Source organism: Dasypus novemcinctus, chromosome 2 (genome assembly GCF_030445035.2).
Source record: "Dasypus novemcinctus isolate mDasNov1 chromosome 2, mDasNov1.1.hap2, whole genome shotgun sequence".
Classification (NCBI taxonomy): Eukaryota; Metazoa; Chordata; class Mammalia; order Cingulata; family Dasypodidae; genus Dasypus; species Dasypus novemcinctus.
This window is the reverse complement of record NC_080674.1, coordinates 149,927,665-150,048,255: the sequence shown is the minus strand read 5'-3', so window position 1 is coordinate 150,048,255 and position 120,591 is coordinate 149,927,665. Positions and strand designations below refer to the sequence as shown.

Sequence of the window (120,591 nt, the reverse complement as noted above, 5' to 3'; positions counted from 1 at the left end):
CTGCTTTTGTTGTGTCTCATTTTGTTTTTCCTCCCCGTGTCTCTTGTTGCATCATTTTGTTGTGTCAGCTTTCTACATCTGCCTGTTGCGTCAGCTCACTGTCTTCTTTAGAAGGTACCTGGAATCGAACCACCGACCTCCCATGTGGTAGGTGGGAACTAAATTGTTTGAGCCACATCTGCTTTCCTGTAATAAGTTTTAAAATTGCTGTGTATGTAATATTTCACAATTATGTTTTCTTTTCTTTTTTTTCTTTCATAATTAAGTTTTAAAAGTGCCATTTACATTGTAGGTTGCATGAGAATAGAATGAGATAATACATATGAAACACTAAGCTTCCGTGCCTGGTGCATAGTAAATGTTCAATGGAAGTGACTTTTTTAACATTGTGGGGAAGATTTGGGGCCTTGGAGAAGGTCACATAATCCGCCAATGATGAAATTAAGAAAAGGTCACAGTATTTTCTTTTGAAGCACATTGACTTCCTAATTTGTGGTATTCTTGTATGCATGTGTAAGTGTGTATGGGGGAAGGGTACAGGCAGGGGGGTAGATTGATTGATTTAGGGTTCATTGACAGTCACAAACAGTGCAGAGTTGGAACATTTCACTCTTCCCTCTCAGAGAAGACACAGGGAAGAAAGAGAAAAATTATTTGATTCCAGAGGGCCTGGGTGAGAGGGGTAAGAGCAGTGAGGAAAAAATTACATGTGTATAGGCCCCATATGACAGGTCCAAGCATGAGGCTCCTGCCAGTCCCCTGGCTGCCTAACCAATATGCTCTTGGCTGCATCATGCTGCTGCCTGCAGTGAGAAAGAGGCTTCCAGAAGCCAGCCTAGGCAGCAGTGGGATGGCCCAGGCCCAGCTGAGTGATGGTGAGGGAGGGTGGGAACCATTCGGCTGACCGTGTGTTCTAAGGCACTCTGGAAGCAGCCAACAGTAAGAGTGCCACCCAGCCAAAAGGCATTAGGAGGCCAGGAAAGCCTGGCAGCAGTTTTCCAGCCAGGAGGTGCCAACAGATTCTGTGCACCTGTGGGTACACCTGTGGGTGCCACACCTGAGGATCTCCAAACCGAGACTGCTGCTACCTAGACTTGGCCATTCTCCCCAAATATTGCTCCCCAAGGGGGGCCCAATTTGGGGCTCTGGAACATGCTTCCTTTCCCAACCACAGTGTGCTGATTTCCACACCCTGGTTGATACACTTCCTTGTATGGTGGACATCATGGAGAGGTTTAAACCTCTGGCCTGCCACTTAGTCTTTGAATTCCTGGGCCAGAGACTCTTTAGGATTTTCTGCTTCTACTCTGGTCCCTCATCGTACATCCAGTTCAGTAATTCAATTCACCCTACATCTACTGAGCACCTATACTCTGCACCCTCATCCTCTTCTACTCTTCCTGCTATCTTCCTCAGGCTGCTTATCTTTCAGGGCTCAGGGAGAGCCAAAGCTGTTCCTTACTGTTATTCGTTTCAATGAACTGATGGTGGATGAATGAATAAATGAGCAAATGAATAGTTAGATAGGTAAGTAGATACAGCATTAGCAATAATTTGCAATTATATACTCATGTGTTTTTATTTAATGACCTGTTTCTCCCACTATACTGTAAACCCCACATAGGTAAAGATAGAATCTGGTTCACTCTGTACCAGTAGTTGCTTACAAAGAATTTGTTGAATATATGAAGAAAGGAAGGAACTCAATAAACATTTTTGGATGTTGAATGAGTGATTTTCATTTTGGGGAAAGAAGAAAATCAATTGGGGGGAGCAGATGAAGCTTAAGTGGTTGGAGTGCCTGCTTCCCATGTACCAGGTCCTGGATTTGATCCCAGATACCTCCTAAAAACAAACAAATGAAAAAACCAACTCTCATCAGGGAGTAGATGTAGCTCAGTGGTTGAGTGCCTGCTTTCCATGTACATGGTCCTGGGTTCAATCTCTGGTACCTCCTTTAAAAAAAAAAAAAAAAACCGGTTGGATGTCATTTAAGACATCAGCCATGGGTTCTCTCTCTCTCTCCCCCAAAAGCTTCAACCTCACTCCTCCAACTGCCACAACCCATTAAGGGCACCAGTGGTTTTAATTCCTTAGAGAGAAATAAATAAGATATCTTGGTCTGACCCAAGAAACATTTCCTTGACTGCTGACAAGTTCAGATCCTAAGAGTGGAGTGGTAAGTCTCTATTCAAGAATATTAGGGGAAGCAGGTGTGGCTCAAATGATAAGGCCTCTGCCTACCCTATGAGAGGACCCAGGTTCAATCCCTGAGACCTCCTGGTGAAAAAGAAGAGAAAGTGTGCCTGCGCAGTGAGCCAGTGCCCATGCAAGTGCCCACGTGGCGAGCCAAGTGCCCACATAAGTGCCTGTGTGGTGATGACGCAACAAAAGAGAGACGAAGGTGAGAGTCAAAACGAAGTACTGCAAAGACCAGGAACTGAGGTGGCACAATTGACAGGGAACCTCTCTCCACATTAGAGGTCCTCAGGATCGAATCCCTCTGAATCCTAGAGGAAAAAGATGAAAAGAGAAGAAAAAAAAAAAAAGAGAGAGAGAGAGAGAAATAGATACAGAAGATCCCACAGCAAATGGACACAGACAGCAAAAAAATAGCAGGGTGGGGGCGGGGAAAAATAAATCTTTTTTAAAAAAGAATATTCAAGAAGAAAATAGAAAAAAATAGAAATTTGTTTAAAAAGGTATAAAATTAAACAAAAATAAATAAATAAAATAAATCACATTTTTAAAATATTTTTAAAGGAAGAAAATAGAAAACCATGCCAGGAGCTTCAGACAATCAAGAGCCTACTAGGAAGGAAGGGGGCAAGTGAGCTCCCCAGCCTTTCTCCCACTCTGGGATTTTGCCTCCAGGCCAGGAGCTAGCAGTGTCCATGCTGCAGGTGAAGGCATAGTTGCTCCTGACTTCCCCTGGCTCTCCCAGTGTTAAATTAGCTTTATGTCAATACACATCGGTAGCTGGGATGAATTATTGAAGCTCATTCGCTGCAATGGGCCCAGGTTCCACTTGCTTTATGAAATGGAGGTGAATGTGAGCATATTATTTCTGTTTGTCTTGATGTGGTCAGTACATTTTCAGTCTGTTGTTCATATGAAGGGCCTAGGCCCTGACCGGCAGTTAATCCCAGCCTCCACTTCTCATGAGAGCAGAGAGACAGGCATAGCAAGAGGGGGAGAGCCCAGGAGCAAGTCCGTTGGCCCCAAACTCACAGGGGTCTTTAGTTATCACAATTTATACTTTACACTCTTGGTCCAAAACACCTGTTCATATGCCCGTAAGCACCCATAGTCAACACTCACACTCATATATATGCGTACGTACATTCTGAGTCTTAATAAAGGTACACTCACCAGGGACGCAGGAACAAAACCAGGAAGGATGCCAACATTTTAAATAATGATTTTCTAAAAGACTATGCAAATTTTAAAGCTGCCTCCTCCTCCCCCACTTTCAATACTAATGCTTCTTCAGCAGTGGTAGCAAGTTTTGCCCCAGGCACTTGACAAAGATGGAAGATCTGGGATGCCCCCAAGGTCGAGGGTGGGAAACCCAACAGCTGGAGTCTCTAGTTTGCATGGGGAGAAACAGTCTTCCTTCTTTGCTCTTCCAGCTTCCCCATGAGCTGGCACATACCTGGATTTGAGGATGTTTCTGTGGTTTGGTCCAAATGCCAAAATTATTAGTTGCAATTCTGCATTTATACATACACATTTGCACTGACATTCACAATCACAAACATGCATTCACACTCCTACCACATGTGCTTGCACACGCGCGCGCGCACACACACACTAGACACCCAGAGACAGGACTCTTAGCCACGTGGTTTTTTTTGAAGGCTGCTGCTGGGAAGGCCTCCTGACCCTATCAGCTAGTCACACGCCTCTGAAAAATCTCATCATTAAATATTTATCCATTTGGGAGTCCCAGTTAAGAATCAAATACCTCTGGTCAAGGCAACACACCATAAAGTTATCTAACATCTTGGCAGGAACTACCCCTCCTTGGCTGGCTGAATCCTACTCACTCTTCAGGTCTGATCTGGCCTTCCCTGATCTCCTGCCCTGAATAATGAGGGAGGCTATGGTCCCCCATTTTCCACTCCCATTTCTCCCTGTACTTTTCCTTTGTTGCATCTCTCATAATGTAATTAAGTGATGATGCGAGTGATGACATTTGTATAGTTTGTGGCCCCTGCAGACTGGGAGCTCCAGTTGGTGAGGGACTGCCTTCTCTGTTCTTCTCTGTGCCTGATGCTGAGTAAGTGTTCAAGAAAACTTAAATGAAGTTGGAGAGTTTGGGGAAAGGAGAGTAGAGGAAGGAAAGGGGCACAAAAGGTCAAAGAAGATGGTTCCAAATCTGTTCTGATCTCAGGCCTCTGAACATCACTAGTCCCTCCCTTCCTACCTGTTGGGGTGATACCATGCCCCCCTCCCTGGGCATGCCAAGATGCCCAGTGGAACCAGTCAAGGACAGCCCTAGGCTGCAGGGGGACAGAGCCTCCTTAGCTGGAGGCAACCTGGCCTGTTCTGTCTCGCTACTCTTCCAGAATGTGACTAAGAGCTCATAGTTCTGGAGCAAGCCTTTGGTGAGGAAGCCCCTCTTCCAGATGTTTCCTAGTAACTTAAAGGGAAGATGTCTGTTGCTGAGGACATGTGGTATCGATAACAAAAATATTATCAACTACAGTTTACTGAAAGTTTACTATATGCCAGGACTGGGTCAAGCACTTTATTCATATTTATATATAATCATTTCAATTATTCCTAACAACCACCTTGTGAGGTAGGAACACGATCATTTGCATTTTACAGATGGACAAACGAATGCAGAAAATTAAGTAACTGGCCCAAGGTCACACAACAAGGAAGGAGTCAGCCAGGACAGGATTCTTGAGGCCAAGTTTTTAAGCACCAGACTACACGACCATTTCAGCCTATGAGGAGATGCCAGACTACCCTTATCCCTATTCTCTCACACTCACTCAACAGATATAAACTGGTGCCATTAACGGATACGGGGTTTATTTGGGACCTCGGAAGCTGCCACTATTCTCTTGTCTTAGAACCACCTGGCCCTGGCTCCTGATTCCTGGAGTCAGAGAAAGGGAAAGATGCCAGAATGTCTGGAATTGTGGAAGAGAACAGATATAGGCAGTTGGAAAGAGCTAGTTCCTCAAAGTTCCGCAGCAAAATACCCCGGGGCCCCAGCCCTCCTGCTTGAGAGGTAGGCCCAGTTTGAGTCTTCTCCCTCTTACTTCTCTCCTATCTGTGGGGATCCTGGGGGCTCATTTCAGGATGGTGGCCTAGAGTAGGTGACAGGTGAGCCCTGCAGGGTCACGGGAGCCAAAACCAGCCACTGCGAGGGAGGAGCTGCCACTGTGGTGAACCCTATTTTCGTGGGGTGCCATTCAGGACCTTGTATTGTTGCATATAATCCTTGGTGGGGAGGAGAGGATGTAGCTCAGTGGTTAAGCACCAGCTTCCCATGTACAAGGTCCTGGGTTCAATCCCTGGACCTCCTAAGAATAAAAATAAAAAATTCTTGATAGGTTGAATTATGTACCCCAAACTAAACATGTTCTTCATCTTTTACTTATTTATTGATTTTTTTACTTTTGTTCTTAATTTTAAACACGTTCCTGTAAACCGGACCTCTTAAAGATGTTATTTTGAGTTAAAGTGTGGCCCATCTGACTGAGGGTGGGAGGCCTTATAAAGAGAAGAAAGGGGAAGCCAGAAGTTGGAGAAGGTCACAGAGAAGCCGAAGTCAGGAGGAAAGAGAAGAGTCAGAAGAGAGAGGACACTGCCATGTGGCAGGAGGCAGAGATACAAGCCAAGGAACCCCAAGGTTCCACCAGAACACATTGCTGATAACTTGATTATGGACTTCTTCTACCCTCAAACCTGTGAGCCAATAAATTTCAGTTGCTGAGCCAAAACCCTTCTGTGGTATGTGATAGCAGCTCTGGCAAGGCAAACCAAGACAAGCTCCTTCCATGGAGTGAGAGCCTCCTTGAAGCTGGGTCATGGGCTCCTCTTTTCCCCTCTCTCCCCAGGGCACAGGCTTCAGCATTTTTGTTTTTTTTTTAAAGATCTATTTTATTTTTCTCCCCTTCTCCTCCCCACCGCCCCCCCCCCCCCACTTTGCTCTCTGTGTCCATTCGCTGTGTGTTCTTCTGTGTCTGCTTGTATTCTTGTCAGTGGCATTGGGAAATTGTGTCTCTTTTTTGTTGTGTCATCTTGCTGCGTCAGCTCTCCATCTGTGCGGCGCCACTCCTGGGCAGGCTGTACTTTTCTTGTGCAGGGTGGCTCTCCTTACAGGGCACATTCCTTGCATGTGGGGCTCCCCTATGTGGGGGACACCCCTGTGTGGCAGGGCACTCCTTGCGCGCATCAGCACTGCGCGAGGGCCAGCTCACCACATGGGTCAGGAGGCCCTGGGTTTGAACCCTGGACCTTCCGTGTAGTAGGCGGATGCTCCTTCAGTTGAACCAAATCCACTTCCCTAAGTTTCAGCTTTGTTCCTCTGATTAGGAAAGCCCAGCCTCCAGATCTCTCAATCAGGTCAGGAATCAGTTTGAGACTGTGGTCCCAGAACTCATGCCTCTGGAACGTGGGCTGTCACAGATACGGTCTGTGACAATGTAGGGCTCATCCTCCCTACGCTGGTCCTAGTGTTATTCTCTCTAGTCTGTGAAATTCTGGAGGGCAGGGCTCAAGGTAGTGTTGAATACGATCAATTGACATGCATTCTCTCTCTCTTCCTACTTTCTTCTAATGTATTACAGAGACTAGAAGGTTGGAATAAATTTCCCTTACATCTAAGATGCTGATGAAAACAGCTTCTATTAATTAGGTACACTTGTGTGATTGGAAGGCAAAAAAAAGAAGAGGCCATCTTTTTGCTATTTTGGGCAGGCAAGAAGGATCCTGGAGGCCTGGGGTTCTTCTGTAGCATCCATTCCAACTTCCTGGTTCCTAGGTGGCAAATCTCTGGTGATGTATTCTTTAACTCAGTAGTTCTAGTGATGGCCCTTTTATTTTTAAGTTTTATTTTATTTATTTATTTCTCCCTACTCCCTTGTTCTTTGCATTTGCCATGTCTGTTTGTAGGGTGCTGATCTTCTTTTTAGGAGGCACCGGGAGCCAAACCTGGGAGGGAGGTGCCTAATCACTGAGCCACCTCCACTCCCTGCTTTGTTGCGTCTCTCATTCTGTTTTCCTTATGTCTCTTGTTGCGTCATCTTGTTGTGTCAGTTCTTTGTCTTGCTCATCTTTTTTTTTAGGAGGCACATGGGAACACCTATGTGGTAGGTAGGAGCCTAATCACCTGAGCCACATCCGTTTCCCAGTGATGGCCTTCTGATGCCCCACTCTCCTGATTCCAGCACAGGTATTAGCTCTTCTGGCTCCATTGTTGGGAGTTCATTCCACACGCCCTTTCAACAATTTTGTAAGCACTTAATCCCCTATATTAAATCCCCTGCAGCTTAAGATACCTAGCAAAGCAGGTGTAGCTCAGTGGTTGAGCACCTGCTTCACATGTCTGATGTCTGGCATTCAATTCCCAGTACCTCCTAAAAGTAAATACACACATACACATACATACATACATACATACATAACTAGGGTTTCTGTTTCCTGCACTGAACTATGAATGATATAAGCCCTCGAAGATTTGTGAAATGATTTCTTGGGAAATTAAACAAACAAAAAAACCAATATTGGGAAGAGTGGGAGGCCCATTGGGCAGAGACAAAAATACACACCATAAATCAGTAGGCTTTCCCATTCAGGGTATCAGAGAGATAGAGGCAGAGACAGAACAGGTAGGTAGGTAAGGAAACAAATAAAACTTAGTTTTTCAAGGGTTGGATGGTTTATACACAGGGAATGGACAGGCAAAAACATATTGTTCAAATGTGGGAGTCCAGAAGTCTCCTATAGGCTTACCATTGAATGTGAATTAATACAGCTCCCTCTGACACACATACTGGCACAAGCATGGTATAAGTCAGGATTCTCTTCCCTAGTTTGAAGACTTAGTCTCTTTATTCAAACTTTGATGGCCCCAAGTACAATGAAGAATGATGTAAGAGGTAAAGGATGCCGGTTTATTAGAAGGGTAGGAATCAAGGTGAAGCAATAAGACTGAGGGGAAAGAAGAAAATAATGGAGTGGGAATAATAAAGAAAGGTTTGAAATAGGTGGGAGGGTAAAATGGGTTTGAACTTGAATTGGAATGAAGGGGTTTGAGAGAGATAAGCAAGAAAACCAGTCTCCTCAATCCTAGATTACTGAATCTCTATTGCACAGTGCCTGGAACATAGTGGGGAATGGATAAACATATACTAAACTAGAGAATAAAGTCAGGGAGAATGGGGAAGCTAGATCACACAGGGAGTGATATGTGTGTAGCAATGACCACTAACATTTACTGAGTTTTACCATGAGCCAGGCACTCTGCTAATAGCTTTCCATGCATTATCATTTTAAATCCTCACAAGCACCCTAGGAAATAATTATTAGCATACCCACTTAATAGATGAAGAAACTGAGGTTTGGGTACTTTAAACAACTCACCCAAGGACACATGGGTAGGATCTGAATTCTGACTTGTTTCACTTCAAAACCAAGGTTTATCAGTGCTACTCTCATTTGAGTCAAGGGTAGGCCCTTGTCCCCCAGTACAAACAAGAGCTTAGAGAGGACCCCGAGGGACATTGTCCAGACCTAGCCTATCAGAGAGGGGAGTGCTAGGAGATGGAGAGGAGGGATGGGGGCAGGAGGTGGAGCCATCCCAGGCTCCCTGTCTGAGGAGGGACCACATTAAAGCCTCATCTTCAGCAACACAAAGAAAAACAATTTGAAACTTAATCATCTCCCAGAATTATGATCCCTCCCCGCAGCAGGGAGCACATTAGCAGAGCTGAGAAATGATAATTCAGCAGCCCCCAACCCAGCAGGGAGAGAAAGAGAGGAGGAGAGAAGAAAACAGAAACAGGCACAGGGAGAGAGATGGCGGGGGTGTGGGGGGGTGTGGGGGGTGAGTGGCAGTGCCTGACCTCTCCTGGCTACCCCCCATCCCCACCCTATAGAGAGGGAGTTCTGGGGGAGTGACCTGAAAGCACTTAACCCTTCAATTCTGCTCACGTAGGGCTGGGGACAGTTTTCAGCATTGATGAATCTCCACATTTAGAGCTGCACCCAAGCCTACCCAGGCCAAGTGTGGTTTTGTGGCCTTAGCCTGTGCTGGGAGAGCTCCCAAACTCCTAGGACTAGCCCAGAGTGCTCCCTTGGTGGAGGCACTCCGCGAATTCGTGGCTCGTCAGGACCCGAAGTGCTGGACAGCTCCCGGTCCTAGAAATTATTCTCCCCTAGCGGGAGGGGTGGGGTGAGGCTTCTCCGCCTGGCAGCAGTTCCCACCCTTAGAAGAAGTGTAAAGGCTGCTGGGAGCTGCTAGGGGAGAGGCGCCGGGTCATGAAAGGGTCCCATAGGGGATCTGGTGGGGAACCTTGAGACTGGTGCCCCGAGGGCAACTTCTCCAGACGCATTCCTTCCTTCTGAGTCTGCACCCCCACTCCACACCACTCCCTGCCTGGGACAATGGCGCCTTCAGCCCCCAGAAATGAATGGAGCCTTTGAGAGCCGCACGCCACAGGGTCAGGGGCGGGCCATTGGGTCTTCAGGCTGCCCAGCCTCCCAAGCCACTGGGCTGAGGCGGTTGGAGAGCTCTTGGGGAAGGGAGGGTATCCATGGTCCCTGTCTTAGGGACTGGTAGCTCCTAGGGAAGAGATTGATCTCGGATCAAGCAGTTTTTGGGAAAGGACTTTAGGGGCATGGGGAGGGAGGACTCCCCCCTCTCTGTGCCAGAGGAAGGGACAGAAATGTGGCTCCTCCTCAGGAGGCCTCAGAGCAAGGTACACAGGGACAGAAACTTCCAAGCTTTTGCTAGCTCTCGTCTCCCAAATCCCACCCTCCAATTGGATGGAGCAGCTATCCCCTTCTCTCAGTGCCCTTGTCCCTTCTTCTGGGGCTGCCCCTGAGGCCTGGTCTCTCCTTCCTTCTCTTGTCGTGTCGTCCCCCCCCCCCCCCCCCCCCGCACTGCACAGCCTACCCGGTTTCCATGGAAACGGGCCCCTGGCAGGTTTTGCCAGGAGACCGAAGCCATTACGGCTCTTGGGGGTGGGGGTGGGGGGTAGAGTTGAAAGTGGGGAGCAAGTTCTAGCCATTCCCAGAAGGGGAGGTAGGCATGAAACTCTCACTCTCTGGGGGCAGCAGGAAGAGGGGACAGCGCTGTAATTGAATGATGTGACTGAGGCAGAGCTGAGGGGCTCCTTCTCATTCCCCCAATTCCCAGGGCTCCCGCCATCTAGACAAGCCCCCTCGGAGGGGAAATTAGTGGGTGGAGAAGAGAGACGGGGAGCACCAGAGAGCTTTGCCCCTCCTCCCTCACATGATGCCCTATCTTTTCACCCCTTCTGGGGGCATGCCCACTGAGAGGCGGCAGCCCCAGGGGACTAAACAGCTCCAGGACCTAGGAAATGTGAGAGAAAATCAGAGTGGGATATGTGTGTTCAGGGCCATTCATGAATCTCCCTAGGCAGGTGGAGCCAGAGGCCCAGGAGTATCGGGTACTTTTGAGAATCTTTCCGTAGACCCTTCGCTAAGGAGTTAGGGAGGGGGGTGAGACTGGAGGCTGGCAGCTTCTTCTCCTCTGTCCATCCCATCAAGATATTGGGGTATGAAAACAGGAAAGTGGAGGTGGCCAAGAAGGACGGGCTGGAAGCACAGAGTAGAAGCCCAAGACAGGAAAAGCCAGGAAAGGATTGGGTGGGTGGGTGCAGATGTGTGTGGTTGGGGCAGGTGGGAAGCTTCTTAGAAGCTTTGTCTGTCAGCTCCCGGGAAGTGAGTTCCAGCCCTTGTCCCCTCCCCAAACTCCCACCACAGGCAAAGCTGCCTCTTCGGCAGGGACCACTAGAAATCTTGGAGGCCTGGGAGACTGTGCTGTGGGGGTCCCTTGGGAAGGGACTTCCCAGGTTATCAGAAGGTTCAGCAAAGCCTCCCTCCCTAGGGAAGCAGGGGACAGAAATGGTTCTGCTGGGGACCCTAGGGTTCCTGGACCCGAGCCATTGCTCACCCTTGGCCATAGCCTCCAGCATAGCCGTCTTGGTGTTTGCTTATTCTGGTTATTTTTTGATCAGATATTTTGGCACTGTGCACACTGCCTCCTGTTGCCATGGCAGCAGTGACAGGGTCTGAGGCACCGTGAGAAAAATACCAAAATTAATGAGTGAGCGAAAGTGCAGCCGAGAGAAAAACAAGGTTAAAAAAAGAGTTAAAACAGTAATGAAAACAGGCTTCCTAGCTCCACAGCAGAGCAGCTGCTGAGGCCTCCCCAGAGCAGCAGCCCCCGCCCAGCTCCGCACATCTCCCAGACCTCAAGGCGGGACTCACTGCCTGTCCCTGCCCAGCCAGCCACAGACTCAACAATAGCCACTCAGTGACTGTCCCGAGCACAACAGTAGATCATCTCCAACAGCAGATCAGCTCCCATCTCAGGTGGTGTCCTTTCTCCCTGAACAGCATTCCAGGGGAACAGTTTCTCATCTCCTAGGCAACAGTCTCAGCTATGGCTCTCACACAACAGTGGTCCAGCTCTATTACCAGGAAATGGCCTCCCAGCTACATCCACGCTTCAGATCTATAGCTGCAGGCATAAAAAGCATCCCAGCTAGAGTCCTGCACACAGAAACAGCCAAGCCACAATCCTGGACAACAGCATCCCAGCTGTAGCCAATCCCCAGTATGCTGTCATCACAGCTATAGCTCCAGGACCAATAGCGTCCCAGCTACAGTCCTATACACAACAGTAATTCTGCCGTTATCCCAGGTAACAGCCTGCCTCCCAGGTACAGGCTTCCTAGCAATAGCCTTTCATTTCCTAGGACCTAGGCAATGGATTCAGTTACAGGTCCATCTATGACATATTAACAGAGAACAGGGTCTCAGGTAGAGCCAGTATCAGGTGTGCCAGCCCCCATACCTATAGTTTCAGCCCCAGTGGCATCTCAGTTACTGCCCCCCCAACACACACACACATGTGCATGCACACATGACTTGGCAATAGTCTCTCAGGTAATCTGGCTAATGTTCGGGTAGTATACTAGCATCACAGCATTACAACAGCATCCCAGCTACAACCAGAGGCAACAGCTTTCTGTTAGAGTTTCAGGCACTTCAGCATTGTAGTCCTCTTAGCTACAGCCCATCCCAGATACACACATATCACAGTCAGAGCCTTTGGTCCACAAGCATCCCAACTGCTCCCATACCCAGCACTACCCAAGCGCCAGCCCCAGGCCACAGTCTCGGCTGGAATCTCAGGTACCATCGGTTTCAGGAGTCTCCCCCAGTTCTCCACTTGCTAACCAGATTCTCCTTCCACTTTGGTATGCCAGGAGCCTGACTTCTCTCTCCTCTTCGGATGTCCCTTGCACCCCAACCATCCTCCTCTCAGTCCTGGTCCTCTTGCCTGCCCCCAACCCTGGGGAACCTGGACCAATCCTCAAATCTACACTGCCTGAGCTCAGGTCTCCCAAAGCCCAGCCTGACAGCTAGGGTAGTAGGGATGGGGAGCAGGGAGAAGAGTGGGCACACCCTGGTGTCACCCTGGCCCAGTTTTGCTCCTAACTCTTTGGGGCAGGATTTGGGTTTGATGGTGGTAAAGCAGTGAAAACAGAGGAGAACATCTGGGAGATTAGCATTTCCTGCCCAGCTCTGTGACTGCCTATTCCGCACAGCCCTGAGCAAGGGAGGAGAACAGAGGAGCCTTTGAATGACTCCCAGCAAGCAGATCGGAGAGGGTTTGCTGCAGCAGGCAGCAGGCACACGCTGGGGGCAGGGAGGCTGGGGCAGCTCCTTTGCAGAAGATTTCTTTGCTCTGGGCCACTGACTCCCTTCCTCCTTGAAGCCTGTGCTCAAGCATGGGGAAAGCACAGGCCCCGCAGGGTCAGAGAGAAGCCCCTGGCAGGATAGATCCTCCCTTCACCAGCTCACCCTACCGCCCATCAGAGTGGGAGTGGCAGGGCCTAGGCCGGAAAGGAGCCTGGTTAAGGAAGACTGCTCTGGGCGAGATCTTGGGCAGTCCTTACTTGGCCCTCTTGGCTACAGAGATCCCACCCTTACCCTGAATAGTGCCCCACAGAGAGAGGCTAGGCATGACAAAGGAGGAAGCAGAAGAAGGAGATCAGGGAGAGAAGAGAGGTCAGTATGGGAAAAGGGGGAGGACAGGGATGAGGAGTTAGAAGCGATGGCAAATAGAGGCCCAGTAACCAGCCCTCCCATAATGAGAACCTTTCTACACTCAGCACCGGGCCCTGCTCCCTAATTCTTCTGGCCTAGAATACCCTGACTGGCCTCCGTCGGTGGCAGAAGGCATGAGGTCATATTGAACTGGGGCATTTGGGAGCCTCGGATACCAAACCCCGAGCGCAAGAAAGGGAGTTCCCAAGCCGCTCAAACATCTCTAGATGGCGCCAGAGAGCCAAAGCTGGGCTGGAGAAACAGGGTATCGGAGTGTGAGACACTGCGTGTGACACTGTGTGTGACTCGGTGAGTGTGAGTGTGACAGGGAGCTTGGGGCACTGCGAGGGCGTGTGGCACAGGCCGTGACACTGTGAGGCCTCACGGGGCAGGGGCCCGTGTGACTGTGTTAATGTGTGTATGTCCCCGGTAATGTGTGTGGCCACAGCTCTGGGCCGCCTTGAGGGCAGGTGCTTGGTGGACCCTCGAATAGCCGAACCGGGGCGCGTCACCTCACCCGCACGTTTGTATACCTCCCGCAACCACCTTCTAGGGGAGCCTCCGGGTCCCGTTACCCTCCCCCACGGTCCCCTCCATAGCCCCACTCCCACGGCTTGCCGAGACCACCGAGACTGACCGCTCTGCGGTTTCGGCCAGAGGGGGAGGGGTGGACTTCCCCCGTGCGCAGTGGGGAGGGAGGGCCACCCTGGGTGATCCGGGCTCTGGGAGGGAAGAGGATGGATCTGGAGGAGCAGGTGCCCAATGAAGAGGGCACTGGGGAAGATACTTTTCCTGCCTCGACTTCCCAGGGGGCAGGGTGGGGGACAGGTGTTTCAGTGAATAAGGAGGGGAGTTGGAGAGGGGTCCCAGATGGGGGCTCGGGTGGGATAAGTAAGAAGAGCTGGGGGGGAGGGGGACGGCCCGCTTATCCGAGTCCTGAGAAGTGGGGGGATGGCAAACGGGGATCCCGGTGTTGGGCAACCGGGCTCGGGGTCCCCTCCCAGAGGGACCAGAGCGGTCCCGGAGCTCCACCTCCCGGCCGGAGGGGGGGGGAAGGGAGGCGGGCAGGAGGCGGGCAGGCGGGCCAGAAGGGAGGGGGGAGGGAGGGGGCGGGCCGGGCTGTGCGCTCCGCTCGCTGCTGGCTCCGCCGCCGCCGCCGCCTCACACACTCCGGGAGAGAGAGCGCGGCGCGGACGCGAAGCCGCCGAGGCCGGTGCGCCCCAGAGCCAGCCGGAGCCGGAGCCCGAACCGCAGCGCCAGCCGGTGCGGAGCCGCAGCCCGCGCCGGGGCCGGCGGCGGCTCCTGGATAACCCGGCCGGCGGCCGGCGCTGCCCCGAGGCGGGTAAGGATCCGGCGGTGGTGGAGGCGGCAGCAGCTCCGGGCCCTGAGCGGCCATAGCCGGCGAAACTGAGGGAGGGGCGCGCGGCGGAGCGGGGCCGCGGGGGCTACGGCGGGGGCGGCTGGGAGCACTGAGTGGGGGTTGCTGGCTGGGCACCCCGGCTTCCACGGCGACAAGCCGAGCGAGAGGAGGGGGTACCGAGCGGGACCCCCGGCCCCCGCACCCAGCCCTGGGGCTGGCTTGGAGCCGCGGGGATGAAGAGACTCCGGGAGCTAGCGGAATGGAGGATGATTTGGGGGAAGCACGCGGCCCCAGTTGCTGGGGGGAGGGGGGACTCCCCTAGGAAGAAGCAAGCAAGGACCCTCATCCACAGCACACTTGTTGGGCGACCAGCTTGGCTTACTCAGGCACTCCCAGCTCTCTGCGGGCACTGGGAGGGCCAGACCACGAACATAATATACACACGCATACATACATCTGTACATATGTGCACAGATATACCTCCTGTACACCAGCGCCCACTGGGGCGCCGTCACCAGCTCAGAATCCGCCTCGGCGTCTGCACGCCCAGCAGCACGGACTCACAACCCGTGGTCAAACCTAGCAGCAGAACACCCGGGTGTGACACTCGGTAGTGTGGACACACAAAACACAATCCCGTGCCCTCACGTACGAGTGTCAGGACCACGATTCGTCAGATGAACGCTCAAAACCTATGCCCCCGCCCTCCGCCCCGATATTCCCTTCAGGAAGACAGCCTAACATAAATCATGTTCCACTCCTTGGCTAGAGTATAGGTGCACAACACAGGTCTCGCCTGCACCTCTCGACTGCACCCACACCAACACAGTCTAGTGTCTCAGCACACGCCTTGACGGCACACACCCTGTCACAGTAAGTGGCACCTAACATCAGCGCCTCACGATCACACAGAATCCACCGCTTCACACAGAATTCACCGCTAACACGAGGTGCCACACACGCCTTACACCAACAGTGTCACATTACACCCTGCAGCGCATACACGCCAGCACACACACTTAATCCTCTCGGAGGCCGGATTCCGTCAGGGGAAGCCGACTCCGGGCGGCCTGGGGCCGGCGGACGAGCTCCGAGCGGCCAGCACCTTAATCTCCACATTTGTTATTTAAATATCTACACGACCCGAGCCCAGGGGGCTGGCGGGACCTCAGCTTCCCCGCCAGCGCCTCCCCCACCCCCATTCCCGGGCCGGGCCGGGCCGGCTGCCGCCAGCCGGGTGTTCCGGGAACTGGCTGGACCTGGCAGGCCGCGCCATCTCGCCTCACCGGGATTCTGGGGCCGTAGGCCCCTTTGCAGAGGAAGCAGGCCTGGGGCGGTGTTTGCGACCCTCTTTAGATCCTCCGGCAGCGTTCTCCAAGCCACCTGGGTCCCTCCCACACCTGGCGCTCGCTGCAGGCCAGAGTCGTGTGCGCGGGTGAGGCCGGGGAGCCTGCGGGAGTCGCGGCACGCGCAGGAGCAAAATCGGTGGGCGAAACGTACTTGCAGCCCCCTCTCTCCCCCTCCCCCCGCCCCACCTACGCTCCATGGATCAGGCTTCTGGCCTCAGTTTCTTCAGCAGTGGTCGGCGACGATGGGCCCTTCTGGCAGGAAATATTGAGGGCGGCCCTGAGGCTTGTGAAGAATGAATGTGGGGCAGACCCCTTCCCCCGGCCGCGGGAGGGTATGTTTTGTGGAAAGGCCCTCGCCCGAAGGCTTTGTGATTCTGGCGCTAGCTCCCTCCCCACCCTTTCCCGGCGTCCGCTGGCGGGGTACCTAGACCCGGGGCTGAGACTTGGCGAAGGAGGGATTCCCCGCGGCGGCCCCGGGGGCGGGGGCGGGGCGCAGGGGGCCCGCAGTTGGAGGCGCCTTACTGGTGTGGCGCGTTCCCGCTTAGCCTAGGACTCCCCTAGGCCGGGTGCCGCCGTCTTGGGGGTGGGGCTGCCCGTGCGGGAGAACGGTGGAGCAGCAGCCGCCGTTCCCCCCACCTTCTATTTCGTGTCCTCTGGGAGGAGACGCCCCGTGCGCTGGGTGTGCGTTGGAAGTGCGCCGGGAGCGCCGGCTGACCACCGCGGTACAGGCGGGTCTTCCTGACCGGACAGAGTCCGTGAGACTCAGGGAGGCTTCCAGTATCTGCTCTGGGCCAACCCTTGGTTGCTGCCTGCAAAGGGGGTGCCCAGAAGGTGCGTGTTAACAACCCGGAGATCTGGACGTGTGTGAGGGGTGTTACTTTCTTGACTTGAGGGTCTAGGGGTGGAGTGGTTTGAAACCTGTAAACCTGAAATTATAACCAGGTTAGGGCACGGGATGGAATCCAGGGGAGAGGGAATGGAATGGTTCTCCAGAGATGGCCAGAGGCAGCGTCGTCCCAGAGCATGTCTGGATTCACTTCTGACCGTATTTTGTCCTGGCCGCTTCCCTACTCCACCCCCAAATTCCAGAGGGGACTGGGGAGCTAGAGTGTCCTGCTAGTCTGGGGTCCTTCTGGCAGAGGGGCAGCTGGGTAGGAGATAGTGAACTAAATTCTTAGAGTGGTGGAAGGATCAGGAAGGGGGGTGGGCTGCAAGGTGAGGGGGGAGTTGAAGGGGCACCCAGGGCAGAGGCCCTTGTGATATGGGGGTGAGGTTCTTGCTGCCATATACAAGAATAGTTGGTGCTTTAGAGAGAGTCATTCAACAGCATACTGAGCAGCTACTATCTGCCGGAGCCCATGGTGGTTGGTGATGGTGGTGAGGATGCAGTAGTTAAGTCACACACCATCCTTGCCTTCCTAGGGCTTCCCATCTGGCAGGGGATTGGTTCATTTATTCATTGAACCAATGAGCACCTACTTTGTGCCTGAGGCTGGAAATAAAATTCAGTGGTTGGAAGATTTTTTTAGAACTGTCTTCTACAACATAATAGGCCATAGATGCATCAGAAATCATTTGATCCTTCCCAAATAACCAAGAGGCAGGTTTATTATTTCCATTTCACTGTACAGAAACAGGCTCAGAAAGGTGAAGTCCCTCGGCCAAGGTCAGACTGTCAGGAAGTGGTGGAGTGAGGGTCAAACCCTGGCAAGCTGACTGAAGAATGCAGGTGCCTGGAAGCCCTGCAGGGGCTAATAAAGGGTTGAGGAAGATGGGAGAGTGGAGCTGAGGGCTGCGCACTTGCTCACTGCAGGAGGCCTCTGAACAACTCCACCCCACACAGCCCCCCGAGTCTACTTCCAGTTCCCAGAAGGTCCCTTTGTCTCTTGGTGTTTTGTGCCAGCAGCGGCTGTTGTGTAACTGGGCGTGGGAGGGGGTGGGGCCAGAGCCGACCTGGTCACTAGGACAGTGATGGCTGCCTCTGTGTGTTGTCTCTGGCCACAGCATTCAGCAAGAAGTGGACTCTGGTTCCCAGGGAGGGCCCAAGTGAGGGCTTTCAGCGAACCTCACCTCTGCCCTCGTCGGTTCTTCAGTTTCTGCTGGTCTCTGCCCCTCACGTCTCACTCCCACACTCCTGGCTTCTTAGGCCTGGGGAAGGTAGCCTGGTCTCTCAGGCTCCTGGGCACCCCTATGTCACTGGAGGTGGAGGTGGGGGCAACCTTGTCAGTTAGGCAGCTGACACCTGGAAAAGGGCAGATAAGGTACTGAACACTTCAAAAGCTGCCTCCTGGGACTAATGGCTCCCAACCAATAACCAACTGCTGGGGACAAAGTCTAGGGCGTGCTGGGGGCAAGGGCTTGGCAAGGCCTGCCTCCTGGCTCCATTGACAGTGCCGACTTCCCTTTCCGTCGTCGTCCCCCTCCCCCCATCCCCATGGGCTTTTGAGTGAGCAGCAGCAGCCTGGGAGGTTTAAGGTCCTTCAGCCCCTGAACCCTGAGCCTTCTCGCCCCTCCTTCCTTGCCTGGCAGGGTTGGCTCCCTGGGGATGTTGTCAGAGTGGGGGATGTCACAACCATCAAGTTCCAGCCTCCAAGATTTATGTTGCTTTCCCTCCCCCATCCAAACTTCCCACCTACTAGGATGTGGAAGAGCTATTCTTATTCAAATCCTGGCTCCTTGGCTTTCTGAGCCTCATTTTTATCATCTGTGATATGGGGAGGGGTATAATAATAAGTAGTGCCCATTTCGGAGGGTGAGGGAGTTAAATGAGTTAATGTATGTAACACATTTGGTAGGGCACTATTAAGATATCCGAGAGTGTTAGCTGGGCTGCTGCTGATGGGGAAAGGGATAATAGAGTTTGTAGGCTTGTGGCTGTTTACCTCCATCCCCCGGGTCCAGGACCACCCGCACATCTATTGCCTGAGGTATTCTGCAGGACCTACCTCCTGCATCAAAATTCCTAAGGGTGGGGCCCGATAAGCCGCATTTTAAAGGAACTCTCCAAGTACTCGAAGGGCCTAAAGCCTCTTCAACTGTGTTCTGCCTGAGGCAACCCCCATCCCCTCTTCACTTTCCCCAAATACACCTACCTCTCAGGAATACGCCAGCACACACACCTTCCCTGCCTTGGCTATTACCCAGTGTTCTCCTCTTTCCTTCTCAGAAGTTGGATACCACGGTTCCTTCCGGATAGCTCTGCTAGCTGGAAGTGAGGGTGCTCCTAAAGGTGAAAGTGTGGGTGTGGGGGGCTGGTGGTGGGGCGAGGCGCCCGCAGGCTGTGGCCTCCCTGGGAGGTCTGAGGTGGTGACCCTGTGGTGGGGAAGGAGGCCCTGAGGTGGGGGCTTAATCCCAGACACTAAGTCACCCTGACCGTTCCAGACCATGCACCCTGAATTTACAGTCAACAGTTTGTAGGCATTTGTTTTTCTTGGACGTGGTTTCATAAAATTCTTAAATTTTATGTGACTCAAGTTTAAGAATTCCTGATCTAGAGACAGTGAGTGGAGGTAAGCCATCGCCCTTATGTTTCTTGGTGAGGTTTAGGGTGACTTCCCTTGGCTTCCCACTTACCCCCTTCCCTGGCATGACTTACGTACAGAATTGATGAGCACAATGATCTGATCTATGGTGTGTGTGTGTGTGTTGTGGAGGGGGCACGGGCAGGATGAAGTGTCCAGTAGGGAATGAGGTTCTTTGGAGACAGTCCTCTGAGGATGTATGTGGGTTAGGGTGTGAATTAAGATGAACCTGGCAGGGAGAGAGAAGAGAGGTGGCTAGAGGTGGATACAAAAGAAGTGTCAGATTAATTCCTCCTCCTTTTAAAGGGATTAAGATCTCAGCTGGAACAAACACTCAAACTAATCTGATAAGGGCCTCAAACACCTTTAAGCGTATTGGTGCTGAGGAGTGACCAGGGAGGGGTCTGCGTTTGGGTCTGGTATTGAGGACAGTAAATCGGAAGGGTACATGGTAGAGGCTAAGTAAGTGTTGGTTTGTGTATTGAATCTAACTGCTCAGTGAGTATCCGCTGAGGCTACTATGCTCCTGAAACCGTGAAGACTTACATTTTACCCCCACCAGCTCTTGGTGCAGTAGGGGAATCGGGCAAGTCAACCAACGAGCAATGACCACACAGTAAGTGCCAGGGTGGACTAAGCCTGGGTGCTAAAATAGTCACATCATTGAGGAGCTGTTTATTGAGTGCTTACTGTGTGCCAGGCCCTCTCCTTGGCTCTGAAGATGTAGGAGTAAACAAGTGGAAGCAGTTCCTACTCTCCTGCTCACAGTCTTATAGGAAAGACAATTAAATTATTTCCAAAAGGCTATGTAATTACAATTGTGGTGAGAGCTTTGTGACCATTTGTTGGGTACCTGTCCTGTGCCAAGCATTTTTTTTTAAATTATTTATTTAATTTCCCCCCCTCCCCTGGTTGTCTGTTCTTGGTGTCTATTTGCTGCGTCTTGTTTCTTTGTCCGCTTCTGTTGTCGTCAGCGGCACGGGAAGTGTGGGCGGCGCCATTCCTGGGCAGGCTGCTCTTTCTTTTCACGCTGGGCGGCTTTTCCTCACGGGAGCACTCCTTGCGCGTGGGGCTCCCCCACGCGGGGGACACCCTTGCGTGGCACGGCACTCCTTGCGCGCATCAGCACTGCGCACGGCCAGCTCCACACGGGTCAAGGAGGCCCGGGGTTTGAACTGCGGACCTCCCATATGGTAGACGGACGCCCTAACCACTGGGCCAAAGTCCGTTTCCCCTGTGCCAAGCATTTAGACCACTAAACTCCCTAGGAAGTAAGTAGTATTAGCCCCACTTTACAGATATGAAAACTGATCCAAATCGTCACTGCAGGTTATGCAGCCAGGAAGTGGGCAGCTGGGATTTGCAGCCAACTGTGGGAGACTGTCTGATGCTGTGGCCCTCTCTTCTCCCCCCTTCTTTTGTATCCACCCTCAGGAGAGTAGGAACTGCTTCCAACCAATACTTACTTAGCCTCTACCATATACTCTTCCAATTTACTTTCTTTTGTGCTCAGCCTTTCCTGTGCTGAAGGGGTACAGAGAGGTGACCAGACAAAATTGACAAATAGTCATTGAATTGGAACCTTTGTCAGGTCCACGATGGCAGATGGGATCTGCCTTGTCACCTGCTGGGTCCCCAGTATCTGGGATAGAGCCGGGCACATTTATAAATGCCCAATAAATACTTGTTGAATGCCTAAGTGAGCACCTACAGTGTGCCCAACTCTGTGAAGGTACATGGGTGGGGGTCAGGGGGTGAGTGTAGAGAGCCCTGTCCCTTCCTTCAGGGTGCAGAGAGACAGAGAATGCAGGAAGAGGTGCACAGTACTGGAGCTGGACAACATATGCGGGCCATGTCCCAGACACCCAGTGATTCATTGCTGCAGGTTGGGGCAGACAGTAAGAGGCTGTGAGCTGGAAGGAGAGGTCACTGGAGGCTAGAGGCTGGAGAGGCATACTGGAGGACCAGAGCCTGCCTTCTGTGGGGTGGGTGTGGTTGGTGACAGGGCCTGGACAGGCATTCCAGGTGTGGGGGAGGTTTTCCAGGTTCAAGTGGGGAGGTGGGGAAGAGAGATTGAACCTGAGCCCTCTGCTGAACACGTTGAGCCAAAGGCTTTGGGTTAAAAAGAGTAAGGACTGGCCATGGTTTTGTTGGTGAGAAGGGGGACTCAGTGCTGGAATGGCAGCTGGCGAGTTTGGTTGGGGTCTGCAAATGCATTGCCTCAAAGTGGGGGAAGGGATTGGTGGAAAGAATGGGGTTATTGTGCAGGTGGGAGGTGGGGCTGCAGCTTCTTGTTGGCTGGGGCACTGTAGGTATCCGACTGGAAGGATGGGGGTAGGGAGGGGGCAGGTGTGAAGTAGAGGTCAGATGTATGTGGGAATAGTAGTCAAATAGGAGGTGGGTGTTCATGGAGAGCCGCGGAGGTGGTGGGGAGGAGTCTGGGAAAGGCTGGTCGTGTCACTGGCAGCTCTGTCCTGGTTAGACCTGCTGAGCTTCCAGTTGTTAAGGACTGGCCAGGGCAGGTCCCAGGGCCAGTCAGCCCTGACCACAGTCCTGACCCCAAACTTGACCTCTCCTCCCTTCTCCCATGTACCTGTCCGTATCACCTTTCAACTCTTTGGAAGCGGGGGAGGCGGGGAAGAGGAGCTGGGAACTGTGTCTGGGCACACTTGCATCCACACACGTGGGCATCTATGTTTGGGGGGAGGTCAGGGATGGCTAACACCTGCTGCTCAACCCCTACCATTTTCATTCCCCTACTCAAGCTGGCCCTTCGTAGGGGTGGGGTACATTGGGCACCATGGGTGGTTATTGTCAGAAAAGGGGGAGTTGAGATTTCATACCCCTACTTCACACATACGCTGATTTAGCACCTTGGAGAAGGACCCAGAAACTAGGCTGTCAAGGGAGAGAAATGAGACACATCTTCACTCTCCCGCCCGCTAGCCTGGGTGGTCCCCAGGGTGGGCAGTCCTGTTTGTGGGGTCTGGGGACTGAAAGGGGCTCTCCTTCCATGGAGGGTGGGGGGTCCAGGCCTTCCTCTCCCACTGCACTCTCTCCTTATCTGAGTATCGTGGTAATTACTGTGGGTGACTAAGGCAGGCTGCTGGTGAGAAGGAGGTGTTGGGCAGAACCCAGTGGAGAGCAGAGCTGAGCAAAGCGGGAGGGAGGGCGGGGTCTGAGGGAGGTCAGGTGGGTCAGGGCGTTCCTTGGGCAGGAGCCACTCAGGACCTGTTCTGTCCTCTCACCAGCTCTTACCGGCTGGTCTAGCTGGGACAGACGCGGCTGCTACACCTGCCTGTGGGTGAGACTCAGGGCTCTGGGCTCTGGGTTCCCATTCGGGCTGAGGGTTTAGTGCAGGGACCGAGATCTCCCTATGGGAGAATACTGTCTAGGTGGGTAAGGGAGTGGGGGGGGGCTTGGGCAGCCCCTGGGGCCGGGGTCCTCCCCGCAGCTGACCGCCTTTACTTTGCCTCCTTCCCTCACAGCCTTCCTGATTCTGGAGCCTGCCAGGATGGGGCCTCTGAGGCCCAGCCCAGGGCCTGGGGGACGACGGGTACCGCTGCCCCCTGTACTGCTGGCGCTGGTGCTCCTGCTGGCTCCTGCCCCGGGCCTCGCCACTCAGGTAGTGTACAAGGTGCCGGAGGAACAGCCGCCCAACACCCTCATCGGGAGCCTTGCGGCCGACTACGGCTTTCCGGACGTGGGCCATCTGTACAAACTAGAGGTGGGCGCCCCATACCTGCGGGTGGACGGCAAGACAGGTGACATCTTCACCACCGAAACCTCCATTGACCGGGAGGGGCTCCGCGAATGCCAGAACCAGCTCCCTGGAGAGCCCTGCATCCTGGAGTTTGAGGTATCTATCACGGACCTCGTGCAAAACGGCAGCCCCCGGCTGCTCGAGGGCCAGATAGAGGTACAGGACATCAATGACAACACGCCCAACTTCGCCTCGCCTGTCATCACGCTGGCCATCCCCGAGAACACCAACATCGGCTCACTCTTCCCCATCCCGCTGGCTTCGGACCGCGATGCCGGCCCCAACGGCGTGGCATCCTATGAGCTTCAGGCTGGGCCCGAGGCCCAGGAGCTGTTTGGGCTGCAGGTGGCAGAGGACCAGGAGGAGAAGCAGCCGCAGCTCATCGTGATGGGCAACCTGGACCGTGAGCGCTGGGACTCCTATGACCTCACCATCAAGGTGCAGGATGGCGGTAACCCCCCACGCGCCAGCAGTGCCCTGCTGCGTGTCACCGTGCTTGACACCAATGACAATGCCCCCAAGTTCGAGCGGCCCTCCTATGAAGCCGAGCTGTCTGAGAATAGCCCCATCGGCCACTCTGTCATCCAGGTGAGAGAGCCCTCCACCTAGCTGTCAGGGCAACCCACCTTTAGAAAAGGGGACCTTCCCCAACCAGGTGAGAGTTCCTTTCACTAAGGGGCAAAACTGCCAGGACATTGTGAGACCCCTTTCCCACCATCTCCGCTGTCCCACAACCTGCTCCTCCCCAAACCCTAGCTGGTGATATTATTTGCCTTTATCAAGCTACTTAGGTGACAGTGACATAGTATATGAACAATTATCCCCCACCCATAAGGCAAACTCAAACTGGAGAAGTCTGTGAGAGTGAATCCCCCCTCCCCCAAGTCAAACGTGACCCTCCTCTAGCCAAGTGAGTTGAGTTGGGACAAGGGAATTGTCTTTTATCCAGGGAGGGTATTTCCAGAGATGAGAATAATTTCCCAACCAGGGGAGGCATCCCTTTTGCCAGATGAGATTTTTCTTCAGCTGGAGAACATAGCCTTACTTTGCCCGTCCTTGGCAAAGTCAAATAAGATCATATTAGCCAGGTGCACCCTCGGTTCCGAAAACCGTATTCAGATGTCTGTATGTCTGCCTCCTCCTCTAGGCTTGGGCGTAGGGCACCATGGGTGTGGGGTACATAGCACAGTGGAGTGACGGTTGCCTCCCTGTTGAAGTTCTCAGCACCCCTCTCCATGGGAACTGCCCCAGGGGCTGGGCAACTTGGTGGGGCTGGGGCCCAGGAGGGAGCAAAGAAAGCATCCCTGCAGACAGGTGGGCGTATCTCCTGCTGGCATCTCGGCCCTGGCCTCCTGCCAGCCCCAGCTCCTTTCTCCCTCCCCATGGGCTGAAGCTGCCTCTGTCTTTGATGCGAGGGAGCTGAGGAGGGCTTGGCCTGCCCTGGACACCACTACCCACCCTGGGAAGCCCTGTGTCCTTGGTGCTCAAGCCGAAGTGGGGAAATGGGTAGGGCCCTCAGGCTCCTTTTAGAGGCTGGTGAGACTGGAACCTGGAGAAGAGAGGGTGAGAAAAGAAAGGAAGATAGAGGGGTGGGTGAATAATAATTGCCTAGGTGCCAAGCACTGTTTTAAACACATATTGCGTATTCTGTCATTTAGTCCCCACAGTATAAGGTGAGCATTATCTCCATTTTTACAGATGGGGAACCGAGTCCATAGAGATTAAGAAACTTGCCTGATATCATCACACCGCTGATGGGTTCAAATCCCACCGTCACCACTTCCAACAGTCTGCTTTCCAAGCAGCTACGGGGCCTCCCAGGGAGATGAAGCAGGAGGACAGAGCAGAGACAATGCTGAGAGGCAGGCGAGGCTGAAAAGAGAAGATGGGAAAGAGGCAGCAACAGAACTGAGCAAGGATGGGAGGGAAACAGAGACAGAAACCAAGAGTCATAAAGAAAGACAAAGGGAGGCACTGTGGCAAGAGAGGCAGCTGAGAAGTTGGGCAACCAGTAGAGACAGACAGGGAGACAGAATCGCGGTCATAAAGTTGGTGACAGGGCGGAGGGGGGGGGAGCAGTGATGAGAGTGGGGAAGGGGAGGGGAGAGGAGAAACTACTCGGTTTCTGCATCACAGGTTTGTGCAGAGACCAGGGAACCGCTGCTGAGGGAGCTCCACTGTAGAAAACAACCCTGGCAGGGATAGCTGGAGTTCCCCTTCCTGCAGGGCAGGAGAGAAGCAGTGGTCTGAGGGCCTGCTAGGTGCCCGGCCCTATGTTAGCACTGATTTTCAGACGGAAGGATGGGCAGAGAGAAGGATAAATGCTATTTAGAGAGCATATTCCCATGGGCCAGGCAGTGTTAGGCATTTTTTGTTTTTTGTTTTTTTAAACCTAGAGTTTTGTTTGTTTGTTTGAATTTATTCTCCCCCTCCCCCGTTGTCTGCTCTCTGTCCATTCGCCGTCTTCTGCATCCACTTGCATTATCTGGCGGCACTGGGAATCTGTGTCTCTTTTTGTTGTGTCATCTTGCTACATCAGCTCTCCATGTACGTGGTACCACTCCTGGGCGGGCTGCGCTTTTTTCATGTAGGGCGGCTCTCCTTGCGGGGTACTCTCCTTATGCATGGAGCACTCCTAAGCGGGGGTGCCCCTGCATAGCACAGCACTCCTTGCACACGGTAGCCCTGCATGTGGGCCAGCTTACCACACAGGTCAGGAGGCCCTGGGGATCGAACCCTGGACCCTCCATATGGTAGACGAACACTCTATCAGTTGAGCCACTTCTGCTTCCCAGTGCTAGGCATTTTTACATGTATTATCCATTTAATCCTCAACACAACCCTGTGAAATATTTTTTTACCCCCACTTTACACATTTGCAGACTGAAGATTTGGGGAGTTTGAGTAATTGGCCCCAGGTCACCTAATTGGTTGGGAAGTGGTAGAGCTGGACTTGAACCCAGGACTCTTTGCTGTGCTCCCCAGAGACTTGCCTGTACACCTCCATGTCCTCCCACCCCTACCCCCCATCCCCACCACATTCTGTCTGGCTGTGACCTAACGCTATCATTCATGTTTCCACCTAACCAGTGGTACCTTGTGGCCATTCCCACCTGTCCCCATTGCCCCATTTCCACCCATGTTTGTGTAGCGTTGAGCCAAGTGCGCATCGGCGTTGGCATGGGAGGGCGTGCCCACTGCAAAGGGACAGACAGTTCATTGTTTGATGTTGGGATCCCAGCCTGTTGCCAGCCTGCTCTGTGGCCTGCACCAGCCCCTCCCTCCTGGCTGAAGGCTCGGCTGAATTCCTCACGCTGGTGCCTGGTGCCTCACCAGTGCCAGCCAGGAGGGTAGGAGGAGCTGCTGAAACAGGTTTCCCCGGTTTGACAGAGCAGTGGCAGGAGCCCTGGCCTGGCAGCCTTCCTCTGAACCACATCCCTCCCTGGCTGCTTTCAAAAGAAATCCCCTCACCTGTGACCTCCAGGTGCGTATGTGGTTCCCCACTCATGTGGGCAGACATATATGGACACAGCACTAGAGCAGAAGTCACTGGCAGTGCCCTCAGCTGCCTCGCACGATCCCGTGTGTGCACACGCACATTCTACACATATGTGCATGTGTGTACACCACCTCAGCTGCCCACTCCTTTCCGTTTATCTTTGTGTGTGTGTATTTGTTTTGTTTTTGTTTTGTTTTTTACTTTTTTTATTTTTTAAAAGATGCTTCAATTACATAAATATTACAGAAAGTATATAGGGGATTCCCTTATGCCCCACTCCCCACACCTCCCATACGTATATCTTTAGAAGCGTTAAAGGCCACTTTGATTGGATGTAAGGCCTTCCCTAGTTGCTAGCTGCATCCTCATCCCTCTATTTGGAGGAACTGATGCAGGAATGACAAGTGGATGGTGATTCCACCCAGTCCCATCTCTGGTAGTTGCAAGTAGCATGGTTGAGGACTCACAAGCTGCCCCTGGGCTCCGCAGGAAAGTAGATGGTGTCAGCATGGGGAGAAGTCAGGGATGGGCAGCTTTTGGAAAGGAGGTTGTGTTACATTAGTCTGGTATGCTGTGCTTGTTGGAAAGGACATTGGGAGCACATGTGCCACTTAATTGCCTCTCCCTGGACTCACCCATCCCTGTTCTCTGGGTTTTCCTCTCCTGCTTCGCTGCAGGTGAAAGCCAATGATTCGGACCAAGGTGCCAACGCCGAGATCGACTACACATTCCACCAGGCGCCCGAAGTGGTGAGGCGTCTTCTGCGACTGGACCGGAACACTGGACTGATCACCGTGCAGGGCCCCGTGGACCGTGAGGAACTCAGCACCCTGCGCTTCTCGGTGCTCGCCAAGGACCGAGGTGCCAACCCCAAGAGTGCCCGGGCACAGGTGGTCGTGACTGTGAAGGACATGAATGACAACGCCCCCACCATTGAGATCCGGGGCATAGGGCTGGTGACCCATCAAGACGGGATGGCTAACATCTCAGAGGATGTGGCAGAGGAGACAGCTGTGGCTCTGGTACAGGTGTCTGACCGAGACGAAGGAGAGAATGCAGCCGTCACCTGTGTGGTGGCAGGTGATGTCCCCTTCCAGCTACGCCAGGCAAGCGAGACGGGCAGTGATAGCAAGAAGAAGTACTTCCTGCAGACAACCACCCCACTCGACTACGAGAAGGTCAAAGACTATACCATCGAGATTGTGGCCGTGGACTCCGGCAACCCCCCACTCTCTAGTACCAACTCCCTCAAGGTGCAGGTGGTGGACGTCAACGACAATGCCCCTGTCTTCACCCAGAGCGTCACGGAGGTTGCCTTCCCAGAAAACAACAAGCCTGGGGAGGTGGTTGCCGAGGTCACTGCCAGCGATGCCGACTCCGGCTCCAATGCTGAGCTGGTCTACTCTCTGGAGCCTGAGCCAGCTGCCAAGGGCCTCTTCACCATCTCACCTGAAACTGGAGAGATCCGGGTGAAGACGTCCCTCGATCGGGAACAGCGGGACAGCTATGAGTTGAAGGTGGTGGCAGCCGACCGGGGCAGCCCCAGCCTCCAGGGCACAGCCACCGTCCTGGTCAATGTGCTGGACTGCAACGACAATGATCCCAAGTTTATGCTGAGTGGCTACAACTTCTCAGTGATGGAGAACATGCCAGCGCTGAGTCCGGTGGGCATGGTGACTGTCATTGATGGGGACAAAGGGGAGAATGCCCGGGTGCAGCTCTCAGTGGAGCAGGACAACGGTGACTTTGTTATCCAGAATGGCACAGGCACTATCCTCTCCAGCCTGAGCTTTGATCGGGAGCAGCAGAGCACCTACACCTTCCAGCTGAAGGCGGTGGACGGTGGTGTCCCACCTCGCTCAGCATACGTTGGCGTCACCATCAATGTGCTGGATGAGAATGACAACGCACCCTTTATCACTGCCCCCTCCAATGCCTCCCACCGGCTACTCACCCCTCAGACACGCCTTGGTGAGACGGTCAGCCAGGTGACCGCCGAGGACATTGACTCTGGTGTCAATGCTGAGCTCACCTACAGTATCACTGGTGGCAACCCTTACGGACTCTTCCAGATTGGGCCGCATTCAGGCGCCATCACACTGGAGAAGGAGATTGAGCGGCGCCACCATGGGCTGCACCGCCTGGTGGTGAAGGTCAGTGACCGTGGCAAGCCCCCGCGCTATGGCACGGCCTTGGTCCACCTTTATGTCAACGAGACCCTGGCCAACCGCACCTTGCTGGAGACCCTGCTGGGCCACAGCCTGGACACACCACTGGACATCGACATTGCTGGGGACCCAGAGTACGAGCGCTCCAAGCAGCGTGGCAACATCCTCTTTGGTGTGGTGGCTGGCGTGGTGGCCGTGGCCTTGCTCATCGCCCTGGCGGTGCTCGTGCGTTACTGCCGCCAGCGGGAGGCCAAGAGTGGCTACCAGGCTGGTAAGAAGGAGACCAAGGACCTGTACGCCCCCAAGCCCAGCGGCAAGGCCTCCAAGGGAAACAAGAGCAGGGGCAAGAAGAGCAAGTCTCCGAAGCCTGTGAAGCCAGTGGAGGACGAGGACGAGGCCGGGCTGCAGAAGTCCCTCAAGTTCAACTTGATGAGCGATGCCTCTGGGGATAGCCCCCGCATCCACCTGCCCCTCAACTACCCACCAGGCAGCCCCGACCTGGGCCGCCACTACCGTTCTAACTCCCCACTGCCTTCCATCCAGCTGCAGCCCCAGTCACCCTCAGCCTCCAAGAAGCACCAGGTGGTGCAGGACCTGCCGCCTGCCAACACTTTCGTGGGCACCGGGGACACCACGTCCACGGGCTCTGAGCAGTACTCCGACTACAGCTACCGCACCAACCCCCCCAAATACCCCAGCAAGCAGGTAGGCCAGCCCTTGTGGCTCAGCACACCCCGGCCCCCACCCCACCCCTACCACGGGGCCATCTGGACCGAGGTGTGGGAGTGAGGGAACAGGTGTGTTGTGCCTGCCACATGCACCAGCCGGTGTGGGGGCCCACCCGAGCCAGGGGCGGGAGGTGGGAGCGCAGATCTGGGGGTGCCCTGGCCTTGGGAGTGACCCTGCTGCCAACCCCCAAGCATGGAGGGAGGGTTTACACTGTGGTCTCCTCCTGGCTCTTAAACACCGGGGAGAGGCCTGTGACTCGTCAAAGCATGGGATACTGGACCAAGCTGCCAGGTCTTGTGGGTAGGGGCTATAATGGGCAGGTGAGCAGAAGGGTTTGGAGGTGAGGATGGGGAGAGGAAAGTGGGAAGGGATTCTATTCCAAACTTGGGGCTATCCATGGCCGACCATAGGTGCTTCTCAAGAGGGGAAACACGGAGGCCTGGGTTCCTAGTGGGAAACTGGGTGGGAAATCTCTCAGGGAGGGGGATCTCCCCATTTGTGCCTTCTCTGTATTATGTGTTAACCTCTTCCCCATATCCAGGCTGGGGTTGGGCCCCAGTTCCCCTTCCTGAGCCCCCAAACTTGTCCCGGACAATAAAGTTCTCTATTTTTGGAGTTTTGGCTTCTTATTTTCCTGGAACTGAGGGAAGGAGTGAGAGAGACTTGGAAGCAGCCCTTTGTCCTCTGGTCTGACCTTGACTTCCCATCCCTTCTTGTCCCTTCCCACATCATGGACCTGCCACCTCTATGATAACCCTTTCTTACCTCACCATCTCCCCACCCACCTCACCCCCAACCTTCAAATGGGCATGTCTGGCAACCTGTCCCCTTACCCCACAGTGATGAGGCCTTCTCCCAAGGAGGACACCTTTCACCAGCAAGAGCAGGTAGAGATGCACCTGAGTCCTGCAATCTGCCCAAATTAATCAGACCTCAGGTGGGGGGGGGGGTGGAATTCAGCCTTCCAGACCAAGTTTAAAGGCAGAACACCTAGATGTTCTCCCAAGTCCCTTTCCCAGCCTCTTCATCCCAATGCTGCTTAACACCCAGCAATTAGCTGACCCTGCCCTGGGGCTCCCCACCAGCTTGGGCTGCAGGGAGAGGGGAGGGAATGCTTGAGTTCTGTGACTGCTAGGGTGCTCCCAGCTGTCTTGGCTGTCTTGGTTGAGGGTTCCGGGTTCTCCCTCCTTCCCTTCCCGAGATGACACCTCCCTCCCCTTTCTTCAGCTCTTTGCTCTTGCCACCCTGGGCTGCTGGCTCTCTCTCTCTCCAGTCTCTCACTTCTTCCTCTCCTGGGTCTGCCCTGTCTCTGTCTATGCCTGGGCTAGGCTGGGCAGATCTAAAGCTTGGGTGAAGGGCCCCAGGTCCTCAGGGACTCTCTGAGGCCACAGGCAACCTATCTCCATGGTGACTGAAGAGGCTTGAGACACTCCCAGGAGGTCCAAGGCGCCAGTTCCCTCTTATGATTCTATCCACAAACTCTCCCAAATGCCCTGGGGGGTGGGGAGGACCCCCAGAATAACTCCAGGGGGCTCAGGAGGAGTGGGGCATGAGTGAGAGAAGTCGAGTTCGGTATCATTTCTCTTGGACTAGTTGAGCATCTTTAGGGTGACCTCCAGCTTCCTCTTTTTCTGTCCTTTCCACCACCACCTTTTTCTTTATCCTGTTCCTTTATCTCCTTGATCTCATTTTCTTTCCCAGCACCTGAGGGATTATCCCTTCTTTGGCTCCAATCCAACCCATCCATGGAGCCACATTGAATATCTTCTCCCAACAACCAGACCCCATCCATTCCGCAACCCCTGTTATCATTCATCAAAACACATAGGCTGCGTTCCCATTTGACATGGTACTAGATCCTGAGGAAAAATGGTCATACTTATACAAGACTTATGAGGTGAAAAGATGGGGGAGTTAAGAATCCTAGGTGCCAACTGAGAAATGCCATAGTAAAGCTTTTCCCAAATTGTTCATGAAACTACTACTATTGCTGCTACTTGTTTCTGTTTTGAGTCCTTACTAGGTACAGGGTACCAGGCTAAGCACTTTATATGAACCAGCTCATTTAATTCTCATAACTCTTTGTGAGAAAAAGGACATTATACTCAATTTACAGAAATGAAAACTTGGGCTTAGACAAGTTAATTAACTTGCCCAAGGTCATACAGGTAGTTAGTAAATGGATCCAGAGTTCAAACCAAAGCATCAAGAAGTGGGTTTCAAGTCTGCTCTTACCATTTTGCTATATGAAAGGGGTTCTGCGATGAAGTTAGTTTGGGCTGTATTTTACCTGCCCCCCTTAGAAGATTCACTATCACATTAGCATGTTAAAAGCTCTGCAAAGTCCTGCAAGAAAGCGGGAGCCTGCTAAACTATAACCCAGGTTTTTCCAAATCTCTATGCCCATATGGCCCCCTTCCCTTTCTCTGAGGAGCCCAGTACTGGAAATCCTGCTGTGGCACATAGATGGGGTGGGTTCCTGAGAGGAGAATGAAATTTGAGCCAGCTCCTCCATGACAGTGGGGACACCCTGCATGGGGCCACTGTGTGTGTGCATGAACAAATAGGTTGGGGCAGAAGGGAGTGTGACTAGGATAGAGGCAGGGAAAAGGCAGCCAGGAGAGTATACTGGCTAGAGCAGAGGGTACTGGAGAGAGCTGAGAGGTCAGGTTGGAAGAACTGTAACTTGTAGAGGACATGGATGCCTTGCCAAAAGTTCCTTAAAAGAAAACAGGAGGCTCCAAAAACTCACGAGATTTTTGGGTGAACTGAATGTTGGAGTATTGGAGTATATGATGGATTTAAAGGGGCTGGAGGTGAAGGTATAGGCTTGACGCTCTAAGGTCTTGACTAAGATGGTGGCAGTGGGGATGGTGGGTGGATAGAGGGCTGAGTGGATGTGGCTGAACTTAGGGAGAAAGGACCCACAACCCTCAACAGCTAATCAGAGATGGGGTAGGGGTGGGGACTGGGGGAAACTACCTGGATTCCCAGGTAGACTCATCATCCTTCTGAGTCTGGGCACTGGGATAGTGATGAGATTATTGACCCTGCAGAAGTCAATACAAGAAAAAGAACTTGGTTTCAGATATGTTGAGTGAAGGACCAGTGGGAACAGGCAATTAGAAATACCCAGCAAGTGTCTAAACATCAGGACTGGAGTTTGAGAGAGATTTTGCAGCTGTGCCTTTAAGATTTGACAGTCAGAATTATAGAGAGCATCTAGCGTCAAGTGTAGCCCAACCCTCCATTTTACTGAAAATCATAGCTAGAGGAACCAAGTGACTTGCCCAAGGTCTCAGCTAATGAGAAGGGGGGTGTAGAGCCATCTATTACCAGGTGTGGGTTCTGCAGGGCCGGAGGGCTGCTGATTGAGGTCTTGAAAGAAAACTGGAGAGAGAATCACCGTCGAAAGCAGTCTGCCTGTGCCTCCCCAGACCCGTCCTGGAGCCTGTTCTCCCCAACACCAGGTGAACTATGCTCCTTTATAGCCTCCCAGTCCCAATGTCCAGTCCACTTGGGGGATCTTGTCCGTCATCACCCAGTCGCTTTGGTGTTTTGGATCACAACATGGGCCCAAGGAAGTTTGCTTATTCCTGAAGACGAGGTGGGAGCCAAGGTGGAGAGGCAGGGCTGGGCTGCCTTCCTGCCAGCTTCAAAGCTCCCTGTCCTGCCAGCCTCCAGCCCCCACCCCAGCTGCCTTGACTGGGCTTGGAGACTGTGTGGGAGTATCAGAAGGGTGGGTCTGCAAACCCAAGGACCTTCTGCCCTGGCTATCTTCATAACCTCCTATTGGGAGTTAGGAAGACAAAGCACCGCCAAGGTCTTGGAGGCCTGAAGGGAGCCTGGAGACTCATCAGCAGGGCCCTGGGCCTGGGCTGCTCCCACCTCTGGCCTCCAGAGGCTCTGGGTCCGTGCCCTCCACAACTCCTAATTTCTGGTTGGCAGGAAAAGCAGTGGCAGTCCCAGGTGGGTGTTCGGGTGACTGGCTGGTTGTGCCAAGTGCCAAGCCAAGGTTGCCAGGTTCCTGGGATCATCGTTAACCCCTGGCAGGCAGGCCGGGCTGCTGGCTGGGAGCAGCCTGTCACAATTCCACTCTCCCCACCCCATTCCGCCCCCAGTCTAAGCCTCCAGGCCCCTCCCCCAGGTTGGCAGCCCCAGCCGGGTACTCCTTCCTTCCTGTTTCCTGGAAGGAACCTCCAGGAGGTCAGCCTTCCTGCAAGCCTGATGCTGCCCTACCTTCCCCCCCTGCCCAAGCTCCCCACCCTCTACAGTTTCATTGTTTCCTGGTCTGGAAGACGGAGGCTTCCATTGTACTTCTTCCCCACCCCCATCCCTGGGGTGACCTGGTTTGTTATCAGGCTGCTATTCCCTTTTCTTCCTCCCACCTTTTCCCACTTCTAGGCCTCTCTGGAGGGGAATGAAGTGGGGAGAGAGGGCTTGAGTGGGAGGGGCTTGGCAGGGAGACCCCGTGGCTGCCTACCGGGTTACAAACCAGGGGTGCGGGACAGGAGGGGAGAAAGGTGGGTGGTGCCCCATTCGGATGGGGCAGTCGGGCAGGTGAGGAGCTGGGCTGGAGTCCAGGGAATTTGGGGACTGTTCTGGTATTGGTGAGTTGTTTTGGAATGAGGAGTCTGCTGCTTTGGTGGGAGCTGTTCTGGAAATTGGAAGCTGTGCTATGCTGAGCCAGTATTGTGCTTTTCTGGTGTTGGGCTCTACACGGTATCAGAGGCTGTTCCGGAATTAAAGGGAGGCTGTGGGGATATTGGGCCTAGAACTAGAAAGCTGTGCTACAAGCGGCGGGTTGTACTGGATTAGGGTCATGGGGTCACCTGGGGGCTATGGTATTGGGGCCTGTGCTATGTTGGTACTCAGTGTGCACTGGGGGCTGCCTAGACCTGAGAGGCAGTCTTCTACTGGGGCCTTGGCTTTTTGAGGGCCTGTGCTGTGCTAGGGGGCTGGGCCTCCTGGTTGCTGCTGAGCCTGATGGGCTGGAGGCTCTGGGTGGGGCCTTGCTGGGCTTGGGGCCTGTGGCGGTGGTGGGTCCTGCTGGGGCAGGTGGGTAGCCAACAGTGACATGCCCTCTCCCTGCAGTTACCTCACCGCCGTGTCACCTTCTCGGCCACCAGCCAGGCCCAGGAGCTGCAGGACCCATCCCAGCATAGTTACTATGACAGTGGCCTGGAGGAGTCGGAGACACCATCCAGCAAGTCGTCCTCGGGGCCCCGGCTCGGGCCTCTGGCCCTGCCTGAGGATCACTACGAGCGCACAACCCCTGATGGCAGCATAGGAGAGATGGAGCACCCCGAGAACGGTGAGGCGCGTCAGCAAGGCTGGGGCACCCTGGGAATGAGAATGATGATGACACCTTAAAAATAGCTTCCATTTATTGAGTGCTTTCTGTGTGCTCTGCAGTAGTCACTGTGCTGAGTGCTTTCGGGTATATACTCCTTTAATCCTCACAACTGCTCTGTGACCTGAGAAATATACGATGCCCACTTTACAGGGGAGGAAACCGGGGCTCAGAGAAGTTCAGTCCTTGCCCAAAGTCACACAACCTGACATGGCATGAGCTGGGAGGGAGTCAAACACAGCTTTCTCTGACTCCAGAGCCCTTGTATTCAGCACTACATCACACTTGTTTCGTTGGAAACAGGGAGCCTAAGAATGGTGAGGGATGTGAAAGGTAGCCAGAGGCCCCAGTAATGGTGAAGCAGCGCTGCAATACTAGTAAGGGAGCCTCAAGAAGCTGGTGGTCCTTTAATGGGATGAGAGGGCCTTGAGAATAGGGAGGGAGCGCCTTGATGCTAAGGAGCGCTCAGAGCATGGGTGGTGATCCCCTGGGGAGAGGGGCCTGTGAAGACTGGGGGTGCGGGGGTGGGGAGACCTGTCTGGGAGGGGTTGAAGAGTGCTGGCAGGAGGGACGTCTGGGCCAGAGCAGAGGTCAGCGTGGGAATGGACGGTGGGGTGTGCTGTCAGAGTGTGTGTGGTGTGTGTGCATGTATGCTTTGTGTGTGTGCGTATGTAAAGGCGAGCAAGGAGCCTGTGGAGGAGGAGTTGGAAACCTAGCTCTTGGGCGGAAAGACTCCCTCACTTGATGTCCTGGGTCTTGCCCCCTCCCTCAGTCCCAAGTCCCCAGCTGCCCGGAGAGATGAAAGCCCCACTGCCCCCCTCAGGCATAGGGCCCTTGTCTAACCTCCCAGGCCCTAGGGGTCAGAGTGCCCACCACCCCCCACTCCCACCCCTCCATGCGTGATCTCATGCCAGTCTCGTCCTTTTTGTGCCCGCGCAGAGCCGGCTGGCCGGAGCAGGCCCTGAGGCGGAGTGCCAGGTATGTGGGGGCTGCTCTGGGGTCTGGGGTCTGTGGGACTTGGTCCAGCACCCAGCCCCGCCCACCCAGTGCCCCGTGCTCCGCTCCGTGCCACGTTGGGTCCCCCAACTCTGCCCTGAGCTGGAGGGCCTTAGCACCTTGAGGGTTAACAGCGGTGCTGTCCCCTCCTCACCTTGCACTGGCAGGAGGCCAAGCCAGGGTGGGTGGTGCCAGGGGAGCCCCTGCCCCAGGCAGTGCTGCTCAGTCATGTCCCTGAGGGGGGGTCACCGTCTGGTGCTGTCCCTGAGCGAGGGCGGGACAGGGGCAGCTGTAACAGGAAGTGCTCATGGCCCAGCTGTTCCCATGGAGACCCCTGCTGCCCAGCAACCACACTGGCTACTGCTGATGTCAGGCGGCCAACTCCCTGTTCCCGTGGGTGTTCTGGGCAGGGAGCTGGGGCAAGGCCAGGGCTGGTGGTGGCATAGGGGGCCGGAGTGAGGCCGGGAGATGCTGCATGAGCGCGCCTGTGGGTGTGTGTGTGTGTTTCTCTGTGAACACCCCAACGTGGCTGGCTCGTCTTCTCCCCTGGCTTTAAAGCAGGGCCTGGCTGTGCTGGGGTGGGGGTAGGATTCTAGGACAACTGGGAGCATGGTGAGGTGGAAGGGACGCTTTCAGAAGGAAGGTATGTGCCCGTGTTTGTCTGAAGGTAGATGCCCAGGGTTCATGCCTACCTGAGGGTAGGTGTGTGTGTGAGAGAGAGAGATTTTGTATCCTCAGATGAGGATGGGGGTTTCCTCAGTCCTCTCAATCTGATGGCAGATGTACGTGTTGAAGCCTGTCTGGAGGTAGATGACAGTGTAGATGAGTGTGTGTTCGTGCACCTGAGGGCAGATTCGGTGTGTGTGTGAAAAGAGAGCTTGCAGGGGGTGAGGATGGAAGGAGTGTGTCTATTGAAGGATAGATTATGTGTGAGAAAGAGAGAGAGAGGGAAAGAGTGCAGTGGGCTGGGGAGTGGATGGTGGGAGGGTGTGTGCCTGTGAGCCCTGTGGGCAGGGAGGGCGTGCACCCCTATTCTGCGGGAGGCCATGGAGTGTGGAGCTTTGGAGGCCGCCCCCCATCGCCGGTGGCTGAACTCCATCCTCTCTCTGGCAGATCTGCGCCCACTGCCTGACGTCGCCATGACGGGCACATGTACCCGGGAGTGCAGTGAGTTTGGCCACTCCGACACGTGCTGGATGCCTGGCCAGTCATCTCCCAGCCGCCGGACCAAGAGCAGCGCCCTCAAACTCTCCACCTTCGTGCCTTACCAGGACCGAGGAGGGCAGGAGCCTGCGGGCACCGGCAGCCCCAGCCCCCCGGAAGACCGGAACACCAAAACGGCCCCCGTGCGCCTCCTGCCCTCCTACAGTGCCTTCTCCCACAGTAGCCATGATTCCTGCAAGGACTCGGCCACCTTGGAGGAAATCCCCCTGACCCAGACCTCGGACTTCCCACCTGCAGCCACACCGGCATCCGCCCAGACGGCCAAGCGGGAGATCTACCTGTGAGCCGCCCCCTGGCCGGCCGGCCACCCCTCTCCCCGAGTCGCCGGCCAGCTCCCAGGTGGGGCCATTCAAGGGCCCCCACTCCTGTTCCCTCCAGCGTGAACTTCCTGGCCAGAGCCCCAAGTGGGTTGGGGGGAGACTGGCCTCATGACCACGCTGGCCCTTCCCCCAGGCAGGTTCCAGGTCCTCTCTCCTCACCTCCAGCCCCCAGCCCCTGGGAGTCCCTTCTTCTTCCCCTTTATGGGGCTTCCTCCAGCTGATGCCCCTGAGGGCTCCTCTACAATGACTGGGCTTGTTTCCCTCGACTTCTGGGGAGTACCCCCTTCCTTTGGGCAGAGGATGGAGTCAAGGGTGGGCAGCACACTTTTAACGCATCGTTTCCCATGTGGCCGACCAGGGCGGGGACAGGATGCCTCATTCCAGTCCTGCAGAGGGCTGAACTGGGGAGCCCCTCTCCCTGGGGACTCCAGAGGGAACTCTTGACCACCTCCGGCTCCATGAAGGGCTTTTGTTACCAAAGGTGGGGTGGGGATGGGGGAGAGAGTGGGGCAGGGGCCTTGACTTCTGGTCTGCTCCTGGCTGGCCCACCTGCCTGCCACCTGCCCATGCCTGGTTCTATCTGGGTTCCCCCCTCCTTGCTGGTCATGCAGTGTCTGTATATAAGGACCTTGGAATGATGTCCCCATTTCTGCCTGATCTGCAACTTTTCTTGTTGATGTTGTGTTGTCTTGGGGGACCCCTCTGGGGAGGGGGGACCTGCCCTGTGCCCCCTTCTCCTGGCGGCAGTGCCTCCCACCCCAGGCCTCTATTGTTCCATGTTGTAAATACCCCTGGGGCCATGGTGGGATGGGGGTACAGGCCAGGGAAACAATGGGGGTGGGGTGGGAGTGGGGATGGGGGTAACATTCGCCTATCAGCAGAGCTGGGCTTTTATTTAATTTTTTAAAAAATACAAATCTCTATTTTTTTGGAACTGTTGCGCTGTGCCCTGGGGGGGGATCCCCGCTCAGGCTGGCCCCCCACATCCAGATGAGCAACACAGAGGGGCCCTGAGGCTGTGGGGGGCAGCTGGACAGGGGTGGGATGACTGTGCCTCTGGCCTGGTTGGGTGAGTTGGGAGCGGGAAGGTTTGCTCAGGGGGTGGCTGGTTGCTGCCCCCAGTGGGGGGGGGTCTGCCCCCTGCCCCTCTCTGCCCCCCACCTCCCAGCCCCTGCCATGACTGACCCGTCAGCCTGTAAAACCACCATTGCCTTGATCTCAGGGGGTGGGAAGGGCTGCCTCAGGGCACCCCGGGCTCCAGGCCCCCTTCTTCCAGATGGGCTTCCCTTTGCCAGGGTCAGGGGTCCCGTGAGGGAGGGAGGGAGGAGGGAAGCTAGGGGGCAGAGAAGCCCTGTCAGCCATGATGAGGTGGGGTTTCTGTCTTCACCTCGGGGGGCCAGGGTGTGAGGGGTGTCCTGCAGAGCCCCCATCTCCCACTGTGGCCATCTCAAAGCCTCAGCCCCTCTTTCCCTCCAGAAACCCCATTGCCTTGGCCCATACCTCTCCAGCTCCCCAGGGGCCCAGGCTGGGAGGCTGGAGACTCAGGGTATGGCCCTTGCTTGACTTAGTCTAAGCTTGGGAGGTGGCCCAAGTGTGGGAGGGTGGGTACAGGCTGCTGGGTTGTCTGGTGCCTTTGGGAACTCTGCTACTGGGGTCTTGACTCCTGTAACCCCAGAGACCCCACCCCCACCCCAGAAAGCCAGGGGGCTAACAAATTTTTTATCTGCCCCTCACCCCCAAGTTGGCTTGGGGTAACAGTGCTGGGAAGGAGAGCATTGTTGGCTAATGGCCCTAGCAAACACGGCCCTTCTATGGAGGGCAAGGGTAGGGTGGGCTAGGGTGGCAGCATCCAGGTCTAGGGGTTGGCCAAAGGCTCCTTTCCCTGGGGGGAGGCCCAGGAAGTGGGCTGGGGCTCGTTAAACAGCTCCTTCCCCCTGCACAAACGGGGCAGGTGCAATAGCGGTGGAGGTGGTAGCAGGTGCCCGGCTTGGGCACTGGCCTCCAGGGCTGGCCTGGGTCCTGAAGGTCAGGATGTAGGCAAGACCGTAGGAGGCCCGTGTGCCTGGTGGAGTGGGTAGTCCAGACAGGAGGCATTCCTAGGGTCAGTGGACTCTCCGGAAGCCCCTGGTAGCCTGGGCACCTGTCCTGGTCTTGGAGACCCCTGAGCACTGAGCAGAAGGGCAGAGGAGCATTTTGCACAATGGAAAAGCCAGAAGGAAGGGGGTGGCCCAGATGGCTGGGAGGGCTGAGAAGCACAGAGGAGGGGCCCTTCCCACAGGCTAAGGCAGAGCCCCCAACCCCCTGGTTGGGGTCGGAGCTCTGAGCCTGTCACCACCTGGGCACTCCTCTAGAGGTGAAACCAAAGGTGGGCAGGGGATGGGTGACGGCACTGAGGACCACCCCTTTGGGTCCTAGGTGTAAAGCCCCTCCCCAATGCCTTGTGTCGCGTACAGTTTTATGTACAAATAGGCGACATTTGGCCAGAGGAGACCCCCCTCAAACCCGGCCTGACCCAGTCAGTGTCTTCCTAGAGGGGACCCAGTCGGTCCCCATCCCCCTACTTCAGGGCACGTCTCTTGGTGGGGGTGGGTATTTGGGGACATATTCTCTCCTTGGGTCCCTGAAGCATGTCTCACAGCGGGGGAGGGTCTCTGGAGCGTCCCTCACCTCTGGGAGCTCGCTAGGCCCTGTCTCCCCCTTGGGAGGCTCTGGGGGACATGTGTGTCCCCCGGAGGACATGGCAAACATGTCCTCCCCATACCCAGGCTCTGAGGAACCCGTTTTCCTCTCAGGATTCCTGGAAGTACTTAAGGCATGTCAGTCTCAGGCCCCTCCTCTTCCCGGGGAGGGGGGGGCTGTCTCTGAAACACGTCTGAGAAGGACGTTTCGGGCCCTCCCCACCTCTCCTCTGAGGGTGCGTCTCACCCGCGGCACTTCGGGATGAGGCTGGGCAACCCTGGGTTGTCTTCTCCCGGGGGCTCTGGGATACCTCTCTCCTGAGGGCGGAGCTTCTGGAGCCCGTTCTCCCCCGGGTGGGGGCCATCCCCGAGGGTTGGGAGGGCTTGTGTGTGGCCCTGAGAAAGTCTCTTAGGGGGCGTCTCCACGCGGGACTTCTCTGGGAGGGGGGGACTGTGTCTCGCCCATGGGGTTCCCCGGGCCGGTTGTTCCTGCCCGTGGGGAGGGGGAGACTGTGTCTCCTTGGGTTACCTGAGTGGGGAGGGGGGCCGTGTCTCTCTCGTGTGTAGGGGGTGGGATGGGGAGGGGGGTTTTGGGCGCGTCCCGTGCCCACACTGGGGTCGTGTTTCTCTTGGTTCGTGCCACTTCCCACCGCCTCGCTCCTCCCGGGAAGGGCCTCCGCCCCGCCCCCACCCCACCCCATCCCTGGCGCTGCGAGCACAATCCCGTTGATTTGTAATGATTTCTGTCTCTTTCTGTCTATCTCTTTCTCTGAATCACCCACCCCCCTCCGCCGCGAGCATGCGCAGGCACCGCCCCTACCCTCTCCGGTTCGGTTCGTATCCGGTTTGTTTGCTGAGCTGTCAATGAAGAGACCCGTGTAATTATTCCCGAGCTTTACAATAAAAGTGTGAAAACCGGACCCCACTCGGATTCTTCGGGGCCCTCAGGCCTGCGTCCCGGGGAGAGTGGGGACTAAGCCAGGGGTAGAGGCCTTGAAAAGGGCTAGGGACGCGGCAGAGACGAGGAACCCAGACCCAAGCTGGGATTAGCCGGTGCCTCCTCTGGGGTGGGGTGGGGTGGGGGTGGCGAGAGAACGCTGGGCTGAGGACCGACACCTCATCTGTACATTTCAAAGTGTCCCCCACCTGACCCGCCACGGGCAACCCCCTCCCCACCCGGAACTGAGACGCAGACCAAGGGTTTGGGTGGGAGGGCAGCGCTGGGGAAGCGTTCGCTCTGCAGCCTTCTGCCGCGGGGTTCGCCCCCCAGAACACGCTGATAGGGTCTTGGGCCCTTCTGCTTCCCTGGCGTGTTCATTCCCGCTTCCCCCTCCTTTGGCAACGTGTTTGCCTTGCGGAACTGGATGCGAGAAGGGGCGGGAGACCTCTCTCCACCCGTCGCTCCTTCCTACGTTCAGAAACGAGGGTTGGAAGTCGTTTTAGGGGGCCTGGAAATGTCTCGACCCCGTCTCCGACTTGGCTCCCCTCCCCCTTCCGGGTCCTCCCGGCCGCGGCCACCTCCGCGGGGCTCCCGGGTGCGCACCGGCTCTGCCGAGAGCGGAGAACAAACCGGATCGGCCGGTTTCCCGGGCCGCGCTGCGCGCGCGCCCCTCCCCGCGCCCTTCCCCTCGGCGCGCGCCCCCGCCTCCCCCGGCCCGCGCAGCGTGGGCCTCGCTCCGAGACCCCCAGGTCTCTCCAGCCGCCGGGATTAGCTGAGCGCAGGGACTAATCCCGGATGAGCCTCAGTGTAAACCCGGATCGACCGCGGGTCCATGGTGGGTATTCGCGGAGCCCGGCGCACACCCCAGGTCCCTCTCTCTGCTTCCAGAGAGACCGGGGGGTTGGGGAGGGGTGGGAGATGAAGAAGTCTTGCGAGTTTGCGTGGGGGCAGGGGTTAGGGCGGAGGGAAAGGACCCTCTGACCGCCTCTGAATCCCCTGGGGTTAGGTCAGCCACCCGGATCAGTCTGCAACCCAACCCCCCCCCCCCATCAGTCCGTCCAGTTATGCAATCACAAACCCTCCCCCGCTACAGGTGACCGTCCCCTAACCTGGAGGCTTCACCTCCTGGTCAGGGAGGCCCTGAATAAGTCCTGTGGGACCCCACCTCGTCCCCATCCCTGACTTGACTTGCAGAGTCCCTCCTGGTGAGACCAAGCCAGAAAAAGATGTCAGGGTTCATGGGGCTGCGGGAGATAAGGTTGGCCTACTTGGCACCAGAATCCTGCTCCAGGTTGATTGACTCATTTTTATAAACATTTCCTGGGCCCCTCCCTTGTGCCAGACCAGTACAGGGCACTGGGACACCCCAAGAATGACACACAGTCTCTATGGGACAGGCAAACAGGTAAATAATTAACCGCATCATGTCTTCAGTCCTGCAGTAATTCAGAAATTTGGGCTGCAGAGCCAGAGGAGGTGAACCCTCCAGCACAAGTCCAGAAGGCTTGCTGGAGGGGGTGGTGCCTGAGCGGGGTGTGAAAGGGCAGATGGGGACCAAACCACCTGAGAGAGAGGCTGAGTGTGGCAAGCAGAGGGAGGAGTGTGTGCAAATGCCTGGGGGTGAAGAGGAGAAGGTGAGGGGGCACCTAAGGACAAGAAATGCGTGCAAGGAAGGCCAGTGGCAGAACCTGAAGGACCTGCTGGCCTAGGATCCTAGACTGGGGGAAGGGAAGAGCCACGGAAGATTCTAAGCCTCTGAAAGAAAAGGTCAGATTTACATTCTTTACAGATTCTAGCTGTCCTCCCTCCCTCCCTCCCTTCCTCACTGACCTAGCTTTCTCTGGGGATGCCTGGGTTGGTGTGGAGATACACATAGGCAGAGAGACTAGAAGAGGAACCAGGTGCAGCTGAAGTCAGGAAAGATGGTCCCCACCTCTTCCAACACATCTGGAGGCAGAGACCTGCCTTAGAAATCTAGCGCTACCACTTCCTGGTGATGTGGCCTTGTGCAGGGGACTGAGCCTCAGCGTCTTCCTTTGTAAAGTGGGACTAATAATGCTTACTCTCCTGGAGGGTTGTTGTGGGGCTTCAGTGAAATCATGTGTCCACTGTTTTAGTTAGCACATAACTTATTACTAAGCATCTACTATGTGGCAGGCTCCGTGCCAGGTGCTGGCAATACTGCACTGGATAAGACCGGCATGGTCCCTGCACTCTCCTGGAGCTTACATTCCAGTGGAGAAGACAGACAATAAACAAACAAACAAATGGGATAATTATAGATTGTGTTAAAGTGCTGTGAAGGAAACAAACAGTGGGACATGAAGGAGGATAACTGGAGGTGGGGTAGGGGAAGGGGCTGCTTTACTCAGAGAGGCCAGGGAAGCTTCTCTGAGGAAACCTCAAGACTTAGAGCTCAGGGAAGAGCATTCCTGGTATAGAAACTGCAGCTGCAAAGGCCCTGAGGTGGGAGACAATAACAAATGTGGCCTGATTCCTCTAAGATGCTAAGCTTCCCACGACAGGGTTCTAGAGCCCTCGTTTCTTCTCTACATCCCCCTGGCCCACCCAACACAGGCACACAACCCCTGGGGCCCTGGATAAATCCTAGGTGAAGTGAACAGAAATGGAGGGAAGTTTCCAGCTAGCTGGGCCCAGGCCCTCCCACCACCTCCGTTCCCTGGGGTAACGTTGGGGGGTTGCTGACCTGTCAGTCTGCCCACCACTCCAGCTGTTCAGCAGCACACCCCTCCCCATTCAAGATCCTTCTGAGCCCCCTCCAATTCCTTTCCTGGGGCTGCCAGACCAGGGCTAAATTGGGGCCCCTTCAAGAAGCTGCCAATCCAGAGCTTGCCCAATCCAGAGGAGAGAGCCCAATCCAGCTTCCGGTGGAAGCTGTGTCTCGGATGAACATAGCAGGGGCTTTAGAGCCATTAGGGTTTTTTGGACTCTTCCTTCCCCTTGGCTTGGGCCTTACCTCAGGGAGAAGACCTGGATCCCTGTACAGTTCCCCTCAAAGAACACTCCCTCGCACACAGATACGTTTCACACACAGTCACCCACGCTGCAGAGCTCACCCGGCTCCAGTCACACACACACTCACCATACAGCGGTACTGCATCTCCATGGCAACCAGTAGGCCTGGTCCATGGATGTTAGCGATGAGAGTGCCAGAGCAGGAGGAGGGGTGGCGAGAAAAGAAACACGGCAGAAATAGAGACTTAGAAAGGTAGTCCCCTCGTGGCGGGTGGAGGCCCCTACTCTTTCCTCCCGCATCCTCACTCCGCCCCCACCCCGGCCCACCCCAGCCCAGCCGGGCCCAGAGACGTGAATGGACTCGGAGCCTGAGGATGGAGAGGCTCTCGGTGGGGCCTAAGCGGAGGGCTGGGGGCTACCTGGATGGCACAGGTAATGGGCCACAGTGGGAGGGGAGGGAGGAGCAGGGGCAGGCGGGCGGAGGGAGCTGTGGAGTCTTGGCATACTCTGTGGTTTGGGTAAAAGGCAGATGAGAGGGGTGAGTGGAGGTGGGAGACTTGGGGGAGCTACTTCCCCTTCTTCCTGGCCTAATTGGCTGTTCAGGCTGAAACCGCCTCTTAGTCACTTAGTCTAATTAGAATTGTTCAGGAGAAGGCAGTGGGGGAGGGGCAGGAGAAGCTGGGGTGTGAATGGGGAAGGGTGGGGGGAGGCAGAGCTGGACGGGGGTGGAGCGGTGGGAGTTGCTTCTCTCACCATCCAAGGGATGGAGTGGGCTCCGACTGCCTGTGCTGTGGCGCCCTACACCCCGCCATCGCCCAGTGCCCCCTCACATTCACCTACTTCCTGCTCGGGCCCCTTTGTCTCCCTCTCTCTGAATCTCGCCTTCCTTCTTTCCCTGCCTCGGGGTCTCCCAGCCATGTCTGTCTAACAACCAGATGAAGTATTTAGGAGTCCTGAGTGGGGCTGACCCACTTCAGAGGAGACGGAGCAGGAATTATGTTCAGGACTGAGCTGCTCTGGGGCAGACATTGCCCTGGCGTGACTCTGCCACACAGTCACGCACACACACGCACGCACACACGTCCCTCTCTTTCCACCCCTAAGTGTTCTCACCGCTCAGGAGGCTGTTGCAGAGGACACGGTAGGTATGACGGTATGCGAGAGCCTGGCCTTGAGCTGGGCTGACTGGATTACCTCAGACAAGTTACCTAACCTCCCTGAGCATCAGTTTCTCTAGCTATGAAATGGGGGCAATAAATCCTGTTTGTAGTGTAGATTTAATGCAATAATGTATGTAAAGCGTTTAGCACAATAAATTGTAAGTGCTCAAGAAATGACGGCTTGGATCATCACCCCCAGATTCTTTGCCTTTCTCCAGGGCTCGACAGGAGCTGTGGCCCCTAGGTCTTCGAAACCCTCCTGCTTCTGTTTCCCCATTCTCGCAGGCCAAAACTGACCTCTCAGTGCCTTGACTCGTTTGCTTTGCCTTGCTTCCAAGCCTACTTACTGAGTAGATGGGGTCAGACTTGTATGTCCACAGGGTCCAGACAGACCCTTCTTCCAGCCTGGGTCTGGTTTTCCCTTCTCTCCAGGCCTCCAAGGGAAGCAAGGGGCAGCCATAAATGATGTAGGGGAAGTGTACTTGGCTGAGGGGGACAATAAGGGATGAGCTGCGTCCAGAAGCCTAAATATTTCATGCGGCTGCAGCACTGGGAAGGGCAAAGTCCCTGAGCTGTGTTTGTGAATGTGCGCGTGACTCCACGTGGCTCGGGCTGTCTCGCATGCCCTATGCCCTCCGCACCCCACCCCACCACCGCTGAAAACACTGCACCCACAGAAAGTTGCCCCCATGAGCCCCGAAGAGCCATGAGCCCACCAAACCCCTCTCAGTGCATGCATATTTTATTTCTCACCGTGTAGCGGTTTGTTCGGCTTTTAAGCCGACCATCTTCACATGGTCATTTCTTTTCCTGCTCATGTATTCAGTTTCCCCTTTTAGATTCCCCCAGGAACAAGTGCCTTTACCCCTCATCCCCTCAGCATTATCAGGAGGTTGGAGTCATTGGGAAACCTGGTGGGTTGGGAGCAGGGGTGGGATGGGGATGGCGGGGAGGAGGGCTCCCTAATTTGATGCCTGTGTCTGTCATGGTTGACTGAGGAGGACGGTATCCATCAGAGCAGGTGGGGTAGGTGGAGGGAGACGGCAGCAGGGTCTAGTTGCTTCTATGCCCACTGCAGATAAGCTGGGGGGCTGCCTCTAGGTGGTCCCTGTGGGGCTGCTCTCTGTGACCCTTTTCCTGACTCCATATCTAAGTAGCTGCCCCTTTTAATCTCTATCATATTTCCCCCTTTATCTTTTTCCTTGGCCTTATCCCACTCTATTGTTATTTCACTTATTTACTTGTTCAATTTCTGTCTGTCCCCACTAGAATTAAAGCTTGCAGGAGGGCAAGAACCTTGCTTAACTTATTCACCACCACTGAAAAAATGTTTGATGAATGAATGAATGAATGAGAGGAGATTTGCTTGGGGATTCTACAGCCAAAACAGGAAAAGGGAAGCAGAAGGAAGGTGGACTATAGATGAGTGGGAATTAGGTGAAAAGGACTGTGACTAGGAAAGGGGAAGGAGGTTTGGAAGGTAGAAGGAGTGCGTGGAAGCAACGGTTGAGTCTGGCGCCTTAGACGGCTCGGCCATGAGTGAATGGGGATAGGACAGAGTGGGGAGGAGGAGAGGAATGGAGGCAGAAGGAGCTGGAACCAGGACGCCTGGGCTTTGGGGAGGAATCCAGGCCCCTGGGGCCTGGAGGACGGGGGCTTTGGGCAGGAAGTTAAGCTTGGAAAAGGAAGCAAAGGACAGGGGCTAGGGCCACAGTGGGTGGGGTCGAGGGGCCCAACAGGAGCGGAGGGGTCATGGGGGTTTCCAGGAGCCTGCTGGTGCCATCAATGTCCCTCCAATCTACCCTCACTTCCCAAAATGGCTGGATGCCCCGTTCTCAGGTCCCCTCCCCTTGTACTTCTAATTCCATAAATAGGAAATGCCCTAGGCTGGCCTGGCCAGTTCCGCCCTTAGAGAAAGAGCCAAAACTCCTCCCGGGGCTGGAGAAGGTGCACAAAGCCAGTAGGGGGTTCCTGATCCTTGATCACTGGTGCTGTAGCCTGGGGGGGCTCCTGCACCCCACCTGCTAGGGCTTCCATTCAAATCAAGGCGACAGCAGTGTTACCTCATTAGCAATAACCCCCCAGAGAAGACTGGAGTTGAGGGGGAAATTGCTTCACAGGGCTCTGCCTTGGCCCTTGGCCCTCTTCCTAGCCCAAGAGCTTCCTGAGTAGGCAGGGAAGGGACAGGGGAGGGTAGCCCCAGTTGGGGATGGGAGACCACATCCCCTGGCCTCCCATCAGAGAAGTGGTGTCTCCCCCAGAATTGGCCAGAGTGACTGTGTTGGGGGGCGGGGAACAGAGAAGATTGGAGGTGCGCACCTGCAGTTGTTGTCATGGCAACCTGACTTGGCTCCCAAGGGGGTGGCCTCTCCCCCAAAGCCCTAGGAAGCCTGGAACGCAAGAATGGAGACACACACGCGTGCCCACACACACACTCCAGGCTTTGCAGAACTCTACTCCTGGGAGAGTGCTGTCAGCTTCCCCCCTCTTTCTTTCGCTTCCCTGGGTGAGGTTGAGACCAAGGAAGGAGCCATGGGAAGAGGATGTGGCAAGGTACAAGGGAAGGGGCAGCCCTCCACCAGCAGGGTACGGCCGCGTGAACCTCCCAAGTGAGTGGGTTGGTGTGGGATTATGTGCACAATGGCCAGGGTGATGTCCCCGTACGCTAGAGCACAGGTGACTCAGCTGACCCACCCCCAGTACTGCAGCCAGACCTCACAGGAGAGGAGTTTGGGAGGAAGGTGATTATCAACAAAGACAACAATAATCACAGTTAACCTTAATTGAGTGCTTATTAAATTCCAACTACGTGGTGAATTTTACGGGCAGTCTCCTGTGATCCTGACAACAAATGTACAGAGTGGGGATTATTAGCCCCATTTACAGATGAGAAAACTGAGGTTCAAAGAGATTAAGCAAATTGCTCCAGGACAAGGAGCTGGTAGTGAGAGGGCAAGGGAGAGAAGGAGGTAGGGGAGTAGGGGACAGGGTGCCAGGCCCTGAGGTCACTAGTCCTGTCCCCAGCCCCCAAGGGTCACTCACACCCACTGTGGCTGAGTGCCCCTAGCTTGGCCGGGCCGGGCTGGACTGGGGCCATAGCAAGGGGCAGGGCCTGGGAACTTCCGAGCCGGCTGCCTGCCCGGGCTCGACTGGGCTGGGGCAGTGAGGGCACCTGGGAGGATGTGGGGCCTACTGAGCAGCAGGCATCGTGATTGGCACGGGCCAGGGGAGCAGCCTTGTTCCTGGTAAACACGAGGAGAGGTTACTTCACAAGGAAACAGTAATTAACTTTAATTAGCACCTTGCATCTCAGAATATTATTAACATCTCAATTTCTCTAATCAAGGCAGCAGGAGAGGGGCGGCATCTGCCTTGTCGACTCTTTCCTGGCCTTGCTCCCTGCCTTGGCTGGGTTCCTGCCCAAGCCCCCACCCCCTGGATGGCACCCAGGAGCACCTCCTTGGGGGCAGGGTGCCAAGGCGAGCCAGGGAGTGCGGGGCAGCCTGCGCCTGCCAGGGCAGAGAGAGTAGGTTCTGGTCAGAGACCACGGGGGCGGGGGGCTGCCGGACGCGGGGCCAGGGAGTGGGGGGCAGAAGGGCAGGGGGCAGGGCTTTGGAGGTGGCTGCCTGATCTTTCTGGGTACAAGAGCACTGCAGGCAGGGCGAGACTTGCGTTCCCTAACCCAGAGAGTGGGCAGGACTGCCTTGCTCTCTCCCCCCTTTTGTTCTTTCTCCCTTTTATTCTCTCTCCCTTCCTCTCTTCCTCCCTCCTTTCCTTTCTTCCTTCTCTCCCCTCCTCTCCCTCCCTCTTCTTTGAACTAGTTGTTCTCTGCCTCTCTCAGGCCTTTTTCTCTCTTCTCTTTTTTCCACTCCCTCTCTCACTTCCCCTCTCTTCCTCTCCCTCGGTCTTCATTTGAGCAGACCTTTACTAAGTAGGGCAGGGACACTGCTTCCACCACAGGTGATACAACAACAGGGACACAGGATAAGCCCTGCCCGTGGGGAATTTAGAGCCCCCAAGGAAAATAAGGGTTGGGCAGAGAAACTCTAATTTGGGCTCTGCATAGTGATAGAGATCGTGACTGAAATGCAGATAAAGGGTGGTGGGGTTTTCTGGGAAGGGGGCAGGGATGGGGCAAGCCAGGGCCCTCATTGTGGGTCTCCTAGGCAAAGACCATCACAGGCGGGTGTCACGAGGGCCGGGCCAGAGGACCCTGAGGCAGGAAGGGCACTTGGTGATATTCTGCCCTCTTCCGAATGGAATGCCATCACAGCGGGAAGTCCCTGAGGGCGCAGGAGGTGATGGTCTCTTCATTACACCCACCCTCCGCGGCTGTTAACCCTGCCACGTGCCTGATATTAATAACTGACTGGCCTCCTTTGTCTAATTACAGCGGCCTACTGCTTGCACGGTTGCTTATTTGGCGGTATCCTCGTGGCTGTTCTCCAGGTCGTCCAATTTGTACTTATTGAGCACCTGCTATGTCTCGAGGCTGGGTCTGCCCTGGAGCAGGTGCCAAGGGCTGGAGTCCCTCTCTGCAAGGACCTGGGGGGTCACAGTAGAGCTGCCTACAGGCCTGGGCATTTCGGCAAAAATGGCAGTGTCAGCAGAGGCTTCCCCGGAGGGAAGATGCTGGTGCCACACTGGCCTTGTCAGCACCCCTCACCTGCTGCTGTAACGTGCAAAACAGTATTTGTACCCCTACCCGCTTCTCTATTTTTATACTACCCAGAGGACATTGTAGGAAGACAAAGATTTAATGGTAAATTCTAGTGGAGACCCCAATGCTCAAAACCACCTGGATTGGGTGGTTTTATTTACTTAGTTCTGAAAACTGATCCTATATCATGTTGCAAGGTGCAAAGTGGGGCTGTTTATGTCTGACTGCGCTGCTGATGCAGGCCGTGGAGCAGGGGTGGGTATGTGCTTTTCTTTTGCTATCACTCCATCCACCAGTAACTTGTCTTTCTTTGAGCCCTACAGGATCTCATTTTTTTCAGGATGTCATTTAATGTTCACAATAACCTGAACAGACAGGAATTATTTTGCCCATTTTATAGATGCTGAAAACAGGACAAAAGGGATCCATCCAGTCCCACAGCTGCTAAGAAAGGGAAAGCCTAGCAGGGATAAGACCTCCTGCGCCCAACTTTATCGGGGGACCCTCACCAGGAGCCGGGGGCTGGGGGGGGGCGGATCAGCGCGAGGCCCCTGCCCTCAGGGAGAGCGGGAAGGGCCACCGCTCGCCCTTCGGCAATGGCAATCCCGCGCTCTCCAGCTCTGGAGCGGCGCTCTTTCCCCCTTCCCACCGCCCTCGCATCCCCGCCCCCACCCCGGCTTCCCGCGGGCGGGGGGCTGGGGCTGTCTAATTGTAGAGTAGCCTTCACAGGGCGGGGAAGAATCTGACGTTGCCAAAAGCCTTTTTGATGGTGATGACTAGGACGAAGACGAGGCTGTCCAACTCCTACCAAGACTCAGGGCCCTTCTTTGTTTCCTTCTCCATCGGGGTCTCTCTTTCTCTCTGCCCTGAGGTCTGTTCCGGTCCGACACCAGCATTTGCTCCTCTCTGGGGGAGGAAGGGGCCGGACCTGGGGAGCCCACCCTGTCTCCACCGTCCGCGCGCTGGGCGCCGGGGAGCGCGGATGTGCTCATTAGCATAACATTTGCATGAGGAACAATCGGGGAGATTGGAGGAGCGCGTCAGAGGAAACACCTGCGAGGAACTGTGAATGGAGCCTCCCCCGGCCCCTACCCTCGGAGCCCTCCGCCCCCCGCCCCAGGATCGCGGGAGGACGCGTGAGGAGCTCCGCGGGCCCGGTACTGGTGGCGGCGACCCCAGTTACAACATCCGGAGTGCCTACTAAGTGCTTCTGAAGTGAAGGCTCGGTTTTCCTTCGTCTTCGGTACCCGCTACGTGCTTCGCTTTGTGATCCCCATTTTTCAGAGGAGGAAGCTGAGGCTCAACTCCCTGAAGCCATATGAGTTCTGTTAGCGGCAGAGCTGGGCTTGGCTTCAGCCCGTCGCAGGGGTGGGGGCGCCAGGATCCAGTCTCCCGGGAAGTGTGGAAGGAGAACGCAATGACGGGCGCCTCCACACTCGCAGGCTCACGCACACACAGGCACAGCCGCTCTGCCCTTCCCCCGCCAGTGCTTCTGGAGGCAGAGGAGCTGGGCTGACGTGGCCCATAACCAGGTTAGCTAAGATCCAATTAACTAGTTAGCGCAGGCAGAGCTGGGGGCAGGCAGGCCGCGCAGGAGAGCGGGATAGATGGGTCGGGTAATGCGCAGAGACAGCCAGAGACAGCGGCTCCGCTCTAACCTGATAAGCAGCTCCCCGCATCGATGAGGCCAGCCTGGAAGGCTGAGGGGCTTCAATCCCCCCGCGGCCGGTGTGGGGGGGTGCAGACTGCCCTCTGACCCCCGTCTCCTGGCCAGCCCTCTCCCCGCTCCCGGGGCCACACAATCCCTTCGCGGCTGCCTCTGTTCTCCCCGCAGCAACACTCACTCCTGCTCAGCCTCCTAGAAGGGCTGAGGCCGGCGGATTCCGGAAGTACAGTTTCATTCGAAGGAGGCTAAAATGGGAAAGCTGGGAATACGTGATCAGGCAAGGAAGGAATGGGTGAACCGACCACCTCCGGGGGTGGGGGGGAGTTAGTGAGGAGGGGGCACGGAAATAACTATAGGCTGCATTTATGAGGTGCCAGGCACTAGGTACTATCAATTTAATACAACCACCCTTTGTTGTAGGTATTATTTTGCAGATGAGAAAACTGAGGTTAGGAAATTTGCCTAAGGCCACATTCTTTCTTTGAGAGGCATCTTTTTAAATACTGTAACTAGTGTAGTGCCAGTAGGGCTTTGTGTGGCTCTTCTAAAACATTCATGATGCGGTCGTGTTTATTTTTTCCTGTTAAAGTGTGTTTGACAGTTTAAGAGCAGTCTTTTGGCTCAGACCATTTCTTTATCTGTTTTCAATGAAATCAATTTAAAAAAAAAAAGGAAAAGATAAGAAAAGAAACTTGCCCTAGGTTACCCAACTATCAAGATCCCTCATTCTCAAAACAACTACACTTTATCCTACCCCCGACCCAGGTCTCAAATTAACCATAATATTACTGCTAGCTGTATTTCTTGCTTTTGTGTATCACTTTAGAGTTTACAAAGACTCTTCAGATTTATCCTGACAGCAGGCCTACCTGTTGAAGCTTGGAGGGGTGACATGACCTGCCAGAAGCCTTGTAGCTGGCGAGTAAGAGTCAGAACCAGTTTTTTCTGACTCTTGCGCTAGTGCTTTTGAGGAGACAATGGAAAAAGAAAAAGCCATTCCATCCCTAAGGGTGGCTTCATGGATTTGTCTGGCACATGTTTAGTGGAAGTCAGGAGTGTGCAAGGCACTGTGCAGCGATGTTTGCTCCGCGGAGGCCAGCGCGAACGGCTTGCTGCCTTCCTGAGCACGTGGAAGAGTAAGTCGCTGAGGTTCAGTGGCTGGGGATTTGGGGCTGACTTGGTCGGGGACTCAGAGAATGAAGGGTCCCTTCTCCTCCCCTTAACAGCACTAGACCATCTTCTCATGTGGTTTCCTAGGTGTTTCGGAGGCTGCATTTGAGTCCCTGAGAGTTAAACCACTCCCTGAGGTCACGAGGAAGCAGTAACACCAAGTAAAGTCTCCTGACTTTCAGGCTCCGCGTTTCCCCTCAGCCCTGCCCCCTCCACCCCCATTCAATCCCGGATGGGGATTTCCTAGCCCTACAAACTCTTGGTTCTGTCTCATGTTCCCTCACCACCCACTAGTGAAGGAACTGATGCTGTGCCATCAATTCCTAAGGGAAGGGCCCCCACTTCCCTGACTCTGTGCTTTGGGAGAAGAGAATCACGTGAATTCTTGCTGCGTCAGTCAATCTAGAGCTTTGGGGGCCGGATGCAGGTATGGGCAGGACAGGGCAAGAGAAAGGCCTGCACCTGTGTGAGACGCAGTGTTTGGACCACGCTTGCAAGAACATGTGCATGTATCTGTGCTGCTCTCTGCTTTCTCCAATACCAGCACCAGAAGGGTTAAGACGTCCCCAGCTCAGGGGATGGAGGAGTTGGTGCAGGAAGCTGCTCTCCCTGTCCCAAAGGCCTCCGGGGAGGGGGGAGGGGGAGCAACTTTCCTAGTCTGTTTCCCAGGCTTCTCAGCCTCCCTGGGGATCCAGCTACATGCCTGAGAGGTGACCCTTGACCCGTCCCCTTCCACAAGCCCTCGCCAGCCCGGGTAAAGACCCTGATCCCTGCTCAGAGAGCTGGGAGAGCGGGACACCCTCTACTTCCTTACCTTGTTGTTTTCCCACCATTTCACTTATTCCCCTTAGCATCTAATTCCACTCATGCCCGCTAATCAGACCCCCTGATCTTCTTCCCCCACCCCAGCTCTGGGCCCCTAGGCCTCTTCTCCCAGCCCCCGCATTTGTAATCGTCTAAAAATAAAAACTTGTTCTTCTAGTAGGCAACTCCGGAAATACACAGTCCCAGCCCAGGTTTCCGCAGGGTGGGGGACCAGGAAGGACTTATATACAGAGAGATGCCCAGACACAGCAGCCCCCAACCCAAGGTAAACAGATGATCCGGCTTAGAGGTAAACAGTCTGCTCCGAGGAGGAAGATGGCAAGGGGTGGGGGGAGGTTGGGAGTGGGGGTGGGGGGCTGAGGGGGTGAGCGGGGAAGGAGACCCTCTGCTGGTGGGGCTCTTGTGATAGGGTCCTGGTCCTCTAGCAAGAGGGTCTGGGGTCTCCCCGTGGCTCCCCTGTCTGTCATCATGAGCAGTTGCACCCCTCCTCACATTTCTCAGCTTGGCTTGGAAAAGGGGTGGGCTGCCTGGCGGCACAGCCAGCCCTGACCGCGCCGAGGGAGACCAGAGCTCCAGGGAGAACCTAGCAGGTTTGTGTCCCATCCAGCTCCGCACCCCCGCCCCGCAGAGCATCCTGTTGCTCTGATCCCCAGGAACGGGGCAGAGGACCACTTTGGGCAAAGCTGCTCAGGTTTCTCTTCCCCGTCCCTCTGCTTTCCCCTACCCCTGGCCAGGATGGAGGCCAGTGGAGGTCCAGCCCCTCCGTGGCTGGGCGCATGACAGAAGGACCGGGACCGAAATGCACCGGACTTTGGTGAGATTCAAAGACATCTGGAGTCAGGCCTCTGAGGAACACTTTTACACTGCGCCTTATGGACTTCTTGGCTGGAATTTGTGTGACTCCTCAATCACAGCCCATTTTGGGCCCTTATGAACAATAATAATAATTAATTAGAAGGCTAATAGCTAGCATTTGTCAAGAACTTATTACACGCCAGACCTGGGCTAAATACTATACATGCATCATTTTCACTTAGTCATGTTGGATGACCATTTTTACCATCCCTATCTTATAGGTGAGGAAACTGAGGCACAGACTGTTCATATAGCTGGCCCTTGGTCATGCTAGTAAATGGCAAAGCTGGGATTCATGTCCATCTGACTCCACGGCCTTTTCCTCTTAACCTGAGGGTGCACTGCTCTGCTGAGGGGGCATCTTGGCAGTGAGCGTGGACTCAGCGCTCCGGTGGGCGTTGCTCACGTCACAGGGGTAGCGGCTTGCTGGGAGGCTGGGGTTTCTTCCCACACTGGTCTGGGCTTCTCTGCACTGCATGGGCAGAGAGAGTGGGCACAACACCCGGGGTCTGATACTCCCTGGCTCCTTCCACTCCCTGCAAACTTCAGGAAAGCAGCGGGAGGAGGTGGGTGCGGGGAGTTTGGGAAGCTCCCTACCAGCCTAATGTCTAGATCCCCGTCCCCAGCTGCCCTGCACCCGACTGCCAGCCCACAGGCCCAGCTGACCTATAGCCGGGCCAGGCCAGCCTCCTGCAGCAGCTTTACTGGAAGCAGCAGGAGTCCCCTTTGCCTTCCGGTTTCTTGCCTTCACATTTCCTTCCCCCGGGCCCCACCCACAGTAAGAATGTGAAGGAGACAAAGACTGCCTTGAGAACTTGCCCCTCTCCCGTCAGCATCCTTGGGTCCTTTCCCAGTCTCTGTTCATGTGCTATTTCCCCACACCTGGGCTTTGCATCCTAAGGAAGGACAAACAGAAACAATCCCCACCCAAGGGCAGGCATGTAGCGATTGCATCTTTTTTGATTTAGGCAAAGTTTATCTATCCAATGGGAATTAGATGACACACCATTAAACATTAAACGCTTGTCCCAGTACCTGGCGTATCTATTTGGTGGGTGTCTTAGAGGGATCACTTGAGGGGTCCCTTAGGAGTGTCATCTATGATATTAACCACACTAACATTACCAGGTACCATTTATTATCAGCCACAAGCTCAACACTGTGCTGAGTGCTTTGCATGCATTCTATTTGATCCTTCCAAGGACCCTGTGAGTTAAGTGCTATTCATCCTCATTTTACAGATGAAAAACTGAGGTCCCAAGTCTCCCAGTTAGTAAGTAGATGAACCCAGATTTGAGCCCAGGCCTGCAGATTATAGGGCTTTCTTGTGGTCACTTAGCTCCTGGCTAATTTGCCCTTGCCCATGTCCTGCAAGTGCACATGCCCTCAGATAAAGTTGGTTACATTTCCTGAAATTCTAAAACTGCTCCAGACCATTTGAATGGGCTAGACATGTCCTGCAACCTGGGTCAGGCTCTGCTTTAAAAAGTCTCTAATTGGCTGCTGATCAGACCCACCTTCCTATACCACCCTCTTCTGATCAATCAATGGATGCTTTCACACCATGCAGCCCCCTAAGTCATCTCATTTTTGCAATTCTCAATAGCTCCCCAACGCCAAAGTATCCTTTTGTCCTTTCATGTTAGTCAGCTGAGCTACTTATGTATATGCACCCTCTGTCCTTGACTTTCAGGTCCTACCTGATCCTCCCACCAACTGTGACCTTGGGGTCCAGGGTAAATTCCATTCCAACTCAACTCGCTGTTCCAACCAGTACGACCTTGATACATAAGTTTAACTCTAGTCCCTCTGACGCCCCTGTTATCTGCCTCTTAGTTTTTCTCTGGTTGCATCACTCCTGCTCCTCCTCTGACTGTCTCTGGTGTCTCTATCACTGCCTCCCTCCCCCGAGCCAATGCCACAAAACTGCCCAACATGTGTAAGTGTGACTGCCTGGAAAATGTAACTTTCCAGGAGCCTGAAGTTGAGTGACAGTAAACAGAACCTTGGAGACCCAGACATAATCTATGATTTACATGCACTCAGCAGTGGGAACTCAGAAACAAGGAAAGATGGGAGAGAGGAAAGGTTGGGGATGATCAAAAGAATGAGCTGGAGGGAGAAAAGGGAAACAGAGAAAGTGATATTGATTCAACCAGGTCAAAAGAATCCTTAGTTGTCAGTGCTGGAAGGGCCCTTAGAGATCAACCCGTCCAAGAGTGGCAAAAAAGTTTCAAATCATGAGCTAATACTGAATGATGAGTAGCAGCTGCCTGGAGTACATACTCAGAAGAGAGTGTTGTTGATTAGCAATGTCTGCCATGAGCAGAGGATAAAAGTGATGGCATATGTGCCAGAATTTACATCTTTGGTCAAGTTTCAACCTCTTCATTGTAGAGAAACTGAGGAACCCAGAGGGGAAGGGACTTGTCAAGGTTTACACAGTGAGTTGGAGGTAGATCTCAGGGATCTTGCTGTTTCCTAAAACCCAGACAGAAAATAGGAAACCAGATGTAGGCAAGGGTCCCCAGGAGAGTGATGAGTTTAAGTAGGCAAGGGTCCCCAGGAAAATGATGAGTTTAAGAAGTCCTGACTGTGGGATCATCATTAAAGGAGCAGCCAACCTCAGGCTATCGAGAAGACCTAGGACCCCCTATTGATGGACACTTAGGTTGTTTCTGATTTTTCTAAAACTTTATTTTATACATTTAACAATTGAAAATATAAACAATAATTAAAAATAAAAGAAAATGCAATTGAATAAAAACATGCATTTCTCAATTAAATGTCCTGGATACTTATAGATTTTTAAAATTCATACAATGGTTATACAATATATTTGGTTCATGGTAATGCAGTCATATAGTATTTGTCCTTTTGTGTCTGTCTGTCTTCCTTCACTCAGCATAATGTCCTCCACGTTCATCCATATTGTCATATACTTTATGACTTCATTTCTCCTTATAGCTGCATAATAGTCCATCGTGTAAATACACCAGTTTGTTTATCCATTCATTGGTTGATGGATACCTGGGGTTGTCGCCAACTTTTGACAATCACGAATAATGCCACTATGAACATATGTGTGCAAATGTCTATTCATGTCACTGCTCTCAGCTCTTCTGAGTATATACGCCCAGTAGTGATATTGCAGGGTCACGTGGCAAGTCTGTTTATTCACCTTCTTTAGAAACTGCCAAACAGTCCTCCACAGTGACTGTACCATTCTTCATTCCCACCAACAGAGAATAAGTGTTCCTATCTCTCCACATCATCCTCTCCAACACTTGTTGTTCTGTCTTTTTGAAAGCGGCCATTCTGATAGGTGTGAAATGATATCTCATTGTATTTGTGGGTTTTTTTAAAAAAAGATTTGTTTTATTCATTTATTTTCTCCCCACCCTCTCATTGTTGTTATTTGCATTTGCTGTGTCTGTTTGTTGTGTGCTTGTTTTCCTTTTAGGAGGCACCAGGAACTTAACCCAAGACCTCCTGTGTGGGACAGAGGTCCCTAATCGTTTCAGCCACCTCCGCGTTCTGCTTTGTTGTTGTGTCTCTCATTGTGTTTTTTTTTTGCATCAGTTTCCCATGCCAGCCCATCACTTCAGCTTGCTGTCTTGCTCATCTACTTTAGGAGGCATCGGGAACTGAACTCAGGACCTCCCATGTGGTAGGCAGGAGCGCAATCACTTGAGACACATTCACTTCCTTCATTGTAGTTTTGATTTATATTTCCCTAATCATTAGTGATGTTGAGCATTTTTTGGTGGTTTTTTTGTGTTTTTTTTTTGCCTTCTGTATTTCTTCTTTGGATAAATGTCTATTCAAGTCTTTTGCCCATTTTTAAATTGGGTTGTTTGCCTTTTTATTGTTCAGTTGTAACATCTCTTTATATACCCTGGATATCAAACCCTTATCAGATATGTGATTTCCAAGTCCTTTCTACCATTGAGTCAGCTGCCTTTTCACCCCTTTGACAAATTGCTGTGAGATGCAAGAGTGTATAACTTTGAGGATGTCCCATTTATCTATTTTTTCTTTTGTTGCACGTGCTTTGGGTGTAAGGTCCAAGAAACCACCACCTACTACAAGTTCTTGAAGATGTTTCCCAACATTTTCTTCTAATAGTTTTATGGTCCTGGCATTTATATTTAGGTCTTTGATCCATTTTGAGTTGATTCTTGTATAAGGAAGTGAGTGAGCTAAGAGTCCTTTTTCAAATTTTTTCTTATAGATATCCAGTTCTCCCTGCACCATTTGTTGAAAAGACTGCTTTGTCTGTTGGCATGGACTTGTCAAAAACCAGTTGACCGTATAGGTCAGGGTTTACTTCTGGATGTTCAATTCTATTCCACTCATCAATGCCTATCTTTATGGCAGTGCCATGCTGTTTTGACCATGGTAACTTTGTAATATGTTACAAGGTCAAGCAGTGAAATTCCTTTCATGTTGTTCTTTTTTAGAATGCTTTTGGCTATTTGGGTGCACATTCCCTTCCAAATGAATTTGGTAACTGCCTTTTTTAATTCTGTAAAGTAGGCTCTTGGACTTTTGCTTGGTATTGCATTAAATCTATAAATCAGTTTGGATAAGATGTTTCTGATTTTTTTTTACTGTTGCAAGCTATACCCCGGGGAATGCTGGATAAGTGCTCAGTTCTGAGTGATTGACTGGTTCACTGCATCTGCCTGGCGCCCTGGTTGTACCTCCTCTGACCTCTTCCATCTTTGTCCTCCCAGGGAAAACAGGTAGCTCCCTGGAGCAGAGGCCTTGGTTCTCTCTACACAAAGAGTGGAGAACCCAGTCAGAGGGAGAGAGGAGAGGAGGGAAATGGGCCTGGGGCAGGGATGGTTCTCATAGGGTTAAAGGCACTGAGTATAAAGCAGTAGAAAGGGTCCTGAAAGGTGACAATTATGAGGAACTGAAAGCATTACAGGAGGCGAGCACTGAGGCATCTGTGAGTAGGGTTGGTGTGTGGACCAAAGGAAAAGAAAGAACCTCCAGCTGATGAGAGCTGGAGAATGGGGATAATGATGCCCTGACAATGCAATGGGGACTTGGAACCCAGCCCGGCTGGGGTGCTGGCACAGCTAAGCCGTGCTCACCACTCACCACTCGTGGGCTGGAGGATATGGGCGGGCATGGGGAAGCAGGGTCAAGGTGTTCAGGGGTGGCTCAGGACCAGCACAATCTTGCATGAGATTTGTCTCCCTCCTTTTTAAAATTTTTGTTATTTTTTAGGGGTACTGGGGATTGAACCTGGGACCCATATATGGTAAGCAGGCACTCTACCACTTGAACTACATCTGCTCCCCTCCCTCCCTTTTCCTGTCTCTGCCACTCTTCCCTTCTTTTCCCATCTCACCTGTTACTTTCTCTTTTCTCCCTCCCTGTCCCCCTTCTATACCACTGTCTCCACTGGAAGAAGAAATGGGGAAAGGAGTAGTGAGAATGGTGGTGATATAGAAAGATCTGGGAGCTGATTTAGTCTGGATCATCATCCCAAGACTATGAAAAGAAACCAGGCTGAAAGAGTGTTCCAGGGTTCCAAGAGCAGAGACAGGTCTGGATCACACCCAGGCTTTTGTTGTTGTTGTTTTCTTTATTAGAGAAGTTGTGGGGTTACAGAACAATCATGCATAAAATACAGGATTCCCATATATCACTTTATTATTAGCAGCTTGCCTTGGTTGGATGATAGCACATTTTTATATTTGTACTATTAACTCTACTATAGTTGTACATATACAATAGTCCATGTTTTAACTTGAAAACGTAACACCTAATTTTTTTTTTAAACCTCAGTGAGGTTCATTTTATTCTATTTTATTTTTATTTTTTTATTTCCCCACCTCGTAGCTTGCTTGCTGTCTGCTCTCTGTGTCCATTTGCTGCATGTTCTTCTGTGTCTCCTTGTCTCCCTTTGTTGCGTCATCTTGCTGTGCCAGCTCTCCAGCCCTCTGTGGGCACGGGCCGTCAGCTCTCCGTAGGCCCAGGCCAGCTTGCCTTCACAAGGAGGCCCTGGGACACGAACCCAGGGCCTTCCATATGGTAGACAGGAGTCAAATCAATTGAGCCACAGCTGCTTCCCAATACCCAATTTTTTACATGAAACCTAGAGAGGTAAAGGGTCTCCCCAAAGTCATTGCCATGGTCAGACAGTCATGCTGTTTGCTATCCCATCCCATGCTGGTGAGTGCACCCAGATTCTTCCTAGGGAACCATACTTTCCCTATCTCTGCCTGTGGGGTTTTTGTGTTTAAAACTTTTTATTTTGAAATAATTTCAAACTTATAGGAAAGTTACAAAAATAATATAAGATCCTACAGAAAACTCTAACATACCCCCATCCAGATACCCAGATCCACCGACTTTTAACATTTTGCCACATTTGCTGTATTATTCTCTCCATCTGTTTATTCATCTGTCTCTACCTACCTGCCTATATATCTGTTTTTTAAACATTTGAGAGTAAATTGTATACATCATGCTCCTTGAATCCTTAATACTTCCATATACATTTCCTAAGAACAAGGAGATCCTCTTATGTAACCACCCGAACTACAGTTATCAAGTTTAAGAAGTTTAACATTGATATAAAACTTCCAGTCTGTGTTCTAATTTTTTTCATGTCTCAATAATGTCCTTTTGGGTTTTTTCTCCTCCATTATTAGATCCTGTCCAGGGTCATGCATTGCATGTAATTGCCATTGTTGCCTTACTCACTTTTTAAAAAAATTTGGAAACATATATTACAACTTAAACATTCCCATATCAACCACTCCCAAGCATGCCATGAGGTGGGATTAAACACATTAACAATATTCTGCTGCCCTCATCACGGTCCGTTACCAGAATTTTCCTATCACCCCAAACAGAAACCTGCACCCATTATGCATTAACTCCCCATCTCCCTCTCCCAGCCCTGTCCTTGGTCATCTGTATTCTACTTTCTGTCTCTATGAATTTGTCTCTATTTTAGCAAAGTGGAATCAAATTATATCTGTCCCTTTTTTCCTGGCCTGTGCATTCAACATGTTGTCTTTAAGGTTCAGCCACATAGTATCCTGTATCAGAACTTCATTCCTTTTTAATGCTGAGTGCTATTCTATCATATGTATAGATCACACTTCGTTTACCTGTTCATCTGCTGGTGGGCATTTAGATTGCTTCCACCTTTAAACTATTGTGAATAATGCTACTGTGAACACAAATATCTGTCTGAAGTCCATGGGATTTTGAAATGGCTAACCTTACCCCCAAGATCCCAGGGTGGGTACATGATCTGATCTGGCCAACCTGTGCCTTCCATCCCCCTTGCCACAATGGTTCAATAACAGTTGATCCAATAAGGTTGGCATTGGAACTTTTGCTGAACTGTTGGGAAAAGAGTGCTTTCTTTCCACTGGGTTTGCTAAACTGGAAGTTTAAGCCTGGACCTGCTTAAACCACTTGGGAGTTATCTACCAGGGAGTAAAACTAACCCAGAGGGGAGCAGACGCCAGGAATGGAGACAGAAGGAAACATCAGAGTGACTTGGTCTGAGTTCCTTGACTTTTTATTTATATGAGCAAATAAACTTAAGCCAGTTTGAGTTGGGTTTCTGTCTTTAAGTCAAATGAGAGGAATAGAAGGAAAGAAAGACAACCCAGAGAAAGGTGTGTAGGGGTGGATCCTTCGGATCACAGAACTGACATTCAGCAGTGAAGCAGGGACGCCAGTTTATTGGAAAGGACATGCGGCCAAAGGTGATTCTTCAGACGCACCAATCTGAGGTGGGGCGCAGCTTTTTCCTGCTGTGTAGCCTGTTTATCTACATCATGACAGGTGTTCACCTGCATGCCCAGTCTGCCCTAGGGTGTGGCTCCACACGCAGTGGCTGAGGCAAGACTCCTCGACGTTGGTCTGAACAGTCAGCACCCAGTTGCAACGGACTTCTCTATGAACAGCTTTTATCATAGCCACCCATCTTTAAAGACAAAATTTCAACCTATCCCTGTTTGTTACACGGACTCGGTGTCTCTTAACCCTTTCCTTATCAGATGTCCCTATATTTTATGTGATTTAAAGGATACAAAACTTAGTGATAAATGAAAGAGTCAGAAGGAGAAACTAAATCACAAACTTGGCTCTTTCAGGTTGCACTGCTCCAACACATCATAAGATGTAACTCAGAGAGGCTGACCCCGACTCTCCTCCTCACCTGCAGTGGCAAGCTGTGTTTAAGCTCCATTGATTGTAGCTAAGATGACCTCCTGGGGGCCACCAATCAGGTACCTAGGCCCTGGCTGCTTGCAGGAGGTGCCAGGTGGAGCGGGATGTGGTGGGAGGAAGTCATGCCCTGTTCCCTTGACACAGGCACCCTGTGCTGTCTGTACCGGGAATCCTCAGGGGTGAGAGGGAGGACACAGCCTTGAAGAAAGAGAGGACAGAGGGTCTGGTGCCTGGGAGTCATTTACCTTTTTGCCCTTTTCCACTTTTCCCCACTTCCCTTCAAGGAAAATAATAGATACCTTAAAAAATGGCATATGCAATCCAGACATGTAACATGTATATATATATGTAAAATATATGTAAGTATATGATTATACTCAGTATTGGTACTTTCCCTCCTTAACTCTCTATCTTAGAGAACTTTCCATGACAATACATTTAAAATCTAGATAATCATTTCTTGTAGTTAATGGTAATTCAGTTTATTTATCCATTCCCCTACTGATGGACATTTTTTTTCCTGATTTTTTACTGTTGCAAACAGTGCTGCAGTGAACACCTAATACACACGTCCTTGTGCATGTATGACTGTCTTGAGGATTAATTCCTAGAAGAGAGATAGTTGGCTCAAAATGTGTATGCATTTTTCATTTGGAAAGATACTGCCAAATTGGAATGAAGACCTTTTTCCTGTGAAGGGTTCCTCCCTGGGGCTGAACCAGAGATGAAAGTCACCCAGAGGTAGAAAAAACTTGGGCTTTCAAAGCAGACAGATTCAGGTTCAAATCCTGGCTCTGACACTTTCTTCCTGTGTGACCCTGCCAAACCTTTTAGCCTCTCTGAGCTTCTGATTCTTTAACCGTATGATGAGGATCATAACCACTGCCTCGTCTTCGTTGTGAAGATCAAATGGCATCTTGTAGGTCAAGCCTCTAGCATGGGCCTGGCGCACAATAGGTTCAGCTCCCTTTTCCTGCCTGGACCCACTTCTCCAACCATATGGGAATCCAGCTCTGGGGAGAGTCTGGGAAGGTGACTTTTTAGTGAATGGAACACAGAAGTCAGGACTCCATGCTGGCTCCTTCTAAAGGGCACCAGGCAATTCTTGGAGGTGGGGACTGTTTCAGGTAAAGTGTAGAAGGATCTGCCTTTGAGAGCATAGCCTAGGGAGATTGGAGCCCGTGCCCACCGGAGGACCCTTCACTAAGTGGTTCCTTTACCCTAGTCACTGCCCTCCATGTCACCATCTCTGCAAAGGAAGAAGAGTGGGTTGGCTGGCTTTTAGTATAGGGAGTGGTTGACTGATCTCTCCACGGAGTACGGGACATGCAAATATACAGCAGAAAGGACTGAGGCTGGGCAGCAGAGAGAGATCTCTGCCTTGGAGAGCTGACATGTGCGAGTGAGGAAGCTGCAGGGCTGCCTGGCTGGAGATCCCGGCCAAGGAGGTGGCCTGTCTGTCTCGGTTCTGTGAATGGGTCTGGAAAGCTGGCACGGATGGCCATTCTTTGTGGGTCATAGCTAGATTGTGTCCACAGTCCCTGTCAGACCCTCAGCAATGCTGAGAGTCCCTTAGCTACGGTCACAGTCTCCAGGTGACCTCACTGGTCTTCTCCATCTGGAGTCTACACAGGTCATGAGAATCCCAGACTAGACTGCCATTCCTGGAAGAGGATGAGCGTGTGAGCCCAGCAGGCTGCTGTGATGGGAATCAGGATGGTGAGCCTGGCAGAAGCGGTGGAGCTAAGCAGATATGACAGCAGTGGTGAGAAGGATTCCCGCAGACGTGGTCATGGTGAGCGGTGGCCCGGTCGGGGGCCTGGTAAGGACGAGCTCTGTAATCTGGGCACTTGGTTTTCAGTCCTGGCTCAATCTATTAGGAGCTGTGTAGTCTTGGGGAAGTAACTTGTTCTCTTTGAGCTCAGTTTCTTCATCAATAAAAGGGAGATGGTAATACTACCATTCCTAGCTTTCACAGCAGCTCCACCAGCAGGTGTCTTTCATATACCAAAGGGCATGGGTGGATTCAGGGAGGGCTCCTGGTTAAAGTAAGCTTCAACCGTGGAAGAGATGACCAAACAGAACTGGTCGCCATTATTCCCAGGATGATTTCTGTGTCCCTTGGACCTCCTGTTACTGGGGCTATGTTTCCTGATTCCCAGTTCCTGGGCCCTGGAGTGGCTGAGATCTTTTGGCTTACGTCTTATTTAGCCTTTCACAGTGATGTTCTGGCTTGTGGCCCAGCGCCCAATCACAGCTTCTAGTTCTAACCCTGCAGGGCCCTGGCTGCCTCCCTGCCCAGCAGGAGACTTGAACCAACAGGAGACTTGAATGAAAAGTCAGATGTGCTCAACTAACCTGATCACGGGAAGGGGCTTAGGGGCTGGGCCTGAGCAAGCTCACCCAGGCGACACTTACAGGGCTCAGCAGAGTTTCAGCTGTGTGCCTAAACCTGGCTCTGGGTTGGCTTGAAGGGGAAGGAAAAGGCATGGTGAGGGTGGGGACGTGAGCTGGGGAACGTGTTTCTCTGATGTCCCTTAACCCCTAAGGGAAGTGGGCCCTCTGGTGAGTGGTGTCTCTGCCTTTGAGCCAAGGACAAAGTGTGAGACTACCCAGGGGAATGTATCCCAGGTTGAGACTGGAAATGAATGTCCCCCAGTCCCCTCTGCAAGAATAAAAGAAAGGAGTGGGCTTGACCAGAGCTTGCAAATATACTAGAGCAGTTACCCCCAGTGGGGGAGCGATAGGATGGGAACTATCCTTTATTAGGATATGCCAGATGCTGCACCTTTCATTCCACTCCTCATGACCGCCCCATGATGTAGGGGCGTTCTCCATAGCCCCACTGGGCAGATGAGGAAATGAAGACTCTAAGGGCTCAGTCACGCAGCTAGGAAGGGGCTAACCTGGACTCTAAACCCAGGACTGCCGGTCTGACTGCTCAGCTTCCCACCTCCCTTCCCAGGGCTCAGAACCATCCCTCCTGCACACGCACCCCTCTGAGGCCTTCTCCTTCTCCGACTGCCCCAGCCTCCTCCAACTGCTGTCTCCCAAGAGCTCCTTGAATCTCTTCACTCACTCCTCATTCTGCTTCCTCTCTGGAAACCAGCCACAGGCTTTTTTCTTCCATCTGAGGGAGAGAAACGGTCACGTTCCCACCCCCAGGTCTTTCCATCTTCTCATCCATCCAAACCTAAGCCTCTCTCTCCTCCCCCTCTCCCTCTCTCTCTCTTTTTTCTTTCTGTTTATCCATCACTAGAATCCACAGCCCCCCTTCCCTCTTGCCTGTAGGTTCTGTGGCTATAATCAAATCATAACTTTTATTAAATTTAAGATTACTTTTTAATGGAATCAATTTCTTGTGTGGTGCTTCTCTGCCTGCCCTCGGGCTCCGCCGGCTCTGTGCTCAGCACCCCACCCGCGCAATTGTCTCTGCCGCTGGCGTTTCTGACTAAGCTGCTGTGGAAGGAGGGGCAGGTCTTCCATCCCTAAACACACACGCACACACGCGTACACCCCCAAGGTGCACCGTCCTGCAAAGACTCTAGACATACAACCAGTAAGCCCCAGATGCCCACGCTGAGCGGGATGGGGGTGGGGCAGCCGGGGAGTGAGGTGGCAGGGGCAGGAGGAGGGAGCTGCAAAGAGAAAGGCTGAGGGTGCAAAACAAATCCGGAGCTGGGTAGACATTTCTCAGCCTGTTAATTTCCTATAGTTGTTTTCCAGCCTCAGAAACAAGCTGGTTTCTGCGGGTCCACCCACCTCCCCCTGACTGCATGGAGCAGCTGGTGAGCAGGGAGAAGTTGCGGGGGTGGGGGTGGAGGGGGGGGACGTCCAGAGGAGCAGTGAGGGGACTCAGGTCTTCATTTGCTTTATCAAAGTACAAGCAAGCTGCAGAGATGCATTTGAAGCTGTGACCCCAAGAAGAAACCCCACTGGGAGCTTTGCAGGCTGGACCAGTCTAACCCTACAGTTCTGGGGCTGCAGGAGGAAGGGGGTGCTGCAGGGGACATTTTGGAGGTAGGAGAGGGAACAGGGAAGAGAGGGGTTGGCGGGTCACTTTGGGATGGGGGGCAGGGGCTGGGAGAGGTGTTGGAGGCGTTTTCATAGTGGGCTGCTGAAGGGGGCTCTGGAGATGGGAGGTTGCTGACGCAGCAGAGCCTGGGCCTCTTCCCTGAGCTGTCTTGCCAGGCTGAGGCTCCCTTCCAGCTTTTCTGGGAGGCTCCCTGGACAGTCCCAGGTGGACAGGAGATCATTGGTGGACAGCTGGGTTTGAGGTCTGAGGGTGGCCTTCTCTTGGCTCTCCACACCAGCCACAGCCCACCCTGTTTACTGAGCATCAGATGGGGGGACCTCAGACCCATCCAAGTGGACGGTGCACAGCTTAGAGGGCAAGGCCTCAGGGAGGTCTTTGAATCTAGATTCCCATATTTTCTAACTGTGTGACCTTGAACCAGTCATCTAACCTCTCTGAGCCTATTCTCATCCGAAAATGAGGCTTCAGTGAGATGGTGCATGTGGAACATATCACATAAAGCTGGCACCTTATAAGAGCTCAATAAGTGGATGTTAATATTTGTTTTATGCCTTCGAAGCACCAGCCAGTGCATCCCCACAAACACACAGCACTCCATCCACTGTGCCTAGGTGGACTGGGACCTGAGCCAAGAGGGGGCAGGAACGACAGGGCTCAGCTTTGGGACAAAAGTCAGGCTGGGGCCCTAGGCTATGATGTAAATGAGTTACTAGGACTGGAAATCAGGACGTGGCAGGGCTCTTGCCCTCTCCTTCAGAAGGATGAGGTGATTGATGCTGGGGGAGCCAACAGCACCTGATCAGGAGAGGAGAGGGGCTGCCTAAGGGTCCCGGATGGTCAAGGCCAAGCCCATCCCTTTGGACCAATGAGCCTGAATCTGGGGCTGCCCCTGGGGCAGGAGGAGGAGGAGAGCGCTTCCAGCAGCTGATTCCTTCCGAGCAGTCTCTGACAGCTGCCTGTTGGTTCTGGAGGCATCAGAAGGCTCTGACCTCCTTAGGCAAGGCCCAAACAAGGGAAGTCTATGAAAGGTTTAATAAAGCACTGATCCCCAGGGATCTTTGCTTCCCATTCCTGTCTCCAGCCCTAGGGGGAAGGGAGAGACTTGTGGAGAACGAGAACTCCAGGCAGAACTGGAAGAAGCTGGTTGTTAGCGAAACCCACATGCACCCAGCTTGGGCCGGATGCCAGCATAGCTGCTGTCACAGTCCACCCAGAATCCGCATCTCAGCCCCAGTGGGGCTGCATTTTGGGGATCGGCAGCTTCCTTAGAGCCCCCAGGCAGGAGCTTGTCACGCACCTTTCCATCACCTTAAAATGCTGGTCTAACCTGCTCAACATCTCCCTCTGTTTGACCCCTGGTCCAGGCATATCTGCTAAATCTCTGCCTGGGCCTGCAGACCTGTGGGGTCTTGTCTGGGCTGTATGTTCCCATAGGGCCATGTGTCAGTCCCACACATCAAGCTTCACTGCTCAAGAGAAACTTTGAGTTCTGAATAGTTTTCACTGCAATTATTTTTGTTCACGGAGCAACCAAGAAAGGGGTAGGGGGTGGGGTCACGTAGAGAAAGCGATAGAGCCTGACCAAGGTCTCCTGAATCTAACCAACTCTGCTGGTTGTGCTTGGTGGCTCCCACTCTGGATGTAGCTGTCACCCCTTAGACAGTGCCCCCTCACCTGGTGCTTACCACGAACCAGGCGTTTTACACGAATTCACGGCAATCCTACAAGGCAGGTACTGCTAGGACCCCCATTTTGTGGGTGGGGAGACTGAGCTGAAATTTGAAACCACAAGGTCTGGCCCCTCAGTCTGAGCTTTTAACCATCCTGCTGTGCTGCCTCTCTCCACTCTGAGTCACACATGCACCTGGACACGTTTACCTTTTCCTGTACCATCACCACCACCTCCACAATCCATCATTTTCATGGTTCAGTCTAAGCCAGATAACCGCCCTTGACACAAGCCTCAATATCACACTCCCCTTTCTCTCTATTGTCTTTACCATCACCTTTGTCATCCTCATCTTCAACATCATTACACTCAATATCATCTACTTCACCATTTATAAAATCTCTAATTGCAGATGGCTCTGTACTTACAGACCAATGCAGATCTAACTCCTGTCTTGGAAAGGAGAGAAAGGGTCTTAAAGTCTGAGCCACATACGTAATTCCTCAGATACACAAGTAAAGCATACGAAGGCTGGCTCCCTCTTGGACCCTTTTATGGGAAAAGGAGCAGGGGAAATTGTAAATAGCCAAAGAGTATCTGTAATGGAAATTAATCAATGGCCAAGAAGATTGCTTGTCATCTTCCAATATCTATAGAAAATAACAAGTCTCCAGGGAAGGGGCCTGAGCTCCAAGGGTAGAGAAGACCAGAAGATATGCTGCCCAACTTGTACCTCTAATGAGCTACTGGGGAAAGATGGAACCAAAGGCTGCTTCCGCCCACTTTGGGTGTTAGCCAATACCCCATCTTCCCTAGCCACAGTAGCTCTCACAGTCCCTGGAAGCTTGCACTAACACTGCCCAGGAGTTTTAAAAATTGATTATTCCTTGAGTCCAAATCCCACCCACCTCCAATCCCCAAAAGCCTGCTGGTTGGCCCTGAGTGTTGGCTGCCAGAGGTGCCATTGCCCTGCACAGGGACAAGGGAGCAAGGGCAGTGGCTTCCCAGACCATGGCTCCACCCCAAATTCTAGCCACGGGCCCAGAACTCCCAGGACCTGGAGGATTTTTTTCCCCCTGGATGTGTTTGGAATTGGCTGGTTTTCTGGGCACCAGGCCCAGCTCAGTTTAATTTTTGTTTATTTTTATGTACAGATTCTCTTCTGTTTGGGGAAGAGCTTTGTGTAAATTATTATTATTTATATGATAAAGAATAAATCACACCAAATAAAAAAACCTGCAATCTCTTTTTCTCAATAGAATTACTAAATTAGGGGCTGAAAGGAACAGCCGATATGCTGGGGTTTGGTTTCAGGAAGCCCTTGGACATGGATTCTCACAAAATCTCTTAGTAAATGGGTTCTGTTATCCTGGATTTGAGATTACTCACAGCCAGCAGAGGCATATGGGGCCTCCCAGGAGGAACGGAGTGGTTCGGGCCTAAGGGTGCTCGCTTCCTGGTCCTCCACACATCCCATCCCTTGGGAGAGAGTCGGGCCTTTTAACTCAGAATGAGCAAAGAAAGGGGGAAATGAAGGAGTTGGGGATTCTTGCCAGAAACATGATCAAATACCCGGGATTGGGGTGGGGGTGGGGTACATAGGACTTACTTGAATAGTGGCATTATTACATCAGGGGAAAATGAGCCAATCATTTCTTTGCCTATTCATTGAATTTGCATGCTACAAATCTATTGGCTGGAATGTAATGAGTCAGGAGGCAGGGATGCAGATGGGCAGGGGACCAGCTTGGCCCAGAGAGTGTCCCCAAGTGGCCCCCATCCCTAGCCAGGGTAGGGATAAGACCAATTCACCAGAAGTCCCCCATACCCGTTGCACAATTTAAAGTTCTGTTTGGGGACTGGAGAGAAACATGCCCAGGGCAGAAAATCCACCCTGGGGCCAGAGGTAGGAAAAGTTAGTGAGAAGTGGGCTTTTTTGGTTTTTTTTGAGGGGGGGGGAAGGAGAGGGCGTTTTTGTTTTTGTTTTTTTTAAATCTCCGAAAGCCTCAAGCTCTGATTTTCAGACAGATCTGGCAGCATTGCCTACTGGCTCTTGCTCAAACTGCAGCTTCTTCCTAGAACAGCCTCTTCTTATCTGCCCATCCAAGTCCTACCATTACTGCTTGGCACAGTCATAACAACCATTGAGCTTGAAAACCCACCTTGGCACTTAATATCTGTTGAAAATGCAAGCAAGTTGCTTAGCCCCTCTGAGCCAGACTTAGTCTTCCCATCTATAAATGGGATAATAATAATCACACACAGAGACACAGCAAGAATTAAGTGAGAAAATCCATTCAAAAAGTGCTCAGTGTGGTTATTATTTTTTAATAATACTCCAATAATCTGACTCAGAGCTCCCAGCTTGGAATTAAACCCCTATCCCTACCCACCCGACCAGTACTCTAGGATCACAGGCTTTTCCCTAAAACATTTTTCACCATCTGCTCTGAATCAATTATTATGTATGAGTCTGACAGTCCCTGGCCAAGCTTTGCACTTAGGAGGTTCTCCATAAATCAATAAATATTTGTTTAAAAAGTTGCCCAACTAGTCAAATTCCTGAGTCCTGTAAAATGCTCCTAAATTATAATCTCTCCATTCTAGCTCCCCGTAGAGAAGGACATGCGGAGAAATGAGAGGCGGGCTGGGGTTCCAGGAGGAGGTGGGAGGTGGGAAGCAGGTGGAGCCCAGGAGGGGCTTCCAAGCCACATGGATTGATCTCTTTCTTTTGCCCCTCCCGTAGGGCATGAAAATTCCACCATCATCTTTGATTAACTGACTGCCAACCTCAGACATGTCTGCTTGTCCAGGTCCTCATCCAGCCAGAGGAAGTGGGTATTGATTAGCTGGACTGGCACAAGGAACGATAGAGCCCCTGGCTCTGGATTGTCTAGGAGGCCCTGGAGAGTTGGTCTGTGCAGCGGGAGAGGTCTGTGGAACCGTGGGCACTTGTGGGCTGACTCATTCGTACCCACTTCCTCTGGCTGGGAAACATAGTCCTTTTATCTTCGTGTCCCTTTGGCAACTCATTCATTCGTTCATTTATTGGGGACCTACTCTGTGCGAGCACAGTGCCAGATACTATAATGTAATAATAACTAAGAAGACAAAATTCATGCCCATACAGAGCCTTATTTTCTTGTGAGGGGAGAGAGTAACAGTAAACATGCAAAGAAAGAAATAATTTAATTTCAGATTGTGAAAGTGATATTAAAAAATAATAAAATCAGCTACAGGGGTAGAGAGTGAGAACACATGTAGAGGGAGTTCCTTTAGGCTGGGTGATTTGGGCAGAGACATGAGGCTGATGAAAACAAACCACACTTGGAAAAATCTGGGAACAGCATTCCAGGTAGAGGGAACAGCAAGTGCAAAGGCTCGGAAGAACTGGGAAGAACTGCCCAGGAACAAGGAACTCTAGGGTTCTATGTCTTTTTGAGGCAAATGTCAACAAGCCATTATTGCCCATATACATTTGTGTCTTTCTCAGAGTAAAATGAGCTTCCTTCTGTCACAGGGTCTTTGCACAGTCTGTCCCCTCAGCCTGGAATGCTGTTCCCTCCCTCTTCTCTAGTGAAGTCCTACTCCCTTTAGATCTCAGGAAAGCCTCGGGTGGGCTCCCTTCTCCCCATCACGCTAGATCAGTTTCCTTTGTTAGATGCTTTCAAATTATCAGGTTCCTTTGGGCACATCCCTTATCTCATTTGATAATTAAGCATTAATTCCTGTGCTTATTTGATTACCATCTGACTTCCCCACCAGAATACAAACCTCTGGAGAGCTGGGATCTTGCCTGTATCCCCAGCTGTCAGCATAGTGCCTGGTACCTGGAAGGCATTTAGTAAATATTTATTGACTAATACTTGTGGAAGCTGGAATTAGCTCCCTGCCCCACACCACTCAGCACCCCCAAGGACACAGCACGGAGGGGGTAAGATGGGGAAGGGGAAGGGGATGGCTAATGGGGCCTGGGTGAAGAGTCTGGGGGTGTTCGAGGCCAGGAGAAAGCTCAGGGGACTACAATGGCAGTCTTCCAGGAGGCCTGACAGGTGCCAGAAGAAGAGCAAGCTACTGTGGGAGCCGGGGCAGAAGTCTGGGCTGTTACCAGGGAGGTGGGTGGGCTCCTTCTGGGGAAAGTCTTCCAATAATGGAAATTTTGAGGAAAGGAACAAGTGCCTTGCGAAGTAGTGAGCTCCCCGTCCTTGGAGGTCTGGCAGAAGAGACTGAAGGGACCCTGGAAGTCTTCGTTTCAGGGTTGAGGTGTTGTGATGAGGAGTCTCCAAAAAGACTGGTCCCCCTACCCACCTTTAGTCAAGTCTTCTCAGATGTAGAATGGGGTCCGCAGGTGGCGAGGGGCGCTGCGGGGCAGGCTCCTCCCCGTCCTGCTGGCCTTTCTCTGAAAGGGCTGAGGAGGAGGGGAAGAGAAGAGGAGGGGGGACGTCCTTAATACTGCTTAAGTGGCTCCCCAGCTGGAGCAAAGGTGCATATTTTAACCTGAGTTTATGGACAATGGGTCTTTCTGGGGCCAGAAAGGGAAGGAAGCTGAAATTCAGGACCATTTTGTGAATTCCCGAGTTCTCAGAGTCCATTGTGTGGGAACAATGCTGTTTGTTCGGCACAGTCACTCAAGGTGCGGGTGGGGGGTGGGGACGGAGTTCTGAGGTTCTTGGAGGCTTGGGCTGGTGGGGAAAGGAGACCCTTTCAGGGCAGGGAGGAAGCTGGAAGAGCTGCGAGTCGGCCACAAGGGGGAGGGGACGCTGCCAGTCTGGTTGGGTGGGCTCGAGTTGCAGGGCAGCCCACCCTGAGGAAAGGATCTCTTTCCCTCCACCCTGGCCCACGCTTCCCTGGAAATTCTAACCTCCGAAGCTTCTGACCTGGACTTGTCATCCAGAGGCTGTGCTGTGTGGAAGGAGGGACAGAGCTGTGCCACCCCTGCCAAGTAACGCTGGACCAGTCACTTCCTCCTGACACCTCACCTTCTTGCCGGCCTAGAGATGGTCTCTGACAGCTTGGATATCTGCCAGCTTGGATGTTTCTTGTCCAAAGCTCGTTTCCCCCTCGTACATCACATCGCCAAGCTCACCAAGCCTGAGCCCTCCCTGATCCCCAGTCTCAGGCCCGGGGGGGTGCACAGTGCTGGTCGCTGGTGGAAGCTGTGAATCCACAGAGAGCAGGAGAAATGAGAAATGTGGCCCCAACTTAGATCACTAGTAAGAACCTCACTAATAGGAATAAGCCTAAGTGGGGTATTTACCGAGAACTTAGCAGCTATGGACACTTTGCATACATGATCTCATTCTGCCTGGATTAAAAGCCTGCCCTCCCACTAGCTGAGCTGTCTTAACTGCTCTGAGCTTCGGTTGGTTTCCGTTTTGTAGAATAGATGTAGCAATGATAATATCTACCTCCCCGGCTACTATGATGCTTAAATGAAGTAACTCATCTATTCTTTTTTAAGATGTATTTTATTTATTTATTTCCCCGCCCTCCCCCTTGTTGTTCGCACTTGATGTCTGCTCTTTGTGTCTATTTGTTGTGTATTCTCTGTATCTGCTCGTCTTCTCTTTTAGGAAGCACTGGGACCGAACTCAGGATCTCCACTGTGGGAGGGAGCACCCAATCGCTTGAGTCACCTCCAGTCCCTACTTGTTGTGTTTCTCATTGTGTCTCCTCATTGTGTCTCCACATTACATCATCTCGTAGCATCAGCTCGCAGCGCTAGTCTGTCACACCAGCTCGTCTTCTTTAGGAGGTATCAGGAACCAAACCCAGGACGTCCCATGTGGTAAGTGGGTGCCCAACTGCTTGAGTCACATCTGCTCATCTAAAGCAGTGTCTGGAAGGGACCTAGGCCTCATTATATAATTAATATCTTCGTTTTTCACATAAGGAAATTGAGGATCAGGGACAGTAAGTATTTTACTTAGCCACAGACAACCCATTAGGGTATTAGAGTTCCAACCCAGCCTGGCTGATTCTGAAACTGAGCTGCTGCCCCTCTCGCTGGCCTCCTGCAGAGAGGGGCCTGATGCCTGCTCCCAGCAGCCTCTCTGGACTTTCCAGCAGCACCTACCTATTCCTCTGAGGTCATTTCCTTCTCCTAGCCGAGGGGAGTTGCCTTACTTAACCAGGGCTAGGGGCTGACACCCTCCCTCACCCTTCTCATGATCCCACTGTGAATTGGAGTCCTGCCCCGCCCCCCGCCCCCCCCAACTGTCCTTGTGGGGCAAATAGTGCCTGATACAGGAAGGGCACCAGGGTCAGGTCACGGTCAGCCTTGGTGCTTGGGGTTGAGTTCCAAGGCCAGGCCATTGCATGTGGCCTCTGAGCCGGTTTGGCTGGTGCTGTGGAGAGAACCTGAGCCTGGAGGCTGACACCTGGCCATGTTGTGTTTGGAGTTTTCGGCCCATCAGGGAGAATTTCTGGGTCTTTTTTTGAAGATTTATTTATTTATTTATCTCCCCCCCACCCCCAGGCCTTAAGTACTCACAGAGATAGAGCTGTGAAAGGCACAGATCCATAAGCCCAGGCAAAACTGGGAAGGAGGCCTGAGCTTTGGGGGTTTCCAAGATATAGGGAGGGGCACTGGGTCATGGCTCTGTCTCCATCTCCTTCCGGTCTCACCCCTCCATTCACCCCGGTTCAGCCACCCCTTCCCCGCACCCACCTCCCACTCTTCCGTTTCTCTCTCCGGTCCTTGGATCGCTCTTGAATGAGAAAAGGGAGAAAGAAGGGAAGGATGGGGGCGAGAGAGAACTGGGGAGCAGGGGGTGTCCACTTTGTCAGCGTTAAATGGTTCTTGCTCTGTGAATGAAGGTGATGTGGGTTTAGGGTGGAGGGAGGGGGGTGGAAGGAAGCACTGGGTAGGGCAGCCTGGGATGGGGTTGCCATGGAAACAGCAGCCTGCCAGGAGCCTTGTCTTCGAAGCTGAGGTGCGCCGTGTTGCCGGTTCCTGGGGGAGGCGGGTGGTGTGCACAGGCCTGGGGTGAGGGAGCAGTTCTGATGTGAGCCCCCTGGGACTCCAGCTCCTGGATTCCAGATCAAAACCTAACCTGAGAAGGAAGCGGCATCATGGGAAGCTTCCTGGCAGACACCCCTCAGCCTCAAACCCCGGTTTGCTGAGTATAAAGCCGGGGTGGGGGTGGGATCGACGCTGGGGAGGCTGGGATGGACATCCTCTGCCAACCTAACCTCTTAAATTCAGATGGGGCCGGTGGGAAAGGGACCCTTGCTGTGTGGGGCAGGGGTGAGGGGAATAGCGGCCTTGCTTTGTCCTCTGGGCCTGGGCTAGGGTTGGGTCCCACCCTGACACAGTCCCCTGAGCGAGGCCTCTGGCTCCACATCCCCCAGGGTGAGAGGAGGGTCTCCAGCTGCACTCTCACTCCCACAGCCCTCCACCACCACCACCAGAGACAGCTGGGTCTCCTGGCCACTGGGAGGGACCATGGCCCAGCATCCAAGGTGGCCGAGTGAATCCATGGGGCCTCAGTGGCACTTTCCTTTCATAGGGTCAGTTCAGCTAATTCGGGTCCCATCTAAATCTGAGGGCTTTTGGAAAATGTACCTCCTAGTGAGGCGCTCGGCACCCAGGGGCTGCCAGTCGGGTCCCAGCCTTCTTGGGCTCAGTGTCCAGGCCAGGTTTCCCTCAGGCCAGGGAAACCCACCCAAAGACCACCAACCAATCCCAAACAGCTCCCAAGGGCTGACCACTCACCAGCACTGTGCGGGCCTTTGCCAGGAGTTCTCAGTCTAATGGGGGGAGGGCCACCTCCTCAGTGTACAGCAGAAGCTAAGAGCACTGCACCGGAGTCATGAAAACCTGGGTCTGAGTCCTCATTTTGCTATTTCTAACTGAGTCACCTTGGGCAAGTTACTTCATTGGAGCCTCAGTTTCTTCATCTGTAAAATGGTGACTCTGGTAATAGTACCCAGCTCGAGGAGTGATGGGAAGGATAAATGGGGAAATGTGCTGAAAGCCTTTAGTGCAGTGTCTGGCACACAGTAAACCCTTAATTAAGGTAACTACTGTTATTAGGATGAACCCTGCTAAGTGGAGGCAGAAGCAAAATGACAAGGAATTGTGGAGGAAAGAAAAAAATCAATCTGAGTCAGAGAATCAGGGGGGACTTCTTGGATGTGGTGCGTGACGTGAGCCTCAAGAAAGAGTAAGATCTCTCCAGGTGGAGAGGGTGGGAAAGGGTACACCAGGTAGAAGGAATTTCAATGAAGAAAAGCATTTAGAGCCCTTACTTGATTTTCTTTAACCCTTGCAGCATAAATTGGCAGCTCGAGATCTTCCCAGGCCCTCTCTCTCCTACATCCTTATTTCCAGAGGCTCTCCCACCCACCAGCAGCCCTGCCCTAGGCTCCCTCCTCCTGCCCCTCCTCCTCTTCCTTTTTCTCCATCCCCACTCCTTCCCTGATCCTCCTCCCCCTTCCCTCTTCTCCTCAGGGAAGGCAGCGCCCAGAGTGCAAGAGCCACCCATGGTGACACTGCCTGGAGAGGCTCGGATGATGGTTCTCAATCAGGGACTGCCCACCCGCATGGGACATTCTGCCATGTCGGAAGACATTTTTCTTTGTCACGACTTGGGGGTCAAGGAGCTCCTATGAGCTTCTAGTGGGCAGAGGGGTCAGTGAGGCTGCTAAACATCCTGCAATGCGCAGGAGAGCCCCCACAACACAGAATTGCCTGGTCCGAAATGTCATCAGTGTTGAGACTAAGTAACCCTAGCCTGGATGGAGAACCGCAGCTAGGGGGAAGCTCAGCCCCCTGCCCCGGCTCCTGATGCCCTACCTCCAAATCGCTAGCCTAGCCCAGGAGTCTCTGATGGCCCTCCCCGTCTTTCCCCATCTCTCAGTCCAGCCCTCCGTGTCCCCTGGCCTCGCACTGATCGCCACTGCCCTCCCCGTGCCCCTTCCGGGATCTTGTCCCCCTTTTTAGCCTCTCCCTGGGCAGGGGCTGCAGAGGGCGTGCAGCGCCGGGGTCGCCTGCAGGCTGCGCGAGGCTTCTGAGACCCAGCTGCCTGCTGCACTCGGTGCTGCCTGCCCGCCCATTGGCCGAGGCTGCGGTTTCCATGGTGATCCTGGCACAGCCCAGGGCCCCCCTCCCGGCCCCCCCAGAGGCCCTATTCAGTGGCGAGAGCAGCGACAGGCAGGTTAATAAAACAGGAGCCGCGTGAGGAGCCAGGCTGTGGGCCGAGGTCCCGGCGTGGCGGCCCGACCAGGGGAGAGAGGGACAGATGGGGTGGGGAGCGGAGCGGGGAGCTTCTCTGCTGCCCCGTGGGCGGCCTCCCCGCCGCCGCCAATCGAGGCGACGCTCCTCACCGCAGGTCCTGGGATGCCCCTGTCCGGGGGTTTTGGGGGCTCAGCCCCAGAGTGCACCGCCACACAGTGGTCTCTGTGGGCAGGTGCCCTCCCCCATCAGGCCCGCTGGGCCCTGGAGCTGGCCCGGGAGGAGTCCTCGGGTTGGGGAGGGGGGGATGGAGATGAGGTAAAGGAGCGACATGGCAGTGAGAGATGGACTGGGAATGGGGAGGGAGATCGGGATGAGGTGGGGGTGAGACGGCAGTGGTCTCGAGTTGGGGGTGAAGGGAAAGATGAAGAGGGGGTAGGAGGGCGTGGGGTGAGATGGAAGATGGGGGACGGTGGGGGGCCTGGGGTTAGAGATGAGGCGGCGATGGCAATAGAGGGAGGCCTGGTGAAGGGTGCAAGGTAGAGATGGGTTTGAGGTGGAACACAGAGGGTGAAGGTGAGAAACTGAGATGGGAGCTGAGATAGAGGGAGATGAAAAAGAATTAGGTGGGAGGGGAGATAGAGAGGGTAGGGAGGAAGGGGTGGGATTGGGAACCCCTGGGGGACAGTCAGGGCCTCTGCCTTGTTCACCACTCGCCCTCAGCACCGGGCGTGGGACAGTCGAGTGTTCAGGAAGCGTGTGCTTCTCACATAGCAGGTGCTTGATGCACGCTTGAGGTATGAATGACCAGGGTGGAAACCGGTGGGCTGTTGATGCTGGGAACAAGCTTGCTCTGGTAGCAATAAGCCCAGGACACCAAGGCACATCCCTGCCCTGTAGGAACACCGAGTGCTTGTTGTGTGGTCTGTGCCAAGCTTTTGCATGGATGACCTCATTCACTACTGCCAACAAGCGTTTGAGATGGGCAGTGTTACCATTTGATAGAGGTTCAGAGAGGTTGAATAACTTACCCAAGGTCCCACAGCTTTGACCCCTACCTTGGAATCAGTGGACACATGGTCAACTTCTGTTTCTGGACCTGGAGTATTTGGGACCAGAGACCTAAGTCATGCAGATTGGTGGCTGGGGAGGCCAGGGAGTTCTGAGGCACAGGGGCTCGGGGACAGAGTCTGGCTGTGATGCTGAGCAGGGCATCAGGCCTCTGGGTTGCCATCTCTGACATAGTGACTCACTTATCCTGTGACTCAGTTTTCCCAGTTGGCGGAGACGGATGCCGCTTGGCTGTTGCCTAGCACCTCGTCGTAGTCACAGCCCCATATGAAGGACACACAATCTGTAGCACTTCTCACGGCTTTGTCCCTGAGGTCACCTGAATAACTGTTAGAGAAAAATGGGGGACCCCAGAGCTGGTGCCCCAAGGTGAGGAGTTGAAAGGGCTTTGTAATAAAATGGATTCATTTGGCTCTGCCATCTGCGGTGTGGCCTTGGACAGATGATTTCACTCCCCCAAGCCTCAGTTTTCCCAGCTCTGAAGTGGTGCTGTGCTGTGGATTAAAATGGAATGGCAGCTGTGAAATGACTGGCACAGGGTGAGTTCTCGGTCAGAGCCTGCCTCTGCAGCGTCTATTGTCATCGCTTCCAGAGGATGCAGTGTGAGAGTGGAAATTGAATTGCAAAGGCCTAGGAAGAGGAGGGATGGGTAAACCCCACGGTGAGGACACACAGGGGTGTGTCTAGGCTAGAGGAATGAGGGGGATCCCACCCCCTCACATCCATATCCACTCCCCAGCCCCAGCAGGAGCGAGGGAAGGCCGCAGACAGGCTGCGCCTGGGAACAAGAGCCTGGAGCCTGCCGGGCCCCTGGCCCAGGGCAGCCTGTCCCTGCGGGTCGGGCTCTGGGGGCACAGCTGAGCCGCCAGGCCAGCCGCTAGGAGCCCAGGCCTGGGAGGGCAGAGGTGGCTGCAGCAACCTGAGCACTCGATAAACCATTAATTCTTAATAAACGACAGGCTGTGCATTATTTAACAATAATGATACTTTCTGTTCCATTATAGATTAAAACACCGGCCTCTTCTTATTAATCCTGCATTTCAAAAGCTTGTAAATCCTGCACAGCCGGAGGAGATAAAAGCCGGCTCATCCCCATCCCCGGGGCTGACACGCTCGCACTGACACGGTGGCTCAGCGGCCAAGTCTGGGCGCACACGCGTGTGCCCTGGGCCCGCCCACCGCCTGGCTGGACGGACAGCAGCACAGCTGCAGGTGTGGGGCTGCCCGCCTCGCCTGCCCACCCGCGCTCTGGCAGTCTGTCTCAATTTCCGAATCTCCTCTCCGTCTCCCATTTTTGTTTCTCCCTTTCAGCATTTTAGTCTGATTTTTCTCTTTTTTGTTTCTTTCTACCTGTTGTGTTTTTTTTCTCTGTCTCGCTTCTTCCACTCTCTGTATCTCCCTATCTCTGCTGCCCGGGTGTCATCTCTCTCCTCTCCTCCTTCCTCTCTCTCTGTCTCTCTGTCTCTCTCTCACACACACACACCACCCTGCCTCCCCTTCCTTTGCCTTCACATCATTCAACCACGTAGACCCACAGTATGCTCAGCAGCGAATCCCTATGTGGTCTTTGCCTAAGGAGGAGCACAGAACACAGGGGTGGGGGCAGGAAGCCTCAGATCCAGCAGCTGGGTGACTTCTGAGCTGAGCCCTCCTGACACACTCCAAGAGCTGCACAAAGAGCATCCAGCGTGCTCCACTGGTGCTCAGAACCCCTCTATGTTACCTCCAGCCTCTGTCTACTCCCCCCAGGGATGGGGAACTCACTACCTTTAGAGGCAGCCTCTTCTCATTGTTGCAAAGCTCCCACTATTCAAGAGTTTCTTCATTGGGAGTCTGTATTGGCATGTGACAGGCCTTTGGGAATCTGAAGGCTGTCATTCCAGGTCCCCTGGAGGTTTCCGGTCTCACCAGCGGAACAGCCCCTGTCCTTCCTTCACGGCTCCTGTGTCAGTGGGTTGAGTTTTCTCTCCCTCCTGGTTCCCCTCTGTACCACCAGGATATGTCAGGGGACTGGTGTGGTGGTCCTGAAGCTGACCACAGCCCTTCCTGTGGTGTGGCCAGAGCAGAGGTCAGCTAGACCCTGGGGATCAGAGACCGTAACTGAGGGTTTGGGAAGAAAATTCACTGTGACCTTGAATGGGCCTCCCAAGGTCATTGAAAAAAAATGACAAACTGTCATCATTTATTGAACTTTTACTATATGCCAAGCACCCCCATTAGACTTTTTACATCCCTTTTCTTATTCAATCCTAAGAGATCAGTTCCATTATTATTGCCATTCTGTGGATGAGGATGTTATGTTAACTTGGGGTGATTATGTTAGCTTGGCCAAAGTCAGGCAGCTAAAGAAGTGGTGAAACCAGAATTTTAAACTCCAAACCCTTGCTGCTAAACTCTGGGTGTTCTCCCTGCTATTTAGTACTAAAGTGCCTTTTTGGTTAACTGGGTCCAAAAAGTCAGAGGGACAAATGTCCCTGATATTTAAGTCTCCCCAAGATTGAATTAAAATCTGTCGCCCATGTGGGGTTTCCCAGTCAAGGTGTGGATCAGGGGAAGCAGATTTGGCTCAACGGATAGAGTGACCGCCTACCACATGGGAGGTCCAGGGTTCAAATCTAGGGCCTCCTGATCCGTGTGGAGTTGGCCTACACACAGTGTGATGCATGCAAGGAGTGCCGTGCCACGCAGGGGTGTCCCGCACATAGGGGAGCCCCACGTGTAAGAAGTGCCTCCCGTAAGGAAAGCTGCCCCATACAAAAAAAGTGCAGCCTGCTCAGGAGTGGCACACACAGAGAGCTGACGCAGCAAGGTGACAAAACAAAAAAGAGACACAGATTCCCAGTGCCACTGACAAGAATACAACTGGACACAGAAGAACACACAGCGAATGGACATAGAGCAGACAACTGGGCGGAGGGGAGGGCGGGGACAGGGAGAGAAATAAATAAAAACAAATAAATCTTTAAAAAAAAAAAAAGGTGTGGACCAGGTGGAGGATCCCTGGCAGCTCAGTTTGCACTTGCTGGACATTCACTGTTTCCACCTGCCAGGCTCTAGCCTCTCCTGTGAGCCTCACTACAGCTCTGTGCAGGGGGCGTTAGCCCATTTTAAAGAGGGGCAAAACTGGGCCTTGGAGACTGACGACGATGCTTTCCAGGACGGGTGAGTGCGTGTATGCGTGCAAATGACGGGGACAGGGATCTTCTTCAAGAAACACGGAGTTGGGGAGGGGAGGAAAGCCGCGCTATTCTTTTTTGAAATGCATGGATGGGAAATTTAACTTGATCCCTTGTGGCTTCTGGGCCAACCCCCGAGTGAAGCTGATCACTTTTGTAAAGGAAAATTTTATCCATTTTCTGGTTTTTATGGGGCTTCCTCAATGAGCAAAACCTCTCCTGTTGGTGCTTAGAGAGGATTTCTCTGCGTGGCCCGCAGTGATGCCATGTAATCTCCCCAAAAATATGGTACTAATATTCGCCGGGTTAGGGTTAGTTATTTTTATGTCTTTGTCATTTTGTTTCTTGGCAGCTCTTTCTGCCGCCTGGAAAGGACGCGGTGGACACTCTATTTCCAGAGTCATATTTTTTAATTTGATCAAAGCAAATTTTACTCGTTCTCTGTATAAATTATTTAACTCATTTCTTTTAGGTTAAATGTCTCAATAGGATGATAGAAAGTCTCTCCATCACATTTTCTTCTAGGATTTTAATCAGCTCCTCTAGATTGTGTGAACTTCTTTTTCAGTCCTCCATCCTTCTCTGTCTTTAAGGCTCTCTTCTTCCCTCCCTCTCTGCTCTTCTCCATCCTCTCGCCCCAACCCCTCCTGGGTCCTGCCACCCTGTCCCAGCTTCCACTCCCCTGTGACTCTGGGTGGGAAGGGTGGGGGGAGCCTGAACCTGCAGGGCCCTGTTAACACATACTGACCCCCTCCAGGTGGATTGCAAAAGATCCCCTTCCTCCCAGCTGACGTGGCCCCACACGTGGTGTGGCCTGCAGAGTGAGGGTTCAACACCAGGCCCTGCTTGCCCCCCAGCCTGGTCTCATCCGTAAGTTGCTGTTCCAGCCCCTTCTAAGACCTTGTCCCTGCCACTGCCCCTCCCCACCCACCCTGTCCCCACCCCCATTCTCCCTCTAGGGCTGCCATCTCCTGCTGAATCTCAATGCGAGAGCCTCTCTCCCCTTCCCCAACTGGTCTCCTAAGGCAACCTCAATTCACATCAATGCCCCTCATCATAAGCCGTGGCGCCTTATTCACTCCTCGTACAGCACCCTCCCCTCGGGCTTGATGACAGTGCAGGGCTCAGGGACAGGGGACTCAGGCAGAGATTTGGGGGCTGAGGAGTGGTGCTGCAGAGGACCCCCCAAGAGACAGGGGCTTCGGCTCTGTCAGGGCCCCTGCCTCCCTCTCCCGCAGCCCCATCTCCGGCCCCAGGCACTGCCTAGAGGAGCAGAAACCAGCCAGCAGGAGCAAGCTCATTACCCCGCCAACACTCTCCCTTCCCTCACATCACATTGTTTCAGCCCAGCACAGGTCTCCAGTGGGAATTCCCTCTCCTCTTACTTTTAAAATATACAGTAATTAACAAACCAATGCTATTAACTGCGACAACAAGGAAATCACGATGAAAACACAGCGAGTCCACCAGCGGTGGGTGTGGGGTGGGTGGGACCTGGTCCAGGCCCAGGTGTCCTCCTTTCAGCCCCAGGGGGGCCCTCTCCGGCAGGGAGACTTCTGCGGGGCTCAGGCACAGCTGCTCCGTTTCCTGTGCAGGAAGAGTCAGGATCCCGGCCATTCTTCCCGGCCAGGAGGTTTGCTTTTTCATGAGACCCTTGAATAATGGGTTGTGGCCTGCCGCTGACCTGGGCATGGTGCCTGCTCCGGACTGGGCCCAGCGACTTCCCTGCAGGGTCACCGAGGCTTCCAAGGCTTGAGGCGCCAAGGGAGCCTGGGGGAGGGGCCGCGGCCTTCTCTCTGGGACTTGGGTGCCACTGTGACCTCCGGGTCCCATCCTGTGGCAGCGTCATCGGGGTCTCCCTGCCCACCTTTCTGTCTTCCTTGCAGCACAGTCAGCCTGAGGCTTTCCTCTAGAGAGAGGTTTTGCTCAGGTATAGTCAAAGATCTGGGGAAGGAGTGGGCTCGATTGTCTGGAAGCCTATTTCTGGTCTGACTTCAGTCCTTCATGCTGCAGACCCGTGTCATTTCCTCTGGTAAGTTCCCAGCAAGCCCAGTTGATAAATTCCAGGCATCCTGTCCACCCCTGCCTCCCTTCCCAGGTTTCACAATCTGCCCCATCAGTCCTTTGAACCCCCTTCCCCCAGCATGCAGCCATGTGCTCTGAACCCTTTCTTGACTTTGTCTTCCAGAGACTGTTCATTCCCTTGCATACTAAGAAATGTCTACTTAGAACTTTTAGAAGTTTGTTCAGAAACCCACAGGGAAGTGTATGCTTTTCCCCATTTTACAGCTGAGGAAACCAAGGCCCAGAGAGATTAGGTGACTTGTTTGAGATCACACAGCCAGCAAGGAGCAGAGTCAGGACTTGAACTCTGCACTGTGTTTTTCCAAATGTCTCTACCTTTCTTATCTTTTTTTTTTAATATTTATTTTTTTATTCCCACCCCTCCACCGCACCCATGGTTTGCACTCACTGTCTGCTCTCTGCTAATCTTCATTTTAGGAGGCACTGAGAACCAAACCTGGGACATCCAATGGGCAAGGGAGGCACCCAATCGCCTGAGCCACCTCTGCCCCTGCTTGTTGTGACTCATTGTGTTTCCTCACTGTGTCTCTCCATTGCGTCATCTTGTTGCGTCTGCTCACCACACCAGCCTGTAGTGTCAGCTCGCTGCCTTGCTGTCTTGCTTGTCTTCTTTAGGAGGCACCAGTAACCAAACCCAGGACCTCCCATGTGGTAGGTGGGTGCCCAGCTGCTTGAGCCATATCACCTTTCCCTTCCTCGTCTCCGGTTGGCTCTTAGGGGAATGCATGCTCCAGGGGAGATGAGATAAATCCAGCTTCTCTCTCTCTCTCCATGTTTCTGCTGAGCCTGGGGAAGTAAAGAAACAACAAAAAAGATAGCTCCTGTCATTTTTTCCCTTACAGTAGCCTTATGAACTGGGAGCTATCATTATGCAGATTTTACCTGTGGGGAAACTGAGGCTTGGAGAAAGGCAGTGCTTTGTCCAAGATCACATGGTTGGTGGTGACAGAGCCAGCACTTAAGCCCAGTTCCATCTGGCATCAGAGCCCACCCCTGCCCTTAGCCACTTGCCTGAAGAGTGAGACACAGTCTGACTTGAAGTCAGCAGCAGCGAGTCCAGCCAGGGTGACTCCTGGAACCTCATTAGGAGAGAAGCTGCCACACTTGTCAAAAACCCCAGCCGCCCAGCCAGCCCCACTCGCGCTTCCAGCGCGCAGCGTAAACATCCTTACTAATTCAGCAAACTCAATCACGTTACTGTGATGGATTTTCCCATCATTACTCCTGAGTGAGTGACAACCTGCTCAGACTCTTGCCCTCCCCACTGCCTTGGGAGAGTTTCAGAAATCAGAATGCTTTGCTCCCTAAGTTGATTTCAACTTGTCCTAAAGTCATTTTAATTGGTGAAGCATCAGAGGCAATTTGGGTGCATTTCTGAGAGCCCCTTCCTGCCAGCTTTGGGCTGGGGGTGGGGCGGTCGCGAATGCCACTCTGGCCCCCAGGTGGCACGTTTTCCTCCCCTGATTGGCCAGGAGCCCGCACTCTGCGCTTTATTTTCGTGTTTCTTGCTGAGGTTCCTACCGCTGGTTCCTGAGGATAACAAGATTCATTTTCTCAATGGCTCTGACAGATAGGATTGTTATTGTTATTACACTCATATACCACCTTTCCTCCAAGGAGCTTAAGGCGCTTTACAAATTTGAAAATTATCTAATAATCTTCCAGCAACCCTGAGAGAGGGGGAGAAGCTGCAGTTAGAGGCACTGCAGCACAGCCAGAGAGCCCAGCACCCTCACCCCCACCCAAGGAGGGCGGGGCAGGGAGCTGCCACTGTTGGGCTGGGGGCTCCTGGGGCTGGAGGCCTCCTGAGGGTCCTGCTCCCCTGTGGATAGAGAAGAGGAAGATGCCTGTGTGGGAAGAGGGCAAGACAGGAAGCAGAGACGGAAGGAAGAGAGGGAGGGCGGGAGAGCCAGCTCCAAAGGACAAAATCCAGTGGGAGGGAGCTCAGGCAAGGAGAGTTTTCTTTAAAGACACAAGAAATGAGAGGAAGCAGGAGGCTCCCAGGGGCTTGCTGGTAAGAGAGCTGAAATTCAAAATGGAAATCTACCAAAGCAGCAACTAGGCCGGTTGCAAAGGACTCGGCTCAGGCAACCAGATAGCATGAGAACATGAGCACAAATATCAAGAAAACCTAAATCACACATATAGGTGGCTGCTTTTAGGTGGGTGTCGGAAGCCTCTGCGAACCTGTTTCTTTTTTTCTCTCCCCTTCACCTGTGAGCTGAGAGTTGTGGCGTTAGGCCTTTGCCAGCCTGACATCCTATGATTCTGTCTTTCTTTAAATTTCATCTTGCCAGAGGTAGTCACAGTAATTGCCTCACATTTACTAAGCGTGAAGGGAAAGCTACTATCCAGATGACGGACGGGCTCGGCTGGATCGCCATTAATTCCTTGAGAAGATGGCATGCGGACCCCACCTGACTTAGGCTGTCCTTTTGGGATGGGGATTTGGGATGGCTCCAGACAGTAGCCTTTTGGGTTAAGAGGTGGGCTCTGTGGGCACACAAACGTGGTGACCTCGGATGGGTGACATCACCGCTCTGAGCCTCGGTTTCCTCATCTGTTTGAGGATAATGCTAGTGACTACACTCTGTGAATGCTGCCATGCCATGGGTAAAACCTGGCGCTGCCGGCCCCAAGGTGGTGAGGACCAGGAGGAGGGGATACCCAGGATACCCAGGCCGGTGGCACGGGTGCCCTTCCCTGGAGCTCCTAAACTCCTCTGCTCCCTCGGGAGCTGGGAAAGGATGGGCCAGACTTGGGGCAGTTAGCAGCCTGGGGATTTGGGTGGGAAGGACGAGGCAGGGGCTGGAGAGCTGGCCCAATATAGTCTTTGACAGATTTGCTCTTCATCCTTTTCCCCAGCCCGCCCACGGACCATGGCTCTTACGCTAATCCTCTTCACTGCTCTCTCTCCACTCCCCTTCTCTGCCCCCCGCAGCAGCCATAACTGATGCTGGAGTTGCCGGCTGGTTGCATTCCCCTCCTGCACCCCTAGTCGGCATCTCTCTGTGGGGTTCTGATGAAGGTTGACCCACCTGAGCAGAGCTCTGGCTGCTGGGTCCACCCAGCCTTTAGAAAAAGCCCATGGCCTCCCCTCTGCTTTGGCTGGTGTGATGGGTCCAAAGGAGGACAATATGAGGTGGAAGAGATGCTGCAGATGAGGCAGGTTGGCCAGGACAGTATCACCCGGCAGGGCGAGCTGGAGAGAGGGTGGAGAAGCTTTGGAGGGGGGAGAGAGAGAAAGCAAGAGAGGGAGCCCATGTCCAGCTCCTCCTACTGAAATGAGCATGGGAAATGCTCACTGGAGGGGATCTATTATGAATAAACAGTTTTATTTTATTTTTTAATTTTTTAAAAGATTTATTTTATTTTTATTTAATTCCCCCCCCCTTCCCCGGTTGTCTGTTCTCGGTGTCTATTTGCTGCGTCTTGTTTCTTTGTCCGCTTCTGTTGTCGTCAGTGGCATGGGAAGTGTGGGCGGCGCCATTCCTGGGCAGGCTGCACTTTTTCTTTCACGCTGGGCGGCTCTCCTTATGGGTGCACTCCTTGCGCGTGGGGCTCCCCTACGCGGGGGACACCCCTGTGTGGCACGGCACTCCTTGCGCACATCAGCACTGTGCATGGGCCAGCTCCACACAGGTCAGGGAGGACCGGGGTTTGAACCGCGGACCTCCCATGTGGTAGACGAACGCCCTAACCACTGGGCCAAGTCCGTTTCCCAATAAATAGTTTTAAATAATCGAAAAGCTCCAAAACACCCAGCCTTCCAAGACACTCTGGAACTGGTGCCATCCATTCATTTATTTAACAAATATTTTTGTTATTGTTGTTTTTCTTGTTTCATTTTTTCAATTCCACATTTTTATTCTTTTTTTTAATTCATTTTTTAAAAATATTACATTAAAAAAATATGAGGTCCCATTCAACCCCACCGCCCCCACCCCACCACTCCCCCCACAGCAACACTCTCCCCCATCATCATGACACATCTATTGCATTTGGTAAGTACATCTCTGGGCATTGCTGCACATCATGGTCAATGGTTCACATCATAGCCCATACTCACAAATATTTGTTAAACATTACTCTGCACCAGGTCCCATGCTAGGCCCTGGGGTACAATAATGTACAAAAACAGCTGTGATCCCCTGCCCTCAGGGAGCTTAGAGTCTAGTGAGAGAGACAGACATCAGATAGGTAAACATACAAATGAAGAGGTGATTTTTAAATGGAATTTATTTCCTCATGCATTTAACAACATCTGGAAGAGCAAAGCTGAGAGAGCCTGACTCTTGGATGGCCGGTCAGGGAAAGGCTCTTTGTGGAGGGGCTGCTTGAGATCTAAAGGCCAAGTGGGAATTAGCCAGGGGCAGACTGGGCTGAGAGGACCGAGAGCACAGTGGGAGTGAGGGCAGTGGGATGGGAGTGGCCCCTGAGGCCGGGGCCCTGTGCCCAGGGCACAGCCACCCAGAGGGGACAGGCAGGGCCTTGGAGGAGGGGGTGGGTGGGCTGGTTAACTCCTCCCCGCAGTGGGAAGTGACTGCAGGGAGTGGTGTAATTTGTTTGTCCTGACCCCTCCGGCTGCTGAGTGAAGAATGGGAGGGGAGGGGGACAGGGAGGGAAGTCCACCCAGGAGGAGGCCATTTCAGGAGCTAACGGGTAAGGGTCTGAGCGCCCCTTCCACCCTGTACCCCCTTAGGGTCTAGAATGCAGCGGCTGAACATTAGAATCACCTGAGGAATTTCCAGAATTCCGATGTGCCCCAGACCAATTAATTCAGAATCTCTGGGGTTGCACCTGGGGCAGCAGTACTTTTTAAAGTGCCCTGGGGATTCCACTGTACCTTCTTCGTACACTCTCCAATCTCCAAGAGGATGGGGGAGGAAATTCACATTCACTAAGCACCTACTCTGTGCTTACAAACTAAACTCATTTAATCTTCACCACAACAGTAAGAGGGTTTTAGAAGACGAAAGGGAAGCTCCAGAAGGGGAGGTAATTTGTTCCTTACTTCCCACCCTTGGGCAAGTGACTTAAACCTTTTTGAGTCTTACTTTCTTCCCAAGTAAATAGGGGATAAAATCTCTGTCCTAGAATTGTCAGGAGTATTAAATGAGGCAGGTTTGCCCCCATCTGGAGCACTGCAGGAGCTGGATACAGGAGAACCATTACTAACAGAACCCAAGGCCCAGAATTGGTAAGTGGCAGAGGCAGGAACTGAACCACTGGCCGGGAGGGTCTCCCGAGGCACAGGGGCGAGTTCTGCGGAAAGAAGCTAGACTCTGAGTCCTCGCCGCGGGTGGCCCTGGTAGAGCCCAGGCCGGGCACCAGGACTGGAGCCCCAGACCTGAGCTCCAGCCTGGCTGCTACATTTACTCTGAGGCTCTCCACAGCTGAAAGGAGAGGGGTGGGGATTACCATCCCCCCTCACAGGTAGAGGAGAATGACTTGTCCAAAGGCATTCAGTAAGTTAGAGATGAGGGAAAGGGTCTCAGGTACCCCGCCTTTCTCCTAAGGCATCTTCCTCTTCCACAGGGTAAAGGAAGGGGTGTGAGGCTTGATTCAGTGTCGGTCAGGTCGCCAAGGGCTAGTGCTGGGGCAGCATTTGGTAAGTACATCTCTGCTGGTGCCTTGACTTGGCCATTTCACAGCCTCGGAACTGTAAGCTTTTACCCCAAATCAATCCCCTTTATAAAAGGCAACCATTTCTGGTACTCTGCATCAGAAGCCCTGCAGCAAACTAAGACAGGAGCCATATTCCCTTCCAGCCTCAGAGCCTTTGAAATTGTTCCTCTGTCTGGAGTTTACGTAGTTAAATCCTACTCAACCTTCAGGTCTCAGCTCCAGTGTCACTTGCTTGGAGAAGTTTGTTGGACCCTGCCTGTATCAACCCTCCCCCGCCCCTTGCTGTGAATGTTCACATGGCCCCATCACTAGAATATAAGCTCCCTGACTAGAGGCTGTTTTTGCTCACCTCAGTGTCCGCATTACGTCACACAGGACCTGGCATATGGTAGGTGCTCTGCATTAGTCAGTTCTTCCCATTACAATGCTGCTAACCAACCACCCCCCAAAATCAGGGGCATACAACAATAAATATTTCTTGAAGGTTGACTGGAGCTTGGCTGATCTGGACCGGGCTACCCTGGGCTTGGCACGGAGCTGTGGATTTGGTACAGGTCTGCTCCACGTGTCTCTCAGCCTCCTTGGACCAGCAGTGACCTGAATGGCTAAGTCAAGGCACCAGCAGAGATGCTTTCTCAGGGTCCCGCCACGTGTTGAGGCAAGATGGCCCCGATCTCCGGCAAGGTCTCTGCCTTCCCTTGCAGGATCTGTAGTCTCTCAGAGCTCAGCTGTGGGCAGCCAGGCCCAGGCCTTGTCTCATACTGCTCCTCCTCTCTGGTCTCGCCTGCTCTGCTTTCTTCCCCACTTCGGCTGTGAGCTGTCAGGCGTACAGCAGGGCTCATCTCCTGAGCCTTGAGCCAGTCTCTCAGGGGTCTCTTTCCATGCCTCTGTGCTCTGCTGGTTCCAGACTCGGGGACCTCTCTCAGCCCTCAGGGCTTCTCTGTTTTCCTGCCGTCTTCTCCCTCACATGGCAGCTTCCTTTCTCTCTGTGTGTCTGTCTTTCTGTGCCTCTGTTTATATCAGACCCAACAAGAGGGTAGAGACGCAACCCGAGTCATGCCTCACATAGCCCAGTCAAAAGGGTCTTATTATTAAAAATAATTTTTTAATTATTAAAAAACACAATCTTCCTCTTTTGGAGATACATAAGAGAACTTCAAACTGTCACAGCTCCTACAAGGGGCTAACAGTGGCTGAATAGCAGACAGAAAAGAGTGAGACGAGGAGGGTGAGGGTGAGGAGGTGGGAGGGGCCGCCCAGCTCATGCAGGGTTGTCTTTACTTTTAACTGCAGTGGAGGGGAGCCTATGTGGCTCAAGTGGATGAGCACCTGCTTCCCACGTGGGAGGCCTCCTGAAAAACCAAACAAACAACAAGCAAACAAATGGAGAAAACCAACTCAGGGGAGCTGTCATGGCTCTGTGGTTGAGCGCCGGCTTCCTACACACAAGGTCTGGGGTTCAATACCCACCCTGGGACCTAAAAAAAAAAAAAAGCAATGGAAAACTGCAGCAGGGTTTGAGAAGAGGGTCTGGTAGAACGGAGAAGACATGACCAAATTTACTTTGGAGAGATCATTTGGACTGAAATTCTAATCCTGGAAATTCTGTTAGTTGAGGTAATATGAATAGAATTATTACAGCATCTGTGTCCTGTCTGTATCTCTGCCACATCAGTGTCTCTCTCCATATTTGTGTCCTTGCTTGTGTCTCTTCCCAGAGGCTCTAGGGCTCCCAGCTCCTTCCCAGTTTATCGGGGCCCTCCTCACCACATATGTATACCTCATGCATGCCCAAGACTCTTGCCCAGCTTCTGGGCATGTAGGGTCTCTCCAGACTGGGGGGGGGGGGGGGGGAACCTGGCCCCAGGCTGGTGTCTCTGGACAGGTAAGGTTGAAGACTGCCCCCAGGGCTCCTGAGATGATGCTGGCGTTGGCCCTTTCCCGGTGAGGGGGACAGGAGGCACCCAAGGCCCTGGCTTCTGCAAACTTCACATCAGTGCAAATTAATGCAAGATTAAAATTCATGATGGTTCTGGGGCACAACTGCAAACAATTTGTTCAGTAAACTTTGCTCTAATTGGCATTCGTAGACTTTCCCGTTAATCAGGCCCCTTGGGCTCCGTGGGGCTGGGATGCTCTGTCTCCCCATGACAGGACAGGGAGCATGTGTGGGTGGGTGTGAGAGGAAGAGGGAGGGGGGCATGTTCCAATGTGGGTATCTGTCATTAAGTGCCTGGCATGTCTCGGTGTGTGGACTCAAGTGTCTTTGCCCAGGGGGGCCTCTGTGCCTCTCCAGGTGGGTCTCTGCGTTGTCAGGGGTGGATGTTGGCTCTGCCTGAGTCAGATCTGTGGGCCAGCCTATGGGGAAGTAGGTGTCCATGCAGGTGTGTGCCTGTGTGCTAGGGGGATGCGTGTCTGTTGGGGGTGTCCAGGTGGTGAGGGTGAGCATCTGTCGTGTGTGTTGGTGTATAGCTGTCCGTCTGTGATGGTGCCTGCCCAAAGCTGTCCAGGCATGGTGTGTGTCTGCAAGACAGTAAGATGCCGTATGTGTGGGGTGTGAGCCTCAGAGTAGAGGCTATTGAATCCATGGCTCTTACTTAGCTTTCTGTCTGGCTCCAGGAGATATTATAGGAATTGGTCACCAAAGAGTTGGGTCCTGGGCACACAGGTCTGCTGGCTGTCAACAAAGTAGGGTTGGTCTCCCAACAGCAACATCCCCCCCACCCACACCTACCACCCCTTTCACACGGGTCCTGTTACCCAGGACCCAGGGCCCCAAGGCTTTTTATTTATTTGTTTGTTTGTTTATCTCCACCCCCACCACCCCCGCCATTGTCTGCTCTCTGTGTGGTCTTCTGTGTCTGTTGTATTCTCATTAGGTGGCTCCAGGAACCCATCCTGGGACCTTCCAGAGTGAGAGAGAGGTGACCGCTCCTTTGCTCCACCTCAGCTCCCTGATCTGCCTCATCTCTTATTCTCTCTCCTCTGTGTCTCTTTTTGTTGCGTCATCTTGCTGCACCTGCTCTCCACGTGGGCCAGCACTCCCGCGCAGGGCAGCACTCTACGCACGTCGGGCACGTCGGCACTCGGCGTGGGCCAGCTCACCACACAGGCCGGCCTGCCTTCACCAGGAGGCCCTGGGCCTCAAACCCTGGGCCTCCTCTGTGATAGACGGAAGCCCAATTGCTTGAGCCACATCCACTTCCCACCCAAAGGCTTTTGATGGTTCAGCTAAAAAACATATCAGTGACCTCAGAATATGAAGAGAACACACGTGAAGAAATCACAAGTAACGGGTTCTCGACTAAATGCCTACAGAATGTTCCATGCCAGTGCAAAGCTGCTTTACCCCTGTGGTTATATACACATCTTATGTAATGCAGGATCTGGATGTGTCTCTGTGTTTGATAATATGTGAGATGAAGCCCCTAGGAGTGAGAAGACCCAAGAAGGTTCAAGATGGCTCTGCCCCTGGTCAGTCCATTGAGCTCTGGCAGGAGTCCCCAGGCCCTCCCACACTGGTCCTCAGCTCTTTGCTCACTCTCCACGGTGGAATCCTCTGCCCTTGTCCAGCCGGGGGCACGCTGAGTCAGACCCTGATGCACTAGGGTCTGGAGAGGTGTAGCTGTGTGTGTGTTACGGCCCCTGGGTGCCAGGGTTGCCTGCAGCATGTGTCTCAGCGTGGTTTTACTCTTGAACACGGAAAGCAACTGCAGCGCTGGTCTAATTGTGTGTGAGGGACTGTGGTTTACCCGGACAGTTCTGGTGCTTCTTCCTCTGTGTGTCTGTGTGCATGCCCAAGCAGATACCTCGCCTGAGTGCAGGGCGTCTGGGGGGTGCCGTGGCCCCCACACCCAGCATCCCTCACAATCATTATCGCAGCAGGGGCAGCTCTTGCCCGAGGGCCCGCCCTCGCTGTTTCAAGCAGCTGCTGCTTTTCCCCAAATTAACCCCTCTGCTCCAGCTTCTCATTTTCCTGCTAGGGGGCCGTGGGCTGGCTGGGGAGGGGTCCCCAGAGGACAGTGCCCCCAGCAAGCAAGCTGATCTTCCACAGATCCCGGCTTCCGCCCCCTCTCCACAGGGCTCCTCTCCCTTCTCGAGCCCCGCGGCTGTGGACAACAGGGATTGTGTGACTGGGAATCAGTATTAGTCTTCTGTGACTGTGTGAGAGAGAGGCAGAGGGAGCGCAGAGGGCAGGGGAGGGGAGGAGAGCCTGGGTCTGGGGAGAGGATGGTTCAGAGGCTGGGCCCAGAGGCCTGGCTGCCTGGGAGGGCAGGCTGCTCCTCTGGGGTCCCAGCATAGCACCCTGAGCCCCCCTTGCAGCAGGAAGGGGACAAATGAGAGCCTGACATTTCAGGTGTCAGGGACGTGGCTTTGCCCAGCTCAGGAAGTCGCTGGCCCACCCTCTGCTCATCCAGGGCCACCCAGGCTCTCAGCAGGTTTCGAGGAGGGAAAGGAGGGAGCTGAGGAAAGAAGGGAGAAGGGAGGAAAGAATTAACCCCAGAGGATCTTGATCTGAACTGCCCTGTCTGCCACCTCCTGAGGCTGGGGAGGGCTGGGGAGGCAGGAATGGTGCCAGAGAATCTAAGTTGAGACCCAGGGAAGGTGCAGCTCTGGATGCCCAGGGCTGGGAGAGGTGGGATGGATGGCCCCCTCCAAGTTGGGCTCTCTGAGGTCTTGTGGCCACATGGAAGGGCCTTCGGTCACTTCACAAATCTGCAGACCACAGCAGGAACATCGGCCACCAGCACCTCGTCTCTGACCCCAACCCTCCAAGCAGACATTTATGTTCTACCGTGTGCCCCGGTTACATTCAACCGTGAGCAAGAGCCTGGCCCACTCTCCCAGAGCACGCCGGGGAGTTACCAGGGCTGGGAGTCCAGGGGTGCCAATAGGCCAGGGGAGGCCCAGGACTCAGCCCAGAGGTTAGGGAAAGCTTCTCAGAGGAGACGATATCTCAACTGAGACCTGAATGGTTGTGACAATAACACCAATTGTTATTTGTAATAATATTAACAAACGACAGTGCTGATCACCTACCAGGGGCTAAATGTGTTATCTCTTTGAAACTTTATGAAGACCTGTGAGTGAGGTACTAACATTATCCCCACTTTACAGATAAGAATGTCAAGGCTCAGGAAGGTGAAGTACTGGGTCCAAGTACACACAGCTAATAAATGACAGAGCCAGGATTACAAGTCCACTAAAATCTGGACACGTACCCACACTGCAACCCATTCTCCCGTGGTCCTGAGTCACCTTTCCTAATTTCAGCAGCAGCAGAGCAGGCTTCTGAGCGCCCCCTGGGACCCTGGAGGCTGGCCGGCAGCCTGGCCTGGCCCTGTGGGCAACCTGCAGGAGAGATGGGGGGCAGGGGCGTCCTGAGCCCAGCGTTGGCGGAGACTGACATCTACCTGGCCCTGTTTTCATTTGCTTCTTGGTTGAGAAGGGAAAAGGCCCACATTTTTATGACACCAGCTTGTGATTCTATTTTCTGTTTAAATTCTGGGTGAGGGAAAAATAAGAGACATCAGAGAAACCTTCAGAATCTCATTTCGAGAGTCTGAGCTGCAGATAAATGAGCCTCCTGCAGAAAACGCTACATCAAAGCAAATTTTCTCAGCTGTATTTTCTTTCTTTTAATAGGGCCATTTACTACATTAATATTCCAGGGAGTCATTTTAATTTTGTGTTTATCATCCATTGGGAAAGTTAAACAGGATCAATATGTAACCAGTGGTGAATTTGGGGATCTGGGAGAGAAGGGGAGTGTTTGGAGGTTATGATGATTCCATGCCTGGAAGTCCTCCGAGGGGAGGGGAAAGGCCCAGAACGGGGGCAGGGGTGGGAGGGAGTGGTGGAGGGAGGGGAAGCCCACGAGAGTTGGAGGGTGGTAAGTGTCGGAGCATGCACTGAGGAATAATTGCGGAGCATCTACTGGTGTCAGGCATTGTTGATGTCCTGTGTCTTTTAATCCTCACAAGAACCCATGAAGTAGGTAATCTTATTCCTACCCTTACATAGAGGGAAATCAAGGCTCAGAAGATGAGTCACATGCCCACATTCTTACAGGAGAGCTGTGACTCACTGACTAATTCATTCCTTCAGTAAGCACGGGTTAAGCACCTGCTCTGTGCCAGACACTTCTCTAGCAGCTGGAGGCTTTAGGTCAATGAAAGTTAATTTACCACAAGCCTGAGGCTCCCTGTCAAATCCACTGAATGTCTCTTTTTGAGGACTGCCTGCTTCTGGGGAGACAAGAGGACCCCTGCCCTTGTGGAGGTTACAGTCAGGTGGGGAGCAGGCTTTCATCAAATAACCACGGGAGAGACCCTAAACTTGCCCTGTGGTAGAGGCCCGGGGCCATGAGGTCTTGGAACCAGAGCCCGGACAGGTCAGGGGAGGCTTCTGGGGTGTGTGTGTGTCGGCGGGGGAGGGAGGGACGGAAGATCCAGCAGAGATTTGAGGCACTCAAGGAGGGAACTGGGTGGGAGGAAAGAGTAGAGCCCTGTCCAGGGAGCAAGAAGAGGGAGCCCTGAAGTCAGGAGGAGCAGGAGCTCCTGAGCTGGCACCCTGCTGAGGAGGATGCCGACTGTGACGGGGCCTCCTGGCTGGGGTAGGGATCTGTGCAGCCCCAGAAGGCCAGGAGGCAGGTTTAGGCTCTGGGTCAAGATGGGCTCAGCGAGGGTCCTCCATCCTGGGCTCCGGAAGGCAAGGCCCTGGGCAGCAAGGGGGGCGGTGGGGAGCAGAGGCTCTGGCCTAAAGCCCTGTGGGCTCAGGGTTGTCCCTGAGGACTTGGGGGAGGTCATGGAGGACAGAGCTGGGTCTTAAACAGAAGAGGGGGTGGCTCTTCAGGGCCCTGAAAGCAGGGGAGCAAAACCCTTGGCATCGCCCTCAATGCCCCTCTTTGTCTCACAGTCCCCACATTTTCTCTGTCTACTCATCCTGTTGCCTTTACCGTCAAAGTACATCCAGAATCAACCTATCGCCTCCTCCACTGCTACCTCCCTGAACTAAGCCACCTCTACTCTCACCTGGATTGTGGTGATGCCCTCCTAACTCTTCTCTCTGCTTCTGTCCGTGACCACCTACAGTCTATTCTCAACACCACCATCACAGAGATACCTTCTTTTTGGTCTTGATTTATTTTTTTAAATGTTATATTAAAAAAAATGAGGTCCCCATATACCTTCCCCCCCACCCCCCTCACCCCACTCCTCCCATAACAACCTCCTCCATCATCATGGGACATTCATTGCACTTGGTGAAAATGCCCCCACATCACATCTCTTCTTCCCACTCCCCACCTCAGCAGCTTCCATGGCCACTCTCTCCATCTCAGTGCTACATTTACTTCCATTACTAATCACAATAGTTCCAGAATAGAGTATCAGTGAGTCCACTCTAATCCATACTCTATTCCTCCATTCTGTGGACCCTGGGATGGCTATGTCCACTCCACCTCTGTATCGAGAGGGTGCTTAGATTCCACTTGGATGATGGATGCAGTTCTCCTGTTTGCAGTTGTAGGCACTCTTGGCTCCCTGGTGTGGTGGTTGACCTTCTTCACCTCCCTGTTAACTGGCTGGGGTAAGTCCAAAAAACCAGAGGGTAGGAGTTGCAGGTCTGTTGAGGCTCAGGGCCTGGCTTTCACATGGACAGTCCAGAGATTCAGGTCCCCTGAGTATACACTAAACCCCAGCGCCAACCACAGGTCTGGTAAATGTGACAGGAGAGGCTTGTGAACAAAGGTCACACCTGAGTCCAACTCCATCACACTGAGGAACACAAACTCCAAAGTAGGGCCAACTGACATGGCACTGAACTCCATCTGCCATGACCATAGAACCTGCGGGTCTCTGTAGCCCTCAGAAGAACAGTACCTGGGGTTGTATCTACTTTAGCTGACAGCGATACCTTTAAAGCATAAATTAGATCATGCCTAAAACCCTCTGGTGGATTATGGGTTCATTCAGATAAAAGCTACAGTCCTCACAAAGGTCCACAAGGCCAAGACAATCTGCCCATCCCCCATTACTTCCTGATTTCATTTCCCACGACTCGCTCTTCACTAACCAGCTACTCTGGCCTCCCTCCTGCTCAAATAACATGCCAGGGATGGCCCGCCTCAGAGCCTTCGCACTTGCTGTTCCCTCTCCCAGGAATACTCTTCTCCCAGGTACTCCCACTCATCCCTCTCTTCCAGACTTTGGTTCGAAGTCACTTTCTCAGTGAACCTCCTCTGACCACTGTATTCTAATGGAAATCCTCCCCATCAGCGCCTGCTCTGTCCCTCTCCTGCTTTGTTCTGTCCCATTGGATTTGCCATTTCTGACATTCATTGCTGCTTACTATTTATCTTGTTGATGGGCGGCCTCTCCCCACTGGATGTAAGCTCCACCAGGACAGGGATTTGTGTCTGCTGTGTTCACTGTCACACCCCGTCCTCGTGCCTAGGACAGCACTCACATACCATAGTGCTCCATCAACCTCTGTGGAATGAAAGAGCGAGTGAAGGGCACACTCTGGAGCCTTCTCATTTTACTGCCTGTGTTTATGGCCAAACTCAGTCATCTCCGTGCCATCCTGCCTGATAAGATGGTGCACCTCCTACTTTGGGAGGCAGGAAGCAAGGCTCCCTAATACTATTTCTTTTTTTTTTTTTTAAAGATTTATTTTTATTTTATTTAATTCCCCTCCCCTCCCCCGGTTGTCTGTTTTCTGTGTCTTTTTGCTGCGTCTTGTTTCTTTGTCCGCTTCTGTTGTTGTCAGCGGCACGGGAAGTGTGGGCGGCGCCATTCTTCGGCAGGCTGCTCCCTCCTTCGCGCTGGGTGGCTCTCCTTATGGGTGCACTCCTTGCGCGTGGGGCTCCCCTACGCGGGGGACACCCCTGTGTGGCACGGCACTCCTTGCGCGCATCAGCACTGCGCATGGGCCAGCTCCACACGGGTCAAGGAGGCCCGGGGCTTGAACCGCGGGCCTCCCATGTGGTAGACGGACGCCCTAACCACTGGGCCAAAGTCCATTTCCCCCTAATACTATTTCAGTGTTAAGTTATTAAAATTTTTAATTTCATTGACTCCTAATAGCAACCCTTTGTGGTGACAGCTATCATTGGCCCCAAGTCGTAGATGAGGCAGCTGAAGCCAGGGAGGTGGTGAAGGAAGGCGGCAGAGCTGGGCGCCTCTCAGATCGCAGAGGATGGGCACTGGCACCAGGCTGCCTGAGCTGAAATACTGGCACCTCCACTCCCCAGCTGTGGAACCCTGGGGCAACTTCTAGCCTCTCTGTGCCTCAGCGTTCTAATCTGCAGAATGGGAATAATCATAGTACCTACCTCCAAGCGTTGTTGGGAGGATTAAGTAGACAATACGTGCACTTTCTCTGGCGCGGGCCTCATCAGAAGGCGCTCAGCACCATTAGCTATTTTTACTGAAGCTGCTGTCTGCCGCCTGGGTCGCGCCTCTGCACTGTTCCCCATCCAGGGGTCTCCATCCCGTTTCCAGGGGGACCTTGGGACAGCCCCAGGGCTCTGCCTTCAAATGGCAGTGCCCAGGCTTGTCCAGTCCCATTTGTTTAGGCGAAATTTAATTTCTCCATAAGCTGAGAGTCTTCTGCCCCCTCCTGCCCTCTCCCTTGCTCTCATCAGCGGGAAAATGAGCTCCAGGAGGTTTCCCCCTGGTCCAGAAATCCAAGGTGAAGAATTTCATTAACAATCAAGAGGACATAATCAACACTCTAATAATTCCAGGAGCATGCTTCCCCTTTCGCAGCCCCCCCAAAGCACCCCCATCCCCCCACTCCACCCTGTCGCCGGCTCTCCCAGACACACTCACCTTGACAAAGAAATCTCATTTCCTCTCCAGCCAAATCTGCTTTGCTATTAAATTCAGCGCCTTACCTTCTGCCCTGATGACGAGGGGTGTACTCTGGACTTGCCGGGCTTCTGCTTCTGAAAGAAACATGAGTGGGGACAAGGACGCCGTGAGGGACTGACTCCTCTGACACCTGGAAGGTCCCAGGGTTGGTAACATTTTCTCCTAGGGACTCAGGAGCCCCTACCCACGGCCATCTGGGATGGGGGGATGAGAAAGTGTTCTGGCAGTCTCTGCGGGAATGCTTAGCGATCTGGAGCTCATCAATGGCCTTTCTAAGTTTCATTTGAGTTTTAGGCCGTGCAAGGGCCCCTACCTCAAATCCCTGACATCTCGGCATTTCAGAAGATGTAGCCTGTACCACCTTCTGGCTGTAGGACCTGGGGTAAATGACTCTTTCTGAGCCTCAGTTTCCTTATCTGTAAAATGGGCATGATTACAATGATACTTCTCTCTCAAGGTCTTTGGGGGATGAAATGAGATAACACTTAGGGCAGTGCCTGGCATGGAGTGGGCACACAATAAATGATACTGCCCTTATCATTACAAGTTGTAGCATAATCAGTGTCCTTTGGTACTCTCATGGTGCCGTGTGATACCCTCCATCCTGCCTATCTCCAGCCTCATTCGTTCCTTCATCCACATGGAGCATGCTTATTAAGTTCTGATTGATACACTGAAGTGTGGGAGAGGAAGATGTGAAATAGGCATTTACAGCCCAGTGTGGCAGCGCTTTGGCAGGTGAAGCTCCGAGGGGCTAGGAGAGCCTTAAAGGGGGTGCCTGTATGGTGGCCAGAGGCATCTGGGAGGATTTGACTTTTGAGTTGAGACCTGAGTGAGGAGGGGGATTTTCCAGGAGATGAGGCGTGATGGGGGCTCTGAGTGTGGACCCAGTAAATGCCGAGGCAGGGAGCTGAGACAGGGCAACGTGACTTCAAGGACCTGAAGAATTCCTGCCTCACTGGACAGGTGACTTCTTTATGCGGGTGTGGAGGGGCAGAGTGGGAAGCTGGGCTTTGTAAGCCACAAGGAAGAGTTTGGGTTTCTCTTGAGAGCTTTGAAGGATGCTGAGGAGAGTAGCGGCCCGAGTAAGCTTTCCTCCGTCTGTCTATGGTGTAGGAGTGAGATGGGAGAGGGCCAAGGATGGGCTCAGAGAGATAGATGAGAAGCACGCTGCATAGGTTCACGCGGGAGCGGATAGCACCCGGGCTGGGGAAGGCGGTGCAGATGGAGAAAGTGGAAATCCGGGAGGTCTTCTGGGCTGGGCTCCCATCAGTCAGAGACAATGGCTGGCTGGAGTTTGCCTTGGGCATCCTCACCTTCCAGGAGGGGGCCTGGGAGACCTGCGTGCTGTGCCCAGCACTTCTGTGCAGCCGGGGCCACGAGGTTCCGGGACTGACAGAGGCCAGGGCAGGAGGTTAAATTTTCTAATTTCTGAATCCACCTGAAATCCCTCCCGAGCCTTGAGCGGCCTTCCCGTGAGCTGTGTGCTCCTCCACCTCCCGCCGCTCCCGCAGCATTCCAGCTCCAGACTCCATGAGCGAGGGGCACGGCCAGGCCTGGGCAGCTCCTCTACGATGGTCCTGTCCAGTCGGGCAGGGAGGTGGAGGGAGGCAGGGACCCTTAGCCCAACAAGCAGGAGAAAGAGAAGGAGCTTGGAGGCTCTCACGGTTATAACCCCAGCTTCAGTTTCCATGGCTCAGTCAGAGATTAACCCCCTAGGGGAGCGGGGAGGGACAGAGCCGGTCCCTCCTGGAGCTTCAGCTGGACATCAGACCTCCAGGCCCCTTCCCTTCCGGCTGTCCTAAGGAGACCCAGCCCCACCTCTGAAGCAGGTTTGGCTCTGTGGGGTGAGTGGAGGGGGAGAGAAGAGGAGAAGGACAGCCTTGCTTGCCTTTCCCGCGGAGACTGGAGGGGCTGTTCCCACATTCCTCACACCAGGAGGAAGAGGGGGCCGATAAGACAGATGGCCAGGCCTCCGGGAAGGCCTCCCGCCCTCACCCTCGGGCCTCCAGATGGCCACACCCTCCTTCCCCCAACCTTTCCATAGCTCTTCGGTGCCCTCAGAATAAAGCCCAAACTCTCCAGCCCGACTTCCGAGGCCTCCGTTGGCCCCTTCAGCCTCCGCACTGGACACCCCTCCCTGTCCCTTCCCCTGCCTAGTCTTCTTCACCCTTTAGGGCTCAGAAACCCTGAAGGAAGCTTTCTCAGGCCGCCCCTCTGAGCTCCATCAGGCACCTTTGGGTACCCCGGCACCGCCAGAGCTCCCACCTGGTCCCCGATGCTCCCCTCCTTACAGCCCTGAAGGCTCTGGGTTGTAACTTCAGGCTTCCTGTCTCCCTTGCTAGCCTGTGAGCTCCGTAAGGGCTCTGACAGATCAGCCTGTCTTGATGGCATCCTCAGCGCCTGACACCATACCTAGCACACATGAGATAATTGTGGAAGGGAAGCTTCCAGGAGTTACCAAAATTATATACCTTTCCTACTAGAAGCTGCTTAGAAATCATGGAGAACAATCTCTTATTTTTCAGGCCCAGGTGGTGGAAGGGACTTGTCCAAGGTCTCTCAGTGAGAGAAAAGGACCCAGCAGTCCTAAGTGGTGGTGGCTCCAGACAGGAGGTGCCCAGGGGCACACAATGGGGAGAGGGTCAGTCTGAACACCCCTAGCAGCAGGACCTGTGATGTGTATGTGCAGGTGCATGGATGCTGCCCCTGCCTGGCTGGGAACCCTCTCAGGTTAGGGGTGCTCTTGGCTGCCCCATGGTGAGGGGACCCAGCCGTCTTCGAGTGGCCCGCCCAGGACCGGGTGGTAAGGGTGCTGGGGAGCCGCGCTGGCCAGGCCCTCGGATTGGAGATTACGTCATTTTAAGTCATCTTGAATCATTTTAAGTCATCTCAAACCCCTGCGGGAGCTGCGAGGGTACCCAGGGAACAAAACAGGCACTGGGGATGCAATCACAGGCTAATAGCCTCCCAGTCTGAGATGCAATTAGGGGCAAATTCCCAGTGGGCCTGGAGGCAGCGGGAAGGGCAGTTCATTGTTTGCAGTGGGGAGTGGGGGCCCCATCTTGTAAGTTCCAGCTCAGGGTTGGAGGGGCTGGGATAAGGGTACAGGCAAGGTCAGGGAACCCCCGAAAGAAAGAAGGGCAAGGGTGTGGTGAGTGGTGAGGCAGAGGGGAGCCCTGGAGGTGAAGCACCATCCTGGGTGACGATAGGTGGGGTACCTTCCCAGGACCCCGGTGTCACAGTGGAGAGAGGCCGGCAGCCCTGCCCTTCCCAGCTGGGCCACTCTGACCCTTGGCCTCTCTGAGCTGCAGTTTCCTTACCTCTAAGGTGGGAATAAAACAATAGTGCCGATCAGAGGGCTCTTGAGTAGGGCAAATGGGAGAATGCAGGCAGGGTGCTTAGCTGAGAACCCGGCCGCTTCGGGGCCTGTAACTGCCATCACGGCGGTGACTCAGGGAAGCGGTGTCACACCTGCTGATGAACAAGGACTTCAGAATCATGCAGACCTGGGTTCAGATCCCGGCTTCGCCACACCCCACCCTGTGACCAGGGAAATGACTGAGCCTCAGCTGACAGCAGTGCTTACCTCAGCCAGCGGGGGGGGGGGGCGGACTCAGGGCTGGTCACCTCCTGGGACGTCAGGTTCTCCCGCCACAGTCACTCCCCAGGACAGAGCAGTGCCACTGCCCAGGCCCCATATCTTCGCCCAGGTCTCCAGCCCCCGAAGCCACGAGGCAGGAAGGCCACAAGCCCCCCCTGACTCCAGGGGCCCGAACTCAGGGCTTCCAGAAGGGGCCGCATCACCCAGTCTGTCCAGGACACAGTCTGGAGCCTGGAGGGGGGTCGGCGGGGCCGACAGGTACACGTGACTTTGGTTGGGAGGCTAAGTTCTGTTTAGAAGTTGCCACCAGACACATTGCAGTTCTGAGGAGCCCGAACGTGTTGAACACGTTTGGTCCTCCCAGAACTGCAGCCCCAGGTCCAGGGTCAGCCTGGAGGCAAGAGGGAGGGTGGAGAGGGGACAGCGCATCATGCTCATCCTAAGGGACCATCACCAAGCCCTTCGTCACCTTGCGATACCCTCACAACAGTCCCACGACAGAGGAAGGTAGAGTTATCCCTCTTTTACAAATGGGAAACTGAGGCCAGTGAATTTAAGTGACTGGCCACAGCTGCCCAAATAGTAATACAAGGATTCGAACTCAGGATTGTCCCAGAACCAGGGCCTTGAGGGGTTAGGCCAGCAGTTGGTGGTGCGGGGTCTATGCTCTGAGGAACTTCTCCAGCCTTCGGGGAGAGGCCCACGCTGGTGGCAGGCAGGAGCTGAGTTGGAGACCAGTGTCCAGCCTGCAAGGTCACCGAGGGGGTCGGAGGTATGGATGCCCTCAGGGTGGGGGTGGTCCCTGGGGCCCAGCCTCCACGGTCCCTCCCTCCCTGCCTGTCCACCCGGAGAACAAGTTCAGGTGCTTTGAGACAAAGAGGAAGTACAGCCCGGAGCCCGGAGCCTGCTGAGGAAGTGCGGCTCTGCGCCTGCTTCAGGATAACTATCATCCTGGGTTTCCTGGCTATTGGATGACTCAGTGCAGCTGGGCCAAGTGGTTCCCTCCTCAGGTGGTGGGGAGGGTGGAAGTCAGTGGCACCCAACTCCCTGGAAGCTGAGTTTCAGGGAAGAGGTGTTGACCAGGTCTCCCTCCCCCTCCCCCAGCACAGGCTTTGGAAGAGGAAGCCACGCTGCATCCCCACGATCCAGGTGGGTCCAGAGACAGAGCCTTGTAGCAGTAAGAGCATGGGCTGTGACGGTCCTGCGTTCAAATTCTGCTACTCACTGCCTGGTGACTTTCAGTGATCTGAGTCCCAGGCTCCTTGCCTGTAAAATGGGGCTAACAGTATCTACCTCTGCAAAGATTTATAGAGAACATTTATGAGAAAACCACAGGCATTCTGCGAATGTTTCCTTTCCTGCCCACCCTCCACCCCCCAAGTCTCTCTGGCAATTGAAATCCACCATTAACAGCAGAGCCATTCCCAGGCTCCTCTTTAAAAATGCACAGGGCCAGGCAGAGAGGGACGCTTAAGCCCACCTGAGATGAAGCACGTGCAAGGCTCTGACTTTGACAGCTGTACGGATGGAAATGATTATGTTGTCCTGTTATTGAGTTACTGATACCTGAGAAAAGCAGGACTGCCAAGGCCTTAGAAAGCAGATTCTGGCCTCTCTCCCTTATTTAAAAAGGGGGAAACCAGAGAGGGGGAATTTACTGGCTCAGGGTCACCCAGAAAGTCAGGGACCGGTAGAATCAGGACTTGAATCCAATTTGCCTGTGATTTTGCTGCCAGGATAGACAGGTTCTGGGAGGGGGCCCTGGCCACAGCAGTGGGGAGGGCCCTAACAAGGAGGCCCTGCTGCTCCCAGCTATTTCCCTAGCATGTGGAACAGTGCAAGGCACGGAGCAGGCACTCAACTATTTTTTGAATGAATGAATGAATGCATGAATGAGGTGTCAGGAAGACAAAGATGCCCTTCCAGGACAGGAGGGTGTCTCTGTGAGCCCGAGGTCACCTGGACAAGGGGCCGTCAGGGCCTCCCCTGAGTGCCTGAGGTCCACAAGCCCACCTTGCCTCCTCAGGCCCAGGTGGCAGCTACGGGCGTGGAGGGGGGAGTTGAGGCTGGGAGCAGGAGCCGCCCGCAGCCAGAGGGGTGATGTTAGCCGGGCGGCGAGCTGTGAAGGAGCGGGGAGGGAGGCTGGTGGCCGCCCTCCCAACTCTGTGAGGCAGGGCTGGTCTCTGTGGGGGGGCTTTCGTGAAGGTGGGGGGCCTAGGAGCACGTGCTCAGAGCCTGGGACACCTGGGGGGACTCTGCGGGCAAAGGCCACCTCCACTCCTCAGGGACAGACCAGCTGCGCTCTGGCTGCTCGGGATCCCGTTGCCATGGAGATGGAGCAGGCTCCTCTCGGAGGCTGGGAGACTCTGGGCGTGGCCTGCCCTCCGCTAGGTCTGAAGCCAGGGGCGAGGGCGGGGAGCACACCCTGACGGGCAAAGGGGCTTGGTAGGACCTGTCAGGCACCCACTGACATGGGCAACGCGGCGGCCATTGGCTTTCGAGTCCACCGACCCGGGCCTGAATCCCAATTCCTGGGGTGAGGGCCTTGGGCAAGGGATATCACACCTCTGGGCCTCAGTACCATCATCTGTAAAATGGGAAGGCGGGCTCTTCATAGGGTTGTCATGACGTTCATGCGAGCATCTACACGGGAAGCCCGCGCTTGGTGACGACTCGGTAACTGGTAGCTCTTATCGCTGGACCTGGTGTGAGGAGTAGGACCCCGCAGGAGTCTGCCCCAAGGCGGCTGTCCCCCGCCCTCTGCCTACTCTTTGGGGCTCCTGCTCAAGGCTGGACAGAGAGGCCTGGGTCGCTGTCCACAGAGGAGAGCAAGAGTCAGGAGTTATGTCATCCTTTGAACATGGGCCTGGAGGCTGTGCCGCAGGCGCATCTGAAAAATAAATAATAACAACGTGAATAATTCACAGAATCCGTGTGAATAATTCACCATGGCCTCCCAAGTACCAGGCGATTAGTCACAGCAAACCCAAGCTCCAGCCCTGGGGCGGGCGGCTATCTGCAGGGACCCTCGGAGGGGCCCTCCAGAGGACACGGGGTGCTGGGGGAGAGCCGGCAACCGGCGGGGGCATGGATAGGCTGATGGCCTCTCTGGGTTCTCCTCGAGCCAGGGGGATCCGGCAGCTGGCCAGCTCAGGTCACTTTCCCTCTCTGGGCTGCATTTTGGAGATCCTGAGTGAGAGGAGTTCCTCCCTGTATTTTATTTTTATTTTTATTTTTTATTTTTTTTAAAGATTTATTTATTTATTTAATTCCCCTCCCCTCCCCCGGTTGTCTGTTTTCTGTGTCTTTTTGCTGCGTCTTGTTTCTTTGTCCACTTCTGTTGTCGTCAGCGGCACGGGAAGTGTGGGCAGCGCCATTCCTCAGCAGGCTGCTCCCTCCGCGCTGGGCGGCTCTCCTTATGGGTGCACTCCTTGCGCGTGGGGCTCCCCTACGCGGGGGACACCCCTGTGTGGCAGGGCACTCCTTGCGTGCATCAGCACTGCGCATGGGCCAGCTCCACACGGGTCAAGGAGGCCCGGGGTTTGAACCGCGGACCTCCTATGTGGTAGACGGACGCCCTAACCACTGGGCCAAAGTCCGTTTCCCCCTCCCTGTATTTTAGTGCCCAGCCCTGGCCGGCCAGCTCCACTGCAGCCCCATGTCCTTAGGGACCCTAGGCTGTGGGGTTTCTTAGCCCTGAAATGGATTCTGAGAAGCCTACACAGATCTCTCATGTTTCTCCTGGGAGGTAGGACAAGACAGGGATAAAAGGGCTCAGCTCAGGGGACTCAGGACTCAGTTCAACCCCCCAACTTACTGCGTAACTTGACTAAATGGCCGAAACCTTCCAGGTCTCCATTTTTGTGTCTTTTTAATGGGGACTAGAAACACCTACTTCAACTTCATAACATTATTATTCTGTAGATGAAATGATGTAATGAGCATGAGTTGCTTAGTGCAATGCCTGGCACGTAGTAAGTGCTAAAAAACAGTAACTGTTATAGATATTCTTGAGCTTTCCAATGACTGTGTTGGGACTTGAGGAAGTAAAGGGCTGCTCAGGTGTTGCAGGTATTCATATAAAATATGATCTGCAGCCCAAGTGATGGGCATAGACTGCTGGTCAACCCGAGGGAGGTCTGTCTGTTAAAGGTTGGGGGGCTTCTGAGATCCTCCAACTAGATATTCCTCTCAAACTACTGAGTATCCTGTTTATTTCCTTTTGAGTATTTGCCACAACTTGAAATTACATTCTTATTTGTTTACTTTTTGATTACCTGCCTTTACCACTAGACTGTCAGCTCCAGGAAGACATGGGCCTTGTCTGTCTTGTTCACCGTTCTTGCAGTCCCTGGCATACTGCCAGGCACATAGTAGGTGCTCAGGAAATATTTGTCAATTGAAGGAATGGATTCATCACCCAGGCAAGGCTTTAGAAGGCCTGAGATCACGAAGAGCTGCTGGCACAGAGCCCCTGTTGTGGGTGGGTCAGGAGGGTCCTGGGGACAGCGGCTGGGTGTGCAGCTCCAGAGGGGTTAGTGACGCTGCAGCGGCAGGGCCGCGCCCATCTCCTCTCTTCCCCATCTCCCAGGTAAGCCTTCCTGCGGCCAACAGTACCAGGGCGGCTTAATGATGGCACAGGCTTGCTCTGCCTTCCCCAGTAATAATTTAATCGCTTGTTTAGAATTTCCTGTGGCATTAATGATTATCCCCCAGAACAGGGGGGTAATTGTCTGTGTTCTTGCGGTGAGCGAGCGCCCCGTTAGCAAAAAGCTGAGCCGGTTCTTCTGTAATCTTCTTCTCTCACCTGCCTGCCACTCACTCACGTGGTGATGGAGATGGATGAGCTCATGTGTGCAGGCGAGCCGGGAAGCCACCTGGAGGCTGCAGGGCCTGGCTGGGGCTAGGAAGCTGCAGGCAGTGGGCGGAGACAGAGAAAGAGACACAGAAATGCCGAGGCTGATGGAGAAAGACCCAGAGTCAGAGACAGAGAATGATACTGAGAATCCGTGTTCTTGGCCTGGGTCACCCCCAGACTCAGCTCTTAGCTTTCATTCTCCCCCATTTGCCTCACCTCCCTTGCTGTTTTGCTAAAGCTTCGGAGCACGGATGCATGCCTTCTGTCTGTGCACGTGTGGACAGCCTAGTGCAGCGGTTCTCCAGGGGGGCCCCCCCGCAGCAGTATCACCTGGGCATCTGTTTGAAATGCACAGTCTCAGGCCCCACCCCTGACTACGGAATCAGAAACCCTGGGGGTGAAGCCCAGTGCTCCATTTTAATAAGCTTTCTGGGTGACTCTGATGCGCTGGGTTGGGGAAGCCCCACTGAAAGGCATGTAATGTATAGAGTTGAGAGGTGGGGATGCACATGCTGAGTGGGGAGGTACCCGGAGGTGTCTGGGTGAACTCACGTACCCCTGCCCCAAGCCAGGAAACTGCCGCACTGGAGGCCAAACAAGGCCCAGGCAGAACCCAGGCCGCTGCCTGTGGACGGGGGCTCGGGTCCAGCCATTAACCCCCCACCACAGCCACCTCCCCCGGGGGGTGCCCTGGGGAGGGGTGAGAAGGGGCCTGGGCCTGTCAGGGCCTCCCTAAGGCAGGCCTGGGGGGACAGGATCTGCTGAGAGCTGCTGGCCTCAGCCCTGCCACTGCAACGGGGCTCAGGGTTGGTGTCGGGACCCCTAGGCCAGGACTGGGAGTCCCAGGCCCTGTCCCCTCCTTGGCCCCGGCCGTTGCGGTGGGGCTTTGAGGAAGTGAATTTTCAGGAAGTAAGCAATTTAAGGTGCACTGTGCAGGGCTGGGGCCGATGAATGATCAGCTGTGAGTGTGCAGTGCCCACCCGGAAGAGAAGCCGAGACGCAGCGCCAGTTGGGCCTGTGGGTTATAACTGGGAGAGTGGGAGGCAGGGTGGGGTAGGAGCAACACTTGAGGCTCTGAGGGTGGCACAGGGTGTGAGAGGGCTGCAAGACAGAGGGAGAGGGTAAAAGCTAGGGGGAGAACAGGAGCTTGGGAAGGAGCGGCAAGGGGGAGGAAGAAGTAGTGGAAGCAGAGCGGGGTAGCCGGGTAGCCGGGTAGCCGGGTAGCCGTGGGAGGGTGGCCGCCTGAGAAAAGGGAGGGCGGCAGGCGGGAGGGGTGGGGTGAGGGGCTGGCTGCAGAGAGGGGAGAAGCTTTGGACTGGGGAGGGGCGTTAAGGAGAGGTGGGGAGAGCAGGACAGCAGAATGACAGCGCTGTTCCCAAAGAGGGTCAGAAGGAAGCACCAGGGAGTGAGGGTGCCCTCTGCCCAGGGGCCTCTCCCACCCTAGGCTGCCCTGAGGGGAGGGAGATGGGCATGAAAATTCACAATGAATCAGAAACAGATGTGAAGGGGAGCTGCTAGTTGAGTTGTGTATTTAACAAGACAAACAAATGGAAGGAGTATGAATAATTAGGAAATAATGAAGACCTTGCAGAAACAGTTTAACTTTTTAAAAGGGGGGAGGGGTGGCATTAAAGAAAACCAGAATGCAGGTGAGTGAGCCAACAAGCCAAGCGGCCCAGCCCCTCACAGCTGGGAAAGGGGGAACCTGCCCAGGCAGCTTTCCTGGCACCTCCCCCGTGCTTCCCAGCCTTGGCTCTCTGCAGGGGCACCCAGGACCCATTTGGGGGAGACCATAGCAATCCCCAGCTGTGATGTTGAACCTCAGATGTCTAGGCCCAAACCCCCAGCATCTCTCACTTCCTTTAATTACCACTGGGGACCTGTCATCCATTAATTTGGTGCAAACCTTTCTGAACTCCTTTCTATTTTCAGCTCGTGAAGACCCCTAGGGGGTAACAAATTCCAGAAGTTGGACAGCAGCTGTGCAAAGCAGGACTTCCCTTTGGAATTCCTAAATTAAGTAACTGCAGCTTTAGAAGGTACCGTGTTGCTGTGAGCTAATGTTTCCGTATCACTAACTTGAGAAGTTTGGGTCAACACCCCCCGCCATGGCTCCAATGACCCCCTTACCCCCGTGTTCCAATTTTCTGATTTTTGGGGTCAGGAAGATTTTGGTGCACACAGGGCTCTACCACTTCCTAACCGTGTGACCTTGGGCAAGTCACTTATCTTTCTGGTCCTTGGTGTTTCTGTCTGAAAAATTAGAAATGATGATTACAGGGTATATTTCAAGGATTGTTGGGGACATTGATGAACTAATGTATGTAAAGCATCTAAAGTAGTTCTCTGCACATAGTGAGCGCAGTTCTATTGTACACCTACTGTGTGCTAGGCACTGAGAGTACAGGAATGGGTAATGCAAGAAGGTCCCTGCCCTCAGGGAGCGTATATCCTGGGGAGGGGGAAGGAGATGGCTAAAAGCCAGTAAACAAATCAATAAAATAATTCCAAAGAGCAATAAGGGCTATGAGGACAATAAAAAGGTGACAGGAGGGTGGGGGACAGATGACTGATGAGGGAAGTGCTCTCTGTTCAAGTGGCATTTGGGCTGAGACATTTGAGCTGGGAAGGAGCCAGGTAAGTGTGGATGGAGGTGGGAGTAGAGGCAGATGTTTTGTTCTTCGTCTCAGGATTTGTAAGCAGTTCAGGCTCACTTTTTCTGTGTCCTGCGTGGTGTCAGAGAATTTGGCCCCCACCCCACCTGGTTCTCCCTCTTTCTCAGATTTCCCCTCTCTGGGAGTACACTCCCCTTCTTATGGGTTGATGGGTCCCAGGCCCGAGGACCTGGCTGGGCTAGCCCCTGCCTCCTCCTTCCCGGCTCCGGGCCCCCTCACTCCCAAGCTTCCCCTCCCTGGTCCTCTCCCTTCACGGGCTGCCGAGGGTGATGGATGCCTCCTTCCCAGGGCTGAGTCATGTGCTGCCTCACACAAGCTCCGGGCAGCATCTCTGCCACCAGCTGCATTCCCCGTGCCACTCCCGGTCCGCAAGGAGAGGCAGATTTATAGGGAGTTCCCCCCGGGACTGCATGTGGATGCTGCTTCACTCTGCTTCTGAGCTGCAGGAGAAGGGGCTGCCCCTCAGAGACACACGCTGCAATGCACAGACAAGGAAACTGAGGCCCAGAAGGGGAAAGGTCACCCAGAGGGGCTGAGCAGGGGCTTGATCCCAGATCTCCGGACTCAGTGTCCAGGGCTCTTTTTCCTGGCATGATTGACTGCTTGCTTACATTTAGGGTCTTGCCAGGTTTCTCGAGTTCCAGAGCTGGATCTGTACAGCCCCCTCCTAGAGGCCCCAGCCCAGTGCTCTCTGCAATTAGTGTCACAGAGGCTCTGGGACTGGTAGTGACCACTGAGCTTGCCATGCTGGGAAGTTTTTGATGCTGTATTAGGACTTAGTAGGAAACAGTGTTATAGTTCAGTGGTTCTCAAACTAGCAGGCATCTTGAAAAGCTTATTAAAACACAGATGGCTGGGCCTCACCCCCAGAGTTTCTGCATTCAAGGGGTCTGGAGTGGGGCCTGATAGTTTGCAACTCCAACAAATTCCTAGGTGATGTGGATGCTGATTGAGGACCAAAGTTTGAGAAGCACTGCTGTCGTTGCTTAGTGTTGTCTGCTATATGTATGAGACTTCGAGTTATGACAAGTATGGCATGTATACTTCTCTTCTAGTAGAACTGCTGAATCTTTTTGTCAAAAATTGCCAATCCTGTTTTCACAGAGCAGTCAGAGCAATCTTTTCAAAATTCAAATCTGATCGTGTGACTTAAACCCCTTTGAGGATCTCCCATATAAAAAGAAAATGTTGTAATGTGGCCTCCTGTACTTATTTATATGTACCTTGTGGCCACTGCCCACATCTCCAGCCTCATCTCACATCTCAAGGCTGCTCATGTCTCCCGTCAGTCCCTCTCATTGGCTAGCATCCCTTCTGCCACAGGACATCTGCACATGCTATTTCCACTAGCTGTAATGCTCCTACTGACAATTGGGTTCCTTGCCTAATAAACTCTACCTTGTTTGTCAGCTCTCAGATCAGTTGTCATTTCCTCAGTCTCTTCGTTTCTTTGGGGAAGCTGTCCCAACCTCCCTGACCTGGTCAAATTACCCTGTCATTTGTTCTCACAACCCAGTGAGACTATTCTTTGAAGCCCTTAGCACCATTGCAGTTACACGCATGTGAGTGATTATCTGCTTAACGCCTGTGTCATCCCAGACCCTAAGCTCCAGGAAGGCAGAAGACCGTGTGTTCTTTTTACTTAGTCCCTAGAGCCCAGCACAGAGCTTGTCACAGAGTTGGGGCTCGATAAATATTTGTAGAAAGAGAGCAAGAAAAGATGTTCTGAATTATCGTGGAGCTTCTGTTTAAGGTTTGCTGGAGGAGGATGGGGAGGGGCATTGTCAACACAGCGTCCAGCCAGCGCTCACTGAGCACCTACATACAATGTGGAGAGAGAGAGGGAGGCCTCAGTGCTGGCGGGGTCTCTGCTTTGAGCAAGAACAGGCTTTGAGGTAGGCAGTGAAAAGAAGGAAAAGAACTTGAATTTACTGAATCGCCACCATGAGCTGGCACTGCTTTCACATATGCTAGCTCATTGCATTCTCAGAATAGGTCCGTATTATTGTTCCCATTTTCCAGATGAAGAAACTGAGGCTCAGAGAGGCCAAATTGGGTGTGAGGCCTTGGGTAGATCCCCTTCCTTCAAATGTCAGAAGAACCCGGAGGGTAGAGCTAGTCCAGTAAGTGAGAGCATTGACACCGGGGTGGACAGGAGGAGGGACTCAGTGTTCTGGTCAGGAGATTCATACCTGTCCCTTCATCCACTCTGCAGTCCCTGTTGCTGGAGCTGCTGGTGCTTCAGCAATGAAAAGGCAAAGCCGCTGGCCTCAGGGAGCTTACATTCTAGCTGCAGCAGACAGAGAGCGAGCAAACACATGGACAAGATATTGTCACATAGTGACATACTCCAGGAAGGAAATAAATCAGGGTTTGGGTCAGAGTATGGATAGGGAGGGACTTAAATGGGGTGTTCAAGGAAAGCTTTTTGGAGGAGGTGATATTTGAATTTGTACCTAAATTATGAGACGGCTCTAAATGAGGCTGACTTGTGGAATATAGACAAAACGCTCGATCCTTTTAAAGGTCCATGAAAATGTTTTAATTTCTTTTAAAATCAGAATAAAACAATGGATTTTTCAGTTGGAGAAACTATTTTAATATTTAATATTAATGTATTCGTGTTCACACCAGTACAATTGTAAACTATAATTCGCATGTCTTTCTACGGAGGAAAGGATCCACGTAGGCAAAAGAGCCTAGGGCCCGTGAAAGTGGGAAAAGCAAAGACTCTCCCCACGAGAAGAACGTTCCAGGCAGAGGGAACAGCAGGTGCAAAGGCCCTGAGGTGGGAATGAGATGGGCATGTTTGAGAAGCAGAAAGGCGGCCCAGGGTCTGCAGTGAGGTAGGTGGACTGGGGAGAGTGATGGGAGATGAGGGTGCAGTGTCAGATCACTGAAGTCCTGTGTATACAGACATGCATGCCACGGTGAGGAGGGGAGCCGAATGCTGCTCTCAGGAGTCAGAGCGGCTGGGGCCGTGACCAGGCTTGGGAGCCAGTGCATCCCCCATAGGGAGGGTCTGAATGGAAACCTCCTGCCGCCTCCTTCCAGCCAAGATGCAGGTCCAGGCACAGCCTGCCTCCTGACAGCTCGCCGACCCTAAAGAGATGTCCTGGACCCCCTCCCCCAGAAAGGTGGGCTGTGCTTCTCAGGTAAGTGATGAACAGGTGCTGCTTGGCAGGTGTTTCCGTGACTGCAGGATGTTTCTGAGTTGGGGGGAGGGCTGTGTCCCTCTGTCTTGGCCTCATTTCTGGGGCTCACACAGCCCCTCCCTGGGGCAGCCAGACTTGGGGGGAGGGTGGGGCTCCAGCAAGTGAGATACAGCGAGGAGCTATTTAAAGCTGCCGGCAGCTCGCCCCTTCTGTTCGCGGCTCTGCCGGGTGGGAGCTGCCATCGTCACGCACCCACCGGCGCCACAGGAACACAGCAGCCCAGTGCACCCACACAGAGGCTCGTGCGGAGGGTCTTCGCGCACCTCCGCCGGCTGTCAGGGGGTCCTGCAGCTTGTCGGGCAGGGCTGATGAAGCAGGAGGGGACCTGGACGACCCCACACCCCACCTCATGTTTCCATCTACAGCCCAGGAAAGTGGCCTCAATTTAGGTCGCTAATGCCCTGCCCCACTGGCTACAAGTGTAACCAATTAACAGCTTTCTGAGGGTGTTGGTGGAGACAGGGGGATCTTAGGCCCCTGTGGACCTGGAAGTACTTTTTGTATGGGGAAGGCTGTCCTGGACCTCAGGGGAGAAGCCAGGAGCCCCGGGCTCCTCCTAAAGCTGCAGGCCTGAATGAGCATCCCCCTGGAAGACTCTTAACCCACTCCCCCTCCCAGGGCCCCGCCACAAGAAGTTGCCTGCCGTGGGAGCCGCACAGCACCTGCAGGGGTTAAAAGCACAAGCTCTGGAGGCTGATGGGTCTGGGTATGAATGCAGGTGGTGACTTAACCTCTCTGAACCTCAGTTTCCCTCTCCAATGTGGGGATAAAAATAACGTTCACCACCTAGATAGTTGTGAAGAGCTCTTTTAATTTAAAACTGTGCAGGTTCGGGAAGCGAATTTGGCTCAACTGATAGAGCATCCGCCTACGATCTGGGGGAGGTTCGCGGTTCAAACCCAGGGCGTCCTGACCCATGTGGTGAGCTGACCCACACGCGGTGCTGATGCACACAAGGAGTGCCCTGCCACGTAGGGATGTCCCCCGCGTAGGGGAGTCCCATGCACAAGGAGTACACCCCCTAAGGAGAGCTGCCCCGCGCAAAAAAGCTCAGCCTGCTCAGGAGTGGCGCTGCACCCACAGAGAGCTGACACAGCGAGATGACGCAACAAAAAGAGACTCAGATTCCCAATGTCGCTGACAAGAATGCAAGCGGACACAGAAGAACACACAGCGAATGGACACAGAGAGCAGACAACAGGGGAGTGAGGGAAGGGGAGAGAAATAAAAATAAATAAATAAAATGAAATGGTGCAGTGTCCCTACAGCCTAGCAAAGAGTAAGCACCCAATAAGGGATAGCTCCTGCCACTATTATAATTATCATGATATGTTTTGAAATTGATCTTCTCCCCCCAAACCCCAAGGATCAAGGAAGCAGATGTGGCTCAAGGGATAGAGCTTCCGCCTACCATATGGGAGGACCTGGGTTCGATCTCTGGGGCCTCCTGGTGAAAAAGAAGATAAAGTGTGCCCGTGTGGCGAGCCAGTGCCCGCATGAGTGCCCACGTGGTGAACCAGTGAATGCAAGTGCCTGTGCAGTGAACCAAGTGCCTGTATGAGTGCCCATGTGGTGAGCCGGTGCCCGCATGAGTGCCCACGCAGCAAGCCTAGTGCCTGCATGTGAGCCAGTGCCCGCACAAGTGAGTCACGCAGCAAGATGATGATGCAACAAAAGAGAGACAAGGGGAGAGTCAAGGTGAAGCACAGCAGAGACCAGGAACTGAGGTGGCACAATTGACAGGGAACCTCTCTCCCCATCAGGAGTCTCCAGGATTGAATCCCAGTGAATCCTAGAGAGAAAAATGAGAAGAAAAGACAACACAGGCAGCAAAAGCAGCAGGGTGGGAGGAGGGGAAGGGGGGGAATGAATGAACAAATGAATAAATCTTAAAAAAAAAAAAGAAAAGGAAAACCCCAAGGATCAGAGTGGTCCCTTCCAGGCCCCTGTGGGTACAGACAGACACACTGGAGCTTCCTGGGAAGGGGAAACAGCAGGTGGGTTTGGCCTTATGTTGACTGTTGGCACCATCTGTGGCTTGGACACATGCCGGCCCCTGGGCACTTCTTGGGATTCCCTGTTAAGTCATCGGCCAGCAATGACGCCTGCAGGAGAGTCCCTCCCGGCTCTCGTCCTCACCAGCGGAGCCCCAGCTCACAGACCCCAAGCTCAGGAGCTCCCATGGGCCCCTTCTCAGCTGAGAACTGCTGATTTAGCCGTTTAGCCAGAAGTTAGGTTCTTGTTTCTAGACCAGAGAGAGAGAGATCTATGTAGGGTCAACGCAGCCCTACAGCCTGTCCCCGCAGGGTCAGGTCACAGCGGCGAGGGCATCTGTCAGGGGGTTTCCCAATGGGGAGGGCCTCCAGCAACTCACTGCATGGGAGAGAGGAGGGATGGGGAGCCCCCGCTCCGGAAGGGGAGGGCCAGAAGCAGCAAAGGGAAACACAGAAGCATAGAGACGGGCCTGAGGCACAGGTGGCAGAGAGACGATGAGGGGACCAGCAGAGGGAGGTCCCAAGGAGCCCCATCGAATGACCTTTCGCCACACCCATGTTTCTTTGCTTCTTCGAATGTCTCCTTCTCACCCCTCCTGGACCCCCTTCACTCCCACTGACCATCCCTTAACCCTCCCAATGTCCCATCACCCCACTCAGGGTCCCCTTCACCCCATCTGGTCCACATCATTGCATCCAGTGTCACAAACTCTCTCTCCCTAGGCACCCCCAGGTCCTCGGCCAAAGTCCCAGGGCTCCGTCTCCAGCCCGGCTCCCTTTCCCGGGTCCCCGTCACCCCCTTCCGTCATCTGTGTTCCGCAGCCAGCCGCCTGGGAGCTGAATCAGAGCCACAGAGCTAACATTTTGCACACACATCTCTCCAGATGACAGGCAAGATGGGCCTTCTGCCCTCGGCCCACACACACCCGTGCTCAGGAAGCACGGAGAGCCAGGGTTGCACCCCACGTGGGGTGGGGGTGGGTGTGGGGGCCCTCCCTCCTGGATAAGGCTGACCTCACCTTTTAGAGAGCAGAAAAGTTACAGTGTGAGATGGAGAAAGGCAGGGACTGGTAGAGAGGGCCAGCGGGATAGCTCCCATCCACAGAGACAGACGCAAGGCGTGAGAGGAAAACAGGAAACGAGAGGCAGGGAGAGAGAGACTGAGGCGAGGCGGAGATCAGAGACGGGGACAAACAGAGACAGACAGAAGCAGGAAGAGAGAAAGGGAGAGAGACTGAGGAGAAAACAGCCCCCCAAAGGGAGGGAACGCAGAGAACAGGAAGAAGGGATGAGTCAAAGGAAGATGAAACGCTCTTGAGAATGAGAGAGGGAGAAGGAAAGGACCCTAAGGGGGAAGGGGCAGAGCGCTCAGAGAGGGAGAAGCAGTCAGAAGCCCCCCAAACCCTGAGGGGGCGCCTCAAAGACGATCAGGAAAACAGCCCAGGGCACGGCAGAAGGACCCAGGGCTGCAGAGGGCGGTTCCCAGGCACCTGGGCTGGAGGGGAGCCACGGCAGAAGAGGGCAGAGAGGCACCGAGGGCCACCCACCCCCTGACCTGCCGACCCGGGACTCCGGCTCCTGCTAGGGAGGGTGGGCTGGCCCCAGGGGCGGCTCCTGAGCCCGGGCCCTGCTCTTCTGCTGCCTCTGCCCAGTCATATCCTTTAGAGCCGTTAGTCAGCTGAGCACCTGCTCTGCCCCAGGTCCTTTCATCCATCATCTCTGCCAACCTTTCACCCGAAATGCTGCAAGACCAACACTACTGTCATCCCCGTTTCACAGATGAGGAAACTGAGACTCAGAGCAGCAAGGGCTTGTCTTGCTCTAACGCCACCATGTTCTCTATAACCCGACTCCTCGCTCTGAGCGTCTGCTTTTCTAGCAGTACAATGAAGTTCCATCTCTGTGCTCACATTTTGCAGTTCTGCCATTTTCCCATCCACAAATGCCCCCATGTGGGTGGACCCCAGGAGCCACGAGCCACACACACACAGAGGTGCTCCCAGAGGGGCCCAGCCTCTGCGCTGCGCCTGCCCCGAGCCTTCGCCACCCCCCGCCCAGCTCATCTGGCTTCCCCTCCACAGTCTCTCAGCTCACCCTCCTCTAGCTCAGCAGCTAAGCACGAGGATGACGTCATCCCTTTTATTTAAAGAAAAGGGCTGAGCTGGAGCTCAGGGATGGGGTCCACGTGGGAACAGGAGGCAAGTGGCTGGCTCCTCCTGCCCCCCATCTGCCATCTGCTGAGCTGCTTCATGACCCCCACCCCATCCCCTGAGCGGTCCCTGCTCAGTGCAGGAGCCGTGTGACAAGACCGATGAGTTAACCAAGCAAGGTGCCAGCGTCTCTGAGGATGCTCCTAGCTGGTGGCTGTGTTAAGGGCTCCCTACGTGACCTCCCAAGGGATCAATAAATATACTTTTGTTAAAGCCAGACTTCGGGGGAAACTGTGGCTCCAGGAAATTAAGTCATCCAAGGTGGTTATCTCATATGGCATTCCAACAGAGGGGTGGTGGGGAAGGAGGAGCAAACGAGGAACTTACTCCCAGAATTGCTACATCTAAGTCCTTTCTCTTTCGTCCTCTAAGAGTCAAGAGCATAAGCATCTGTATCTCTCTGGAATATCTGAGAAAGGGCATCAGTGAGGAAAGAACCCGGGGCCCAGGGGTGGGAGCTGTTCAGCTTCTGCTGGGCTCCCAGTTTCCTTCCATGATCTGTCCACCCATCCACTCCTGCCAGGACTTCTCAGAGACAACTCTAACCCTTTCATGCCTCTGCCTCACTCTCTTTCCTGCACATGTCGGGGCAAGGGGGGCCTCTTTTTCAAGAGATATGGAGTATTTATTATCTCATTTAAATCTAACTACATCACTAAGGGGTTTGTACTACAATTATCATCCCCATTTTACAGATAAGGCAACTGAGGCTTGGAAAGGTCAAGCAACCTGCTCAGGTCTGTCCTGTCCCAAAGTCACTCCCTCTGCTTCTCACTATTCTACAGGACTTTCCCTCATCTCCTTCAAGAACTGCATGGCCTCCCAGTGTACCCCAACTCTCTAACAAGGCTGAGAAATTTATTAGGTGTCCCAGAGTCCCTCTTCTCTACAGCCCTCTCCAAGGAAGGGGCTCCAGACCAGGTGATGAGCACCCTCACCTTCTGATTCCCTGTATCAGTCCCCAGGGTCCCTAAGCCAAGCAGCCTGCAGAAGCAGAAGCAGACAGAGATGCTCTATGTTTTTTCCTCTATTTTATTTAGCCACTAATTGCCTGCATTTAAACGCATCCCAGTGCCACAACCATCCTCTGCTTCACGCCCTGATTCGTGTTTCTGCATGAAGAGACACCGGGGCAGGGGAACGAGTGGCAGAAGGGCCACGGTCTCCCCAATGACAGCTTTAAAAGCCTGACCCCAGCGCTGGGTGCCGGAGGATGTCAGGTTGTCACCCTGAGAAGCGAGAGGGGGCAGGCAGGGGCTAGGGCCTCTGCAGAAAGGGGGAACAAGGTCAGGGCTCTGGCAAGGGCCAGGATGCAGGGGGCTCTTCACGTGCCCACTCGCTCCGGGGATGAGGCCACAGCTGATGGAGTCCTACCCAGAATGCCTTGGATCCTGCTCAATTCCCGAGTCTGGAGGTCTCAGCGAAACAGCAGCTGCCTAGAAAAGGACACAGAGCAGGCCTCATCTCAGAGAGGCACATCTGCTGCGATCAGTCAGGAGACATTTGAGACTTGGCTTTTCCCAAACACGAGATGTGTGAGAAGGTGCAGGTAAGTGGATGAGACAGAGGTGGTAGGGGGCAGGTAACTTTGAGGGTCCCAATATTCCCACTTTGGGTTTCTACCTGGTCGGAAAGTGCATACCCTTCCCACCATTGCCCAGTCACCTCCAGTTCTAACTCTGAGCCAAACTATAACTCTCTTGCCAACAGCAAATGTACAATCCAGCCACGACCCAAACACCAGCATCCATCTTGACCCCATCTCTAAGCTTAAACCCATTCCTCATCCCAATTACAACTTCAACTCTAATCCTGTGCCTTATACCAGAATCAACCCAGAGCCCATCCTGAATTCCAGCCAAATAACAATAATAATCCCAGCCCATTTCCAACTCCAACCCAACCCTAGTATCAACAGCATCCTTATTTCTCATCTTAACCTATCCTGGACCACATCCCTGACTGCAACCCCAGTCCTTACACCCCAATTGAGAACTCATCCCCAACTTCCTTCCCAGTCCTTATTTCTCCAACCTTGATTTGACCTGACTGCAATGGATGCCAGCCCCTCACCCTGGCACTGTGCCCAGCCCCTAGCTTGTCCCTGGCACCTAGACAGGGCTGAATGTGGGCTAGAGGGCTGCCTTCTTGAGCCAAGTCACCAAGCCATCAGGATTTTGGGGTGGTGACTCCCACTGCTCAGAGTGCACAAGGTCTCAGCTCTGAGTGGAGGGTTCTGGGCACCCCCTGCTGGGTTCAGCTTCTGGGATCCGGCCTCAATGACTCTAGGACATGGGTGGGAGTTTGACAGGCCCCAGCCGCCAGGACAGAGCTGAGGAGCCAGGCTCCTCTGAGGAAGGCGGAGAAATTAGCTCTCTGCTGGGGCAGCGCTGCCACTCCTCACAGCTCGCTGGGTAATTTCTACACGGCCAAAGGCTGAGCCTAATGGGCCGTCTGCTTCCAGCCTAGTGGACAATCAGGGAGCACAGCCTCTGGGGGGCTCCTGCAGACTGAGGGTCTCTGTGCTCAGCTCAAAGGGTAGCATTTACATTCGTCAGG

At 53.6% G+C, this 120,591-nt stretch overlaps 1 protein-coding gene and 2 long non-coding RNA genes across 6 annotated transcripts; all 3 read left to right on the top strand.

Annotated features, from left to right (window-relative positions):
• The first annotated feature begins 14,451 nt into the window (after nt 1-14,451).
• PCDH1 (protocadherin 1) lies at nt 14,452-41,209 on the top strand. Of its 2 annotated transcripts, XM_071210329.1 has the most exons (6): nt 14,473-14,671; nt 23,048-23,910; nt 27,499-29,694; nt 34,813-35,032; nt 36,011-36,049; nt 37,181-41,209. In XM_071210329.1, the coding sequence occupies exons 2-5, from the start codon at nt 23,074-23,076 to the stop codon at nt 36,034-36,036; spliced, it is 3,279 nt and encodes a 1,092-aa protein (XP_071066430.1). In that variant the 5' UTR covers nt 14,473-14,671; nt 23,048-23,073; the 3' UTR covers nt 36,037-36,049; nt 37,181-41,209. The 2 variants fall into 2 exon arrangements, with proteins under 2 accessions (XP_023442925.2, XP_071066430.1); XM_023587157.3 differs by lacking the exon at nt 36,011-36,049 and having other exon boundaries at nt 14,452-14,671.
• A 718-nt stretch (nt 41,210-41,927) lies between these two features.
• LOC101419146 (uncharacterized) lies at nt 41,928-57,327 on the top strand. Of its 3 annotated transcripts, none has more exons than XR_011646790.1 (4): nt 41,928-42,064; nt 53,847-53,951; nt 54,188-54,276; nt 54,421-57,327. It is a non-coding gene; the product is annotated as an uncharacterized lncRNA (long non-coding RNA). The 3 variants fall into 3 exon arrangements; XR_001118263.4 differs by having other exon boundaries at nt 53,844-53,951; XR_011646789.1 differs by lacking the exon at nt 41,928-42,064 and adding an exon at nt 42,714-42,996 and having other exon boundaries at nt 53,844-53,951.
• Nucleotides 57,328-66,479: 9,152 nt separating this feature from the next.
• LOC131274324 (uncharacterized) lies at nt 66,480-111,799 on the top strand. Its single transcript, XR_009181546.2, has 4 exons — nt 66,480-66,543; nt 66,637-66,775; nt 99,465-99,621; nt 109,871-111,799. It is a non-coding gene; the product is annotated as an uncharacterized lncRNA (long non-coding RNA).
• Nucleotides 111,800-120,591: the final 8,792 nt, after the last annotated feature.

Bases quoted from the DNA above. Each gene is read 5' to 3' on its own strand.
- PCDH1 (XM_023587157.3), top strand. From the start codon at position 23,074: ATGGGGCCTCTGAGGCCCAGCCCAGGGCCTGGGGGACGACGGGTACCG. The intron at 23,911-27,498 runs GTGAGAGAGCCC...GCTTCGCTGCAG, and splicing joins TCGGCCACTCTGTCATCCAG to GTGAAAGCCAATGATTCGGA. The intron at 35,033-37,180 runs GTGAGGCGCGTC...TCTCTCTGGCAG, and splicing joins GATGGAGCACCCCGAGAACG to ATCTGCGCCCACTGCCTGAC.